This window comes from Ruditapes philippinarum, unplaced genomic scaffold (genome assembly GCF_026571515.1).
Source record: "Ruditapes philippinarum isolate M1 unplaced genomic scaffold, ASM2657151v2 ctg1740_1_1_1_1, whole genome shotgun sequence".
NCBI lineage: Eukaryota > Metazoa > Mollusca > Bivalvia > Venerida > Veneridae > Ruditapes > Ruditapes philippinarum.
The window spans coordinates 25,990-153,409 of record NW_026851822.1 but is presented as its reverse complement, the minus strand read 5'-3'; the positions used below and the strand labels follow the sequence as shown (position 1 = coordinate 153,409).

At 32.0% G+C, this 127,420-nt stretch overlaps 4 protein-coding genes and 3 long non-coding RNA genes across 12 annotated transcripts; 2 read left to right on the top strand and 5 right to left on the bottom strand.

Annotated features, from left to right (window-relative positions):
- Nucleotides 1-6,511: 6,511 nt before the first annotated feature.
- Nucleotides 6,512-16,681, bottom strand: LOC132740522 (uncharacterized). The gene is made up of 9 exons (XM_060728447.1): nucleotides 16,568-16,681; nucleotides 15,417-15,473; nucleotides 11,728-11,994; nucleotides 11,235-11,324; nucleotides 10,290-10,562; nucleotides 9,692-9,787; nucleotides 8,681-8,944; nucleotides 7,931-8,029; nucleotides 6,512-6,814 (listed from the first exon to the last, which is right to left on the bottom strand). The coding sequence occupies exons 2-9, from the start codon at nucleotides 15,471-15,473 to the stop codon at nucleotides 6,716-6,718; spliced, it is 1,245 nt and encodes a 414-aa protein (XP_060584430.1). The 5' UTR covers nucleotides 16,568-16,681; the 3' UTR covers nucleotides 6,512-6,715.
- Nucleotides 16,682-22,510: 5,829 nt separating this feature from the next.
- LOC132740436 (tripartite motif-containing protein 2-like) lies at nucleotides 22,511-28,785 on the bottom strand. The gene is made up of 3 exons (XM_060728346.1): nucleotides 28,652-28,785; nucleotides 24,337-24,540; nucleotides 22,511-23,910 (listed from the first exon to the last, which is right to left on the bottom strand). The coding sequence occupies exons 1-3, from the start codon at nucleotides 28,659-28,661 to the stop codon at nucleotides 22,892-22,894; spliced, it is 1,233 nt and encodes a 410-aa protein (XP_060584329.1). The 5' UTR covers nucleotides 28,662-28,785; the 3' UTR covers nucleotides 22,511-22,891.
- A 10,193-nt stretch (nucleotides 28,786-38,978) lies between these two features.
- LOC132740485 (sestrin-3-like) lies at nucleotides 38,979-91,923 on the bottom strand. 5 transcript variants are annotated; one of them, XM_060728427.1, is made up of 9 exons: nucleotides 91,894-91,923; nucleotides 56,554-56,583; nucleotides 49,107-49,277; nucleotides 47,006-47,188; nucleotides 46,556-46,786; nucleotides 45,940-46,072; nucleotides 45,467-45,704; nucleotides 45,064-45,289; nucleotides 38,979-44,752 (listed from the first exon to the last, which is right to left on the bottom strand). In XM_060728427.1, the coding sequence occupies exons 3-9, from the start codon at nucleotides 49,269-49,271 to the stop codon at nucleotides 44,666-44,668; spliced, it is 1,263 nt and encodes a 420-aa protein (XP_060584410.1). In that variant the 5' UTR covers nucleotides 49,272-49,277; nucleotides 56,554-56,583; nucleotides 91,894-91,923; the 3' UTR covers nucleotides 38,979-44,665. The 5 variants fall into 5 exon arrangements, with proteins under 5 accessions (XP_060584410.1, XP_060584396.1, XP_060584381.1 ...); XM_060728413.1 differs by lacking the exon at nucleotides 91,894-91,923 and adding an exon at nucleotides 82,122-82,160; XM_060728398.1 differs by lacking the exon at nucleotides 91,894-91,923 and adding an exon at nucleotides 58,363-58,617.
- Nucleotides 74,110-76,766, top strand: LOC132740480 (uncharacterized). The gene is made up of 2 exons (XR_009627168.1): nucleotides 74,110-74,236; nucleotides 75,769-76,766. It is a non-coding gene; the product is annotated as an uncharacterized LOC132740480 (long non-coding RNA).
- A 5,798-nt stretch (nucleotides 91,924-97,721) lies between the features above and the next one.
- Nucleotides 97,722-101,171, top strand: LOC132740474 (uncharacterized). The gene is made up of 3 exons (XR_009627164.1): nucleotides 97,722-100,274; nucleotides 100,674-100,857; nucleotides 101,086-101,171. It is a non-coding gene; the product is annotated as an uncharacterized LOC132740474 (long non-coding RNA).
- Nucleotides 101,172-105,995: 4,824 nt separating this feature from the next.
- LOC132740517 (uncharacterized) lies at nucleotides 105,996-108,553 on the bottom strand. Its single transcript, XR_009627171.1, has 2 exons — nucleotides 108,199-108,553; nucleotides 105,996-106,340 (listed from the first exon to the last, which is right to left on the bottom strand). It is a non-coding gene; the product is annotated as an uncharacterized LOC132740517 (long non-coding RNA).
- Nucleotides 108,554-116,767: 8,214 nt separating this feature from the next.
- Nucleotides 116,768-123,046, bottom strand: LOC132740448 (uncharacterized). 2 transcript variants are annotated; one of them, XM_060728352.1, is made up of 2 exons: nucleotides 122,927-123,046; nucleotides 116,768-120,310 (listed from the first exon to the last, which is right to left on the bottom strand). In XM_060728352.1, exon 2 carries the CDS (start codon nucleotides 120,260-120,262, stop codon nucleotides 118,061-118,063), a length of 2,202 nt encoding a protein of 733 aa, XP_060584335.1. In that variant the 5' UTR covers nucleotides 120,263-120,310; nucleotides 122,927-123,046; the 3' UTR covers nucleotides 116,768-118,060. The 2 variants fall into 2 exon arrangements, with proteins under 2 accessions (XP_060584335.1, XP_060584342.1); XM_060728359.1 differs by having other exon boundaries at nucleotides 122,966-123,001.
- Nucleotides 123,047-127,420: the final 4,374 nt, after the last annotated feature.

The following is a 127,420-nucleotide window of genomic DNA, read 5'->3' as shown; positions in this document are numbered from 1 at the left end:
ATTTATAACAATATAACCCCTGTTTCCCACTGGGGGTGATCAATATATACCCTTCCACTGGGTGTATAAAATATAACCCGCTTCCACTAGGGTGTATCAATATTCCCCCTGTTTCCCCCAAAAGGATGATACAAAAATATCCCCTTTTCCCACAGGGATGAATACAATATTACCCCCTTCCACTAGGGTGTTACAATATTCCCCTGCTTCCACTGGGGGTGTATACAATAATCCCCTCTTCCATGGGGATGTATACAATTATCCTCTTCCATGGGGTTTATAAAATATATACCCTGCTTCCACTGGGGGTGTATAAATATAACCCCTTCTTCACGGGGGTGTATACAAATATACCCGCTTCCATAGGGATGTATACAATAAAAATACCCCTTCCACTGGGGGTGTAACAAATATACCCTTCTTCCACTAGGGTGTATACATATATCCCCTTTTTCCCCACTAGGGATGTTTTCAATATATCCCCTGTTTTCCCATTTAGGGATGTAAAAAAAAAAATCCCCTTTTCCCAAACTAGGGAGGGTATACAATAAAACCCTGTTTCCCACAAGGGATTATCCCAATATATACCCTTTTTAAAACTAGGGATGTATAAAAATATATACCCTGTTTCCCTAGGGTGTTACAATTTGTATACTGCCTTCCAACTAGGGAATTTATACAGTATATACCCTAGCTTCCACTAGGGGGTGTATATCAGTATACTTTACCCTGCTTCCACTAGGGATGTATGTATGACAATATATACAATATATACTAGGGATGTATACAATATATACTGCTCTTCACTAGGATATATATATACCCTGCTTCCCTAGTTTATACAGTATATACCCTATTCCACTTAATAAATATATACCCTTCTTCACTAGGGATGTATACAATATATATTACCTAGGGAATGTATATAAATATATAACCCCCTGCTTCCACTAGGGATTTATACAGTGTATATACGCCTGCTTCCACTAGGGATGTATATAATATATACTCTGCTTTCACTAGGGATGTATACAATATATACCCTATCTTCCACTAGGGATGTATATAATATATACCCTGCTTCCACTAGAGATTTATAACAGTATATACCCTGCTTCCACTGAGGGATGTATATAATATATACCCTGCTTCCACTAGGGATGTATACAATGTATACCCTTCTTCCACTAGGGGATGTATTTAATATATACCTTGCTTCCACTAGGGATTTATACAGTATATACCCTGCTGTCCACTAAGGGATGTATATAATATATACCCTGCTTCCACTAGGGATGTATACAATATATACCCTGCTTCCACTAGGGATGTATACAATATATACCCTGCCTTCCCTTCCACTAGGGGTGTATATACAATATATACCTCTTCTTCCACTAGGGGTGTATAAAATATATACCCTTCTTTCACTAGGGATGTATACAATATATAACCCTGCTTCCACTAGGGATGTATACAAATATATACCCTGCTTCCACTAGGGGTGTATAACAATATATACCCTGCTTCCACTAGGGATGTATACAATATACCAGCTTCACTAGGCGATGTATACAGATATATACCCTGCTTCCACTAGGGGTGTATAAATATATACCCTGCTTCCACTAGGGATGTATACAATATATTACCCTTCTTCCACTAGGGATGTATACAATATATACCTGCTTCCACTAGGGTGTATACAATATATACCCTGCTTCCACTAGGGATGTATACAGTATATACCCTGCTTCCACTAGGGATGTATACAATATATACCCTGCTTCCACTAGGGATGTATACAATATATACCCTTCTTCCACTAGGGATGTATACATATATATACCCTGCTTCCACTAGGGATGTTATACAATATATACCCTGCTTCCACTAGGGGATGTATAAACAATATATACCCTGCTTCCACTAGGGATGTTATACAATATATACCCTGCTTCCACTAGGGATGTATATCAATATATACCACTTCTTCCACTAGGGGTGTATACAATATATACCCTGCTTCCACTAGGGATGTATACAATATATACCCTGCTTCCACTAGGGGTGTATACAATATATACCCTGCTTTCCACTAGGGAATGTATACAATATATACCCTTTCTTCCACTAGGGGTGTATAAATATATACCCTGCTTCCACTAGGGATGTATACAATATATACCCTTCTTCCACTAGGGATGTATACAATATATATACCCTGCTTCCACTAGGGATGAATACAATATATACCCTTCTTCCACTAGGGATGTATACAATATATACCCTGCTTCCACTAGGGGTGTATACAATATATACCCTTCTTCCACTAGGGATGTATACAATATATACCCTGCTTCCACTAGGGATGTATACAATATATACCCTGCTTCCAAGGGGGATGTATACAATATATACCCTTCTTTCCACTAGGGGTGTATACAACATATACCCTGCTTCCACTAGGGATGTATACAATATACACATGTATACCTTTCTTCCACTAGGGATGTATACAATATATACCCTTCTTCCACTAGGGGTGTATACAATATATTACCCTTCTTCCACTAGGGATGTATACAATATATACCCTGCTTCCACTAGGGGTGTATACAATATATACCCTTCTTCCAGTAGGGATGTATACAATATATACCCTGCTTTCACTAGGGATGTATACAATATATACCTTTCTTCCACTAGGGATGTATATAATATATACCCTTCTTCCACTAGGGATGTATACAATATATACCCTGCTTCCACTAGGGATTTATACAGTATATACCCTGCTTCCACTAGGGATGTATATAATATATACCCTGCTTCCACTAAGGATGTATACAATATATACCCTGCTTCCACTAGGGATGTATACAATATATACCCTGCCTCCACTAGGGATGTATACAATATATACCCTGCTTCCACTAGGGGTGTATACAATATATACCCTTCTTCCACTACCTCCATATATTATATACATCCCTAGGGATGTATATAATATATACATGTACCCTGCTTCCACTAGGGATTTATACAGTATATACCCTGCTTCCACTAGGGATGTATATAATATATACCCTGCTTCCACTAGGGATGTATACAATATATACCCTGCTTCCACTAGGGATGTATACAATATATACCCTTCTTCCACTAGGGATGTATATAATATATACCCTGCTTCCACTAGGGATTTATACAGTGTATATACCCTGCTTCCACTAGGGATGTATATAATATATACTCTGCTTCCACTAGGGATGTATACAATATATACCCTTCTTCCACTAGGGATGTATATAATATATACCCTGCTTCCACTAGAGATTTATACAGTATATACCCTGCTTCCACTAGGGATGTATATAATATATACCCTGCTTCCACTAGGGATGTATACAATGTATACCCTTCTTCCACTAGGGATGTATTTAATATATACCTTGCTTCCACTAGGGATTTATACAGTATATACCCTGCTTCCACTAGGGATGTATATAATATATACCCTGCTTCCACTAGGGATGTATACAATATACACATGTATACCTTTCTTCCACTAGGGATGTATACAATATATACCCTTCTTCCACTAGGGGTGTATACAATATATACCCTTCTTCCACTAGGGGTGTATACAATATACAATGTATACCCTTCTTCCACTAGGGATGTATACAATATATACCCTGCTTCCACTAGGGATGTATACAATATATACCCTGCTTCCACTAGGGGTGTATACAATATATACCCTGCTTCCACTAGGGATGTATACAATATATACCCTGCTTCCAACAGTGATGTTTACAATAAATACGCTGCTTCAACCAGATGTATATACAATACATGTACATACCCTGTGTCTACCAGGGATGATTACAATAAACATCCTCCTTCAAACAGGGATGTATACAATATATACCCTGCATCCACCAGATATACCCTGCTTTCAAAAGATATACCCCGCTTCCACCAGATATACCCTGCTTCCACCAGATATACCCTGCTTCTTCCAGGGATGTTTACATTATATGCTCTGCATCCACCAGGGATGTATACAATAAATATTTTGCTAAGAACAGGGATGTATACAAAAATAACTTGCTTAAACAAGAGATGTACAGTCAAACGTGTATTAAGCGACCGCGCAAGGGAACGCCCAAAACGGTCGCTGAATGAAACGGTCTCTTAAGACAGCATGATATAAAAGTCAAAATTTATAAATGACATCTTTCTTATGCGATGGGAATGTTTTTCAACTTCATTTTTATATAAATTATGAAAAATTAGTATGCTCCGATAATCTAAATGGATGCAAATGTAAAAAATAACTTTCTGATATTTTTTGACAAAACAGCTTTGATCCATTACGTACATGTTTGACTTTTTTTCCAGAATTTTTTAACTTCTCCGTTGTTTTTTCTTGTCTCCAACAAAAAACCCTCTTAGTAAAGATGTTTTTTGTTGTGCATTTTTTCATTTGAAATAAACAAACTACATCTAATTGTTACGATTAATTTAATTGTTGACCAAGTTCAAGGTCAATTCATTGCAGTCTAAATGTCAACAAGCGAAGCGTATACACCATCTCAGTAGGGGCGGAGCGTATTTATCCGATAATATTGGATAATACACGTCACGCGTATACTTAACTTCATTTGCATACGCTTAAACGGTTTGGGAAATAGAGTTTTGCACACGTTTATTTGTTGTGTTTTGATTGTTGACACTTGTGACATTACGAGGTGGCGTTCTCTAAAAACACAATTACTTGACAGGTAAAAGTGGTCGTTTAATGAAAAGATTGATCTCAATTAGGTGACTAATTAGCGATCGCTGGTCGCGTTGAGCAAAAGTCGCTTAATACATTAAAGATATAGAGAGAAAATGATCGGGGGAATTTAAAGTGGTCGTTTAAGACAAAAGTCGCTTAATACACGTGGTCGCATGGGCAAGTTAGACTGTATACAATAAATATCCTCCTTCCAACAGGGATGTATACAATATAAACCCTGCTTCAACCAAAGAAATAATATAGTGAAAGAATGTAGATATTTCTTTAAAAGTAACATAAAATGTATCTTTAGCCTGCATTTTGATGGTAAAACCTTGTTGTAGTTTTAATATAGCATGCTTGAGCCGATGCCATGAGGCGCTTTTTTATTGACTCTCGTGAATAGAATTTGTTACTTTCATTTGTTTATATTATTGCCATTTTTCTGAGAACTGTTCACCTATCATTGGTTAAAACATCATACAAATATAGACACTCTAAGTCACCGTTTTACTTTTTACATTACGAGCACAGTTTTTAAAATTATATTGACTACTTGTAATCTGATTTTAGGTCTCGTACATATCAAATGTTATGTAATCGCAACTTATCGGCCCTTTCAGTCTGTCCTCGGATATGGACCGAGATGTTCCGATTGTAGTTTTATAATGAACCATTTGATAGAAAGTTTACTGATATTAATACTCCCAAATGTGTTGCACAGGTTTGTTTTGAGCATAGCACAACGATATATACAATAATTCCGTACATGAATAGTGTTTTTATTCAAGTCATAAAGACAAGTGCTGGCAAGGCTATTTCATTAAAGTGTTGATTTTTTGTCGATCAATTAACGGTAAACCAAGATAATTATATTGTACTAATAATATATTAACATGGACTAGTTTGTATCATGGATGCAGAAAAATCTGAAAAACAGTATATTTGACATAATAATTGAGCTGCACCATGACAAAACCAACATAGTGCGTTTGCGACCAGCATGGATCCAGACCAGCCTGCGCATCCGCAGTCTGATCAGGATCCATGCTGTTCGCTTACAAACCCTATTACAAGTAGAGAAACTGACAGCGAAAAGCATGGATTCTGATCAGACTGCGCAGGTGCGCAGGCTGGTCTGGATCCATGCTGGTCGCAAACGCACTATGTTGGTTTTGTCATGGCGCGGCTGATATCAATATGGTTGTCGGTGCTGTAGAAGTACGTTAACGGGCAATATGTTTGTTTCCATGTCAAGTTTACTAGTAGTACGGTAACTATTCATGTGAAAAGAGCATTAATTTGCATTTTTAACAGGGAAAGGAGAGATTCACTTTTACAATTTGATGAATGCATTTATCTTTACTATGAAATCAAAATAATTTTGTTTGTTTTGTTTTGTTTTTTTTGTTTCATTTGACGCCTTTTCCCAACAGTATTTCAGTCATATAGGCGGGTAGTTTCCTAACCATCGTTCCTGGAAAGTTACACCAGTACTAGACTACCTTCCTCCGCGCTAAACTACCAAAGCATCTCCCGGGGATCGAACCCAACTCTCACCCCTTGACCACGGAGGCGGTTAAGAATCAAAATAATACGTTATACAAAATTTCAGAAATGAAAAGCAACATCAACAGTATGAACGCGTACAGTTTTATTTTAATATGCAATGTGTCAATACAGTTACGTAACTAACTATCATAAACCATTCAAAGTCAATAATTCCGTGAACAATATTTTTATTCAAGTCATAGACAAGTAATGTCAGATCCAGTAAGAAGGCTTTTTCTTTGTTTGTTAAGTGTTGATTTTTAACTTAAACCTAAAAGTGGAGGTACATTTCACATCATTTCACAAAAATCAAAAAAGTTCAACTGTTTCTTAACTTGTCCATTACGTTACTGTAACTATCCGTTATCCATGGTATTATTCAGTTATTTTAGATGCAATCTTCTCAGCAAGTTTACAGATAGGTTCTATGTCTTTAACCATTTGTATGACATGAACCGGCATACCTACAGGAACCTGAAAAAAAAAGATTTAAAAAAAAAACTTAAAGAAACAAAATGGATAAATCAGGTGAGATAATCCTATTTCAGGCACATTTCTATTCATTGTTTTCTATTCATTTTTGATACACATTTTACTGTCAATGTTTAAAACACAAAGCTATGCCGTGTTCCCTTCTAAGTTTAGAGCATATTAAACATAAGAAATCATCAATAAATACTCAAAGATGTATGAAAAACTAAAATTGTATATATAATATACAATGTATATACGTCACTTCCCTTGTTTTGTCTGATTATATCTGTATGCTGAAGAAGGCCGAACGCCATGCAAATTCAATTTAGCGTTTTAATTATATGCGGCAAATAAGAGATTTTATCTAGATCTAAAATACAATATAATTATATATCTCTAAAAATTTAGTGTTGATGGGAATGGACCAACATTTGAAAAGTAAACAGTTATATATTGTTTGAGTAAATATGAGATAATTCATTCATAATCATTTGTAGTGCCAGTGCAAGTTGAGATTCCCCAACCTTTACCCCTGGCTTCATGTAAATCACTTTAGTGATATTGACCAATCTTTAAACATGTGTAATAGCAGAACGATCATTGTAAAAATGTGGTCCGTTTCTTTATCGATTCACCTCAGATAAAATATTATACAATTAATGACTTGTTAGTCATTGCATATAATGTGGTATGAACCGGCATAGCATACATCATACAAAGTTTTTATCTCCAAAGAGTTTGCTAGAAAACATAAAATGTTGACAATATATTGAACATGGTCAATCAGATGGTGCCAACTATATGTTTGAAGCATATTCACTTTGGCTCGGTCGTTTCCGGGAACTCAAAGCAGAACGCTACATTAACCAAAATATTTAAGTTTAAAAGAGGAATCATTCAAAATTGAATGTACGTTAAAGGCACTGTGCTATGAAATCCTCTAAAGCGATCGCCCCATTGTGTCTGAATTATTTTTGCTTTAAACCATGTTTTCGTCTAAACTATTGGTTCAAAGGTTATAAAACTTCCATGATTTTTCTTGTATAAAGAAGGGATTACAACAGAAGGCGGAATTGTTACCTTTATCTTTAAATGTCTATCAAAGTGTGTACTTACTTCTTGCGTGTGTACCATAACCACAGTCTCACAAAATGATAGGAGAATAGTCACAGCCTTATTATTGTCCCCTTTCTTTCCACCTTTATTGTTACCCTTCTTCAAAGAAAAAAATCAACAATAGTTCAATTTTTAAATCTAAATGATGCATATGAGTATATTTAAGTTTTTTAAAATGTGAACAATAAAGTTAACACATAAAAAAGTTTTCAAAAGCATCTGCAGACTTATGTTTTTGTAATGTCTATATGGCATGAAACGAAAACAAAACAATGGACGCTATCTTTCAATCTTTATTTAGACTTTATAGATAACGTTGATGAATAGATTTAACCTGAATATAGAATAAGATGTTTTATTTTTCTGTTCTTTGATGTGTCACATTATATGACGGCTTCAATTCCTTTTCATGATTAGATGTTGGAATGGACGGTAACCAGCGTGTACCACTGTGCAGTCCAGGGACACGCCCAATGAAAAAAGTCTGCAATCACTTTGTAAATTTCCCGTGTTGGCCAAAGTCTAATGTTTCATTTTTTCAGCTGAGACAAATAAAGACTGTCTTTGTTGGTAAATATGTTGGTTTAAATAAGAGTTAACTGAAGTATAACATGTATAGTTATTGTTTTCAGAACCATCAGTAAAAGTTACAATCATGCTTTATATAGTTTATAAGTTGATCCGAAATATAAAATATTTTTTAACTTAAATTGTAAATACTGGTATATATTTGAGATGATAAGGTATTACCTTTGCTTTGACGGAAGTATTACTGTTATTTGCTCCAAATTGGCTTCTTCCACTTAAATATGTATTACAGACAGGTTTCAGTAATTTAAACACCTTCTTAAATCTAGAATCGGTGTTTTTTACTTCACCTGATGAAAGACCTTCACACAAATAGTTAAAACTCCACTTAGGTTTCCCTCCTTCGGATATGACCATAGCGTCGTCACAAATAGGAACTATGTCAGTTAAGACTTTCTTTAGCTCTTCTGGCATATCTTCGGGAAGCTGAAATGTATGCAAGTATTGAAATGCGTATTTAAAAAATGACAAATTTAAAATGAATGTCTCATCTACATATATTGCTTAAGGTTATTATAAAGAATTAATTATAAACTTGATTTTGCCTCAACCAGGACTTTTACCCTATTAGACCTTTGATCAACCATCACATGTATATACAAAAATATAACGCGGAATTGTCACGCTTAAAAGTTAAAACTGTGTTTTGTACTTTTGAGGAATTCAGAGATTGAAAAACTAAAATAAAAAGGTTAAGTCGTCTGGCAGATATCAGCATTCGCTCTGGCTGAACGTAAGTGCAGTAATTCCGTCAGCCATTTTCCATCTTTCATTAAGTATTTTAACACTATTTTAATACTTGTTATATGCAATGGCCAATCGTTGATCCTTCAGCATTGATACCTTTCATATTTCGGCAGCTGCAACAATGTGTGTTGCGGATGTTGTGGTTCACCAGAATGCCAAGTACATGTAAATAAATGTATCGCGCCCGAAATTGCAATGCGGACATATCTAACATATTCAAATGAAAATTCAAATAAAATGTACAACATTTATTTCTTGACTAATAATTTGCGGATGACAAAATTATGCAGTAAAAATCAAATTAACAAGAATTTATCATTCAGTATGATTTTATTAAATTAATGAGTTGATTATCGACTGATTATTTTAAAAAGCCAACGAAAAAGAAATAAAAACGAAAAACAAAAACGATCTTAATCGACTCACTCCTTGTTTCATTGTCACCTCCTCATGGCGCCAGCAGAATTGTAGAAGCTTCACCACGGCACTATGATCTGTCTTCCCATTATTTTTACCATTTTTCTTTAAAATAAGATATATATATTTTATAAACATATAAAATAATTTATAACATTGTTGTACTTTTCGTGAATTGAATTCCCTTCCACTGATATGCTATTTTAGGAATTACCATTAACCAATCAGAGAGTACAATTTTATCACATGACTTTCTGAACCAATCAAGATCCGGCATCTTCATTCTTAGCCATTATTTTACGAAGGATAACACGATTATTCATTTGTAAATAAATTTGCCATAGTTATATTTACTTGTTTAAACATTCAAGGCAAATAAATAAATTTGCCCTTTTTCAATCTACAACCTTGTTACTTTTCTATTTTCCCATACATAGTACACAGGGCCGAAGTTTAGTTGTAAAACAGATGAGATAAAAATAAATGTGAACAAAGCGTAAATGAATTATGTTGCTTTTTTATTATAGAAAGAAGTAAAACATTCGTAGATCAAATTTTAAAGATATTAGCTAAAAAGATACAACGTAAATGGCAACAGAAAGATTACCTTAGCCTTTACATCAAGTTCTTGATCATCAGCGGGAGGACCACCTTCTGTATTGCCAACGTAATCAAGAAGTTCGATACAAATTGGGTCCATTCTGGTAAATAATTCGGTATATTTCGGGTTTGAGTTTTGTAATTTACCATCTGCTAGACCTTGACATATATGTACAAGGCCTGTTTCAGGGCCTCCCCTTTCTATATCATGTACTTCAACACAAACGGGATCCATATCACTATAAATGTCCAATAACTCTTGTGGAGTGTCCTCGGGAAACTTAAATGAATATATAAAATTTCAGTATATTTTTGTAGATTACGATAACGATTAACAACAAAAAAATATTTGTGATGCAAATAATACCTTTAAATTTTCATAGCAATGTATTTTTCAAAGTCGTGTATTATCGTTATATTTACAGCTAAAATATTTTTATGCGCACGCACGCACAAACGCACACGTGTGTTTTCCCACGTGTGCGAGGATATATGGGCGTGTGCCATGATATTTCATATCTGTATATATGTTACTAAGTGTGATTCGTCTTAGAATATTCATTGAAGATTTTTTATCCCTAGTCCGTAAATTATTAATTGCACACAAATTTTAAATCGTTGGTTGAATAAAACATCAGCTATGTTCATGTGAGAACCTGTTTCACATAATGACATTATTTTTGCTATTTATTATTCACCTTCGAAATATTATTACACTGATATCTAGTCATTTAGAGAAAAACTTGTTAAAATTCACGCACAAAGCTTAAAATATATAAGGGCCGTGAAATCTAAAAATAAAATTAAAAAGTTCTTGGAATAGTTTAAAGACGTATATTTCATAAGCTCCAAGTGGTAAGCGGGGATAGCTGACTATTTTCTGGGCGTCTGAATATGCTGCTAAAGGTTGTTTTTTTTCCAATAAAAAAGTCAAAGTGGTTAATATACTTACACCATTTGCCATTTCATGTTTCAATTTCCGACAAAATACATGTAGAATGTGCTTTGCATCAGCTTTCTTTTTATTTTTTCTGCCACCTTTCTTTAAAAAGAAGACAATCATTCGATGATTAGTAAATTTGAACTAGTAGGAAAATTACAATGTATTCGTATTAATACAATTACTATTATAAGTATGATTTCACTTTCGACTGTGGAAAAAATAGATAGCTAAATCAAGAATATAACGATAGAGAAAATACTCAAAATATCATAATGAGCCGCGTCACGACAAAACCAACATAGGGCGTTTGCGACCAGCATGGATCCAGACCAGCCTGCGCATCCGCGCAGTCTGATCAGGATCCATGCTGTTCGCTATCAGTTTCTCTAGGTAAGCGAACAGCAAAGATCCTGATCAGACTGCGCAGATGCGCAGGCTGGTCTGGATCCATGCTGGTCGCAAACGCACTATGTTGGTTTTGTCGTGACGCGGCTCAAATTACTTTAGCATATTCAGCAACATCGCCTTCATTTTCAACTTTTTCCGCTTCTGCGTCTTGTCCTTCCATGTAGGCCTCTAAATCGTCACATACTGGATCAATCATTTTAAACACATCATTATATGCGTCGTCAGTGTTTTCCAGTGTCCCATCATCAATACCAGTACACATTTCATCAAGGATCTCATCAAGCTCTTTATTGAGGACACCCACAAAATTCTTAAAGAACTTATCTTTTTCATTTTTATTACCCTTTTTGCCACCTTTTTTCTGCAAAAAAAAGTATTCTTATTATATTCAATACACGCCATTGAGCGTATAGCTATAAATTTTTAAGAAAGACACTTAGTGTTAAAAAATCAACTTATCTAGCTGGCCTTTTCGGAGAACTGGGACGGTATCCAATGAGAATACAACATTAAATTATAATGATTAAATATTTGTTAAAATTCTTTGCCCAGAAAATTACTCATTAATTAAAAGAATGTATAATGTACTGAAAGAAGATGTCAATAATAAATGGAAATTATTGGGGGAAAAACTTGAAGATACTTGACGAAATGGGTTTTTATGCCACCGCAGCATCTGAGATGCGGTGGCATATCGCGATTAACCTCTGTCTGTGTGTGTGTGTGTGTGTGTGTGTGTATGCGCGCGCGCGTGCGTGTGCGTGTGTGTGTGTTTGTTTGTGTGTTCTATAGATTATATAGTGAACTTAAAAAATCTTCTTGTGAAAAACCACTAGTCCAATTTCAACCAAACTTGCCAAGATTGATCCTTGGGTAAAGGGCTTCCAAAGTTGTTCAAAGAATTTCATTCCATGCAGAAATCTGGTTGCCATGGCAACCAAAAGGAATTATAAGAATAAATTAAAAAAAAATCTTCTTGTAAAGACCCAAAAGGCCTAGAGCTAAGATATTTTGCATAAGGCATTGTCTGTTAGACCTCTACCAAGATTGTTCAAATTATAGCCCTGTGGTTCAAAATTGGCCCCGCCCCGGGAGTCATTGATTTTCACATTATGTACATATAGTAAAAACTTAAAATACTTCTTGTAAAGACCCAAAAGGCCTAGAGCTTAGATATTTTGCATAAGGCATTGTCTGGTAGACCCTTACCAAGATTGTTCAAATTATAGCCCTGGGGTCAAAATCGGCCCCGCCCCGGGGGTCATTGATTTTCACTATATGTACATATAGTAAAAACTTAAAATACCTTCTTGTAAAGACCCAAAAGGCCTAGAGCTTAGATATTTTGCATAAGGCATTGTCTGGTAGACCTCTATCCAGATTGTTCAAATTATAGCCCTGGGGTTAAAATCGGCCCGCCTCGGAGGTCATTCGTTTTCCTTATATGTATATAGTAAAAAGTTATAGTAAAAACTTTTAAAAAATTCTTCTAGTAATTGACAAATGCTAGAGGTTAGATATTTTGCATGAAACATTGTGTAGTGAACCTCTAGCAAGATTGTTCAAATTATAGCCCTGGGGTCAAAATTGCCCCCGCCCCGGGGGTCATTGATTTTCAATATATACATATGGTAAAAAATCAAAAAATCTTATTGTCTGAAGGTACAAGGCTAAGAGCTTTAATATTTGTTAAATGATATCATCTATAGGTACTCTACCAAAGTTGTTTAAATTTTGCCTCTTGTGTCAAAACTAGCCCCGCCCCGGGGGCCATAGGTTTTCCTTATATGTATATTGTAAAAACTTAAAAAAGATTATCTTCTCTAAATTTACCAAGGCTATTATGTACATAAAGTAAAAAAAAAATAAAAAATATTTTTGTCTGAAGGTACAAGGCATAGAGCTTTGATGTTTGCTATATAATATCATCCATAGGTCATCTACCAAAGTTGTTCAAATTTTTCCCCTGGTGTCAAAATTGGCCCTGTCCGGGGGCAGTGATTCTCATTATGTACACATAGTAAAAACAGAAAATGAAACAAATGTTTTCTGAATGGGAGAAAGCTACAGCTTAGATATTTGACTTGAAATGTTGTTTGGTGGACCTGTATCAAGATTGTTTTTAATTAAACCTTTGTGTCAAAATTTTGCCTTGCCCAAGGGGACAGTGACCTACTTTCTTGCCCTTTGATGTACAGCAATGAAATTTTGACCATGTGCACAGTTTTAGTTGTAAAATTGAACTTTGATATCAGGTGACCTAGATTTTGATGATGTGACCTACATTTTTGTCCTTTGATGTACAGCTATGAAATTTGAACCATGTGCACAGATTAAGATGTAAAGTGAACTTTGATATCAGCTGACCTAGATTTTGACAAAGTGCCTTACTGTGTTATCCTTTGATGTAGTCATGAAATTTAGGCTGTGTGAAATATGACCTTCACTACCAAATTCACTAGACTCAAGTGCATTGATATATTCCTACTCTGATCTTTTATTGGATTAACAATAGATTTAACCACTAATCTGATAATAAGAATTAGATAGGTCAGGGTGACAATCTTCAATTGTATATATAGAAACAAAAAATCTGTTCCTACACCACTATTTAGTGTTGAATTAATGCGGTGGCATAGCATTTTTCTCAAATGCAAGGTTGTTCCTTTCTATTGCTAACACAAAGCAGAAATAATTTATCTTTTCAAATACTAGAAATGGAATATTATTAGATATATATAAACAAACTTTGTTTGGAGAGAGCAATTTTTGCATTTAGTTTTTTTTTTTTTTTTTTTTTTTTTTTTTGTAAAAGAGTCTCTTTGATAATATAAGCTACTGCAATGTATTCACTACATAAATACCCAATAACTTTTTGAACGGTATTCGAAGTTTATGAAGCATTTAACATAGAACAATGTTAATAATCACAAAAATACAAAAACATATACATGTGTACAATGAGAAACAGAACCATTTTTTTTTCGGAGAGTTTTTTTTTTTTTAATTTACCGGAATATACAATACTAGATTTTCAGACAACATTATAGATTTCTATGTGTTGTCAAGAAATAAATGGAAGTTTATTCTTTAGATAGGACTGTGAAAATAAAGATTAAAAAAAAGCTATAGTAAACCGGACAAAACAGAACAACTCCATTTCTATTATTTTGGGATATATGACATAAAAATAAGAAATAAGAATGGGCTGAGATTAGATTACACGAATTTTCCGAAAGTAATTATCCGTCATTGAGAAATTATTTGTCATAAATGTAGCAAAACGTTAACATATTGGTATTTTGCCTTCCATACACAATACTAAATCATTACAGCTATAATAATTGTAAAAAAAAAACAAGATAATCAAAAGATAACTAAGCTTTATAGCCAATAAGTATTTTTCCAGAATCTTTAAAAAAAAACACCGATTGCAATATTTTGAGAAATAAAAATAATAGCATTTTAGGGTATAATGAGACAAAAAGAATCAAATTACTCTGCTGCCATGCACTCTGTACAAAAAATCATCCTGGAGGAGATGTCTAAATGCAACTCAAACGACGCCTTGTTCTAAGACTTTAATACTTCACCAATAACGCACTTGTCTTTTATGACTTTTACATACATATTAATTTTAAGTGCCTGTTAAAGATCAACAAGCGATGATGTAAATTTGTGTAACTAAATATCTGGACCTGTTATTGCTTTTCACAAAAGTAAGGAGACATAATTGTCCACGTTTAAAGGAGGCAATAGAACATGTTAACTTCTGCTACTTACAGGTAAGGCAGATGACAGCACAATGACGCAGATGAGTATTAGAAGTTTCGGATTCATCTGGAAAACAAATAGACAAGGAATAGATAAGGAGCACTAATGTACAGAATTACTCGTGAGGTGATTATAATTCATTATTTCAAGCCTATACACATTGATAATATATAAATGATATAATATGTAATATTCAAATAGTTGTAATCAGTAACAGAATGAAACATCTGGGTCTTAGACTTTTATAAGCTTTCATACCATCTTCTTTGAAATACTTGTAATATCGCACTTGGCCTGGCGATACATTTTCATCGGAAAAATATCTGATATTCGTTTCTTTATTCAAATAACTGAGTTCTTTCTTTTCTTATCGGTTCGAGTCCGTGAAGAAAAGAGTACTGCCAAATCGCCTGATAGTCCCAACTTTTTCTGTTTGTTTTTCTTAAAATTCTTCCCATAATCAGTATAAAACCATGTAACAAAAACACCATCAACAAAGAAATTCTATAAATACGACAATACAAAACTATGACTTTCAATCCTAAAAATTGTAAAAGAAAATCTAATCTTATATCTAATTCTTTGTTTTCTTTTTACATATAATAAGACATACATAGACCTAGCCTTTGACAGTTCAATGAAGAGTTTGCGGTACTTATCATATGAGCCGCGTCATGACAAAACCAACATAGTGCGTTTGCGATCAGCATGGATCCAGACCAGCCTGTGCGATCAGGATCCATGCTGTTCGCTTACTAACCCTATTACAAGTAGAGAAACTGATAGCGAACATCATGGATCCTGATCAGACTGCGCGGATGCGCAGGCAGGTCTGGATCCATGCTGGTCGCAAACGCACTATGTTGGTTTTGTTGTGACACGGCTCATATTTTTTTAATGAGGACTGAAAAATATTTTACTAAGAACAGAATTCTTGTTAGATACAGAGATACAGAATATAATCGCGATACCAGAAAATATTATAAAACCATTTTATTGCCACTTGTTGTCATTGAATAAATTTCATTTCTTAATAAATTAAGTAGAAGAACATATTTTATTTTGCTGAAATATCTTAAAAAAAGTAAATCTTAGTAATTTAAATTTTTTGAAAATATTCAGATATTTAAACAATTATAAAATGAAAACGTTATCCTTACCTTACTGACTCTGGCCTTTCTACCAGTTTATTTTTCTGACTGGGCCTGTCCTCCAGTTTAAATACCCTCTCAATTTGTCTACAAAATAGGGTCGTGATTTCAAATCACACATGTAGGTCAATACTGTCATGTGGCAATGCCCCGAGCACTGGCGAGTTTTACGGTAATTGCTTGATCGTTAACAGTTTCATAATTCAATAAATTCACATAAAATTTTATAACTGGCCTTGGCTTAATTTATAAACGCGACTGAAAACAGGTGGTTGCTATTTTGTAAAAGTGCAGTCATCCCATTGCTGTTTATTTTGCACAAATATACATGGTTTTCTTTTTGTATCACTGAGTCCAATACTTTAAACAGTGTATATTGAGGACAGAATACCGTTTAAGTTGGTTTTAGGGAGAGGGGAGAGCGGTGTGTGTGTGCGTGTGTGCGCGTGCGTGCGCGTGCGTGCGTGCGTTGGTGCGTGTGTGCGTGCGTGTGTGTGTTTAATTTTATCCTGTCACTTGTATCAATTTCGGCCCGATAACAAGGTGCCGTATATTTTTACTGATCTACGGCACTTGATCACGTGGTATGCATGAATGGGCACCTCTTTGCCGAACTACTTTTCAAGAAAAAATATAATTATTGTTATAATGTTGGACTTTATGTTTGGTGGTTAAATTTCAAAATTTTCATGAAAATAAGCTTTATGTTTGGTGGTTAAATTTCAAAATTTTCATGAAAATAAGCATAAATCTGAAGGCATGCTGCTTTAAAATAGCGTACTTGATTTGATTGTTTTGCACGTGCTGTTTGGCGCTACATTGTGACGTCACGTAAACAATACTTTAAACGTCTGTACAGCGTTAACGACTGAATAAAAGATATTGGTGTTCGAATTCATTTTCTTAGTTAGACCATTTTCTTCCATTCTAGATAGTTTTCACAACAAAATTCGACAAAAAATTGTTTATAATTATCACATTTTTCAAACAAAATGGCGCCCTCAATGTGAAAATACACAGGGAGATAATAAGAATGGCGAGTGCATTGTTGTAGAATAATGCACGCTTCGGGCCTTCTTTGTTTATATAGAAACATTTTCGATAGTGTGATTAAAGGTAGTTTGCCTAATAAAATTCTTTAAAAAAAAAACGGTGACAGGATAAATAGAATAATAGATTGGTGCCTTGGATGGAGAAAGTTTATCTGGCTCTGCTCCGGAATTTATTGGATTCGCCTTCGGCTCACCCAATAAATTCCTCCGCCTCGCCAGATAAACTTTCTCCATCCACGGCACCAACCTATTATTCTGTATATCTCTAAAGAACAGATTTCATATAACCGGGTCTGCAATTTCCAATTGTTTCCGCTCTCGATGAATCACACTTACCAGAATTTTTTAGCACATTCATAAAGGTTGTCAAAATTCGGCCAAGTGAAATGACAGAATCTGTTTGTAGCATTATTTTTTCTGTCGGCTTATTATAATTATCAAAATTATTAGGACTCTTTTAAACCTTTTATTACTTCAATATTTTCTTTTTGTCAAAATATCATGAATGTTTGGCGTATTTCACTATTTTAATCAATTCAAGACTGTCATTCTAAGGACTCTCCATGGGAACTGCTTTGCAAACTCATACATATGCGACAGAATGTCTCAAATACATAGGTAAAGTATACGTATAGCGGACAATATGGAAACGAAGAAAGATGATCTTAAGGAATACATAATGTATACAAATTACAGGGTAAAATATGTGGCAAAGCACATTTCTTTGCAAACTTGTGTCGGACAACTTTGCTTGACGATTTGGTCAAGAAAAATATCAATTATAGATAATATCGTCTGAATTTATTGAAAATGTTATAATTTATAATAAGTCAGTCTTGATAAAATTCGAAATGGTAGTTAACTTATATCGAATGAGTAATATCAATATCTTTCACATCAATGAAATAAGACTAAATAATAATTTCATTTTATTTATTGGTAAATCGACATTTCAAATGCCTTTAACCATAATAGAAGAAATAAAATAATAAAATCATCTATGGAAAGTTCAATCATAGGTTATGCAGAATTAGAAATAGCCAAAAGGAATAATCGTCTAGATATGCTGTCGTGAGATACTATCTTCAAAACAAACAAATAAAATTGAATCCAACACGCTTGAAAGTCAGGTTTGTCTTAATGTCATAAAGTACGACCAAAAATGGCCAAATTTAAAAGTACAAAGCTTAGAAAATTTTATAATATTTCTGCCATAGAAGGTATCAATGTTGAATTAAAACTTTGAAACTTTATATGAGCCGCTTCACGACAAAACCAACGTAATGCGTTTGCGACCAGCATGGATCCAGACAAGCCTGCGCATAGTATCAGGGGGCATCAGGATCCATGCTGTTCGCTATCAGTTTCTCTACTTGTAATAAGGTTTGTAAGCGAACAGCATGGATCCTGATCAGGCTGCACGGATGCGCAGGCAGGTCTGGATCCATGCTGGTCACAAACGAATTGCGTTGGTTTTGTCATGACGCGGCTCATATAAAAATACTTTAGGCATCCGGTCAATGTGTGGCCAATACTAGTGGTAGTAGTATACAAGTTTATTACCCTTAACTTTTTCTGTAATGTTAATTTCCCATAGGCCTCACTGTTAATGCAAGTGTACCACGTGACAAAGAAATTTTTACTGTTACAGTGTAACAGTATATATGACGGAATACCGTTAGGGCCATCGTGGTTATACGTTAAAATACAGAGGGCGACAATGCGATAGTGCGACTAGTGCGACAGTGCGATGACGACAATACGACAGTGCGATGATGACAATGCGACAGTGCGATGACGACAATGCGACAGTGCGATAGCGACAATGCGATAACGCGATAGTACGATGACGACAGAGCGATAGTGTTATCGCATGTCGCCATCGCACTGTCGCATTGTCGTTATCGCACTGTCGCATTGTCGTCCTGTCGTCATCGTATTGTCGCACTGTCGCCATCGCACTGTCGCACTGTCGTCATCGCGTTATCGCATTGTCGACTCTCGTCTTCTGGTGGACGGTTCTAAACTGCTGGCGAATAAGCTGACGTTATAGAATAGCGGATAATTTTACTTTTGTCAATATTTTTTTTCTTCTTGTTTTTTCTTTTTCTTTTTATTATTTATTTGTTTGTTGTTTTTTCTGTATACTAATAATGTTTAAATGAAATCATAAATTAATAATAAGATTCATTTTGTATATAAATACTGAAAGAGTTATACATAGACGGAAAATGTAATAAATTGTGTGAAACTTTAATATACAATGTAATAGAAATATTTCAGATGAAAATGATCTTATGTTGACATTTTAAAGATGCAAAAAAAAAATCATTGTTTATTTCTTGTATAAAAATTTCAAACAAAATATATTCATAGATCGTCATCAGTGGTTTTATTGTTTTGTAAGATGTATAATTTATTATATTACTAACATTGTAAATAAAGATACATGTAATTAGAAATTTACGTCAACACATAATTTTTTCTATATATCTAACATAAGTGGTCAACAATTTTCACTTTAAGATTAACTTAACAGCAGATCCTACTATAAGTTTAACTGGTCAGCATATTGTACTATAGCCAACTGATTCCGCTGGTGGACATAGTGAGACAATGTGTTTCAATGTTGATAACACACATCTATCCATTATATTTAATCCGGAAAAATTCTTACTGTTTATTTTTGTTGTTTTTTGTTGTTGTTGTTGTTGTTTTAAGGGAAACATGCAAAATTCGAATTACCAACTACCTGCCGGTAGGTAGTGGGGGATTAAAAATAACCAACTACCAGCAAGTATGTAGTAGGTTATTCGAATATCCAACTACCTATCAAGTTGACGCTTCTTTAGATTTTTATCAATTTCTAAGATCGAGCCATTTTTGGTGCTTAGTGAACATAGCGCTTTTATATTTCTTAGAGATAGTAAATAAGTATGATTAAATAAAAAAAAAGAAATATAAAAGATATACTAGATTTCTGTGTCCACTTGTTTTATATATAGCCAAAGTGATTTTAGCTCAACCTTGAGAAACTGCTTATGAACAGAGGAAAATGATATTTACAGTGAAGTTTTAATTTATTTTGCAATGTTAGTAAAAATTGGTTTATGGTTTATGCCATATTTTCTTCTTATACTATATGGTCAGCAGACTTAACACACGGTGCTTTAGGTACATATGTATATTAGAATCTGCTGACCAGTTAACCCATTTCCGCATAAGCATTTGTGAAAAATGGCTGTTTTCATTGAAAACCCCCCTGTTACACAAGTTCAAATTACAATGAAACTATGATGTCGGTAGTTCTACTCAGGTACCCGTTTGTGCCTAAAATAATGCACGGACGGGCACCTGAGGTCTTCCTCCACCAGTAAAGCTGGAACGTCGCCATATGACCTATATGCTGTGTCGGTGCGACGTAAAACCCAATCAATCAATTGGCGGTATAGAACATTTGATCACAAATACAGTTACCTCCCTTTTACCGACGTACATTTATAATAAAGTAAATGCGCGTAATCGTTATGCATGTACAGCTAAAATACTAAAACATTAAACCCGTTTGGTACACGTATTTCTACTGTGCAATATGAATCAGCTAAGAAAACATACGTAGCGTATACGTTAATAGTGATTGGAATTTAATTGCAATAAATAGCACATAAAGTAATTGTGAATCAATGTGTCAGAAGATGTAATCTTTGATAGTGTATAACGAATGTATATATTTGGTATCCAAAGGAAAGCAAATCTATTTCAGTATAAAGTTTCCTTTTAAAAGGAAAGGCTTGCACAGTTGTGCCTTCATCCCAACATATTAAGTTGTTTTTATTTTTGTAAAAACGAATATTTTTGTCAAAACGATTTGAAATCTATTCTCTATTGTATAAAACTAATAAAGAAAATAATCAATCGTAAAAATACTAACGTGAAGATCTATCTATCATACTGAAAGGAAATAAAACAAGTTCCACTTCGTTACGTGGTATCGCTATCTATAGATCATCACGTGGTAAGGTTAATGATATGCATGAACTATTTTTAGATTACCTCACCAAGTTCAGTAGATCTAAATATAACTCGATCATGCGTGAATTGGACCACCCTTTGAAGACAGAATACTACTACAGTCAACATCCTCTATTGTATAAAACTAATACAGACAAAAAACAATTATAAAATAACCTAACTTTTGCGTCTTGAAAAAGAATTGAAACGGAACAATTTCGTTTATAATATATTACGGTTTAAATCAATAAATCAATCCTATTTATATAAACAAACTGGGATTACCGAAGTAACTAAAATAGCTTAGATTTCCGTAATATTACTTCGTCTGATTCCGCAGCATTCGATTGATTCTGCAGTATGACGGAATCGCCCGAATTGTCACGATTGCAATCGGAACTACATCGGCTATTATCATTAATCCGAAGAGTGACGAAAAAGGCCGAAAAGTTGCGATTGGCACGATTTCAGCTGGTTTCCCGTTCAATCATGCACTTACAAATGTAAGCAGAAAAACACCTAACCGGAACAAGTTTTCCATATGAAATGGCTTGCAGCCGTGGCTGCAAGCCAAAAACGTATCCATTGATCAAATCCGAATAGTTGTCAACAGGTAGAAACTTTTGGTTTCTACAACCAGAATGATACGTTTATAAAAAAATGTACTGCTAACTTTTTGTATCAATAAATTTACTTAATCTAAGTGGTATTTTACTGGATATATTAGAATAAACTTAGCCAACAGCTGCCTGCATTAAATTACAATTTGTAAGAAATACCGTATCTTACTATTGTGTTGGAGGTCCTGGTCCGTTTGACAGAAAGGTCCGAGAAGATTTGATTGTCTCGAGCCCATTGGTAAAACATTTATAAGCAATTCGTTCCATCCTCTTTTTTAAACAATTTTATTAAATGAAAACATACATATAGTTAGTGGTAAGGAAATCTATAAGGATTATCAAAAAGTTCAGAACATCTGAAATTCGGACATTGATAGTTTTAAGAACTGATGAACGTATAGGAAATCAAGGACTGTTGTCATTAGAAAAAAACGTTTCATTATTTCAAGATGTCTGGTATCACAATCTCTGAGCAAACATTTTAAATTTTGACTCGTTCAAGGCTTGATCTAAAATGAAAAAGAAGCGAAGTGCCTTTTCAAAGAAAAGTTTATAGTTACATGTAAAATCGCTTTGTGCAATGAATAAAGAATATACAAATAATATGGACTCATTTATAGAATGAGAACTCATTGATAGAATGAAAAGTTTCATACGTGAACAATAACAGTTGGATCTGAACATTTAAGCTTGTAAACTTTAATTTCGCATGCCTTTAAATTGCCACTCGTGACAAATAAGTTTAAATCTGGACTAAGTGCTAGTCCTTTTGGATGTTTGACGCAATAACGCTCCTCTATCACGTGACAAACAAAGGCTCCCTCTCTCGTGAACATGGATACTCGGTTGTTGTAATGGTCCGCAACTAAAATATGACCGAAGCTGTCATTACATATTCCATACGGTGTCTTAAGCTCACCGTCTCCCTTTCCAAATTTCCCAATAGAACGTATAAAATGGCCATTTTTGTCGAAAAGCTTGATACGATGATTACCTGAATCAGAAACAATTAAATCGTTACATGATGATGAACAGACGTAACGTGGTTTGGAAAATTGTTGCTCTGCTATTTTAGGATTACCTAAGTACTTAAGAAATTGGCCAGCGTTGTCATGAATCGAAACACGATTTAAACAGACGTCTGTCACTATAAAATTGCCGTCTGCATCAATACATATCCCACAAGGACAGTCGAAGAAATTGGCACCAAAAGACCATAAAATATCTCCTTCTTTAGACATAATAACTACACATTTCCGTCGTCTTGACGTGAAAGCGATATGACCGTTATTTGTCGTGCATGCATCCCAAGGTTCGGAAATGTCATCACCACTATACACTGTGGACGTTTCTCCGCTTATATTACACATTTGCAATCTGTTGTTTACCATATCAGTAACCAGTATTTGATCACGTGAAATGTATATTATTCCGGTGGCATCCTGAAACTCTCCAATATCTTTTCCTCGCTTGCCAAAGGTCAGTTCCAGGGGATCACAATTTCTTGACTCTAGCTTCCCAGTGCCATCTGGTGTTTGTAAAACAGAGACATGACACATGACACTTTCAGCAGGAGATTCCGACTCCTGTAAGATGTCTTGTTCATTTTTCAAAGGAATGTGTTCGGCACAATTTCTATGAATATAGCCGACATTTGTAACACCACCACCTTAAAGATAAAGATATAGTATTAGACTTATTACTCATCAAGGTAAAACTGTTTAACATACGAGAGACAGCTGAAATTTGGTTAATTGCAATAAGTGAATTATATGTATATAATAATTGTGATAACAGAAATCCGTTGCTATAAGTATAAAGAGTATTCGATACAGCGATGTTTAAAAGTTCTTACTAAGAAAAGTACAAGTGAAATACAACATTTGTGCCAATTTCACGAGGTTAGTTTATATGCTAAAATCTAGAATATAATGGACGAGGCGCTATAGCATCCTTAGTTTTGTTCAAACAGTGTATGTTCACATGTATGATTTATAATGGAAGATCTCATGGTGCAACTGCAGGAAGTCGATTGGTTACTTTCATAAGGTGTGAAATAATTTGTCATTTAATTTGTGATATGTACTTGGTTTACCGTTTAAAGACCACGTAGATTTTGGAGCAAATTTTGTGTGAAGCTCTCCAATATCAGCAAAGGTTACCCTCCGAGTCTTGTTATATTCCGGTATTTCTTCCAACAATTCCTTGTCAGAACAATTCTCTGAGGTCGTCCTGCGACGATCATCATCATTTTTAAACAAGCCTGGTCCAAACACAAGTGACTTACACTTTTTCAGTACTGTAAGATTCAATAAATGTCGTAATAATTAAACGAATAAGTACATGTATAACCTAAGTATTGTGAAACAATAAAGATACTGAATTTATTAAATCATTTAGTATGGAAAGCTGTGAATATCTTTTATTATTCCTTATTCAACTTATTTAATTTATTTAATCGTGTAAGTAATATATAAGACCACTTCGACATTAAATGTATTGGGAAACGGTTGTTACAATGTATGAAACCATGGCGTCTCTGTATAAACCCGCTAGTGACAAATTGTTTCATTTTGACGTTATATGATATCAAATCTTCAATACGTAGTACCAAAATATCTATATATTGAACGAGTTGTGATTATATAAAACTAAATTATCAATATATAATTTCATTTTCTTACATGTTAAGCATATTTTTACAAAATATTTAAATCAATCAATCATATTTTCATTTAAGAAACCAAACCCTCAATATATAAATAAGTTCAGGCTTTCTATGTATGATCACCAGTGTATGAAGCATGTTTAGCGTTTACTTTTAACTATATTTTCTGTTACCTTGTGAGTTTACAAAATTCTGTTTGCACATTGCAGTTTGCTGTTTGATAACATTCTGATGCTCAAGGTTTTGGTTTAGTTGAGACATTTTCTAAGGAAAATAAATTCATTACGGAACAAAAAATATTGCAAGACATGGTGCCTTCTTTATCTATAAAGACATTTTAATGCATAAGCGTACGTAATAGAACTGAAATAATCAAACCTCAAATGGAAAGTGAAACATAAAGGAAAACTAATTTCGTGGAATACCTAAACAAACTATAAATGGCTACTGTGGTGACATACTATATAATATTTGAATCGACATATATATTGCTGCTACGCTTCTTGTAAAACTGAACTTATTTATTGCTTTGGTTTAATATAGTGACATTTAGTAGTACAATTTTGTTTGTTTGTTTGTTTGTTTGGATTTTTGCGGCACGTCAACACATAACTGGCCATATCGTGCCGAATGCTATAATAGGCTTAAAATATTATGTAAAACATTGTAAATGACAATAGAAATGAGCCAATTAGATCCTAGAATACAAGTTTATCTCTTTTAAATAATCAATTTTCTTTTGATGGAATTGTATTAAAAAGTTCTTAAAGTGAATTTACAGAATAAATTCTATACCTACCTTAATGCCATTGTTATTGCCATATATTGACAATTTGGCACCATGTGTCCAAATTAATTTCTAAATTTCTACGTCAGTTTCATTAACTAAAGTTTCACATATTGTAAGAACTTATAAATTGATAGCTCAGTTTCATATAACTACATGTACATGTTATTCCATACACGACAACTTTGGTAACATATAATGTCACAGTGAACTCATATATTGCTACTTTGGTTGCATAAAATGATGGAATGGTTTCATATAATATCATAATGAACTCATATATTGCTACTTTGGTTACATACAATGATGGCATGGTTTCATAAAATGTCATAATGAACTCATATATTGCTACTTGGTTGCATACAATGAAAGCATGGTTTCTTATAATGTCATAATAAACTCATATTTTGCTACTTTGGTTGCATACAATGATGGCATGGTTTCATATAATGTCATAATAAACTCATATATTGCTACTTGGTTGCATTCAATGATGGCATGGTTTCATATAATGTCATAATAAACTCATATATTGCTGCTTTGGTTACATACAATGATATACATGGTTTCATATAATGTCATTATGAACTTGTATATTGCTACTTTGGTTACATACAATGAAGGCATGGTTTCATACAATGCCATACTGAACTCATATATTGCTACTTTGGTTACATACTTTGATGGCATGGTTTCATATAATGTTATAATGAACTCATATATTGCTACTTTGATTACATACAATGATATTCATGATTTCATATAATGCCATTATGAACTTATATATTGCTACTTTGGTTGCATACAATGATGGCATGATTTTATATAATGTCATAATGAACTCATATATTGCTATTTTGGTTACATACAATGATGACATGGTTTCATAAAATGTCAAAATAAACTCATATATTGCTACTTTCGATACATACAATGATGGCATGGTTTCATATAATGTCATAATGAACTCATATATTGCTTCTTTGATTACATACAATGATGGCATGGTTTCATATAATGTCAAAATAAACTCATATATTGCTACTTTGGTTACATACAATGATGGCATGGTTTCATATAATGTGATAATGAACTCATATATTGCTACTTTGATTACATACAATGATGGCATGGTTTCGTTATGTCATAATGAACTCATATATTGCTACTTTGGCTACATACAATGATATACATGGTTTCATATAATGCCATTATGAACTCATATATTGCTACTTTGATTACATACAATGATGGCATGGTTTCGTTATGTCATAATGAACTCATATATTGCTACTTTGGCTACATACAATGATATACATGGTTTCATATAATGCCATTATGAACTCATATATTGCTACTTTGGTTACATACAATGATGGCATGGTTTCATATAATGTTATAATGAACTCATATATTGCTATTTTGGTTACATACAATGATATACATGGTTTCATATAATGCCATTATGAACTCATATATTGCTACTTTGGTTGCATAAAATGATGGCATGGTTTCATATAATGTCATAATGAACTTATATATTGCTACTTTGGTTACATACATTGATGGCATAATTTTATATAATGTCATAATGAACTCATATATTGCTACTTTGGTGACCTACAATGAAAGCATGGTTTCTTATAATGTCATAATGAACTCATATTTGGCTACTTTGGTTGCATACAATGAAAGCATGGTTTCTTATAATGTCATAATAAACTCATATTTTAATACTTTGGTTACATACAATGAAAGCATGGTTTCTTATAATGTCATAATGAACTCATATTTTGCTACTTTGGTTGCATACAATGATGGCATGGTTTCATATAATGTCATAATGAACTCATATATTGCTACTTGGTTGCATACAATGATGGCATGGTTTCATAAAATATCGTAATGAACTCATATATTGCTACTTGGTTGCATACAATGAAAGCATGGTTTCTTATAATGTCATAATGAACTCATATTTTGCTACTTTGGTTACATACAATGATGGCATGGTTTCATAAAATGTCATAATGAACTCATATAGTGCTACTTTGTTTGCATACACTGATGACATGGTTTCATAAAATATCGTAATTAACTCATATATTGCTACTTTAGTTGCATACAATGATGGAATTGTTTCATATTATGTTATTATCAAGTACAATTTTGATAATTCGGTTTCATCATGGAAGACGTTTTCCCAGGTTTTAAATATGGAATGTGGTTACATTCATAAAAACTGGTTGCATATTTTAAAGAATCTGCATCTTATAATGTCCAAACGACACTCATGGCAAAGTTTCGTATATATAATGTATAAATATGTTTATAATTCGTTTCATCTACCTTGGTGCCATATAATAAAGAATTGGTATCGTATATATCGTTAAAAAAAGAATTCATATACAGATACTTGAGTTTGTACGATTTCGTGTATTGTAAAATTAAACAAATATTGATGATTCGGTTCCATAACAGGACATGTGGCACATTCATGGCTTCTTTAGCACCATATACGAATATATTGAAAAATCGGTATCATATAATTCAAAATCACCTACATGTACATTAACTGTTTATATATTAATACTAAGGTCACATGCACTGATGATATGGTATCATATGATATAACAGCGTGATGATATATTATTCTGGTTTAATATAAAATAGTTTTCAATTTATTTATTGTCGAATTGAACTATAAGATATAAAACAGCCATACATCTGTATAACAAAACTTTTACCTTGGAGAAAAACTTTTCAACTGTACGAAAGGTTTTAAGTGATTGCAAAGAATTTAAAGATATTTAATAGTAAAAAAACAAACTTCCCTACAACAATATAAGTGATTCAAATAAGATTCTATATTTTTTAAAGGAAAGAATGTGTTTGCAGATTTTGCAAGAAAATGCTGAACAAAAACAAAAATGAAAAATGAAAAAAAGAACTAACCTCCTGTCATTATGCATGTTTAGTGTGCGTATACTCAAAATGCCCTACTTCTTTTACAGATAGCATGAAATCGGACAATTTTACATTGAAACCTCATGTTATCTTTTAACGTTATCAATTTCGTAATAACCGAACATGTCGATCATTTTATTACATGTTCTTTAATGCGTTATCGTCGTTTCATGGAGTGGAATAAGTGATTAAAGTAGATGCCAGATAAATGCTTTCTTACCAGATTGTCTTGTAATCTCACATCACCATAGAAATATCCTCATTTTTTTGAGAGACCGGTGTTTTAAAAGTTTAATTGTGCCATTCTATTGGGATATAGACTTAATAAGACTGCGATCAAACATATTCCTATCGTTGCTAAACCTATAAGGTTACCGTCTAGTCAATATCATACTCAAAATTGTCAAAACTAAATGATAACGTTATTTATTATACACCTATATACAATTGTTCTGTTGAAAATTCGGTCAGTTACAAACTTCCTAGCCTTGTATTGCTCGAGTCGTGACGTTATAAGGAAGCATTGCATGGTTTATAGTTCTTCGCTTTTGTTCAGATTTTCTTTATGGTTTTACAAAAAAAAAACAATTGAAAAATAAAAATATCAATAATAATAATAATGGTGATATTTTGATAGGTTTTGATTGTGATATTCGGATGATGTGTTCTACTCTTTTTTGTGTTATTTTGTATTCAAACTCGTCCGCAAGCACATTAGCAGCATGTAGCATAGGTGCTAGTCAGTCAGAAAAGGCCAATAGCATCATTCTTTGACTAATATTTTCAAACTCATCAGAAAAGTACACTTATGCCATAGTTACACCTAAATAGTTACGCACACAAATCGTTAATTCATTATAAAACAATATCATGATAATTAAAATGCATTCCACCTATTATTTTTTACAAATACATATGTATATGATCGACGAAGTTACAACAAAATCTTAGAAACTGGAAATTTATTTGAATGTAAAACTTCTATTTAGTGAATTTGGAAGCAAACAGTACTTTGTGTACGTTGATTTTAAACCCACTTTGACCCATTTTTGAAATACTGCACCATTATAACATCGTATCACAAATGAATGCACTGCGCAGAGCTTTATCACCACTTGAAGTATATATTCCTTACAGATATTTAAAGTAGATCAATTAAACTGTTACATAACTTCTAGCTTTTGGGACACATATCTTAGTCGACTTGCGTATCTACGTAAATGCGAATCTACGAAAATATCCAAACCATCTATTTTTGTGCGTTTTATCAACAGTGTATCTAATCTGTCTGGGCTTATGCGATTAATGTACATAGGTGATATTTACATATACATGTTTAATGTTGACCATTTATAACTTTATGTGTAGCGGACGTTTTCTTTATATATTGTAATTGTTTATATATTGTAATTGTTTATAATTATATTATAATTATATTGTTAAACTCTTAAGTTTGTGTATTTGTATGCAATTGAGCTCATATCGCTATTTATCTGTTCATGTCATATGAAAAAATAACATAATTATTGTAAAAAAACATTATTTCACAAATGAATTAATTAGAATTTTTTTTTTACTTTAGTGAAAAATTCAATTTCAAGAAATAATTATCTTTGTGTAGAATCTATTAATTAATATTTTTAAGATATATTTTCCATAAAAAATCTTTACCATTGGTAGTCGTTGAAAGTTATGGTGAACTCTACGAAGACATCAGCAGATGTAAAACTATATTTAAAATATGATTAAATAAGCAATATTTATACTAAAATATTTCATTTTCTTTTTGGTTTTATTCTGGTAAAGGTTGATGTTTTACGACGTCACAACACCTTTCACCTGAATTGGGAGAAATGTAGCGCCAACCCCCCCCCCCCCCCAAAAAAAAAAAAACGTTGTTGGATCTCAGTGGTGTTTCATTTCATATTAAATTTAATTTATTATAAGTCTGTGTAATGCCTTGCGACAACGCTTGTTATAAAACACTTAAGCGAAGGTAGCACCTTTTGGCAGATACCATATTTGGATTTCATAATACAGGATGTCACTTGATATAATTTTGGACTCCAGCGCGTTCCTTGCTAATTCGACAAACTGAAAATTTAAGTTAGATATGCCTCTGGACAGGTGCGCGCCACTTGACTTTTCCTGCCAAAGTATTAAAAGGAGCAGAGGAACAAAATTATGCTTATACTGGGTTTTACATTCTTTTTTTTTAGGTTGATGGAACAATTAAACATTACCGATAGCGCCTCACGTGCTTTACTGCGCACGTTTAGGTTAATATTATTGATACGATAAAAACGCCACTTTTTTAGCAAGGGGCATTATGTTGTCCATCCTTCAGCCCGAATTCCGTTTCTTCGCTAGTTTTCAGTTTCATTGAAATCAAGTATATAATTCCATTTTTTGCGGGAATTTTCAATTGTTATTCAGTATGATCACGGGGTAAATTTTGTTTCCGCGATTGGATTTTAACATCGCTTTATAAGAACAATTAATAACAAAAGTCTGGACATGTTCTGGTCGGACCTAGTTATGGCCCCTGCTTAGTTTCTTAGTATGAACATAGAGTAACATTTGTTTCATCAACGAGATTTCAATAAAACTTTGTTCAATATCAACAGCATCGGTATGTCCTGGTCAGATCAATAATCACATAGTTATGACACAGTATGTTTACTGCATAAAATTCGTTGTCATGCTTTTTTGGCAATCTTAACGCGTAACTTTGTAGGACATATCAATACTAAAAGGCGATGATATTCATATCCTCTGCATGTTTTTGGTTGGATCATTCAACACATGGTTATGGCCCCTGCTAATTTTTGCAGTATATTTACAGAGTAAAAATCATTTCCGTTCTATTTCTCGGCTGCTGCTATTCTTGATTTCAACGACGTCAAGATGAAAAGGAGATATTTGTATCATTGGCATTTTCCATTCAAATAATTTAACACAGAGTTATGGTCCCTGAATAGGTCAAATAGTTCAAATTTGCTTGACATTTGCTATTATTGACTATAACTTTATTATCAATAAATTAATTGTCTATTTGGACATACAAATGTAACAACACTTGGGGCAACATCACCAGGAAGTTCAAACTGAACCTCGCATTAACCTTTAAATGACCTAAAGGTCAAATTATTGAATTGTGCTTCGTAATGGACGGAGCAATTTTGTTGAATAATTCATAACTTTGACATAGAAATGACCTTGATATTTAAAGTCAATTTATTGAATTTGAATAAAATTACCTTAACTTGGTTATTAATTAATAGACGGATTTGATTTAGGCTTGTACAAAAAACAATTCAAGGAAAAAGTCATTAAGTTAACATCAACATATAGAAATAAAGCGGGATATTTTTGGTGCTGTCTGTTCGAATTTCTCGACAACGACTGACTGGGTTTCAAATGACAAACTTAACAGGAACATTCAGTACCAAAATGAGATGCGCATATCATTTGTATGCTAAGGTGGGACCCACTCAATAATATACTGACTAGTTATGCAGTAGGTTCACAGAAAAACTTGGATTTTTGATATTGACCTTATCATGACTTTGACCTTCAATGTGCCAAATTTGCCATAATTTTGTTATTGATAAACATATTTGATTTATACTAGGACAAAACATACAAAACATTGCAAAATTGTTGAGTATAACTTGTACATAACCTATCGTGCACTTTTTATTGTTAGAAATCAGTATCCGGCGAGGTACAAAATCATCGAATTTGCTATGTTTATTTTCGTTAAGCCTTTGATGTAATAAATAATGACTAGCAATTTTTTATCTGTTTAGTACGTTGATATTATATCATTTATCTGCATCCATTGACGTCAAGTGAAGTTGGTCTAGATCTAGAGTGAACAACTAGAAAATGTCGGTGACTTACTATCTTGCAGAAAGTTTTAGACTTTGCAACGCTCTACTTGCAATATCTATAATAAAAAGAAACTTTAAGTCCAGCTTATAATAATTCATCACAGGAAGTCAATAACTACAAATGTTATTACAATACTTACAGATAACCTTTAAAATCAATTTATAAAAAATAAATAATATCTCACAATCGCGTTTCGTTGCGTATTTAATATATACTGCACAACTTTTTCCAATTAATCGTTATAACGACAGTTATTGCTTCTATACGAAATCACGTTTGTTTGTTTATAAACATGTTGCTATTTTCGTATATTATAGATAAAAGTAAATAAGAAATTAATAGAAATACAGTCTCATATATCGAACAAGCACGCATACAGAAGGGCGCGCACACGCGCACACGCGCACAAACACGCACTCGCGCACACATACACGCACATACCATGAAGTCAGTTTAGTGTAGAATGGATAGTTGAATTAGTTATGATCGCTCGAGTAGCGTCCTCAATATGCACATAAATTTTGACATCTGTATTTTCACAAATTAAACAAATAAGATGAAATCATCAATGGAAATGAGTTCAACTATAGGGTATTTAACGTGTGACATGGCCTTGAGGAAACATGGTGGCCTTGTTGGACACTCAACGTCATATGTTATCTTTATGACAAAACAAATAAAATAATCTCACAAATTGCAGTCATCTATCATTATCACTTCTAAATGTTAAAATATAAACAATTTTGTCGTGTTGGAGGAAGGGGTGGGATGAGGGGTTGGGTGGAAGCGGGGATCAAGGCATAACCTCGTTTACAGCTTCATTTTTGCAAATCTTCTGCATGAATTGTTACCAATTCCTTTCATATAGGATATGAAAAATATGTCATGTCATAAATAAGCAGATATATTACTAGTATTTCTTCTATTTCTTCTCTGTCGGGTGTTTAAAACTTAAATTTGTGTTACAAATTCTGACACAGAGTCGAACATTCGTCAGTAAAATAACAAAATATAGATATTATAAGTTTGCTAACAGGCTGAACTGCTCTGTAAAAGTGCCTTACTCCCGTGATCCGGTAGGTAAACTCCAACACCACAATAACTGATAGTACAAATGACTATATTATATGTGTATATGTTCATTTACTTTATATACAAAACGTACATGCAAAATTTCTTTACAGTCTTCGATCTACTTTATCGTCCAATGAGAAGTCAAAATTTGAAAGAAAAAAAATATATATGCATATATTTCTTATAAACAATATCCGGCATTTCAAAAAAGAAAAAAAAAATGACAAGTTATTCATTTTAAAACCGCGTCTGACAAACCATGCTCGCATATACCAAGAGTAGGACAACGACTTAGCCAGTTAAAAGCTCATTAACACTGAAGCCTTTGAGTTCATTAACAAATCCATATTGTACCCCATCTAGCATCTTCATTTTTTCCTAGTCATAAGAAATCCATATCAAATTCATATTGTACTTTAACAATAATTTATAAAGACATGATCGTCTTTGTCAATTTATAAGTTCATTGATGATGTTATCGACTGTTTCGTATTTTTTCTTTAAAAAAAACTGTGTAGTATTTTCTTTAATTTGTTTTGTTTGTTATTCGGTGGTGTAAAATAAACATGCCAATCATTATTAATTTTAGTACAATACTAATTCTATTGTCTCCTACAACAGCAAAACATATAGTGGACTCGGCTAGCACATCGTCCAATATCAATTTTACAGCTGTGTACATGCCCTTAAGAATTAACTATTGTACTCAAACATGTACAATGACCTCATTTTATTGAAAGGTTTTATTTGAACAGGTGGTACGTATGCGCAATATATAGATTTAATATATCTGATAAATCGACATCATTATATCAACTACAAGGTAGAATCTAAATTAAAACATGATAAATATTTAAACGTTAAATTAGGGCAGATTATTATAACGTAAAACTTTTAAATGATAAAAATGCAAATTTTCTGATGTTGACCCCCCCCCCAGTTTATTGCTCATTCGAGTTGAGAGCCCTAACTTGGAGGCGGGGGTAACAAATTAATATAGAAGGGAATATATTTGGACGAGTACATAGACGGAGAAACCATATTAGACAGGTCACCAGGCGAGTGTAGCTGTGCACGAATCCAATTACATTGTATATTTCCATTTTGTATTTGTTTATGTTGAATAACTATATCCAAATAATATAAAAGAAATGCGACTTTAAATTGTTAAGATTACTTGCAAGAGGCTGCGCTCCTAGAACTTATTCGAATAGTTTTTCGAATATCGTTATGTCGTAACACAGGGAAGGTCAAACGAACTTAACTGTCCAATAAAGAATGATATAATATTATTCTTTATTGGACAGTTAATTTCGTTTGACATTTTCCGTGTTTTATCAATGAAAAAAAATCCGTTAAAGATATTCGAAAAAGTATAAAGATATAATCTCTAATTTGCCATACATAGTTAAACCCAGCAAACACCCCACGTTGACACAACGTTGGAACAACGTTGAAAATTCGTCGCAATGTCAGCGACCTTAATACAACGTCAAACCGACGTTGAAACCGACGTCTAACAGACGTTTCATTTTGACGTTGACTCGACATAAGAATATAACAAGTGTGTATGGGAATCTGTGTCCCTTATTAAGGATCAAGTTAAGCTTGTCATTTCTTTAAAAAAATGCAAGTTATTTTAATGACGCAAGATATTCATAGTATATCCACTTACAGTGGATAGAATTTCAAACGTTATATATCCACTGCGTGGAAAGTCAAAATATATTTACAAAAAAGACTGTGTAGCAATTATCAATAATTTCAAATATCAATATAGAGCATAATATATCTTTAATGATATAAGGACAATATCTGCAAGGGGCGCAGGAATTTGGTTGTTGGAAGAATTTTTTTTTATGAACAAGAATGTCCTTTATGTTATTGTCTCTTCTAAATGCCGTAATTTAAGGATTTGGGAATATTTCTTGAATTCTGTCTGATGTGTGTATTCAGGAAGGTGTTTGCGTACTATTTGTCCTGTATTCGGGAACGCTCGGGAAAATGCCAGTAGCAAGGGGGTTCTCACTTTCTTCATTATCTTCATCATATTGTAGCAAGATATGAATCTACTTACAAGCAACATAGGGAAAACATCAAAAATTAGTTACGGAAACGAGGCTATGAAGACCGACATATTGAAACGGATTTTTTTAAAAAAAAAGTAGATATTAAAAACGGAGTGACTTATTCTAATATAATGAACAAAAAGAAGAAACTGAAAGAGTCTCCTTGGTACTGACTGTCCTAAATCTACATGATTTCGGCAACGCCATCTAAATATGTCGATATTTATAAGTATACTGTACGTGGCACAGGTCCTTTTTTCGAAAAGTTCGAAGCACATGCTCGCTTTTAGGAATATAAACATAAATTACTAGTCGTATCTTATTTGCATTCTCTCTCGCATGTGTCATATTCCACGTCTCTGATTTAACTTGCAATTTTGACAAAATTTGTTTCATGCCTTGTATTTTTAAGTCGATTAAAGAGTATAAAGGGTGTCTATCCATCCTAATATAAAGAACAGAATTAGATCTCTGATTTCTTTAAGACCCGGTCCTATATTCAACTTCCTCTTACTCATCATCGTAATACCTTTGTTATAAAAAAAGCCCGTGGTTCTAACAATCGTCTTCTAGAACAAATGCACCCACTGCCATGCAGCTATGTTTTGATATCAATGCCAAGGTCAAACATACTTCCACCCTTTTATATCCCGAAACAACCAATTTTTAATCACAACCTAAATTCAAACACATTCTTAATTCTGTGGCGCTGATGTCATGTCTGACTAAAGTACATAAAGTCACTTGTTGTATTAACTTCAACACTTGCAGGAATGTCATACTTGATTAATTGTCAGATGTTATTAGAAAAACAATAAGAAATCGTTAGTTTTTAGTGACACAACATAAATTGCCCAACTTTAACTATATCAAATATATCAATCCCAAGGGCAAACATACTTCCACCCTTTTATACTGTTGTTGATATCTGGCTGTTGTTGATATCTTGCTACTGTTGATATACCCCTGGAATGCGATTTTTTTTACAAATTTGTTTCGTGCATTTACATTGTGTGTAATTAAGTCACGTTAATTTTTGATAGTAAGTTATTAACTTTTTCTTTATTTCAATAGCCTAAGACCGACAACTCTTCAAATGCAAAAGAAAAATGCAAAGTCGATTTACTTCCCTTTAATCAAAAATTGTTGAATTCTATAACTGCCATGGTTCTTAAGCACTACAGTTCTAATGTGATCTTGTTTCAAGATGATACCTGCAATACTTCTTAAGTGAGACCCTGACAAGAATAAGTGTGACCCATTACTGCATGAGCATTTTGTGAAATGGCTGTTTTCATTGAAAAGCCTCCTGTTACAAGTTCAAATTGGTATGAAACTATATAAGATGCTTCAATATTAATCAACTTTGGCACTAATGATTAGTTGACTGGACCATAGCCCTTTGTAATTGCATGCTCAATCTTAAATTTCCTGTTACCATAGCAACGAGGGGACATCTCAAAATTGCCAAAAAATCACTATTTTGAGGTGATCTATTCCATCACAATGGACTGAGAGAGAGTCAAAGGCTGCTGCCCCACCCCCCCCCCACCTTCAAACTCCTGAGCAGAAGAGGTCAGATCCTCCCTCTGGCACCCTCGTGATGTATCTTATTGATATGCCCATTTAGGGGCAGCGCCGAAAAAGGGATCACTTTTAAAACAACATTTCTCAAACCAAAACAAGTGTTTGGGGTCTAAATCTAAATCATTTTCTTACCATTTGAGGCCTCAAAAAAGGAAGGGGTGAAAAGGCAAAAAAAAAAGATATTTCAATCTTTGAAATTCTACTACTTTTTGAGAAATGTCCCATACAAACACGACTGCATTTGTGAAAAAATAGCTATGCCATCGCAATTATACAATAAATAGTAGGAACAGATGAAGATTTTTGTTAGTTTCTATACAATTGAATTTTACCGTCTAGTGAATTTGGTGATCAATGTCATATTTGTCAAATGAAAGACAAGGGCATATGTGTCTTATGTTCAGATACAAAGGCCATAGTGTAGTAATTGATTAAAACAAAAAGGAATTCTTACTCGACAAAAATTTAAGTATTTACTGTATTCCATTGCTGTATTCTGGGATATACGATAACATTATCGTATGTCCCAGCTGTATTAAACTTTGAAATACAGTTACAGTTATTTTTTTCTAAAATACTATCTTCTCAATTAAGCATTACCTATTTCTGAAAACATTAATGTTATATACATGGTGTAAATCGATAATGTACTTATAATTTTCTCAAATCATTTCATAAATATCCCTGCAAAACAAACATTTTTCTTGCTTGAGGTCATGACCTTTAACATTTTCTGCACGGGACAACTTTGGAAGCCCTTCATACAAGGCAAGTTTGGTTTAAATTGGAGAAGATTTTTAAGTTCACTTTATAATCTATATAACACACACATGCACTCATTCACACACACATGCCACCGCATCACAGATGCTAATCAAGTTTGAATAATGCCAGAGAGGACAATTACAACAAAATCATGTAACAGTTTTACTTGGGCATAGTATTTTTCGACAATGGGATTTATTCAACAACAAAAAAAAATCAAGTTGATACTGAGTTTTATACTAGACAAACAAAACCAGACAGACAAACTGATATCAATATATAGTGCTTACAACTTGTAATGACTGGAAAATAATTCAAGTCACTCAGCTCACTCAGTCATGATCATTTGTACTTGTACAGCATCACAGCTTAATAATATATGTCATTTGTTGCGTTTCGGACCGGAATATCCGTCCCGAGGTGTCCCGCCCATTGACATTGGGCGTTAGTGAGGCTTGCCGAGTTACCGGGTAAAACACACGGAAATGCCAGTCTGCTATGCAAGAAATGAAATTTGTGTCATGTACTATTTTATATATAGATCATCAAATGGCTACCCATTACAGTAGTCCAACTAATTGTACTGCGCGACGAGATATTGTGCTATTTTCGTGTCTGGGCAATATCTCGTAAAAGCGAGATTCTGCCCCAGAACGAAATATCTCAGAATCAAGCTTTGGCACGTCAATATATTTTGACTAGCCATTACAGTACAGGCAGTTTGTAACTGACAAAGTCACCATGTATGCCAACACCACTAAGTTTACAAAATATAATTTCTGCTGTTGAGTGGAATGTATTTCTAAGTAGATAATCAGGCTCGCATGTGCCTCTTCATCATTATATTTGAGGAGTCAAAAAACTCATTTTGGGTAAATGGGTATCTCCCTCCTTGCGAGAAAAAAAAACAAGCAAGTATGAGATCAAGTTGGATTCTCTTTATTTCATGAAATTCTTCAATATAGCACAAAGCCAGATGGTATATAGGCTCTAAATTAACATGATACAACAAGTTATCTCAAACAACAATATTCTTTCTCTATAGATATCAAACACCGTGTGGAAAGCTAAGCACATATTTGAAAACAATGCTAGTCTAATACATGCAATAGAGTTTATGTATTATATACATTCTATACAGCAATTTAATAAAAACCTCTAAGATGACTTACAATAAACATTATCTTGTCATTGGTCAACTATCGTATCAAACTTTTTGATTATATTTTTGACTGACAGTAACATGTTAAAACAAATCACTATAGTGCATTGTTAGATGTTATAGTGGTACGCAAAAATAAAAATCACTAATAGTGACCTAAAAGATGTCGAAGAAATGCATTGTTTTAAAACTTTACTACATAACACATCATCTACTAGAATATAAGTGCTTCACAAATATATGCATTCCTATACTACTGTGTTTATCAACATATCACTATTACGACTCGAATATCAACATAAAAACACGATGTTATATTCAAAAAGTTGTTGTTCAATTAAAACATATGAGCCGCGTCACGACGAAACCAACATAGTTCGTTTGCATCCGCGCAGTATGATCAGGATCCATGCTATTCGCTTACCAACTCTATTACAAGTAGAGAAACTGATAGCGACCAGCATGGATCCTGATCAGACTGTGCGGATACGCAGGCTGGTCTGGATCCATGCTGGTCGCAAACGCACTATGTTGGTTTTGTTGTGACGTGGCTCAATTATTTTTGTAACAGTACAATAAATAAAACAGAATGCACTATGACATTTGATGTCTCTACAATATCTTTTGGTGAAGTGTTATGTAAACTGATTATCTCTTTCATTCATGTTGTTGTTGTTGTTCAATTCTCCTATAATTCTAATCTCTAATTTAACTGTTTCATATAAATGTACAAGAAATATAAAAACATTTTATAAATATTGCACACAATGTTAAATGAAAAGGCTGACGTAATTTGCTGAAGTTAATATTTAAACGAGAAAAGATGGCTTCTAACATAACACATAAATTACCCATATGACAAATCAAGTTATCATTTTAAAGTGACTCCTGTATTAATTAAATGGTTCAAGTTTTTAAATATTTTAATGTACTCGGTTAAGAATGCAGCTCATTGATTTTCCAAAAAATTTCTATTTCTTGCAATACTTTAAATAAACATAAGCTAGCAAACAGTGTTTAATCATCAAGCCATCATAAACACACAAGATAAGATTTCTACTTACTTAAATGGTTGAATCATATCTAACTTACTCTTATAAAATTCTGCTAATTAGCTAGTCATTAGGTAGTCAAGTAAAACAGTCAATAAACCATAATGGAATGTTTACTTAACAAGCATATACAAAACTGATTAATACTGTTACCTCCCTTTATTTATTTCCTATCCTTATAAATCTTGACGACAAAAAAAAATCATTCTGCAGTAAAAGCCTTAAGTAAAGTTTACACGATTAACAAAGGTGTACCTAACTCACAAAAGGAATGTGGCGTGGTAAGCATTTAGCCAAAAAAAAAATCAGTTAAAACAAGCTGAAATCTTTCCCTAAACTAGCAACAAATGTGCAATCTGTGCAACATAAATTTGTTCGAAGACATTAGCTTTGGCAAGATACTGGTAATGCTAATGGCTTGTTATGTACAGAAATTTAAAATGAAACCTCAATTCTGGCTTCTATCTAAAATTACTGTCAAATATGCATCATCCTACAAAAATTATAAAAATTATTAGCTATGTTTGAGGTATTTTGACTATTCAAATGTAGACTGCCCAAGAAAATATAAATTCAACACTGGGGGTCTTAGTAAAATGCTATGTGTAATCCATCAATTTTGTGACAAGCTATTCTACACAAGATAATTGAAAAAAGATTGTATCTTTACTTGAAATATAACATCTAAAAGGGGAGGGGAATGTTATAGTAACAGCCTTGAAGAGAAGAAAATAACGCACACATTACTATTATGATAATCAACAGCCCACTAACAAGAGTATTGAACAGATGACTTGTGGTAAAAAAATGATACATACACACCAGCTATGCTATTATGTCATCAATTTGTGTGTTAACATATGATTTTAAATTAAGTATGTTTCTTTAATACACATCTTACATATGCATACTGATTCCCTTTTTGTTTTAAAGTAAATTATAATAATCAAGCAAACTGATTTTCCTTAATCTTTTACATTTTGATTTTTTTTTAAGTTGATGATTAAATTACAATTTTACAAAAATAAATAAATTATTTTCTAATTTCATACAAATATAATATAGCACTTCTTTTCCATTTCATTTTGATTTTAACCTTCATTATTTGTGCTATTAATGAAATATTAATATCAAATTGAAAAAGTAACAACTGAGAAAATACGAAATACAATACCGAGCAAGGTTAACTTTTATAATATACAAGTGACATAATGGCAGAGATGGAGCGTTAAAATGTTTGTGCAGAAAAAAAAACACATATCAGATCTATCACAGAACAGTTAACAAAAGAGATTATAGCTTAATAGCTCTGCCTCCACTTCTATACAGTATATACACACAAATACTCCATAATAATGACTGCAAACAACTTGTTACCTCACTTAATGTAGAATCGTGAAATATTTCAAACATCTTTTAGGCAGACTTTAAGTAACATTTTATTTATGCTTTCTTGTAGACATCAAAATGCCTGTTACCTACTTTTTCATGGATAGCAAGTTTTATAGTCTCCCACTTTATAAAGACAGCTAGTAAATTTTTTACCCACTTTTAGGGAGAAAGCATATTACTTGTTAGTAGACAGCAAATGTGTAACCCTACTGTCATAAGACAGCAGGTAGAAAGCATTTAAGTTTTATCTGACCTTGATGACTAGACTTGTACCAGTTACCTTACTTGCAAGCAGAATAATCTTTTATTCTTTCCCAGCAAGCGAAAAGCATGCAAGATAAAAATGGCACAAGAACAAGTCAAGTTGGGACATGTACCATAAAGTTTTCAGGCAGTTTTAAACTTTGTTCCCTATTTAGCAAGCTTTTTGCTTTTCACTAACAGATATCTGATTATAACTCATTCTTACAAAATAGAGCAGATCTCAAGTTCCTTGCAGTCAACAATAAACATAAACAATCAATAATTTACCCTACATTATCTGTAAGACAATTCAAAACAAAATTTAGAGCCTACGTGTACATGCGTGTACACATAACATACATGTATATGACTCTTCTAATCTGATCTATTCAAAACTGAACACTTATTGTCTAATATAGACAACTACTGCTATCTTATGCAAATATAATAAACAAAATAATAAGAAATTTAATGTCAACAAAAAAAGGTGGTCCATCAAACTGTAAATGGTTATATAAGCATGATGCAGCTATAGAAATATGAGCACTAATGTCCAAAACAAAATCATTAATTTGCAAATGTGAAGTAATGAGAACTTATTAAAACAGTGAAACAGATTTTATTTTTATTTTCAGAATAACTTTGATAAAAGATATATGTTCTACACTTGCATTATTTCATTTCTGTTTCATTTTCATATTTCTTTCCTACAGTTATTTCTTGCAATACGATCTTTGAATATCAACAGTGTTTCAAATAACTAAAGAAAAAAGTTTTTTGGTTGTTTTTTTTAAAAATTGCTTTACTTATTTGCCTACTGAGAGGCATAACATAAATAAAATTGGCAAAATAGAAGTCTCTAAGTAATGATTTTGAAATGCAACAAAAATGAAGAAAAGTGAATGATTAAAGAAGACTAAGTTAAATAGGGTTTGTTCAGTGTACAATGAAGTTTTAAGATAATACTGGATAAGTTATTTGAGGTAAAGAATGTCAGCTTATCTGAATATTTCACAATACTGCCTACATACATTCCCATAATTACATCTATATGTGAACTCAACATCTTTCCAACATTACTTATTTAATTACAAAATCTGTCAGACCTATACCAACTATTGTTCTTTTGTTGTTGTTTTTTTTTCTTTATAAAGAGCTTATTTTTGAATCCTTAAAGAAAAAGAACAAAGCTTTTTATTAAATGTATTTTCGAGAAAATAAACTTCCTAAAACTGAAATTCTGTATTCCCAGTAATTCAAACACTAGATTGATGATTTTGTGAAATTTCCACTTCAAAACCTTAAGCCTAATTTATTTCTGCTCTACATAAAACAATTCAGGTTATTAAGAAAAATATATGTGGTAAACATAGGACTTTTAAATTGTCAATGTAACAAAACATCTCTTGTTATTGTCTGATATAAGCTTTAACTTTTAAGGACTTTTCAAACCTAACATATTAAAAAAATTATTTTGAAATATTAAAATGACAATTTCATAGAAATTTAGGTGGTTTCTTGTGGAAATTCGACATGCTATTCTGGTACTTAATTCTAAAATCAAAGTAAAAAGTGAAATATTATACATTATGGAAGGTTAACCCTACATTTTATATACATGTAAAACATTTACAGCACACATATTCTCAAAGAAAAATAAAGAAAATTGCTTTGTTCATTAAACCTGTTCTAAATAAACGCAAATTATAATCATATAAAATACTACAACTTGTATCACAGATGAAGGATTAACACTCATGACCTTCAGAGGTCAAGGTCAAAAAATCAAGGTCATTGACCTTATGTCACAGATATCTCTCTCATTTATACATTTAAACAAACAAAACTGAAAGCTCACTGGAAAATATGGCAAAAATAATCATTTACACAAACTTTAATGCTCAGTATAATTGTTACAGTAAAATCTTCTCAATTTGAAGCATCTAATAAATTGCCAAAGAAAAAATATATGCACCATTTCGATGTAACAAAATACTAAGTCTCAACACCAAATGACTCTTATAATGCCCATCAAATCCTCAAGATCTGCCTAACTTTAGGCACTACAGTCTACGCAAACCACCTAACTGTAGCAAAGCTACTTAGCCAATCTGTTAAAATGATAGTTTCTTTGATAATTCACACAATCCTTACCAAGATAATACAATACAGTATCAGGTATTTCCTTGTTTCAATATTTAAATAAACTTGATAACAAAATTACAATTAGGATGACTCTTTAGTGACCAAAAATTTAATGTTATGTCTAATGATTTGAATATCTATCAAAACATATCACAAAAACTTTGATAATGTACTAGATAGAAGCGGAATTTTATAATTTACACACCTATCTTAACCAGTAATGATAAAATTTTAATGACCTGTCACAAATATCCTAATATATTGACTGATATATTTGACAAATGAGACAAGTTATTTATCCAAATTACATTAAAATTATCGTATCATTTTCAACTATCAAATATAGATCTTACAAAACTGTTCATTATCATGTATAATTAACTACTGGCACTTTAATACATCTATAACGTCTTGGTAAGGCTGTCCAGTATGGTGGAAATAAAATAGGTTGTCAGTTGGTAAAAGTTTGTGGCACAAAGAATACCCAATGTGATGCTATGTCATCACCATAGAAACCAAACTCCATGGTAACTGCCTGTTGCCAAGAGGTGTGAAGATGCGTTGTGAACGGAGACTTTCATTAATATATTTGTGTCCTAAAACACGGAGAATTTGTTCACGTCATATGCTGCATGACCGCCCGTAAAGAGTACAACAACTCTCCCTGTAATCTCGCCTCAAGTAACATTAAATTCACATGTACCTGAAAACATAGAAATATCAAATATAACAACTAATGTCAATATTACATACAACTTTATTATTACTTACAACAGCTGCTGAAAATGAGTCAGTTGAAATGGAATGCCCATAAACAAGATTTTTTTTTTCATGCATATCATTTATGTCCATATTAACTTGGTTGAATAATTTAAATCAATATTAACTTGGTTATAAGAAATATATTTGGAATTCATATTAAACAATTGAATATTTCTAAAACAATAAATAAATTAAATTAGAGGAAGGAATGGAACAGAAATATTGTCCACATAATCTTGACGGCAGCATTACCTTTTCTGAATGTTTGAATTCCCTCATGACACTATCATAGTCTTTCTTTGTAAGTCTTTCTGGGTAGCATGTCACTGTTTTAATATAAGCTTTCAAGTTACGCTCCAACATCTGATTAACCTCCGCGTAGTTGTAGTCGTCATGGCGTATACCATACATACAATGAATATAATTCCAAACTGCCCGTCTGAACATAGTTGTATCAACATTCATTTTATCACCGAGTCTGTAATAGAAATATTTTAGCTCTATTAATCAATGATGTATGTTCTCCACAACAAAATTTTTTTTAGAATTATTATGTTAAACTGATATATCAATCATGAATAAATTCAAACTAATTGAAAAAAAGATAGCCAAGATTATCTAAATGTTATTCACTAAATGGCAAGAAATAACTTACGTGTAATAAGTCAAGTTATAAGCACATGTGAACTTGTCATCCAAGAGTGTTCCAATTTCTGAGTAGTATCTATTGGCCATAGAAAAGCCATGATCTTCCCAAGAATACTCCTGTGCCCGGAATGACGGAATATCACTTGGGCTTCCTCGTTTTGCAAAGTCTTGGTAAACAAAGTCAGGTTCCATCACAAATTTTAATACATCTTTCTTTGGCGTAGGTATGGTAGCACTTGTTGTGACTGAAAAATTGATGAGATGATCTTATTATAGTGATATGTTTACAAAGAAAAAATATTCAATAAAATCATACAAGCATTTAAAACTTACTTTTCGAAAGATTCTGTCTCTAGCACAAGTTGATTTTTCTATATTTATACCCCTTCATATCTGACTATAACGTAGATTCTGTCTCTATTATAAGTTAAGTTTTCTATATTCATACCCCCTCATATTTGACTATAACATATCACTTACTTTCAGCACTTTGGTTTTCGACCTTTTCAAACTGTTGTAACAATTCTTCTGAGGTCATCTCCATCGTATCATCAGATTCTGTAAGTCTCTTCATCCTCTCCATCAATACATCTATACCCAGATCTCCACCAGACTGTAATACATATAAAATGTATACATTTTGCTGAAACTTTCACTATTTCTACACTGTTACACAATTATATTTTATAAACCAGTCGTATGGACGAAATGCTAGTTACTACTTTAGCAAGTGAAATTACAAAACTCTTTTTTTTTGAGATCTGTCTCGGATCTCAGGATTTGCAATTATCAATGCACATTCTGAACCAGCTTCTGACCGAACAAATACCTGTGGATCCACGTTTGAGCTTGGAAAAATTCTTAATAACATTAGACATTGGTCCTTCATACAGCCCACAAATAGCATTTTCTACATTCAAACTTATCAAAGATTATTGTATATATACAATAATAATATTTCACTTTGCGAGAACTACAATTACCCTTATGATACAGAGAAACTATAACCTTATTACTTGATTAGCAGAGCTGTAACTACATTTTAATTTACTATAGCCACTTAGAGAATATATTTGAAAGAGGTGTGTGTCATTACCTCAGAGAATGAAGAAGAAGGTGACGAGTGCTTGCTGGAAGATTTACTGTTTCCATTACTCATCGACGGTGATGATTTACTGCTGTTATACGTATACCCTCCTTCATGGTCCACCTCAGGAGTTATACCACAACCATATACAAAACTTGACAGTGCATGGAAATGTGACAACAATATCAACGCATGTACAAGCTCAGATATTGACCAATTGTCTTTCCCTTTTGTAAGTTTCTGGAAGATAAAATATTTTAATCATTATCTCCCAACTTTTAACCTATTTACATGTCAATAATGAAACATACATTTAATACACAAAGAACTTGTTGCTCTCCTTTATAAAATTAAACCATATCCATTAGCATACTGTTAAAAATAAGCTACCAATCATTTTCAATCTTTTATTTTTATCAAATTGTGAGATTTTTTTTGTTACAGTTCTATGACACTTACTGATATGTGGTCTTTTGTTATAAGCCATGGCCTATGTGCAAGTATTTTGTTGATATCGTACAAGTCTCGTAACTTTGGTGGTATAAACTGCACACCATCCAACCATGTGAGATCACCTCCCGCCAATATAAACTCTTGTGTATGAAGGTTAACCAGATAACTACACTGATGTCGACCAGCAGCCTGATTGATAAAAAGAAATGAAAGTGAAATTACATAAATATATAGCAGTACAATGGCACTGGTTGGGTATCTGAATGTGTCTTTTTTCGGTCCTCTACAGTTTGTTCCACATTTATATTCTACCTGACAAAGCCAAGTGTCACCTTTCATTTTGTCACCTTTCATCACAATCTTCATCAATATTTTGACAAAATCTATTCTTTCATCACCCAAATTCACCCCATTCATCCTGTGCAAAATGTTTCTATCAACATTCAACTTGTGACAATTCACATTACACTTTCTCACCTAGTGTTAATAAATTTAATGTTGAAAGACATATGATAAATATTTTTTTTTGAAAAATGAAAAACAAATAGGCCGTAACAAAATGGCAATGTTCCAGGATAAAATGCAATGTCAGCCTAATATAATCTAAAAATTGTCAATTGTTTACTTATATAAGATTTAATTTCAGCAATAACTTAATAAATATTCTTTTTAATTGGAAAGAAATACAATTACCAGCATTTGATTGAGGTACAGTTTAATATTGGCTGACTGACAAAACTCTGTCAGTCTTTTCTTAAGTCAGTTAAAGTTATATATTGCCAAAGCAGGCAGATTATGTTACGACAAGTACAATGATCTCTACTGACAAAAGGTTGACCAACTTCACAAATCTAGGTCATAACCAAAGTGGAAAATAAAATAGATTTAAATCAAGTAATGAAATCACACCATTGTTATGAGCCAATTAGGGCTCAAAAATCTTAAAATAAAATTACGGATTAAGGTCAATGTTGATTTAAACTTATTTTATATCAAGAACATCTACCTTTGCATAAAGGTTTGTTTTCATTTTTCACTGAATTATTTTCTTTCTTATCATAGCTGAACTTTGTCCTTGGAGAACAAAATGTAAAAGTATGCTGGGTAACAGCTATAATAAACATTTTAAACAGCAAAGAATGTTTAAAAAATCACCAAGACAAGCACATATTATTTACCAAGGTAGATAATTTGCCTACATTTAGATCAGCTGGTGATCTATCAATTTCATAGAGATAATGTTGAATGAACGTTTAAGATAACTGGTGACTAATCTATCTTTGTGTAACCACAAAACAGCTGATCTCTGTACATGACACAATAAAATACACTATATTTAAATAACTAGCCTTGAACCTTAATCTAAACCAGAAGATTGATAACAAAAAACATATTGATTCAAGACAAAGAACAGAAAGGTTATTTAGGAAAACAATTAGTGGGGGACAAATTAACCAATCTTATTCTATTCATCATTGTTGAATAGTTTTAAACTTATTTCTTTTCTTCTTTCTAAGTCGGGCATTATACCCAATCCCATAATGTACATGCACATAATATATACATGAGGTCATAACCTACTAATAAAGTAGGTAATTCTCACATAAAAAGATGTGATAATTTTCATTACATAGTATGTATATATTTAATCCATTATCTGACGTTTATACAATGGCAACTGTCCCCTAGGTGACCATTTACTTCAGCTCTATGGTAATTAATAACGAATATTGCAAAAGTTATACAAAACAGCTCAAGTCGGAGTTCTGTCTGTACAATATATTGATAGAGATCCCGACTTCAATAGATATTTTATGAAATAAATTGCAAGTTCTAATAAATTGCTAATATATCAATTCATTTAATGGCAAGGAAAGCACATTCAGGTATGCATGTATGCAGTATAAAGGCCATAGTGCGATTGACAACTTTTGTACTTTAAATACTGGCAAGACCAACATATTTCGTCGCATGAGCAATTTCAAACACGGGTGTATGCAGCAGGATGGAGCCACTTGCCTTTCTACAATATAAAGCTAGCCTTAGGTATACATATTTGGCCACTGGCCTTACACAATGTGTAAGAATTGACTGTTACAATACCTACCATTATAGCTATGTAATGTCTGTAGTGGTAGGGTAATGGACCATCTCCTCGCAGCAGGTACTGTTGTGTGCGGAGGAAACAATCCAAGTAGTCTGGGTGATAACCCATCATCTGGGTTATGTGATCCAGACGATTATTCTGGATAAACGCATCAATGAACAACATCTGGGTCTGAAAATACACAAAGATGGCTCCCTATAATAAAACACAATCTAATCTTTTGAAACAAGTGAAAAATACAGAATAATAACTTATTGCAAAATTTTACCTGATAAAACAAAATTGCTAACATTATCATACCTTCTGCAAGTTGAATATCAAATACTAACCCCTGTTACAGCAAGACAATGATTTTTTATAATCTTGATTAAGAAATCTTTAAATAAAGCTTTCAGTTATTATCAAAAGATTCATCAAACATTGTTAATGATTTCCTTGTATGCACAATATCAATTCTGAACATGTTCTCATTTGTGTAAAATTCACATTAACATTACATGCCGGAAATTGGTCGACAACTGGCTTGCTGTTGAAAACCAAAATATAATAATACCAAATAAGGAAGCAATCATGATCCTGAATCCGCAAAAAGTTTGTGTGCGCTTTAATCAGGCTCTTGAAAGAATGAAACGAATTTCTCTGTGTTTCTAATTTTCTATGAAAATTCTTTACTGATGAGAAATAGAAACATGTGTTACAATAGGACTGTAATAATTTTGTAATGTAATATACAATAAAAGCATGGGATCAAAAATGAGTCATATTTAGAAAGTTTGGAATCAATGAATTCCATGACAACTTATTTTCACTGCAAATATTTCCACATATTTTGAATGCACAATAGTTCCTTAGCCACAGACTAGAAAATCGATTGATAATATTATGAAGGAAGTGCATGCAGGAAAATCATAGGGGAAATTAGAAATGAACAGTTGAGTAATTAAAGTGAACAAAAATACCTTTTCAGCTAAGGTGAAAACTTTATTTATGTTGTGTAGTCCAAACTAAACTTACAAACAATAATTTCACATAACTTCTCACACATAATTTTGTTTGTTTAAAATATCCATTGTTTATAAAATTTAATGAAAATCCGCAATAAAATTCAATAACATTAAATTAAATTAATTATATTGTTGATGCAATCTTTATTTTTCACCATTCAACTACAAGTTTGACCTTAAAGTCAGGTAACTGGCTGATTTTCTAATCATGTTATTGTGGAAAAAGTTAAGAATTAATGTTTTCAACAAATTTGCCAAATAATATTATGGTACCAGTGTATTATATATTATGGCACCAGATCATTATAAAACATAATAACTGTAATATATCATGATATTATAAATGTATTTAGTTAAATGTTAATCCATGTTAATCCGTGTTTAACACCATTCCTTCTTTCATAAAAGCTCAAGTATTATAAGGAAAAACAGATTATAATTATAAATCAAAGAAAAGCTGGTATTATTATATGTAAATTTCCTATATAGTACAACTGATGCAATGTTTATAAAATGTATATATACAAGTATAAACTGATCACCTCTATATACATGTATGCTGTTTTATCCCCTTCCCCCCCCCCCCCCCAAACAGTAAAAAATTTCCTACCAAATGAAGACTGTGTAATAGACTTGTTGTGTTCTAACTCACTATTCATTAATTAATTCATTATTGATATATCAAAATTAAAAAGAACATTATTTGCAAAATGCCTTTAATTTACAATATTGTATCAAGTATCTTCATAGCATAAAATTTTGCAAAGCTAACATTAGCAAAAGTTCTAATTACATTCTAAAGCTAAACAAGGACAGCAACGCTCGACTATTCTGAGTGCTTGATAGTAAAAAAAAATACTTGATACAGTTACCTCCTCCTGTTTACAGGTTGGGGTAATGATGGTGAACAAGTGTGCAAAGTTTCAAAGCCATATGTCAATGAACTTTGAAAATATTTGAGGTATTACAAAAACTTTAACACAAGAGCTGTCGGTAGGACAGCATGCTCGACTATTCTTAGTGCTTGATAGTAAAAAAAATGCCTGATACAGTTACCTCCTCCTGTTTACAGGTTGGGGTCATGATGGTGAACAAGTGTGCAAAGTTTCAAAGCCATATGTCAATGGACTTTGAAAATATTTGAACTATTACAAAAACTTTAACGTAAATTCTAAGTCAAAAAAGGGGCATAATTCTGTCAAAATGCTTGATAGAGTTACCTCCTACTGTTTACAGATTGGGGTCATGATGGTGAACAAGTGTGCAAAGTTTCAAAGCCATATGTCAATGGACTTTGAAAATATTTGAACTATTACAAAAACTTTAACGTAAATTCTAAGTCGAAAAAGGGGCATAATTCTGTCAAAATGCTTGATAGAGTTACCTCCTCCTGTCTACAGGTTGGGTTCATGATGGTGAACAAGTGTGCAAAGTTTCAAAGCCATATGTCAATGGACTTTGAAAATAATTTGAACTATTACAAAAACTTTAACGTAAATTCTAAGTCGAAAAAGGGGCATAATTCTGTCAAAATGCTTGATAGAGTTACCTCCTCCTGTCTACAGGTTGGGTCATGATGGTGAACAAGTGTGTGCAAAGTTTCAAAGCCATATGTCAATGGACTTTGAAAATATTTGAACTATTACAAAAACTTTAACGTAAATTCTAAGTCGAAAAAGGGGCATAATTCTGTCAAAATGCTTGATAGAGTTACCTCCTCCTGTCTACAGGTTGGGGTCATGATGGTGAACAAGTGTGCAAAGTTTCAAAGCCATATGTCAATGGACTTTGAAAATATTTGAACTATTACAAAAACTTTAACGTAAATTCTAAGTCGAAAAAGGGGCATAATTCTGTCAAAATGCTTGATAGAGTTACCTCCTCCTGTCTACAAGTTGGGTTCATGATGGTAAACAAGTGTGCAAAGTTTCAAAGCCATATGTCAATGGACTTTGAAAATATTTGAACTATTACAAAAACTTTAACGTAAATTCTAAGTCGAAAAAGGGGCATAATTCTGTCAAAATGCTTGATAGAGTTACCTCCTCCTGTCTACAGGTTGGGGTCATGATGGTGAACAAGTGTGCAAAGTTTCAAAGCCATATGTCAATGGACTTTGAAAATATTTGAACTATTACAAAAACTTTAACGTAAATTCTAAGTCGAAAAAGGGGCATAATTCTGTCAAAATGCTTGATAGAGTTACCTCCTCCTGTCTACAGGTTGGGCTCATGATGGTGAACAAGTGTGCAAAGTTTCAAAGCCATATGTCAATGGACTTTGAAAATATTTGAACTATTACAAAAACTTTAACATAAGTGGTTACGCCGACGCCGACGCTCGGGTGACTGCAATAGCTCTACTTATTCTTATCGAATAGTCGAGCTAATAAATTCTAAGTCGAAAAAGGGGCATAATTCTGTCAAAATGCTTGATAGAGTTACCTCCTCCTGTCTACAAGTTGGGGTCATGATGGTGAACAAGTGTGCAAAGTTTCAAAGCCATATGTCAATGGACTTGGAAAATATTTAAGGTATTACAAAAACTTTAACCCATTACCCGATGAGCATTTTGGGAAAAATGGCTGTTTTCATTGAAAAGTCTCCCGTTACAAGTTCAGGTTGCTATAAAACTATAAAAACTGCTTCAATACTAATCAAACTTGGCACAAATGTTGACTGGACCATTGCCTTTGTAGCAACATGCTCAGTCTGAAATTTTCTGTTACCATGGCAACTAGGGGACATCTCAAAATTGCCAAAAATCACTATTTTGCGTTGAATTTTTCCATCCAAATTGATTTCAAAGTGCTGCCACTTCTCAATGGATCGAGATAGAGTCAAAGGCTTTTCAGCCTTGGTTACACGTTACCTTATAATCCACCTGGGGCCATTTTTAGCCTCCCACAAGTCCAAAATTTTCTTGGCGATGAGGGGGACTCCGCCCCCCTTCAAACCCCCCAAACAGAAGGGGGCACATCCCCCTTCTGGCAACCCCCTGATGTATCTTTTGGATGGGGGGCCACGCCGAAAAAGTGGTCAATTTTTTAAACAACATTTCTCAAACAAAAACAAGTGTTTTGGGGCCTTAATAAGGCATTTTTTCACCATTTGAGGAAGCAAAAAGGGGGGGGGGGGGGGGGGGTGAAAAAGGCGTAGAAAGGCGTATATATCTGGTAATGGGTTAACATAAATTCTAAGTCGAAAAAGGGGCATAATTCTGTCAAAATGCTTGATAGAGTTACCTCCTCCTGTCTACAGGTTGGGGTCATGATGGTGAACAAGTGTGCTAAGTTTCAAAACCATATGTCAATGGACTTTGAAAATATTTGAACTATTACAAAAATTTTAACATAAATTCTAAGTCGAAAAAGGGGCATAATTCTGTCAAAATGCTTGATAGAGTTACCATCTCCTGTCTACAGGTTGGGGTCATGATGGTGAACAAGTGTGCAAAGTTTCAAAGCCATATGTCAATGGACTTTGAAAATATTTGAACTATTACGAAAACTTTCACATAAGTGGTTACGCCGACGCCGACGCTCGGGTGACTGCAATAGCTCTACTTATTCTTATCGAATAGTCGAGCTAAAAAACTATTGCCTGTAAAATGTTTTCTAATAGTTTGCACTGAAAGAATTGAAGATCTGTAATGCATTATTGTATAACGATATACAAAAATAATTTCATATCTTACAATGTTCTTAACTTATCTTTTCAACATCATTTCTAATTATATATTCTCATACTTAATAAAACTGTCAGAATATTTTCTATATTAGATTCTACAAGGTTATGTTGAAACTATTTCAACACTTGAACTCTTCTCAAACACTCATTTCCTTTTGTATAAGTTTATTTTTGGAGTACTAATCAGTCTTTTTCCTTTGACGGCCATCAGTCAAGGCTAGGGTAGTCAAACATCAGTTTTTCTTCTATCAAATATTTCAACTTTCACTTATCAATACATCAAAGATATATAGTAATGTAGTAATCTGTTGGTCACTCGTCCAGTTATCCAGTAATGATAAAAGTATCCCATGACAAATTATCTATCTTCATTTATCAGCAATTTTATATAATAAGTATTGCACCAGCTGGTCATTCAATCATGTTGAACTTAAAGTTACCCTAGCTCGGCTGTTGCAAACTTTGAGGTATACTCATATATATTTTTGTATTGACCAACTAAACATTATCTATACATATATAATTATATTAATTTTGTATTGACCAACTAAATCATCATCAGACAAAAAAAATATTTAATGTTTATTTACAGGAAAAAGTTAGATCTACAGTCATGAAAAAAAATATGAATTTAAAAAAAAAAGATAAATAATATAGGAAAGGGTTTATGATATTAATATAACCAAGATTTAATCTTCTATTTTTCTCACATCATTTATCAATTATAAATTAATTATTATCAATTTCAATATTTCACAAGTGAAGCTATACAATCAACTTTCATCATCCTTAAACAATCTATCTTCCCGTCCTATCTATGACAATTACTTTGTACTTCATAAACTTTATCAAAAACCTCTAGGCAAACTAATCTTTTTTTGTTTTTCATCAATCCGAAGTTGAAAATTTCCTGCAGTCATCAATTTTAACAAACCAATCAAAATGCACATAACAACAGACCAGTAAGCTGATAAAAATAGACACATATAACATCATCACGACTCTTCAAAGATTGAAGTTATTTTAATAAACTTAGGGGAATCATTCTGTTGCATCATTTGTTAATATCATTAAACAATATATCCATTCTGTTGCATCATTAATTTATATTATTAAACAATATAACAAATTTTTTATTAGGGTCACACTGAAATTGCGGTAACTATTGTAGATTAAGCAAAGCCAACTTAATCTTAACTGTTTGAACAAGAAAAATCTGGCTTAAAATTATCAATTAAACAATACTTTAGCTTTTATTAATATATTACCAGGTCTAACCTATACATAATCAAACACTGACTGATTTTAGATATACAATGTCCATCCAACTTTCACTAAAACTGAAGGCTTCCTCAAAGTTTTAACTAACTAAATCCTAGTGACCCAGTGTCATTCCAAACCTGTAAACTAATAACTAAACCAAGTGCTTAAACTCAACAAAAAAGAACTACTCATTAAAACTAGACTTCATCATTTCCCGAACAAATTTGTATTAAACCCTACAGAAATGTTTAGATTGAAAAGTCAAAAAGGAAACTTTACTCTTATTTGGAAATAATTTAATAAAATGAACCACTTGATACGAAAATAGTACACAGAAATTTTCACAATACCTTTTGCGATCCTACTAAGCAGAATCCCATATTCCTGCTCAGTCTTAATTAATTCTTATACTAAAGGCGTCCCACTATTCGAGGCGTTCAAATGTTCCTTTAATGGTTCTCGTCCTGAACTCAACAATAAACTAGGCTTTGAAACAAGGTAACATCCAAATACTTCTTCACAACTTTTCCTGGCTATTATCATCATAATTAACAATATTTACAACTTTACAACTTCTATCTTGGTATGTGTTAGTGAGAGAATGAGATAAAATATTGGTTTGCCGGAGATATTTATTAGCAAGTATTGCATCAGCTTTCTTATAACACTTCAATAGTTACCAGCTAAAAACCTTCCCCATACTATAATATTACATTGTACTATAGCTACTGGTCTGATGTTAACACATGATCAATGGGCATGATTTACCCACCCTGGTAGTGAGAAAATATTTACAATAGTACAATGTGTACTGACTGTGGGATTGCATCATGGTTGTTTATATCAAGTAAAATATGCTGATTGGTGTAAAGATTTTTTTTAGTTCTTTAAAAGGAAAAAGTTACAAATCATCTTATGTAAAAAAATAATTATTAATAATAAGTAAAGATAATTCTTTTCCTATCTATCTTCCGTCTATAGTCAAACCCCTGCTTGGGACATAGACACAGTTTTTTTCTAACATAATCCAAAAAAGAAAGTCTAATTTTAGGATATTTTTGCCCTTTAAAAACAATGCAAACCAAGCCCATTTAATAGTTTATGATTATTTTTTTTCAAATTTCTATTTGAATTTAGGGTTAAAAATTACTTAAATAATTGATTTGCAAAAAATATGTGATTTAAGGGATAATAAAGTATTGTCCTTTGTTCTTTTAGCAATATGAAGCCAGTTGCCAGTTCAATACTGACCTACTAGAACATTTTCAGCTTTAAATATTTGATTTTAATATGATATAACTTCATAAGAAAATGTCTACTACCTTACAGAAAGTGAGACTATAAGCAATGTATATGCCATATTAATGATGTCTTGACATTGTATATGTTGTAATACAACACTGTTTATCTTTACAGATATTTTACATAAAATTTAACAGATTTTATTGAGACAACTTGGTTATTTTATCTAATATTCTTGAAGTGGCTTACCTGTTCATCTTTGCAGTCAACCGAAACAACCTGAAAATATACAAATATAAACAATATAAGATCAATGTACTTTAACATAGTTACAGGTACTCATTTTATGCTGCCTTAATTTGGCTTAAATAGTAATTAGTGTTTGAAATTATTTTTTGTCCAATAGGATTGCAGTATTTCAAATGAATCGTAACACATATACTTTGGTAAATCAGCAAACTGTGAATCAGTCTAGTAAATAAACACTAAAAAGGTTAAAGTTTATTAGTAAGATTTACAAAATTAAGTTGGTTGCGCAGCCATGCCGCCCCTGACCAATTTAATTTCGTAAATACATACTAATAAACTTTAACCATAACATAGTTAACAGGTATGGTCACATACTAAAATTTATAAATTTGTTTTATAATGTACATTATTATACTGCAGCATTTCTTGTACATCATAAATTTGCTATCAAATATAGATATAAAAAGCTGACAAAGCTGTAAAATGTTCAGTTTAATTAATAATACATTTTAAAACATTCCCATGTACTGTTTGTAATAAGGTGTGGATGATTACAAAAAAAAGGAGTGTGTGTAATAATGATATAATGGTAATAATCTTGTTACATGACACTGACCACAACTATGAAAATTTGTCTCACTGGCATATCTTAGTTTATATACAATTCAAAGTTATGAGAATTGAGACAAAAACTCCATTACCCAGTATAAAATACAGAATGATGTCAAAATAGTAAGTTGACAATGACCAGTGACACAAATACCTGATCAAGAAAAAGGAAAATGTATCATTATTAAAATAAGCTTAAGAAGAGTTTTTTTCAGTTCTTCTTCTCATTTCCCCGACGGCCAGTGATTTTTCCTTTAAATCTCTTGATGTTCAAAATTTCATTCTAAATAATTGTAGATCTACTGAACCTATTTTTTTTTTTTTGGGTATCATATCATCTGAATAAAATGTTTTCAAAATTATAATTGTATATTCATTTTGGCTTTTTTTATTGATAAAATAAATAATGATACAGTAGAGTTACTGCATTTAACTGTGTAGTAAAATGTATAGATCTATGTGGTTTCAGGAATCTGAGTAAATAAACAACTCAAGTAGATCTAATTTGCACAATTATAACGTCATTTCTTCTTTTTGTTAAATGCCTTCATTACATATGTGAATTCAAACTCTAATTTTTATTTTAAAAAAGTCCATTTCAGACAATAGAAGTGACCAAATTTAGTTCTGCAGGAACACAAAGGATTTGGATATTCCAAATAACCGTCGCCGGTACGGACATGTACAGGAACGCTCAGTAAAAATCATGTAATAAAACAAGTTTACAAAACCAACTTACAGGAACTTCATCGGCATCTAAACAAACACTATCCAAAGGCACCATTTGATAAATTTCTTTTAATAAAGTACAAAACTAAAGTCTTAATTCCGCTTTTTGTTAAACAATTTTTCCAAATTAACTCTCCTGCTTCACAGCTGATCTCATGATTTAACCTATGACCCGACACACTTGCATCGATTAATTTTCGTCTGTTCCGACAATACACGAATGTTAGATAAAATGAGGCTACAGAGGGGGTTCTTGCTTTGTATATTTAAGAGGTACAAAATTAAAAGACAATAAGTTTCAAACAAGTAATAAAACCATCACAGTTGTTGTAAAAATACAAAATTATAGATATTGTAGTTCATGTCTACAGTACAGTACATTAGCAATTAGTACAGAAATTAAATTTTATCGTACTTCGGTTTACTGTATTAAAATCTAGCAAATATGCATGAACAATTTATAAACATTACCTTTTCCGACTGATTTAAATTCCTAATACACATATTAATGTCTGTGTGTGATCTTCGTAAACGCATTGAAGTTATATTCTCATATGAATAATTTCCATTAATATCAATACAATCACTGCACATTATAATTACAAACTATGGATTATATCTAAAAAGTACAGCAGTTTTAATGTTTGCATCTGAAATAAATATATTAAAATTTCGGTTGCATAAACTTTAAACTTGCATAGTCTGAGTGAAGAAACAAAATGCAAGAACTGTTTATAATAATTTAATACATTTGGAAATACTACATGACAAAAACAACCAAGATCACAAACATCGGAAAAGTCAGCTGTTTGGTAAATCAGTTAATGTATTCATAAACCGCTGGAGGAGGAGTTACAAAGCTATTAATAGTAGATTAATGATATACTGTAGTAAGTTATGTGGAGGGGAAAACTTTAGTTAAGTCCATATCTGCGTTAAAGGAATAATATAAAATAAATGGAAAACTATAGAATTTAGACAAAGTTTCATATGTCATCTTAAATATGCATTTTTGCACGGAGACCATTAATTTATGAATATGCATAACTTTGGTGGTTGTGTCACATACACACTTTTTCATTGGTTGAAATTGGAGGTGTGCTTCAATGACCTTCACATCTTAGAAAAACAAAATGTGAGTACAAGAAGAACAATACAGCCAATTAAACCAATTTTATGACACGTAAATGTACAACAACACATAATAATACAAAGGAGTATCATTCATAACTATCTGTCAAAATAGACTAAACATTCTGGATAAATCTTTTTAATTAATGTCTCCTTAAAAAAGGCCTTGTTTCAGATCAATAATTTAATAATGAAGGTACTATTTCTACATATGCTCACACACACTTTGATTTATAATATTGTTTGAGTATGTTGCATAGTGTTATATGTATAATGAAACAACTTGTTATTTCATTTTTTCTTGTCTGTCTACATTACCCTCAAAGTAAATTCATAAAAGTTTTTTTTTTTAAAATACAGCCACAGATGAATTTAAGTTAAATATTTCCCATGGAGCTAGATAATAATTTTCAAGTTATAAAGCTTAAAGGAACTCCATTGAGGTCTAAAAAGCCTAAAAATATAATATATGAATTTCTTAAATAGATCAGCAGGGGCACTTAAATTAGTAAGATACAGTTGCAAAAGATTATTAAGAAATATACTCAAATAAATTCAATTGAAAATCATATTTTCATGGTATTCTTAGCCTGATTTTATTGAAAAGTTTCATAACGTTTATATCTTTTGGTAATTTTTTACAATTAGAATATTTTTTCTGGAAAAACATAAGAGAGCAAATGAACACAAGTTATTAGTCTAGACCTGCATCTAACAGAACACTTATATCCAGTCCCATCATGTAAAAAAACCTCAGTGGAGTCCCTTTAAGTCAAAGTAACATTTTGTAGTATATGTAAACAATGCAATAATCCCCTGCCATTGAGCTATGTTTTTCTTTCATATCAAATGGTGTTTATGTTCATTCACATGCATAAAGACTTTATGATGCAATATTACACTGTACTATCCTAAAGAAGCTTAATTTAATCTTATCATTATGTCTCCAAAGTCACTGCTGATTTTTCAGTGCAATGCAAGATTAGCATATAAAATGCTATTGTAACAAAAGCAAAGAGCAAGACTCTTTAGAAACTACTGTTTTATTTACCTTTATGGAGCACAGAACTGATAATGTTTTACAGTAAAATGTTATTTATTCACCAGTGACCACCAACAATAAAATGGTCATTAAACACTTATCAAACCATTTGTAAAGTCCCACAGGCTCATGCTTAATTGCTAATTTGCCCCGCAGGTGTTCTGGTCAGTTATTATTTATCGGTACTTTGATGGTCATTACATCTTCATGTATACAATACCACCCACTTGTAAAATGACATCTTAAATATAACAAAAATTCATGTTTACATGTTCTGTAGACACCTCAGGACTGATTCTTCTAAATTATAACAGTGTATTTACAGAGTATATAAAAAATATATCGCATTTTAAAACAATATCTAGATCGACCTTAATTCGGTTAATTACAATAATTCATGTCATAACAACTTAAAACATCTGTTTACAGGTATGTCAAAAACAACAACAAATGTATTTCTTTTTTTCAATGTCTCTGTACACAAAGCACTCATGAAATATTTTTAACCACCCTTCGCTGGTTTTAAAGATAACTTTATTGGTAAATCGGACGATCTGCCCTGTTTACAGTATTAGGTTATTAACCGCCACTTTATATATCGGTCACTTTAACCAAACAAGAGGTTTTAAACTAGTTTAAAAGTGCACTTAAATATCAAGGGACGTAAAGGTCAAATTTAATAGTTTGGTAAGGTGATCTAAACGTTTTGCCTGCTGGCAGCAACCAATGCTATCCATGCAAACAGTGCAGACCAAGATCAGCTGGCACATCTGTGCTGTCTTATCATGGCCTGCACTGTAAAATATTGTCAGTGCATATTCGAAAATTTCAGTAAAAATAATGAATATTAGTTATGTCCAGATTGAAAGATGGATAAGTCCATTTATGATAATCAGCATTATAAATTATGTATATAGGCTTTTAAAAAAATCTTTAAGGCTGTTTTAACTTACATCAAAAAATTAATTTATTTGTTTAAGTAGTCTATGCCATCTTAGGTGATAACATTTTCACACATTCCTAAACAGCACCCTGTCTATATGATGGTGATTGTTTACCACTTTCATACAAAAATAAACAAGTTATCAGCCTGATGTCATCAAGTGCAAGATTAAGGATTATTTAAAGTGACATTTTTAACTTTAGTCGTGTATATTCTTAAGTTTGTATATTTAAATGGAAAATGTATAATTTCTTTAACTTATAACATCTGCACTTTCTTAGTGCATGATAGTTCAAACAATTATCTGTGGTTAGTATGCAATGATATGGTCAAACCAATAATATTGCCATATAAATATTATATTATTTTGCTTAATATATTATGATAGAGTCAAACCATATTGCAATTTTAACCTTTAGCCTACTGGCAGCAACTTATTCTACCCACAATGACCAGTGCAGACCAATATCAGTTTGCACATATGTCCTGTCTAGTCATGGTCTGCAGTCAGTTCTTATATAGTTAATTCCCCCAAAAATGATAAATGTTTACATGGGCAAGTCCAGGACAAATTTTTAGCAAACAATGAATAACTAATGCTAGTCTGTTTCAATTTTCCACGTGTTGACTATCATCAATTTGACTAGCACCAAAACAAGAACTGTTTGAGGACAGTTACGCTGGACTATTCGAAAAAGTTGTCACAAGGATGTTTCATTGAGTATAATAATGCTTACCTATATGAATACATAAAATTGTCCGAAAAGGTACAAAGGCTTGTTATTAAGATGTTTTATCGAGTTAATCATTGCTTTATTATCATGAATGCATAAAATTGTCCCAAAAAAGGCACAAACCCTTCAGTAGTTATACACACAAAAACTTTACCTAGAATTTCTAAGTGAAAAAAGGGGCATAATTATGAAAAAAAATCAGAGTTATGGGACTTATGCCAATCATGTTAGATAAACACAGAGAACAAGTGTCCATTTCCTTCACTAGTGATGGAGATACCAGCTTACACACAAAAACTTAACCACAGTGACAAATGGGTGACTGCAGGGGGTGGGGGAATCAGATATATACATCAAAGATATGTGAGGACAACCTTTTGTATTAATATGTGTTTGTGCATTTACAAGGTTTCAGGTCTTGTAATATATAAATGTATATTGTATGAGCTAATCATGGTGTATTGATACATCACCATTCTGTTCCTGGCTGTTAACAAATATTTGATGTTTCTCACATTAAACAATAGTTCTGTGACAGCAAGCCTCAGGACTTTGCTTCTTATTGAAACTCAGAAAGGTCAATAATGATCTAGTGTTTTCTGAGCTTGGAAATTTCCATTATCCTATCAGTAATGATTGTTTCTACAGAGATATTTATAACAGACAATTTTGTAATATGACAATATTCTACATCTTGTCTGACTGGATTTAATCATTGTCAAAATAGTGAAGTACTCTCTAAAACTAACTGTACCTGGTGTCAAGTTGATAACATAAAGTGCCATGTATCATGTTTATGACAAGAAGGAAGATTTTTTTAATAATTATGTGGTATTGTTCATGGGCAGACTGTGTTAAGACATTTATTTTAAGACCATGGATGATTGGGCAGCCTGGGTTAAGACATTTATTTTAAGACCATGGATGATGGACAGACTGTGATTATATGTTATCATGACAGTTTCTGACTGGTTGTAATTGTATGTTATATCCATGGGGAGGTAAATATGTATGGCCTGTCTATTTTGTTTGTCACTGGTTAAAGAAAGACTTAGATAAATCCATATTTGTTACAAACCATGGATAGATTGTTTATGGAAAGTCTCAATGACGCAGCCACAGGCTGTCTTGGTATATTCATGGATCAACTACATATACACTGTAGTTATTGTATGTTACATATATACTGCTTATGGTCCTATTTGATAACCATTGCATGGATATTATTGAAAATGTCCAAGGTCGGTAAGAGGTAACTTAGTAACTAACTCAAAGTCAGAATGCTTTATGGATATTGATGTACGTCTTTGAGATGTATTTAGCAACATCAACTGGTTTTGGGATGTTATCAAAATATTTGGAAGAATGGCATCTGGCTCTGTAGTGTTAAACACTGCTAGATTACCTGTTTATATCTCAAGCTCAGCTGTTCCTAAGACTAACAATTTCAAATATTTTTGTAAAACACCTCAGCTTAATGGTAATGGTTTTTATTTCAATAAAACAAGCATTATTTATTTCCAAAATCTTTAAAACAGCTTCTTTAAAGACAGCTGTTAAAATACACCTTTTGCCAAATAATTTCAAAGAAATACTTGTGATTGCATTAAAATTAGTGCTGAATCTTTCATTATTATCTGTGATAAAACAGAACATAACAGAAGTGGTTTCTGTTATACATACCTCCAACTTACCTTACATATCATGTAAGATCATAAAAGATAATCAGCTATCAAGAAGACAGCAAACTTAATTGTTATCCATCAATATCTATCTAAGATATGAATCAAACAAGTGTAGTTAATAAATCAGACAAATATACGAAAACATGGGCTGTACATTAATTAATTAAGAAATTAATCATCAGTCAATGAACAGTTCTGGCTCAGTGTGGGCATTAATTGTGTTATATCAAGTTCAATGTAATAGAACAGTTACATCAATTTGTTACATAACAGGTGTAATTTCTTAATGAAAATCAATTCTGCCAAACAGACAGTGGTATATGCATTATGATAACATGTATTCTGTCAGAATGGAGTGGTAATTAACTTACATCTATCTACCTTTTGCCAGTTATTATTTCTGGAAGCAGCTGAAGTCATGGAAAACACATTTTTTTTATCAATTTTGCTTTTTTGAATGAACCTCTAATTCTTTAATCAACTTCATTTCTAACAGGAAATTTACTACCCCAAACCATACCCCAGTCATAATGTCAATGCTACTTGGACTCCCTCTGATAATAAGTCACTTTTCCAGTAAAGAAATTCCAAATAAAGATTCCCTAGAAGAGATGTACTCATTTAAATGTGCCTATAAAAAATCAAGTGTCCCCACAAAACACCTGACATATCCTTCCCAGCTTTTGTGTCCTCAGAATTCCTGAACACTGTGTCTAATTAGTAATTACACTGATACATGAAATAATTCAAGAAATGAAATATTCTGAAACAGTAGTGATGTTTAAAATAATATTTTTATATGCTTGGGTCGGGATGTGGATTAAACTTCAACCTTTATAAATGTTAATTTTAAACCCCCTTAAAAATACAGAAATAACTTGTGGGTTTTTTTTCAAACCAGCTCAAATAAGTTAGAACATTATAAATATGTAAGATTAGTGTTAAAAATTTGTTGGGATGTAAAAAATTGAATTTGTTTTACAGCAACTTAACAGCCATAATACATACTTAACGATATTTGTTTATATACATGTACCACAGGCACGAGTATTGGACCTGGGAAGAAAAATTATGACCAGATTGATAAAAAAACCTGTGTTCATCTTAAAAGTGTCAAAAAAACAAAACAAAAATGTAAATAATGACCGGCCCTTTAAAAATATACTATAAGTAACTATAAGTGTATTTTTAAAGGGGGTCATTATTTACAAATTTTTTTTGTTTTTTTAACACTTTTAAGATGAACACAGGTTTTTTTTATCAATCTGGTCATATTTTTTCTTATACTCGTGCCTGTGACATGTACTTGAATCTAATTTTTATCAAGTCAGGTTCATGCACTCAGTGAGCCCCTAGGTAATGGCTCACAGACATCCAGCATAGGTGTTTCTACTTCATGGTGGTAGGTAGGGGGTGCTGATAATTTGTATTAATTTGCCACTGTCAGCTTTTAATTTTCTATTAAATGACCTTGGTATAGACACTATCTGATGTAGAATGACATCATAGATTACACCATTTTATATTATCACACAACTGTTACATCAAAAATGCTGTTTCTCCCATTACACAGTATTATAATTATAATGTAAGGCCATATTTAAACTACAAAAGATAATTTTATTTCATGTTTAAATTTAACTATCATCTCATAACGCACTCCTACACTCTACTGTACGTATATGTTGTACCAAAAAAATAAAAATTGTACTTTAAGACAAAGAAATTAGAAGCTTTATTGTGTTACATGTATTTTATTTATTTTCATAGCTGCATGTCTAAAAAACATGGAAAGTTGCTTTATATAGATAAAATTATGGTGGTGTAATTGACATGTTGTGAAAACATGTAGACAAAGCACTTTACTTGAAGGGCTCTTATGTTATTGTTTCCTTAATAATAACTATAAAATCTGTAATAAAGCTCAGCTGCATTTTCTATGTTTTAGGCCATGCATAGTTGCTTCTTTGTTTAGCCTGTATGGACATAAAATTAAAGTTCTCCTTATCACAATATAATTAATTGTTATCAGTTACTGTTATCCATGACAGTGAAACCATATATTTTGATCTTCTTAGCCTTTCTTTATCATCTAATGGTTTTAATGAAACAACACAAATTATTAAGCTGCATTACAAATACCATAATTCTATAACTTTCTTTGGATTAATTTTAATCAAATTGCAAATATTATAAAGTGTAATTTTATTTAACTGTAAAACTTTCATTGAAACAAAGGTATCTAATATTTAATCTATCTTTAATTTTGTGAGATATAATATGTATGGAAATGATTTAATGGAATATATTGCAACTGCAGGTCTACAGGGATTTTAACAATAATTTTTAAAACTGAACAAACATTGAATCATAAATGGCACAAGTCCTGACAGTCCTGGACAAAAAAATCGAAAACAATCTGAAGGATTTTAAATTAATAAGTTGGCCATTGCTGCATGAGCAAATTTTGATCAAACTTCATCTCTAAACTCAGTAAGGCCAATGCAAAAAATATTTTCAAAATGAATATATAAGGAGAGGTGTTGGCCTTAAGTGCTGATGGTTACAATTCACCTTAAAAAACAGCAGGGAAAGTTACTAAGATTTGAGCCATATAGGCAACAATACTGTTCAATAGAATTTCTTTAAACTTGGCTTGTAGATAGAATATGATAGAAACACTTTTGAGGTCACCATTCTTGATTTTGAACATGCTAAGTTTAAAGAAATTCTATCCTGCCTATATATGTCTATATGTCTATTATGAAAACTCCTTAATAATTTGTAGTGTTTCAATAAGCTTATCATCTAAGCTTTCAACACAATCAAACTAAAACTAAAACATCCAAAAACTTTCTTAAAGTAAACAAAAAACAAAGATTGTATGTCACCCTTGCAATGAGATTTGTATGCGTTACTTTGAGCTTAACCTTTTACCCCATGAGCATATTGCAAAAAATGGCCGTTTTCATTGAAAAGCCTCCTGTAACAAGTTCAAACTGCTATGAAACTATGAAAAATGCTTCAATACTAATGAAACTTGGCACAAATGTTGACTACACCATAGCCTCTGTAACAGCATGCTCAATGTTAAATTTCCTGTTACCATGGTAACGGATGGACGTCTCAAAATTGCCAAAAATCACTATTCTGCATTGTTTTTTTCCATCAAAACTGATTTCAAAGTGCGACAACTTCTCAATGAATTGAGATAGAGTAAAAGGCTTTTCAGCGTCAGTTACTACTTACCCTAAGATCGACCTGAGGCCATTTTTAGCCTGTCACATGTCCAAAATTTTCTTTGCGATTTTTTAACAACATTTCTCAAACGAAAAACAGTGTTTGGGGCCTAAATAGGGCATTTTTTCACTGTTTGAGGCCTCAAAAAGGGGGGGGGGGGCAAAAAGCCGTCGAAACACGCTTATATAAGGGAAAAGGTTAACAATTAATAATTTCATCATACATTTTTGTGACCATATTATATTAAACTGACAGGTTAGCAAAAAATTAAATTATGGCCTGACTTAAGGTTGTTAAACCTGCTTGGATATTTTCAAAGATGATGAAATTTTGAGGTAGTATCTCTGTTTAAAACAAAATACCTTTCACATTTGATAATTATAATATAATAATTATACAGTCTTAAGTAACAGATATCAAATGCTTAATTAATTTCCTGTATAAATTTCAGCATTAATTATAGATAAAGAAAAATTAATATTCCTTGTTAAGTTTTCTATAATTATAAACTTAAAACTTAATTAAAGCCAATTCATTAATTTAACATTTTATAATGATATTAATTATGCATTCATGCTTTAATAATTAGGAATTTTAAAATGAGACAAAAATAGAAACTATAAATTTGTCCTTGAACAAAATATGTAAATAAATTTTGTTTGTTTCCGCACAAGATTTTTTTTCTTTCCTAATTTAAGTGAGCTTCAGCAAAGTAAATTTCATATTAACAGGTCATGGTCACACTTTAAAGTATTCACCACATGAAAAAATGAAAGAAAATAATTAATTATAAATAACAAAATAACGCTTTTTTTAAAAAATCAAGCCATACAATAGTTTTTTGTTGCTGTAAGGTACGTACTGTAGCACTATAAACAATGATCAATTTGATATCGCCATGACATCATGCAGATCAAACTTATAATATAATGTTGACAGAGGCCCATTTTGCAATTTAATAAAATTTTAAAGTTTTTAATCCAAAATTTATTTCAATGTTTTCAAGTATTCAAAGTAAACATTCTATTTTACTGATAAACTTAATTACCTTTTTTGAAAGATAATAACATAATTATATATGTTAAACAGAGCGACCATAAAAATAATCTTAATTCCTCTGCAATTAACTTCCCTTTATTTAAGATATGGACATGATTTTCTACAGTTTAATATTAAATCAATTCTTAATGTTACATTAAAACTTGTAACTGTTCAGATGATGGTTTAAACACCTGAGCAATTTCATAGCAATATCAGCTGCTAGCAAAAACATAATCTCTAAGACTTTCTGAAATTCAATTTTCATCCGGACTATTTTTTTATGGGGTGGGTGGGAGAGGCCCGTCAGGTTTAAGATTTCAACAGTTTTAGAACAAAAACATTTCAACTAATGGTTAATAACTTTTTTCAACAAAAAAGTTTTCCTGCAAATATTTATAACCCATTTACCCATGCACCAGCAATGTTTAACATCTTGGAATGATAATGAATTAAAGGTGTAATCATCTAAGTTAACAAATATTGGCATATGGATAACTGTTTTTGTGGCTGTTTTTTAATATGGCTGTTTTTGATATATTGACAAATTTTTGCTAATAAAACATAATTCCTTATATTCTTGAAGTATAATGTACTTTTGACAAGACATGCAAACATTTTGTTGTTAATGCTTTACAAGTGGATAATACTGAATTGCCCCTGCTTTGAATTTGGAACAGTCCATTTAAAATTTCAGGGGATATTTCAATATCATATATGATGAAATTGAGCTATGGAGATGCAAACCTGCAAAGACTAATCACTCTCAGTTCTTCCAAGTCAATTAAGCGTTAATTAATTTTCCAATTTGAGTACAATACCATTATCCCTCAGAGAAGTGTGTGAAAGATGCTACATGTAAATAATATATTGGACCGTCTAAGGATTTTAACCAATAGCAATGGAGTCAAAATTCATTACCTGGAATCAAAGACATTCAATTATTATATCATAACCGGCAGCAAAATACCACCAGATACATGTTACAGTTTGCCATTATTAAGACAAACATTTTACCTTAAGTTAAGTGAAAACAACAATTTCCTTTGATCCCATCATACTAATATAGGTTTCAAATTGATTGAAACATGCTTTAAAGGGGAAAGAAATTGGACATGGTGAAGAAGGTCACCCAATCTTGCAGGTGCAACTCTGTGCATTATAATTTTCAGGTGTAAGCAATGCCTGTTAACTTATTATAGGAGTCACATGTATGCTAACTGGATCTATATGTATTTGCATAAGTGTTAACAAGCCTGGAGGTTTCTTTAAATAATATTTTAACCTGGTATAAAATCTTTTGTTCACCTATGGGAGCACTTAATAAATCATACTTACAGCAGGCCAAGAAATTTCAAGGGAGATCATGCTGAACTTTAGATGAGATCTGCTTATAAATCACCATGTCAGAAATGTTATTGCAATCATCAACAGTTTGTTGAACTTAAGAGATTCTCTCCTGCTATCATCATTATGCTTCTTTTCTATTTTTCATTTAACAATTTCACAGCAGTGAGTATTCTGCCAGTTGGATGTACAATATTACAATGTAAACTTCTGATTTGTTAAAAAAACAACTGTTTTGTTATCAATTACATTACATCTGAGATTAAGCCCAACATATCATTTATCGCTTTGAAACATGCATCATTTATTGCTTTGAATCATGTATCATTTATCCCTTTGAATCATGAATCATTTATCGCTTTGATTCATGTATCATTTATCACTTTGATTCATGTATCATTTATCCTTTTGAATCATGTATCATTTATCCCTTTGAATCATGTATCATTTATCACTATGAATCATGTATCCCTTTGAATCATGTATCATTTATCCCTTTGAATCATGTATCATTTATCGCTTTGAATTAAGTATGATATTTATTGCTTTAAATCAAATATCATTTATTGCTCTGAATCATGTATCATTTATTCCCTTTGAATCATGTATCATTTATCCCTTTGAATCATGTATCATTTATCCCTTTGAATCATGTATCATTTATCACTATGAATCTTGAATCATGTATCCCTTTGAATCATGTATCATTTATACCTTTGAATCATGTATCATTTATCCCTTTGAATCATGTATCATTTATCACTATGAATCATGTATCATTTATCACTTTGAATTAAGTATGATATTTATCACTATTAATCATGTATCAGTTATTGCTCTGAATCATGTATCATTTATGGCTTTAAATCAAATATCATTTATTGCTCTGAATCATGTATCATTTATCGCTTTGAATCATGTATCATTTATGGCTTTAAATCAAATATCATTTATTGCTCTGAATCATGTATCATTTATCACTTTGAATCATTTATCGCTTTGAATTATCTGCATATACCTTAAAGGAGCTTGACCTTTTCGGACATTTTTTTCAGGACTTACTCTTTCAAATATATTTTTTCTATTTTCAAAATGTATCATCATTCTGAAGTGTGAGAATTTGCAGACATTGTGTCACATGTTGACAAGTTGTTGATGTTAGTTAAAGAGAGGAATGCTGACAAAGGGACTTGTAAAGACATCTCCATCAAAACAGTAACATACAAACATGCACTTCCAAAAGGCATCATATGAGGTTAAACTAGCAAAACCTTGCTATCAGGGCATTGCAACATGAAGTAACAACCCATGTTCTTGTTAAGTACCTACAGACAAAACAAGTTTCTATGTTTCTGCACTATCTTTGATCTGTCAACATCTATAATATGCACAATAAACATTTTATGTTGCTGTCAGTGTATTTACAAAGCTGTAGCAATTACCTTATTTCTTCAATGTCTAAATTTCTGGCATGTAAAATAGAAATTTCGCTACTGTAAGCATTATTTTTTTCTACATTGAACAAAACAGGATTGCATTGCATAATTTTGTTTCTCATAATATAAACTATTTTATTTATCTTTTTGGCAGCAGAATTCAATTGAACAGGTACATATCAATTACTGTGTAAATTTAATATGAAATACAATTACAACATCATATGATTCTTTCTTTTCATGTTTATCAATGCATTTTATAATAAATGATGATATAAAGCCATACATGCCAGTGCAAAACATTAAATATGAATATAAAAATATTATACTGCACATTTTACTTAATAATTATCTGCAGTACTAATAAATATCTAGAAAACATCAATTAATCCTAATAACTGCAGCAACATTACATAAAAAGTGTTAAAAGTATTAGTTTATAACCATGCCTCATGATCTCTTGTTTGAAGTTATATCATTTTAATTTACTCATCAATAGATATTGAAATCCTCATAAACTTATTTTCCCATCTCTAAAGCATTACAGCAGGAGAAACTCAAAGAGCAAAGATTTATATATTATCACTGATTTTATCTTACAGTAGAAAATATTTCTCAGGAATTTAAGTTATCTTGAATGTGTGTCCTTTTTCTAAAATCTGCTATGTCTGCAAGAATTCAGGTCTGATTTATACAGAAGGGAGAAAATTTTAACCACAAAAATCCAGGTTTATGCTAGCTGTCTCTAATGTGGTGAATTAAAGCTTACTGTGATGTTTATGTAATATAGTTAGATAATTTTATCCTAACATCTGATAGTCACAGCTTTTTTATTTTTTCCTTCACTCATGATTGAATAGTATTTGTTTATTTAATAGCTCACATTTTGTGACAGTGACAGATTAAATTGCATTTTGTATACCTCTGTTAAAATGAAAAATTGTAAAAGTAAAAAAGTCATGATGTTTAAAGTCTGTTGACACCCATAAGTATGACTCCTAAAGGTGACCTTGACCTTTAAGTAAAGGCTGATAGTTTTTTTCCAGTTTTGTACATTTCTCATTTAATTATTCATATTGATATAATTTGTGTGTGTTTTTTTTTCTGTGGTATTTAAATCTATTGATTTGTGGTCACTTTACCTTGCCAAAAAACTATAAATTTAGATTAATTACCTTGTTTTTTTGTTGTTTTTTTCCTTTATTTAATCAAGGTCACAAAATAGGGGAAAAAGATATAATACTCGTTTGATCTTTAATTATATATATTTGAAGATTACCTTTTATAATTTAACAATATTTTGGTAGGTGGGGCAGAGGATGGTGTCTAGGCTTCATATTAACACTGTCAAGGTCATAGGTTACCTTTCAACTTTCCTTATTGAGTAAGACCTCAGTTGTCCCTCTGTGCATTATTACATTGTTGAGTCTAGAACCTCTTAAGCCTTCCAAAATCAAGCTGGATAGCTTCATCACATGTCACCGATGGACGTTCAACCAACAGTGTAATATTAAAGGGACCAGATCGTGCAGCAGTATAGCTGCATGCGTGCTGCTTTCAGTACAAGCTGAGACGTGGACATAGCATAATTTAGCCTTGGCAAGCCAAATGTGCAATTTTAAGACTTGAATAATGTGAATACCTTAAAATAGCATTATGGACAGTTTCTAAATTCAAAACAGGACAAATTCATTATGTGAGCGTATTGTGCAATTTTAAGACTTGAATAATGTGAATACCTTAAAATAGCATTATGGACGCCCTAGCGAAAATTTCATGATTGAAACATGTCTTAACATGTTTTAAACACGTTCTTACATGTTATTTCGAAATGTTTGAACATGTTTTGAACATGTTTTAAACATGTTTAAACATGCACGTGAAATGGCACCATGATCTAACATGATCAGTCAACAATCGTGATTAGTCATGTTTGATGATCAAAAAAAGAGTAACATGGTCAATCACATTTTGACATGTTTTTGTTCTATCCAGCAATCATGCTTTGGACATGTTTGAAAACGTTCACAGAACATGTTTTAATATGGTTGATCATGTAACCTACTTTACTTTCAAACACATCTAAACATGATTAAAAATGTCCCCAAAACATGATGGAACATGTTTAAACATTCACATTAAATGGCAATACGATCCAAACACATCTAAACATGTTTAAACATATACAAATCAAGATCCCATAACATGGTAGAACATGTTAATATATCCAAATCAAGGGGTCATTTGACATTTTCAAACATGTTCAAACATTTCCAAAAGAACAAAGCTGACATTGTTTTAAACCAGCACAGGTCAAAGGAACAGAGCTGACATTGTTTTACATCAGCACAGGTCAACAGACAAAGGCAATCACAAAAGTTCATCTGGAGTACGCTCAGATGAGGTAAAACTTAAATTACACCTTTTTAGATCAGAACCCTGGACACAATTCTTTTTTATTTCTTTTCTTTCTTTTTTTTCAGCACAAAAGTTAATTTTCATTATGAATACTTGATTAACATTGTCACTTGGAATACTTCTGCTTCACATTTTGTGTCTTAATGACCACTTCCTTGTCAGTGATATCAAAATGTTTCTGAACGAGCTTGCTGATTATGTTAAATTTGGCAGGATCAAACTTGGTCTTTGTTGGCCTTTTTACCAGTTGCACTATGGTTTTGAATTTCTTCGATGGTGAAGAACATACCTCTCCAGGACATCCTCCAGATGATCAAATGTTGCAAACCTGCCAAAGAAAGCACTGACTTTGAATAATGTTTTCTGCTAATTCAGTTTTATTCACCTACATATTTTTAAACCTTTTATTATTTAAAAAAATGTTTTATCATCAAAATATCGGATCGCGACAACATGTGACAATTGAAATTAGTGGGTGCTGAAATTAAATGCTGATTTCAAGAAGTGGGTACATTAATCAATACATATTAATATAAGAATGTATTTTCAATTGTATTAAGTTAGAACGAGCAAAATTCGTGTGCTACACAAGCAAAATAAATCATTTTATTTTTGTACTTATCCGGACTTCGTGTTATCCGAAAAAAAATGTTAATAAATGACAAAAAATCTTTATAATTTGACAGTTAAAATCTCTTTTTTAAGTTAAGTTTCATTCATTTATAAGTGGAAATTTTGTGGCTATGAGAATTTAAATAATTTCCTCAAAAATCTCCAGATATATGGTTGATTGTTCCTTTAAAAAAATCCGGACAGGTTGCCAAATTTTCGGTCGGCCGTCTGGACCGATAACTTTCCAGAAGACTGGCATTTTGCTAGGTATATTTTGGATGACCTTTTGAATTTTAATTGAAAGCAAGAGCAGTCTTATTTTAATTATCAAGATTGTCCTTGTGCTCGGAAGCATGCGTGCAGATGAAGAACTTACTTGCGATGGGTATAGCAGGATACCATTTCTCCTGGAACATGGCAAATGTTCTTGTCCAAGGCATTAACCCTCCCCGATCAGCGGCAGTGCTGACAAACGACCAGTTGTTCTCCAAAGTCCAATAAATAAGCACTTTCATTTTTCAGCCATTTTGATTTTTCCCTCGTTAAAAACTAACCGCACATGTATTCTTGTAATCTATTGGTTGCTAAATATAAACTTTGGGTTAGGTGGCGCTGAAGGTAACGTGATTTTCTAAACCGGAAGTATAGAAAGATAACACTTGAAGAAACTGTAAACATGCGATTTTGGTGGATTTCGAGGTTTTTAGAAGCTGAAGAAGGTAAATGTCATTATATATAACAATATGTTTTGTTCTGACACCACGGCAAGTGCTGCAACCCGTTTGCTAGCTGTATATTTATTATTAGAATAACATCCGGAATAGTCCGTAAGTTCCGTATTTTAGCCAGCCTCCAGGATTTTTGTGAATCGCGTAAATCCGTTCAGATTTCTGAGGGGTATAGGTTGCCTCTTATCTCGAGTGAGAACTGAAAGAACTCTATTGCCCATTTGATTTTATAAACAGGTGATGTTTTTGTCCGTTTGGCTTTCGTTAAATACAAAAAGTTTTTTTTGTGCATTATGAAACAATTGTGTGCATTACGCACCTTGGTATGAATCAACGCTTCTGATTGGTCGAACAAGTTGTGATTGTCGAATCAGATTTTAGAAAACAAGTGACCGGCTAGTTTGTACTTCCGTAAAAAAACAAAACAAAAAATTCTCATCATGAAGTTTCTGCCCGCGAGGCAAAATACCAAAGACCTAGAGAAAAAAGGAATGTTGCAAATATTTGGCGATGGCCGTCCTTGAATGAAATTAATTCCGAGGGGTATTTATGGGGATATTTGGCTACGGAAACATGGGAAACCGGCGGCACAAATCGACCCGCACGAAGTACCCAGACTATACCCAGAATAGATACACCCAAATAAAAGGCAAATATAGTAATGTTCATCTTTGTTTGCCTATTATATAATTATTTTTGTAATGAGAAAATAAATTATTTTTTATTAAATAACTTGAATAAGCCGGCTGGAACTGTCTTTCATTTCCATTTTTAAGAAAATTAACTTGTGAAATTTGATTTGCTGATCTAGAATTCATTAATAATTGCAATTTAAGATAAAGTCTAAGATATGATAATATTTGTTGTCTACATTTAAATTTTTAGGGTATAATTTTGTTGTTATTTCATACAAGTGTCCATCATATTATTTTTTTTAATTTAATTTTATAAGGACAACTTTTAGGGCGTCCGTGGCTGAGTGGTTAAGGTCGTTGACTTCAAACCACTTGCCCCTCACCGCTAAGGGTTCGAATCCCGACAGGGACTTTGGATTCTTTCATGTGAGGAAGCTATCCAGCTAGCTTACGGAACGTCGGTGGTTCTACTCAGGTGCCCGTTCGTGCCTGAAATAATGCACGGAAGGGCACCTGAGGTCTTCCTCCACCAGTAAAGCTGGAACGTCGCGATATGACCTATACTGTGTCGATGTGACGTAAAACCCAAAACAAAACAAAAAGCAGTAGCAAAAAATCTACAAGGTTGAGTACCAGTTACTTTGTGATATTTTGCATGTATAGAAAGTTGCTAAAGCAGAGACGGTATTCCTTTAGCCTGTATATTTGATTTTTTGCCAGAGGGATGAAATGTGTTGTTTTGGGGCTCCGTCCACTGTAGATTTTGGGCTTCAACGGAATGAATTGCATTTTTTTTACTGCCTGCCTATTGCAGATGGGATAATTTCTTTGTAGATTTGCAATCTTATGTCATATATGTTCTCAACAAAATGTGTTTTCTTTTTCCAGGTTGTGTAGTTTGGTATCAGAATAAATAGACGTATTACTTTGTAGGACATTGACGGCTGAGGAACTTGAAATTAACTGTAGAGTGCTACCTTAAACATGTATGAGTGTGACAATTTCTATGACCATGAAAATACAAGAAAGAGTAATTCGGACATAAATTTGGATGTAAACAATAAACTTCAAGTTAACAGATCTGTATGTCAGAACTAAAAGTACAGAAATGATTGCTGATGCGAACCCTGTTGGTTAGATTTTCTATCAAGAGTTTGTCCAAATAATACTGGTTAACTTGTGTCGGGTGATGAAAAACCCTCTGGCACTGAATATTCAAAAGGAAATTTTGCATCTAAAAAAGAACAATGCTGTGTTCTTGCTAAGATTGGTTTGAACAATGTAAAAGATTATAGAATAACACACAGAATATTACGACAAAGGATAATTTCTTTATTCCGAAAAGTACAAACAAATGAAAAAACTGTTACACTGTTTTGTGCCTGGATAGTGTGATATTAGCTATATCATATATCATAGAAATTATATTGTGGATGAGAAGTTGTTTGCTGTTGGACATATATGTACAATAACAGAACAAGTACTTGTCCTTTTTGTGATGTTGGATACCATCTCAGATGATCTGTTAAGAATGAAAACTGAAGAGGATGTTCATGTTGTTCTAATAGATAAGATAATTGAAGAAGTGTTTGTTATTCAAACTGAAAATACATTTTTTAAGTTAGTTGTGTTCCAAATTTGTTCAAGTGACTGGCGTATTTTAGATTGCATCATTTGAAATGCAGTTTGAGACAGTAAATTTATATAAGTCTAATATTACAAAATACAACTTTAATGTGACATTTAGTGTTAATTATTATAGGCACAATCCCTGTGGTAGTGATTTACGGGTCACTTCTTCAAATCTGTCTTTCATAATAGATAATAAAATGATATGTTAACTAAAAAGTATTGATTTCGGATACAAATAAATTCAGATTCTTTCATAGGTGTTCAATTTCATGAAAATATTTTCTATTCCAAGATATTTTCCTTTGTTTTGATAAAATTTTTCAAGTTTAAGTAGTATTTTCAGTAACTCTTGTCTGCCAAAAATGGTGGATGGCGAGTTTGAGCTCTGCTTTGCAACCATAACCTTCATATGAAAAAATTGGTAATTCTTAACTGAGTTTTTTTTTACTTGCGCCAAACTGAAGTTCAGCGTCCTGTATGGAATATTTTATTTTGTCTGTTGTATATTTGTAACTGGTAGGAACATAATTATGTGATTATTGTACCTAAACTTTTAGCTTACCTAGTAATTTAGCTTTTATGGCTACAGTAAAGGGTAATATATCCCACTATCAATTTATGCCTCATATTGTGGTACATAATCCCCGGCTTCTGAAATTAAGATCCCACCTTAATTTACCATTTTAATTAATTTTGCTACATTTACTTCTTCCCAGTGCCCTTTGATGCTTTATATCAATGCTTATCTTGTATTCCGATAAATGCTGTAAAACTGTTGAAAATGGGGACAATATGTTTAACCTCCATTTATGGCCTGGCAGATGGATTCTAGGATTATAACCAAGGAGATGCTGAATGATGAATCATGCTCTGAGCTGTCTGAAAATTTTGTTATATTCAAAATTCAGTCATGTTTAAACATGTTTGCTTTCCTATAAAAAAATTGTAAACAAAACAACTGAAACTATTCTTTTTATCAGTGTTTTCACAGAAAGTAAAATCCTGTTGTAAGATGTAATTTAAAAAATGCTTATTTGTTAAAAAATATTGACTTGGAATTTATCATGTTCAGCCATGTTTGATCATGTATGACTATGTTATTCTCTTAGTAATAAATGGGTCAATGTGTCAGTAATTATTAAAGCGTTTAAGGCTATTTTTACACAAAGTTGAAATGTATGGATACTTTTTTATCCAAAAGAATAACTTATTTGATGAAAGTAACAAGAAAAAAGAGAGATTTGTTTGATTTTTTTTTTATAAATTTATCATGTTTATTCATGATTGAATATGTTGATTTCTTGTAAGATTGTTTGCAGAAAAAAAAACAATGTTTATGATTTTTACCTCTCCCTGAAAGTCATTATAATATTAGTTGAAATAAATACAGATGTTTTATTGAACAAATTGTAATTTTCATCCACAATCATGTTTGATGGTCAAACATGTTTATAAGACATGATTGAGCAACATGGTCAATGAAGAAAAAAACATGTTTGTACACATCTTATCATGTTTAATCATGTAACATGATTTCTTTTTCGCTAGGGCAGTTTCTAAATTCAAAACAGGACAAATTCATTATGTGAGCGTATTGTCAGTAACATTAAGTACAGACATTTACTGATATGATGAGCTGTCCAAGTGGAAAACCCAGTCACTGTTATCTACAACAGACTGATAATCTCTGTATATCAATGTCTCAATACAAAAACAGGTAAATATTATATCATAAACACTTCAATTGCTAAAAATAAATTGTTAATTTAACATTCATTTGACAAATAAATAATACTCAGTAACATCAGCCAGCAATGATTGAGTCTTGTTGTTTACTTTAGGATCATTGCAGATGGGTACATGGGCACTGATGCATTTTGAAGTATAGGATCATTGCAGATAGGGTACATGGGCACTGATGCATTTTGAAGTATGAACTTTATAGGATTTTATGAAAATATTTTAAATAGTTTTTGAGCATTTTTTAAACCAAAATATGCATTTTAAACTGATATGAGCCGCGTCATGACAAAACCAACATAATTGGTTTGTGACCATTATGAATCAAGACCAGCCTGTGCATCCGCACATTTGATCAGGATCCATGCTGATCGCTTACCAACCCTATTACAAGTAGAGAAACTGATAGCGAACAGCATGGATCCTGATCAGACTGCGCATCCGGGCACGCTGGTCTGGATCCATGCTGGTCGCAAACGCTCTATGTTGGTTTTGTCCTGACGCGGCTCATATATTATTCACATGGGCGTGTAAGAGATTGATTTTTATCTTATACAGACTGATATACTTCAACATCATGATCATAAAGCCGTGTCAGGTGAGCGCCACACCTCAGAATATACATTGTACAAATATGATATAATCAATTAAGTTAAAATGATGATTTTTAATTAATATTAATATATACAGAAAATAAATCAAAATTCTCCCTATTTTTCTTGTATTTTTTTCAATATGATCTTAGCATGTTATCAGCAACAGCAAAAAACAATTATTTAATTCACATATAAATTTTTAATCATACATTTGTTTGGTTACATTAAAAGATAATTTGATACAAACTTTAGGTACAAGGAAATTAAAATGTCAGTATGGGTACATAAAATGATAGGAAATTTAGTCATTAACAATTTATAGTCAGATATTGTTACTTATAATAAGCTGCAATGGACCATGAAATATGTAGTTTTAGAGTCAATATGTGAAATCTGATTACAAGTTCTCGGACTTTGTACATTAAGTGGTCTCTGGCTCAGAGTCATTTCTTTTTCTCTGAACAAATGACAAAGTGCCAAAAGAGATTGGGAATTGGGCAGGCCCAGTGTAATTTTGGACCAAAAATGCCAGCACACCAGGGACAGCCAACAGCTCAGCATGTCCTTTCTTTTTCTCTGAAAAATGACAAAGTGCCTAGAGAGAAGGAAACCAGCTATAAGTTGGAGTATTGGTGCTTTATGCCTATGAAGGGATGCCCATAAAAAATAAAACAAGTAACAATTAACTGATATGACTGACTTGTGGAGCAGGGTAATACCAAATGGGCTACCAGTAATCACTATCACCACCATTGCACGAGTCATTCACCTTAGTAACCATTTTGTACTTAACATATCTTAAATGAATATTTATATCATACTGTTTCGTCATGTAACATTTAACATTTTTTAGATCACCTGCAACAGCTTGACTACATTAATTTAAATTCATCAATAGATTAATATCTCTGAGAAATCACCTAGAAAACATCTTACTCATTCTGTCAATTGTGTAGTCATATAAATAATATTGTTTTTCATCATAAAATATTTTTAGGCTTCATTATAAATATCATCAGTGTTTTTTTTACTTTTTTATTGCTTCGCTTTTCTTGTAATTTCCTCTTTTTGTAATTTCACACTATTCCGAGTGGCATTTCAAATTGTGAAACTTTTGGAAATGTAATATTTATATTTTTATACATGTAACAAACTTATATTCCCTCAATGTAGGACTTAAATCATAAAAACATTTAACTGAAATGCTGGAAGTACATGAATTATGATTATGGGTGCCTTTCATAAGTCTTTAACCTGACTGAGCTTTTTAACATAAAAAATATTTTATTTTTCCGCCTAATGAAAATCAGCATATGCTAATTAATACAGCATCCCCACAAGGTTGAAATTATGCATCACACCATACTATCTGGGCCAATGTTCTTTACTAAAAAATTTCTATTAACATAACATATTTAACATAAGATATTCATATAATTATACACATTTGAATAGACAAAGTTGAAAAGCAGACGGCCTTTAAGAAGGTTAAAAAACCCATAAAGTATCTGTTAAGATCATGTCATAACTTTATATTTTGACATGACGAAATTGTCGTCAGGTTACATTAACTCCAACCTTGAATTAAATAAGGAAAGATATTTTAAAACATCATGAAATAATTCAGATTCATTTAAATATTAATAAGGTTTGGACCCGACAGTTTTTCCACATTATACAATTATAGTAACATACAGGTAATGGTCAAGGTTAAACAAAATAATCAAGCCAATTTCAACTTAAATAACAAGTTATCAAATTGTAATGAAATTTTGAAGATGACCATAAATAGAAAGACATTTTTTGGTAATCAAACTCTTAATAAATGACAATTAAAATCATAACCACTGGGGTCTTAAAAATATTCTGTGTTTTGGTGAAAATAAATAAATGCCCAATTTTTGTAGATGAAACAAACAAATATTTTGAGTTTTCAACCCGATATGAAAAACTCTTGACCCTACAAATTTTTGTGTACAATTCAATTTTGTTCTGCTCAATGACATTTTGAACCTGTTCATAACTAAATTTTGTGACGTCAATATGGAAATACTTAAACTTGGTAGAGAAAGTGGGCACCCAACAGTTACTCAATATATCAGTCTGACAGTACACTTAATATGTTTTTCATTCCATGAAGGACACAAATAACTTTCCTTAAGGCTTGGTCACATCGAGATGTAGGAATTTTTTAAGTTTGTTGATCTGTGTAGTGTGCCATGACCAATATCTTGAAAACTTTGTCCAAAAATTGACATAACTGGGTATGTCTGCCTTGCCTTGATCTGGGATACTTTCTCTACCCTTCACATTAGTGCCTGTCCTAATACAACTAGAGTACAATTACTTACCGGTATAATGAGCCTTGCATTTCAACAATTCTAAATTAGATGTTATATTAGCATAATCTTTACTTTGCTAATATATTATACAAAAGTCTGCAGCACCAAAATCAACAGGTACCTCCTTGACATGTTTTCTAATACAGGGATTTATCACACTTCAGAGCTGATTTCGGTGGCATATTTATATTTTATACTTTATGTACTGTATGAAATCAAAGGGCACAGTGTGTGTCATGGTAGTCCTAGCTCCATGTACCAGTCAGTATACATTGTCACCTTAGTACAGTCACAGGTTATCTCTTAATGAATCTTTATAAGAGTTAACAATTTGTTACAGCACTAAGGTGATGATGATATAATGACACAGTTCTAGTTGAAGCAAGCCCATCAATCCATTAGCAGGATGATATACATCAACAGAGGATAAGTCCTTCAAAAACATCATAAAATCTGTGTTGAATTGTGCAGGGTCATAATTTGGATGTTCAACGCAGGACTAATATGTATTAAATACATGCAAAATGGTGACCAGTTTTTTCAGATCTGTGCTTCGGGTTTTTGACACCTACAACATATTTTTAGTTTCGTGTAAAAACAATACTTTGCATTACCCCGACAGGATAAAGTCGTAATACCTGTTATACTGATGTGACCTAGGCTTTACTTAAATCTTAGTTTATAAGTATCTCCCTAATGGTAATCTTTACTCTCATATAATCTCATTGTTTCAATTTGAATTCCTATCACATTGAAATCTTATGTTAACATCTACTTACTGATCCCATGTAAAAAGAATTCAAAGATCCATGCTGAGCTTGCAAATTTGCCAAAACAGTTTTAGTACACCTAAACACATGGGACATTTACATTAATCATTCCATTATCAATCTCTTCTTATTCAAATAATGATTATATAATAAAGACTTACATTATGAGAATTCCTTGATTTCATTTTAAACAATTATAACAAAATAAACATAAAACAAACTTTGTTGCAACCTCGTACCAGGAGACATTTAAGACAAAACAAAACAGATGTGCCCACACTTTAAACATTATGAAAAATGAAATGTCAAAACAGCTCAATATTTCACTACATGCAAAAAAGTTCCTTCAAACAAACTGACAATTTGTAATCTTTTTAAATGTTACTCAGCAAATGTTGCCATACAAAATGTTGTTAATTGTTATTAAGCGAATGATTTCTTGAACTAGCACAATGTAAAATACTACTCCACTTCTCAACAAAAGTCTTTGTTTGTTTGTTTGTTTCATTTTACGCCTTTTCCCAACAGTTACAATTTCAGTAATAGGCAGGTTGTTTCCTAACCATCGTTCCTGGAGTCTCAGTTACACCAGTACTAGACTACCTTCCTCCGCACTAAACTACCAAAGCATCTCCCACAGATCGAACCCACTTCAGAGAGGTAACTGGATTAGAAGTCATCGAAATTGACTCTGAACCCCTCGACCACAGAGGTGGTAACAAAAGTTTTTACCATTGGTTATTATGAACCTAAATTTAACTAAACTATGCAAGACTATTAAAAATAGCTATGGAAACAAGTTTCATTTATCATAGATTAAGGTGCAATGCAGAAAAAATTGTTAAAAAAATAATTAAAAAAGCCCTTTTATGTTTTCTTAAATACAACTGAAAGCCAATCTTTTTCAATATTTTGAATTCCTTGTACAAGTTAATGGTAATCTTTGTTTTGGTAAAATCTGTCATGTCTGCAAGTGAATCAGAGTCTACTTTCCCTGATTAGTTAAGAAGGAAGAATAATTGCAACAACCCTGCAGACTGGTACAAATAAAAGTCAGATCCTTTTGATGTTTTGCATAAAAATCTGAGCGTCACTAACTTTTTTCTCTGCAATCTCATTTGGATTTTATGAAGAACTATTTTCAACTAGTCATTCAAAACATTCATTAAGTTAGACACCGGACAAAATCATCATCCGTGGAAGTCAGACATGTCATTGATTTTGTGTTGGAAAAAAATAAATTATAAACATTACATACAGCTCTCTCAAATGTACTTTCTGTGGGACAATGGCAACTAATTCTATCATTTTTGGTATGAGTTGGTTTACAGAGTTATCAACCAAAACAGAATGGATGCTTACATTTTTGTACCCCCATTATAAGCATGTTAAAATTTTATACATCAAAATTATATTTATGTAATTTTGATTTACCAAACAAAAAATTCAAAGAAAAAAGATTTACTTTTCAAGAATGTAAATTTACTGACTAAAACTCACAAGAAGGGGCCTTCTGTAGGTAATGTTCAGATCCTTATATACAGCTGCATTATAATTTATATATTTAATCAGATTAAAGTTTCTACATTTTTGATATTTGGATTGAACGCTCAACCTAAATGGTTAAAGCATCCAATGTAGAATGTAGAAATATGTATGAATTTAGTTATAACCAAGCAAACTTATTTTAAATATGACCATACTGCAAATCTCAAAGATAGGTTTGTTGCCTTATAAGGCTTAGATTAAAAGTGGCATAATGACAACTTTGGGGATTTTGTATATCTCCAGTTACATCCAACACAATAACTTGGTAATTACTGGTGAAGGTTTGGTTACAGCAATAATCACATACAGGGGCAATTACTGTTAGACATTTCATAATAAATGGCCATTAAATTGTCACCTAAGATTAGAGAAAATTGAACCTATATTAAAGAAACCTTTACTTATACACTATATAACCACTGACCTCTGATCCAAAGAGTACAGAAAATTGCTGTCCACATTAATTGGTCTATTTTACAACACTATTGGTTCCATTTGAAGTTAAATGAACTAGTTTAATGAAACAGTCTTAATTCATCTAATCAGTGCTAATGCCTTATAAAGTTTTCAGGACTAGAGTGTTTGCTACTCATTAATAATCATAACTTTAATGTCTGAACCCCAAAATCTCATAAATTTACAATGTCACAACTTAAACAATTTTTGGGATATTTCAAATTCAAAGATGTTTAACTCATACCATAGTAAATATCTCGCACTGTCTCATCTATCTCTAAACTGGACAAAACCATTCATCATTTTAGGTAAAATTTCAAAATATATACAGACTAAAAAGCGAACTATGTAGACAATTAGATCATGTGGATGTGCAGGCTCAGCTTGGTCTGCATGCACTGGTCGCATGGGTAGCGTCTGTTACAGACAATAGGCTAAAGGTAGTCTTAGATACACCACATGTTCATACAATATGAAAAAAAAGATCAACAAGGAAGGGCGATGTTCAATGAAGATAATTATACAGTCAGTGACAGAATGATTGAAGAAAATTTAAAATAGTTCAGACGTTAAGTAAAATGTAAAAAAAACAACAACAACTAAACATGTATAATTATATAACAGTTTGTAAGAAAACAGTATCAACACTCTTGACAATTAGCATTTTCAACATCATCTTAATTTTGTGCAAAAACTAAGTAAATTATTTACCGATGAAAAAATTGAATGTCCTGTGCAAATATAACAAAAGAAATGTCTCCATGCAACAATGTCATTTAGTTTAAAGACATTAACACGACAAAGGAAAAAACGGGATTCCAAAGTCAAACAAGCCATGGTTTTTATTTTACGATTTAGGAATCTTAAGTCACATATAAGAAATTTGTTTGTTGTTGTAAAAGCTACTTTTACATTAATCTCCCATTAAATTATCCATTGTCAGAGAAAAGAGAGAACGGGGATCAGAAATTTAACTATATTACAACAAATTACATCGCAAAACTGATTTAAAAACCTTGAAATTGATGTCTATCATCCATTTAGACCAATGTTAAGTGTTATACTTGTCATTAAAATCAGCGTAACTGAAATTTACTTGTCCTTTCTAACCTTGTTTACACGATTACAGCTGCGGAAAGGTCTCACTTTACGTCACAAGAAAATACTTTTGGCAACAGAGAACAGTGTATCACCCCGTCAGACATTCAACAATAGTACGCACAAACGCAAAAATAAATGACTACCTATGTTTTTCATGTTGCTTTTTTTGTCTTACTGTTATAATGGTAGAATTAGTTCACCTGGAATTATTTAACTGATATAACCACTGAAGGATGGCAGATTTATTTTTAGTATTTTGATAATGTCTTACGCCCAAAATATTTTGCTACAATACATAAATAGGACTATTTTTTTCCTGCAGTGTATAGTATAAAATCATCTTCAAAATCTTGTTGAAACTCTAACAAAGGGCTGTCACTCAGACTATAAAGTCTGTAAAAAAGTCTTAAATCAAGACAAGAATATAATAAAGCAAGGTCAGTCAGCTTATATTATTCTAAAACTTTATGCACTTTGTACAATCCATATATAAGTGCTATATTTTATACCTACAGTAATCATTTCTTATCATTAGGGTAAAATTGTAATTTGGACTTGGCAATAATTACAACATATATTGATGACCTTGAAACTAAAAAGAATTATGTTTCGGATGAGCAATAAGCTGATAAAGTCCTTTATAACTTTTATTCTGTTCTGAATAATAACTTCATATTTTCGAAATTTTAACTGAATATTGATCAATGCAATATAATGGTAACCACCTTAACCTGCTCAAGTGCCTACTTGTGCCTGACATTATGCACAGAGGTCTTTCTCTTAGGTCTTCCTCCATCAGTAAAGCTAACAAGAGCCACCGCCGGGCGGGGGCAACGCTCGACTTTTTACTTTTTCTAAACGCAAACATAGAAAGGTTTGAACATATATTAACGTTTCCTTTTTATAAATTTAGTTGGTCTGTCTTGTCACATTAGTTTTCTTTATATATTTTGTATATATATAAATAGAAACATTAAGCATATTTCTAAAAATAGCAACAGTACGCAATTCCTATAAAATAGCAACATGACGCAATTTCTAAAATAGAAAAAATGACGCAATTCTAAAAATACAAAAAAATGACATAATTTCTAAAAATAAAAAAATGACGCCAATTTCTATAAAAATAGCAACAATGACGCAATTTCTAAAAATAGAAACAATGACGCAATTTCTAAAAACAGCAACAAATTCTAAAAATAGCAACAATGACGCAATTTCTAAAAAATAGAAACAATGACGCAATTTTCTAAAAATAGCAAACAAATTCTAAAAATAGCAACAATGACGCAATTTCTAAAAATAGAAAAAAATGACGCAATTTCTAAAAATAGAAAAAATGACGCAATTTCTAAAAATAGCAAACAATGACGCAATTTCTAAAAATAGAAAAAAATGACAACTTTCTAAAAATAGAAAAAAATGACGCAATTTCTAAAAAATAAGAAAAAAAAATTAAGCTATTTCTAAAAATAGCAACAATGACGCAATTTCTAAAAATAGAAAAAAATGACGCAATTTCTAAAAATAGAAAAAAATGATGCAATTTCTAAAAATAGAAAAAATGACGCAATTTATATATATATATATATATATATATGGTGTGTGTGTGTATATATATATATATACATGCATATATAATATTATATATGTATGTATATATATATATATATATGTATATATATGTGTATATATATATGTATATATATTTGATATAATAATATATATATATATATATATTTTGATATATATATATATATATATATATATTAATGTATGTTATATATCTATTTGATATATATATATATAATATATCTATTTTGATATATATATAATATATATATAACTATATAATATACACACACACACACACATTTATATTATATATATAATACATATACTATACATACACACACACCAATAAATGCACAATCTGAGAAAATTCAGTAATATAACCTTCAAGGTCAAGGTCATTTAAAGAGCCAAGCAAATTTGGGTTTGATAAACAACAAGGTCTGGTCCTTAAGAATGTTCTGTTATAATATGAAGTTTATCCCTTCAAAAATAGCAAAGTTACAGTCAGTTACCGCCAAAACAATGAAAATTTCAATAATTTGACCTTCAAAGACAATGTCATTAATGAGTGAAGGTCAAGGTCTTTCGGTATATTTTTTACAGTTATCTTTGAAGATTATTATGTTTCAAGTTTGAAGACAATCCATTCAAAATAACAAAGTTACAGCCAATAATAGCCAAAAAAATGAAAATTTCAATAATTTGACCTTCAAAGTCAAGGTCATTGATGATGAGTGAATGTCAAGGTCTGACTGGTTATTTTTAAGGGATATCCTTGAAGATTATTATGTTCAAGTTTGAAGACAATCCATTCAAAAATAACAAAGTTACAGCCAATAACAGCATGAACAAGCAAATTGGACTTTTTACCTTGAAGGTCAAGGTCATTTATGGATGAAGGTCAAGGTTAGTGTGGTCTACTGAAAGGTCTTGTTCCCTAAGGGTTGTTGTGGCCAAGTATGAAGACAATACACCAAGAAATAAAAAAGTTATGATCCAGGTACAAGTTTTCGGACGGCAACGGCAACGGCAACGGCAACGCCGACCTGACTATAACAATACCTCTACTTTTTTTTTATAACAATACCTCTACTTTTTAAAAAAAAAAAAAAAAAAATCGAGCTAAAAATTGTCTATATGACCTTTACAGTGTTTGCACGACATTCAAACCTAAATGAAACAAAAAGCTAAAGGAGACAAATATATAAACATAATTTATGTACAACCTTTATAAATTACTGGTATTCAGTATTTTGCACCAAACAACATAACCTAGTTACAAAAAAGGCACTTTTTTCCACACAAAAAATAACAGCTCAGTAAATGGCTTCATATGTAAGAAGTATAGTCTATTAAATCTGCTGACATGGCAGTTTTTTTTTATCATATAAAGATACAAAAATAATGTATGCAGTACACTAAAAAACTTCTAACTTAAAGTAATATCCCAGGTTGATGAATAAGTGAATGTTTTTCTGGTGACAGATTTGGACTATGTCTAAGTTAATTGGTATATGACATGTTTAATCAATCTACATGTATCTGTTACTGTCATTAATCAATCATTCATCTCCTTTATCTTGCCCTCATCAAAACACTGTACTGTGTCCAGATATTACCATTAGTGAGGGGGGATTTTCCTGTTTCTTTTTCAGTGTTCATTTACTTAATTGGGGTAAATTGCGTATGATCAAAGTATGCAAGGCTCTCATTAATGTCTGCCGGGAATAGTTGCTTTCTTTAATGTAAGTTAATGCTGTTTCCAGAGGTGTTTTGTTACATAACAGATGTCAGTTAACCTATGGTGAAAGCTGCTTCTGAAAATATTTACTCTGGTAACATTGATTAATAATGTAAACAACACAGCCATAAGTAACCTGGTCAGTTTGTCAATTTTACACATCACTTTTATAACCATTAAACTGGTACTTTTTGTAGAACAAAATTACTAGACTGCAGGGCTGCATGCTATTTACTGTTGGTGTGTCAATTTTTGTACTTTGAAATAAATTGAAATCCCTTAAACTTTGAAGCTGCAGAGGGCAAATTTGATACAGTCAAATTCAGCAAGTTAAGGTTGTTAATGATAATCACCTACATTTGTATTTTCTTTAAAAATTGAAATATTTATTGGGGCTTCATAATGATGGGTGTATCGGATTTTGGCACATACACATTTTTTTCTGGTTACTTCATATGGGAATTCACATAATAATGCCTGAGATTCTAAATTATCATATGATAAGAGTTTGGCCTTGAAAAGACAAGTACATCCACAACAGTGTAGATCTTAAGAGTTTGCATATTAAACTTATTGTCTTATTCTAATCACAAAGGGAAATATAACAATTATAATACATCGCAACTAACTTATAAACATGAATGTACATAATCATTAAATCTTTTATGATGGTAAAATATCCATATCATCTTGTCATCATTTCTTCCATTTGTTCTTTAGAAAATATTCAACTAATGCCAAACATTTCCTATATCGCTTACACTCCCTCTATAAAAAGTCAAGTAAACAATCATACTTAAATTGGTCAGGTCAGAAATATAATCCTAACAAACATTTACAGTAGCTTGACCATTTTTTTAATTTGATCAACTGACCAATTTAAAGCGGACAGAAGTCTCTAATTGGCTTTGACCATACACATACTTTAATCAATAACATAAGATCTTCCGTAAAGACCGACCGTAACATGTGGGCAATATTACCCGTGGTCTATGTTACCCGGCTTTTAGAAAGTACATTTGTATTTCATAATTTTGCGTTATGATTTTTATCAATACAAAGGCTGCATAAAAAAAATTATGGTCAAATCATATGCGTCTTAATCTAGCAATTGTGCCAATAAATTACCACAGTTAAAACCTCTTCACTATTGTACTTAAATTTCTTAATCATTTCATAATATATTGTATAAACTTATAGTTGTGAGAGAGGAAACGAAATACTTACCGACTTATAACAAGGTTACTGGGGTAAATGAATTTTTCCATTAAGTGTAAATATGTCTTTTAACTTCTACATGTACTCTTTCACCTGAATAAAAGCTACAAGCTGTTCACAACTGAACATACTTGCTTTCTTTTTTTTTTATCAATTTTTGAAACAATATCAATTTGCAAGGATTTTAATTAACTTTTAGTTGGAGGCGGCAACTGTTACAATTCATAGAGGCTTATAGGGAATACTGGGTATGCAATACAGGGGTTTGAAGGTCAATATGTGAACGGCCTATATCAACCTATATACCACAACTAGTTTATTATCATGCTTTCTTTAGGATTGAACAATTACCTACTGTAAAAAAGTCATTAAAAAGGGTTCACCAAAATGGATAAAATGTCAAAATTGTTGACACTGATCAACCTGAAAAGTTTTGCTGAGCCAGCGATTTACATCAAACTGTGTCATTTAAAATTCAATTAATTTCTCAGCTGGTATTACATACTGTGAACAGAGATTATCAAGTTTGACAATTATGATGTCATTATATCAAACTGGTAATTTAATGCGTTTATAAATTATCCCTAAATAAAATGTTTTATTAAAGCCCGGACTTATTCTTCACACAAAAATCACAATGTCAGGATAATACTTAAAACAAAATATTTCTTATCAATGAACTTAATGCAAAGTGCACATAAAGCCAGTTTTGGTATTAACAAGAGCGATCAGTAATCACATGTGTCGCCTCATGATGGCCAATTTCATGTTGGGACAAATTTTGTGACAGACGGACAGACAGATGGACAGTACACAACTAGACTTGGTACTGATCATTCCTGTAAAGTTTGGATAAAATTGCACCAGTAGTTTATGAGGAGTAGTCCGGACAAGCTTTTGTGTATCTGGCAACACACAGAAAAAAACACCTTTTTATCAAAGGGTCATAACTCGGCCAAAAATCATTCAACCAGAAAACCCGTGCAATATGCGCAAGGACTTGAGCTACAGATCAATCCTGTAAAGTTTCATTGAAATTGCATTGGTGGTATAAGAGAAGTAGTCCGGACAAACTTTAAAATTATTAAAGGGCCATAACTCTGACAAAAATCATTGAACCGGAAAATGCTGACAATATGCACAACTAGACTTGGTACTTATCATTCCTGTAAAGTTTGGATGAAATTGCACCAGTAGTTTATGAGGAGTAGTCCGGACAAGTTTTGTGACGGACGGACGGACAGACAGATGGACAGACAGACGGACGGACAGACAGACGACGGGGAAGTGATCCCTATATGTCGCCACTACTCCGTAGAGGCGACACAATAAAGCATCAGACAATTTGATGTTCTTTATAACGACACACGGGTATAGTCAAAGTGGAAAACGCAAAATATATCCTTGGTTGGTTAAAGAATCAACATTGTGGTAAAGAAGCATTCCAGTGGTTTAAGTTATTATCACTTATTAAATACCCTGGCATACATAATTATGTGACACATTTGACAAATGTGAGGGTAAACACTGTGGAAAAAAAGAAAATGTGTATTTGACTGATTAAGGGTTAACTCTACAGTAAAGCAATATTATACATGTATATTTTACAACAACTGTCCAGGTAGAGAATTATTAGTCTTTCAAATTAGGAAACAACTGTAATCCACCTTATATTATTGCATTTCTATCAGTCTCTTTAAATGGCCAAGTAACAAATAAATATTATGTTCCATAACTTTTATATTATGAGAAGTATCAATAAAACTTTGGATTTTGAAAGCACTTGTATGGAGGATAAATTGTCATCAAGAATCAAGGGACTAAGAATTTCTAATGGAAGATGATTTTCAAATTTTGAAAAAGATAATTCATTTTTATTTAGTTCCCAAACAACCATTTCTTTTAAAGGGAAACAGAGCTGACCTGAAATTATTCAAGAAAAGTTAGGACCGCGGGCATGAGAAAATAGCCCTTAACGTCACTTACTTTAAGGGTTGTTTCCCATGCTGGCGTTCAAATTTAATTTATATAACATGTACACATTTGTCTTTTTAGTACATGTATTTCTTTAGGGCAGTATTCAAGAAAATGATTACTTTATAGACATATTTTTAAAGGTTTTTGTTCTGATGGATATTGAAGTACTGAAATCAAAAATGATGACATAGGAATGTGCTATCACCTTCCAGAAAAGAGAAACTAAGAACATAGTTGTTCCAGTTTTGTAAAAGTACACTGCAGAAGTTGTATGATCATCAATAGTGACTGTGCTGGAATATTATGAAAACACTAACCTCTTTTTCTGGAATGAAAAAAGTCCCAGTGTTCAGCTCTTGGAATCTTAAAAACCTTTTCCTTTTTTTTTTTCTGAAAATAGAAACAGTTTCATTTCCCCCCAAAAAATTTTTCGGGTTTTTTTAGTAATTTTGCATTTTTTTATGAGATTGGGGGCGGGGGAAATTGTTTTGTTTTACAGTTTTGTTTGGTGCCTTTCAAAATATCTTCCCCCTATCTTTACAATCAAACCCTTCTTAAAAAAATTTTGCTTTTTCTCACAGTTAGTCACCTGAAATTTAAATTTTTCTAGAGTATGTCTACCCTTTCCAAAACAGGGTAATTTTTTATATTTCTTATTGTTATAAAATCTGATATATTATCACCTTGTTTCAAATACTATAGTAATTTCTAAGTTGTCTTTATAATATTTTCTCTGTAAAAAAAGCTAGGTCTTCAACATTTACTGTCAATCAATAATAAATTACATTCACAGCATCACAACTTATTTGTCTGTTGTTTTCTTCTTATTTTTTTTTTTTTTTTAAACATGCATAACCTAAGAGCTGTGTCAAAGGAGTGACAAATACCCAAACAACCACACTGGTTGACTTTTTTTTGCAAGGAATTAGATCAGCACACAATATAATAGAGCAGACACAAAATATCTAACATTTGACATTTAAGTGTGACCTTCAACTTCAGCCAGCAAACTGGTAGCATAAGTTTGGCATGTCGCTTTGTTGTGGTGTACATTTGAGCCAAGTTGAAGATAATCCTTCAAGGAGTTTGGGAATCATAGAGGGGGACACAAAATTGTCTTGTGTGACCTTGACCTATAGCTGGCAGAAAATGGAAAGGATTCTGGACATGTTTGCTGTGGTGCTTTTGCAAACAGACTGCAGATCCCCAACAGAAAGATTCCCTTCCCCTCCCAACTATTTGGGGGTTTATAATTTAACGTTCTTTTATTATTTCAATCAGCAGTCTTTTTAAAAAGGGTGGGATGAAAATTTTTTTTTTTTTAAATGGGGTATAATGGCCACATTGTGGGGAAAAACTGAAGGAAAAGATTTGGACTGGTGGATGGATGATGGAAAGCCCTGAAGGACGACCCCAACTATAATAATGCTCCACCAAAATATCATTAAAATTAAGTAATGTTTTCTTTCAATCTTCAATTATCTGGGATATACAACTTAGAGAAAACTGATACATATCTTCTACTGGTTGCAATCAGAAGATGTTCAGTATATGCTTTAATTAATTGTGAGACATTGCAATCAAATTTACAGTGGAAATAAAAAGATGTGGAGATGAAAATGCACAGGTAAAAAGGTGGAAATTCAAAACAACTTAATTAAAATAAATTATGCAATTTTAAATTCAAGTGATGTAAGTATGTTATAGATGTTTTGTTTTGCCTGACAAGGTTTATCAGGATGGTGAAAAATTTACTTCAAAGTATTCAAGCTTATTTTATCTTATGTTTTGACATTAATTCTGAGAAAAAACTGTTTGGAAATGATTGAAAGCAGCAGTTGTGACTGCACAAGCAGAAACATGCAAACTTTCTCACATCTTACCTTGCCAACTCATTCATGGCAACACAGTGTGACTTTTTTTACAATCTCTCTTACAGAATGGCTGTTACTAGCTGTATAATTGAGCCGCATCATGACAAAACCAACATAATGTGTTTGCGACCAGCATGGATCAAGACCAGCCTGCGCATCGCGCAGTCTGATCAGGATCCATGCTGTTCACTTACAAACCCTATAACAAGCACAGAAACTGATAGCGAACAGCATGGATCCTGATCAGACAGCGCGGATGCGCAGGCTGGTCTGGATCCATGCTGGTCGCAAACGCATTACGTTGGTTTTGTCGTGACGCAGCTCATATATGTCTTCATACCTACCATTCATCCCCATTACCCCATTTTCTTCAATTTAGGAGCTCATATCTATTTCTAGATTTCCATCAAACTAAATTATCATAGAACCTTAGGCCAACTGTTTATTAACTCAGTATTAAACTTAAAGTTGCATTATTGATATTTCACAGCTGTAACTGTGTAACTGTTTAATATATAAAATGTTATATCACCATTAGTAATTCTATATGTCAATATTGCCCAGTTACTTTAGTTTATTACCTTAATCATACATTATAACTAAGTATTTATACCACAGCACAACAAATGATTTCCAGATCAACTATTTTATCATGTTCTATGACTTGTCTTATCCTAGTTTTTTAACTGTCATATACAAATATGCCACTTTTTGATAATAAATAATATCATTAGCAATAGTTTGATGCAATACTGAGCTACACTTTAACATACTGCAATAGTCTGGTGCAATATATTTCACTCCACAACATAGTGCAGCAATAGTTAGTTGCATTTAATATTTCGCAGCACTTAATTATGCTGCAATAGTTTGATACAATATTTCACTGTACTTTATTTTGCTGCAATAGTTTGGTGCAATATTTCACTACATATTGTCACTTGCTGCAAAGGTTTGGTGAAATTTTTCATTACACATCAATCTGCAATAGTTTGTTGCAATATTTCACTATAATTATATGCTGCAATAGTTTGGTGCAGTATGTCACTATATATTGCCACAATGCTGCAATAGATTGGTGCAATATTTCACTACATATTGCCATAATGCTGCAATAGTTTGGTGCAATAATTCACTATATATTGCCACAATGCTGCAATAGTTTGTTGCAATATTTCACTACAAATGCTGCAATAGATTGGTTCCATATGTCACTATATATTAACTGCCACAATGCTGCAATAGTTTGGTGCAATATTTCACTATATATTGCCATAATGCTGCAATAGATTGGTGCAATATTTCACTACATATTGCCATAATGCTGCAATAGTTTGGTGCAATATTTCACTATATATTGCCATAATGATGCAATAGTTTGGTGCAATATTTCACTATATATATTGCCACAATGCTGCAATATTTCACTTTATATTAATTGCCACAATGCTGCAATAGTTTGGTGCAATGTTCAATACACAATGTCATATGCTGCAATAGTTTGGTGCAATATTTCATTATATAATGGCATATGCTGCAATAGTTTGGTGCAATATTTCATTTCTTAATATCATATGTTGGAAATGATTTGGTGCAATGTTTCACTTCACATTATCACACTGCACTACACAAAGTTTGGTGCAATATTTCACTACATATTGTCATATGCTACAATAGTTTGGTGCAATATTTCACTATATATTGACATAATGCTGCAATAGTTTGGTGCAATATTTCACTATATATTGCCACAATACTGCAATAGTTTGGTGCAATATTTCACTACATATGCTGCAATAGATTTGTTCAATATGTCACTATATATATATATTGCCACAATGCTGCAATAGTTTGGTGCAATTTTCATATTTTAATGTCATATGCTGCAACAGTTTGGTGCAATATTTCATTACTTAATGTCATATGCTGCAATAGTTTGGTGCAATATTTCATTACATAATGTCATATGCTGCAATAGTTTGGTGCAATATTTCATTACATAATGTCATATGCTGCAATAGTTTGGTGCAATATTTCATTACATAATGTCATATGCTGCAATAGTTTGGTGCAATATTTCATTATATAATATCATATGCTGCAATAGTTTGGTGCAATATTTCACTACATATGCTGCAATAGATTGGTTCAATATGTCACTATATATTAATTGCCACAATGCTGCAATAGTTTGGTGCAATTTTCAATACACAATATCATATGCTGCAATAGTTTGGTGCAATATTTCATTATATAATGTCATATACTGCAATAGTTTGGTGCAATATTTCATTACATAATATCATATGCTGCAATAGTTTGGTGCAATATTTCATTATATAATGTCATATGCTGCAATAGTTTGGTGCAATATTTCATTATATAATGTCATATACTGCAATAGTTTGGTGCAATATTTCATTATATAATGTCATATGCTGCAATAGTTTGGTGCAATATTTCATTATATAATGTCATATGCTGCAATAGTTTGGTGCAATATTTCATTATATAATGTCATATACTGCAATAGTTTGGTGCAATATTTCATTACATAATATCATATGCTGCAATATTTGGTGCAATATTTCACTACATATGCTGCAATAGATTGGTTCAATATGTCACTATATATTAATTGCCACAATGCTGCAATAGTTTGGTGCAATTTTCATTATATAATGACATATGCTGCAATAGTTTGGTGCAATATTTCATTACTTAATGTCATATGTGCAATAGTTTGGTGCAATATTTCATTACATAATGTCATATGCTGCAACAGTTTGGTGCAATATTTCATTACATAATGTCATATGCTGCAATAGTTTGGTGCAATATTTCATTACTTAATGTCTTTATGCTGCAATAGTTTGGTGCAATATTTCATTACTTAATGCCATATGTTGGAAATGACTTGGTGCAATGTTTCACTTCACATACACATAGTTTGGGGCAATATTTCACTACATAATGTCATAGGTTACAATGGTCTGTTGCAATATTTCACTGCACATTATCATGCTGCAATAGTTTGGTGCAATATCATTTTATCACTACCATTTTAACTGCCATATTAAATGTACAGTGCATTAATAATACTAAAAGTTTTATAGTTGAATATATGGTGCAACATGACCATTTTATATCATGAAATTGTATGAAGTCTTTAAGATGCATTTATATGCTGCAAATATTCCTGTGCTTTATGTACAATTATTAATTATGTTTCTTATAATGTATGTTTTAATTACTTTTGAAACATTACATTCTGTATTAAACTTATCATTAAAACACAGGTCATGTTGCATTAACACAGGTCATGTTGCATTAACACAGGTCGCGATGCATTAAAACAGCTGTTAATTTGTGATAAAAAAGAACAAGTTGATCTGATATTATTTTCAATATAACCTGTACAATTTACAAGACTGTAGGAAAACTAGAAGACTTACAATCAATGAAGTTTGCATACTACATGTCTGCTGGTACAAGTAAAACTAATTTTGTCTGGGAATTTTACTAATGGGTAAAAGGAAAATTTAAGTGAGTTGAGAAAGTAAATCAAATACACTGAATGTAAGCCTGAAAGCTTGAGCTGTTTATATTCCCCCTGGCAACCTATCAATAAATGTTAGATGTTTAGAAACTAAGACCTTGGCTTTAAGTTTTAATTGCTTAGGATGTCTTCATCTTAACAAGATTTGTCAGACTACACAATAATAATTGTTGTGATGACTGTAATATGGTCAATAATTTACAACGCAATTATCAGTGAAATGTTAGACCCCATACAATACTGATATTAAGTGATATAGAACAACTTTAAAGAAACATTTCACAAGGTGCTGCTTCAGCAAAAAAAAATATATTATTTTCATGAGTGGCATACAATTGCCTTTTTAAATAGCTGAGGGTTAATGCACCTTTTTTATGCATCAACATCTGCAGATATACAAGGATGCTTTTAAAGCCTAAGCCCACAGAATGAGGGATTAAACATGCGAGTGCAATGTCATTTGACAGTTATATTTTGATAATGAAACAAACAGGGTGGTCATTGCAGTAAGTTATTTTAACATGGCTCCCCAAGTCACACATATTAAACAAAACACGCAACAGCAGCATGTGACTTTATCCATTAATGTGTATTTTCTTCTGCATCAATGTATATGCAAGAACATCTTAAAAAGTTATAATCCACTTATGATAAATAAATAAATATGCATTATTTCATTGATTCTGCAAGCCATCAATCATTGAAAGTCCCCGTCCCTAGATTTGCCACTACTTGCCAGCTATTTCCACTGAAAAGGGTGGCATTTAGTGTAAAAAAGGTGGCATTAACTGGAAAATGACAAAATTCCACTCTTTTTCCACTGTAGTGGCAAATTTACCACCAAATGCCACTATCCTTTGGTGGCATTTAGGTGGTAATTGAGTGGAAACTTGAACATAGACTTTTGTCATGGTGGCAAAAGGGTGGAAATTGGTGGAAAATGAAACTTAGTTTATTTTGAAGGTGGAAAATGAGTGGCTTTTAGTGGAAAAGTGAAACTCTAACTATTTTCTGGGTGGCAAATTAGTGTAAAAAAACTTAGAAAATTTTGCGAGTAACTTTTAGTCAAAAAGCAGAAGAGCAGGAAAAATTAGAAAAGTATTGGGGTAATTTTCCATATTTTAAGGCAGTACTTTTCTTTATAGATGTAAAATTTGACTTAGAGTCAAAAATGCCTATGTTCCATTCTACCCTTGTAAAATAAATTTACGGCTGTAAAAGTGTACTTAGATTTTTTAGTTGCAATCTGTACATTAAAAAGTTGTCATGTTATTCTTTGCCCAGAAAATGCATTTTTTCTGCTTCTCCTATGATATTTAATGTCAATCTTGAATAAAGTTAGACTTTGATCTTTTCCTCTAATTGAGATTTAATTGTCTCTTTAATATTAGTTTAAACTGATATCTGGTGAGTACTGACACTTTTCATGATATGCTAACAATGATTTAAGTGAGAAATGCAAAGGGCAATAACTCCAAAATTATGCAAAAGAGTTATGGTTCTTAAACACTGTACATTACTCAAAAAGATCTATATCTATGAAGTTTCAAATTAATATCTCCAATACTTTTTAAGCATAATAATCAAGACAAAAATTAAGCATGGAGAAGTAACAAAATGGCAATAAACCCAGGATCATGCAAAAAAGAGTCATGGTTCCTAGGCATTGCACTTCTCATAAATGAGATCTACTTAAATGTGGAGTTTAAAATTATTGTCTCTAAAACTTTTTGTGCTATGCTTTGCAGACGAAAACTTACAAAGGGCAATAACTTCATAACATTGCAGGAGAAAGTTATTTTTAAGAAGAAAAAAACATGAATCAAACTTGTTAACAATAATATTTAAATGCTATTTAATAAGTATACATATATAATAGCTCAGCCTTCAAGATAATGATACATTAAGCATACATTTAATACCTCACTCTACCAAGTCTGTGTATGAAAATAAGTCATACACAATTTAGTATGTCTTTCAGAGGCTTTAAATCTATTGTAAAAATAATTGTGTGAAAAATAAATTGCTCATAATGCCTGATAATTTCTTATAATCAGGTTAAGTAAAGTAAATACTAGCTAGGAAATACTGCATCCACTAAGATTTAACAACACACACATACATTACAGATCTGATAAAACTACTGCCCTCTTATCTTATAATCTATGCATTGGGGTTAATAGTTTACTCATGCTGACCAGACTGTTCCATTTGATTATTTTGGGAAAGGCAACATTATACATGTTATATGTAGAATCTGTGTTAAAATAGCATGCTAAATTATCTTTCAAAAATTTATTTCTACTCAATCTATGTAGGTATAAGACATAGTTTATACATTCAAATGAATGTAAAAAATAAAATGATGGGTGCTATGGTTTTTGGATAATACCTCACAGTTTAAAATTATAATGGAACTGTCCATGGCAGTTATACAGTTGTAAAGTTTGAATTCAAAGGAATTCAGGTCAGTTAGCATGCAAACACAAAGGAAATGATTGATATTGTAGCAATTATGGAGATATCTTTTTTAAATGTAAGGGTGCATATATTTGACTTCTCAAAGAAAACATTAAAAGTCTTAATAGTGTAGTAATTAGAAATGAGAAGTTTTAACTGAGGCGTGAATGTGTAGATTAAAACATGGGACAAGAATATAAACAGCAGAATCATTCCAAGTCAAAGTCTCAGGTAAACAACTTTTACATACATTTATGCAGAAACAGTTAAGCTTTTTAACAAAAAAATATGAAGTGTTATTGTATAAAATTAGGTTTTAAATTTGTTTTTTTTTCAACTTGACTATTTCAAACAGAAAGCTGCATGTATATATAAAGAATGTTACGTGGGAAGATCTTGACTTTATCATGATTTCTTAAATAAAGAATGTTAGAAATTTTAAGTTTGAGAAAAAAAATGATAGAAATTAATCAGTAAGTACAATATCATTATGTATAATATTACATAAATCAAACTATAGATAACCAGGTACTTATATTACTACAACTTTCATGCTATAAACATTTTTCATGTGTGTCACATGTAGAGCAGATCAACATTAACTGTTTAATTAGTAAGTTTCATTCCTTCAGTATTGTAATTCAGCTTTCATGGTGCAGAAGATATATAACCATAACTAGACAGTCTAAAGTAACAAGCTGTTTAGGAGAATAGCAGCTCATGAAACACAATTATTCTTTTGCAGTGACAAAGCAATGAGGAGCTGCCTGGAGCAATGCACATGTTCTTCAGTGACTTTACAAAGGTATCTTGTTAATTCAAAGTTATTTTAGAATTGATAGAAAAGAAATGTCATAGTACCCAATAAGACTCTTACCAGTTCTTAATAGATATAGATAATTAAGTCACTATTTATAAACCTACTTTTATTTAAACACTTTATAACACTTTATTTGCTTTTAGATTTATTTTACAAATTTTACTGTTTTTAATTGTACACGTTAGCTCAAAAATTTTGTAAAATATTTATCCTGATGAAGGTTCGTTAAGAACCGAAACCGGTAGATTATTAAATTACTCAACAACGTGTTGTATTTCTTTCTTTTTTATTTTGAAATTTTAGAGTTGAACACATATTATTAAGATTTTATAAAAGTGTTTCATTTTCTGTATTACTAATTGGATATTGATAATCATATTTTAGGACCCAGTGATGGCAGAACTGAGGCACTATGCCTCACCTGAGAAGGGTACAACAAGGTTCTTCAGAATTCTTTTCAATATAGAAGAGATTAAAGGCCGCTCATAGTTTGGTATGAGGAAAAGGAAGAGAGAATCTGACGCTAGGCCTGCTCGTGCAGACAAAGCAAAACTTAAGTTCTTGGAAGGTAACTTATGAACTGAATAAAAATATCATTTTTGATTCTGGGTATATTTTCTACCTTGAAGTAAATTAGAAAAGTCTGACATAATTCTTCCATGTCAGCAATGCTGTTTTGTTAAAGTGCTTTAATCATATCTATGCACTCAACTTGAATATAGAAATATCCAATAGTCATATAAAAATGTAAACTAATGCTTTAAATTATTGTATTAATCATATTTTTTTGTTTTAGATTGTGTGCTGGAAAAGTGGCCAACAACCCCAGGAATTGAAATCTGGAGGGTGATTCGGCACCTCCTCAAACCATCCAGGAATAGCTAAACTGAAGAAAATAAATGGACTCATATTTTGTTATTTTTTGTGACAAAATTTCCCAATGGAGACAATAAAAATGATTATTTTTAAAAGTTTGTTTTGTTTGTCTTTTAGGGTACAGGGTGCCTTTCAACAAGTTTCCAGCTATTGCCACCCACAAGGTGGAAAATTTCTCAAAGGGTGAAAATAGGTGGCATTTCGTGGAAACTGAATTTGCCACTTTCTGGTGGAAAAGTGTCTAAATACTCCACAAACTTTCCACCCTAATGTTGGTAAAAGGTGCAAATAAGTGGCATTTTGTGGAAAATGAGTTTGCCACTCAATGGTGGCATAATGGTGGAAATTTGTCTAAATACTCCACCATCTTTCCACCATGTTGGTGGCAATTAGTGGAAACAAGTGGCATCTAGTGGAAAATGAGTTTTCCACCCTAAGGTGGCATAATGGTGAAAGTTTGTCTAAATACTCCACCAACTTTCCACTCATTGGTGGCATTAAGTGTAAAAAAGGTGGAATTAACTGGAAAATTATATACCATCAGTCCTGCTCAAATTTTTCACCATTTTCATGATTTGGGTGGCATTTTGGTGGCATTATTGGTGGAAAATTGTCTAAATACTCCACCATTCAAAAGGGTGGCATTTTAGTGGCAAATCTAGGGACGGGTCATTGCAAGGTGAAATTTAGGGCGATTACTTTTCCTTCTGATACTAACTTTTTTACTTTGATATATTATGATGAAAACACAAACCATCTTAAAGGTCAAAGGTGAAATCTTCAACTGAATACCTTTATAATATACGAAAGATTTAAAATAATTCATCAAATTGATATTGATGATTTATAAAGCATTCAACAAACTGAAAAATAAAATCACATGGGGATCATTACTGGCGCTTAATTTATTTTTTTATGCTCAAATTCACAGTAACCCTAAAAAATAGAATATGAGGTTAGAGTAAATGATAGAAGTGGGGGTCACAGTAAATAAAAGTGAATATCATGCTGACATAATGAATCTTGTAAGCCCTATTAACATTCATTATACATACATTTTATGCTTAGATGACATTTTCTGGCTTATTTATTTGTAAAAACTGCGATCTTGACATTAATTATTACAATAAATATGCCGACAAAAGAAATAGAAATAATTGCTGATACAGGTCATTAGATAGGGTTATATTTTTTGCTAACAAAGAGCAATATTTTTTGCAGTAGTAACTGTCAACGTGCAAGGATACATGGGTGTACCTGTCTACAGGTACAAGAGGATCACTCATCTTAAATGTTTCACAAAAACTGAATTCCTCTTCTGATGTTTTGTTCATTTGCCTCATATATAAGAAAAAGATCTGTTTCTATAAAGGTGTTTTTTTTCCCTACATCAAATTTATAATTTGTCAAGCTTTGACATATCCTGGAGGTGACATTTTGATTCATATGGAGTCAAAAAACTTAACAAACTGAGGTCTACTTGAGGGCAAAACCGAATTTAACCTTAAGGAAATGATTCATTGATCAGCAGATCAGCTGATTTTGTCACAAATATAAAGCGATCTATTTCTATCAGCTGATTTCATGTGTATAATAAATAAAACTAAATCAAAGAGCAAACAGTTTAAGGCAACATCTATTATAGCGGTTTAAAGGTAATTTAAAACATTTGATCTTTATTTTATCATAAAGGTAACAAAATTTTGTGTATTGCAATAGGCGGCTTATGTCAGCCAGCTATAAAATATAAATTGCTTACTTTGCAAACATTACTCAACAAAAATTGTTCACTTTTTTAGCCTGTACTACAAATCAAAAATAAATTTAAATAATCTAGATATTTAAACCAAAGTTTTTCTTTGTGCCAGTAAGACATCATTAAACAGTATACAAATAAAATACCAGGTTCAGTCTTACTTTAGCTAAGTATAAAATTGCATTAATTTTAGCATAAAAGATGAAAATGATATGCAAATCCAGAAAAGAATAAGGTGCGATGATTTTAATGATTTGTAAGTGCCTTTTTATTGTAAGAATATTTGTTTTAAATCTCTACTTTATTTAGCCATAATAAGCTAAAATGGTTTGCTTTTTTTTATCTCATTTTTAAGTACAATTCAGCTGTTTAAACTAAGATTGTTGGTGTCATAATCATTTCAGTAATTTCAAAACAGTAACCAAGAATGACCTATAACTTTTAAAAGTTAACAATGAAATTACACTTGCTTCACCTCTTTAACATCACTGACTGACCAATTAGTAAGACACTGTTTGACCGGTGAATGTTACAACATTTCTTACATACAATACAGTTAGTCCAACTGCTAGATAAGTTATAATGCTGACAGGCAGATTCCTAGTAAGCTTACTGTAACATGGTACAACCATCATATATAATATTAACTCCTTGACTAAGTGATGATGATGATGATGAGGATGATGATGATGATGATGATGCTGATGCTGATGATGGTGATTATGATGATGATGATGAAGATGAAGATAATGATGATGATAATGATGATGATGATGATGATGATGATGATGATGATGATGATGATGATGGGTGATGATGATGGGTGATGATAATGGTGGTAATAAGTAATAGAAAGAGCACCAAAACACGAGGGTATCTGATTTGTACGAGGGGGCGAAGCCCCCATAGTATTAATCAGATTGCCGAGTGTTTTGGTGTTCTTTCTCTTTTGTATCAGTCAAACATAAAAACATGTTCCCTGTTGTCACAATATGAAACCCCGGCAAAAATGAACCAATGAACGAACATCTGAATATGACATTTCTGTCGCTTTCCCTTTCTCTGCCGTCACAATATGTAAACCCCAGCAAAAATGAGCCAATCAATGGGCATGTTCTGGAGTGCGGGTTACTAATACCTGCACTCCAGTTCATGCACTGTTCATGCATATGTTTACGATTTAACCCTGACACATTTTCAACAAAAAGGTCTCCAAACTATGATACAATTATAGTAGTAACACAGAACAAAAATCATGTACAATGTTAACTCCATCAGTAATAATGATGAATGGCAATAATCATAATGACAATGTCTACAGTGACAATGGTAATGCCACCAGTGACCTGTTAGTTGCACATAGCCTTACCACTAACAGTTCCAAATTTACCTCAAAAAAAGTTCATATAATAATTTTAGATTGGAAAGGAATAATTTTTGCTTTATGTCACTGAAAGGCTGTCATGACATCAATTGTTGTAGGGTCACTTCTCCTCAAGTACATTAAATGTAGAGCAGTGTAACCTAACACTTGAGATAATGTTAAATAGTTTAAAATTTCAAATCTTTTACATGAATTGTCATCTACAAGACACACTTTGTATTATTTTTAACATAGTATTTTTGCACTGAAATGTTATCCAATACTTGTTTATTTCTATTTTAATGGACGAAATAATACCTAAGAAAAAAAGTCTGCATTTTTTCCTGGAAATCACGGACAAAGATTGCAGCTAAAATTAGCCAATCTTACAAAATTTACTAAAGAAAGAAGAAATTTAACAAAATCAAGAAAACATACAACCATGATAAAGATCAGGAAATAAAATATATTACCGCTTCTCTTAAGTAATAATAAAAATAACATTGTGTTTTATGACACAGTGAAAAACTAAGAAAAGCTGTATTGTATTCTCATGTTGCTTTGTGTGGACAATTAACAATCTATACAGTAAACCACATTAATTAAGTGATTTGTAACATTTCTTAGTAAAAGTACTCAAATTATAGAACTTTTAACTTAGAAAATGTTAGAAATTACTATGCCATCACAGTGAAAGTGTCCAGTCCACAATAAGCAGAAAATGCTTATAAATGTTTGTGGTATGCTAGAAATATCTTAGAATATAACATTTTTATTAACATAAACATTTTCATCTAAAATTCATTGACTTTTCATATTATACACTCATTTACTTTCCATGATCTTTGTATTCAGCGTACACATTCAATCTAAATATATACATGTTACCATGCACATTTTATAAGTGTAGTGAAATGACCACTGACCAGTGGTGTATTGACAAGGTCAGTTGAGCAGTATTCCTCATTAACCTACCTACAAATTAGTGGACATTCAATAAAGGCAGTCTATATTATAACCCTGTGAGGCCTACAGAGTCATTACTGTCAAGGTTTTACTTCATTTTCTTATCATTCAACTAGGCATCTATCATTTTCAAGTGACAATTTCAAAAAAATCTTTACGAACATGTGATAGGTCTTAAAAATTAAAGTTCACTGGAAAGTAGAAAATATTTTGGGAATAAATTACAGTTCATTTTCAATATACAAATGTATGTTTAAATTACTTCCATAAAAAATGTGCAACCCAACTGAGTATTATCTAAAAATCTGTATGTAATAGAAACAGATGCCTTCAATTTGAAACTTACATCATATTATGGTAATTTTATAAATTTATTAAACTAAATAAATTTAATCTTTATGGGTAAATAATGTTGTCTGATTTCCCTAATGTCAATAATTACATTTAATTTCCACATACAGAGGAATCCTTGTACATCAACATATCTCTGTGCATAAAAAACAAGGGATGGACGGACGCTCATTAATTTAAGTAGACTGACTGAAGAAGAATAATTATTACTCTCTTTTGTCTTATGAGAACAATGACAACAAATTGGTTTGAGAACAAAAATCTCCCACACAAAGTTCATCTAGAGTAAATTACATGTACAACAGTACACTATTCTGACCGCTACATGTAACTTATGATTCACCTGAACAAGAGTTTTTACAATCTGTGAACAAATATCAATAAACATATATACCTTTAGGTCATCTAGAAGACATTTGCTTTTGTCTCTAATGTCTTTGAACGGACATCCACATACTAGCCGTAAAAGATCAGGAACCCTTTCTTGCAGTTTAGCAATAGCAATGTTATTACCAACACCGTTCACACTTGCGATTGACTCTAGTGAATTAAAAGGTGTTGCATATCCTGTCAACCAGGTTTCAATCGTTCTGGTTGTGGCATCAAATGCATGTTTTCTTATGTTCTTGTCACGATTTGATATTGGATGAAGAAATCTTAATGAAGTCTCGTCTCTATATGTACCATCCATGAAAATGCTGCAAGATCCCAGACTCCTTTCCTCGTCCTTGATCAGTACCTGAAATATATAAACAGAGCTGATATACTCACTTCAAAAGTTAACATTGTTCCCTGGAATACTGCTTCTTGTTCTATTCTATATTCTAGTTGCGACATCATAATGATAAATGTTTAGTTTATAAAACAGTATTAATTTTAGCATGACTGTGAGGAAAGCTAGTATTATTTGTATTTGAACCACCCTTAAGTCTACTTCCCTAAATTAAACAGTACAGTGGTTGTATGAGTTACAGGGTTGTCATTAACATTTTTTGCAGAAGGTTTGTTTTGAACTTGAGGCGGTCATTTCTGTCTTTATCATGCATAACAAAGAGTGTTTTCTTAATTTTGAGGCGGCCCATAATGCATTTGAGACAGGCATTTTGGCCTCCTGCCGCATCTTAATGACATCCCTGAGTTACATGGTCATGACCCAAATAGGGCTTGAACCCACAATCCTTGGACTAAGAGACAAATACCATAACCACTTACACACTGCTACTCTTACTAACATTAAGGAATATAACATAATAATTGTCTATGTTTTATTATGCACACCATCATTAGCAATTTTTAGACCATGATGTGTAAAATATATATATACACTGCATATAAGAAAATATTAAACGGTGAACATATGTATATTATAAGCAAGTTAAAACTATCAACTTTGAGCAAACATATCAAAATTCATATCCACATATTCTTAAAGACCTCTGAGGAGAGCTTATAAGTGTCCAAAATCACATTTAAAAAGAATCAGGACTTACTTCAATTTTCACAATTTAAATGGTAACCATGGTAACATATTATTTCAACAAATTAAAATATATGGTACAAGGACACAATCCAAGGTGATTTTTATATCTTATTATCATGACTATATTGCATCTTGCATAATTGTTTAAAACCTGTCACACAAGAGTGGTGTTATCAGGGCGTCCTAGAAAAATAAAGAACAATTGTGAGTACAGTATGATTGCAAACATCACTGCACAGAATGACGACTTTGCACAATAAAACCTATGTCACACCAGAGTGGGGTTATCAGGACGTCCTACCAAATAAAGAACAATAGTGAGTACAATATGATTGCAAGCATCACTGCAAAATGGCAGTGTCATGGCACAGAATGCCATTGATGGCAAAAACTATGAGCTGAGAAACAAATTGTCCACTTTGCATTCTGATAAGACAGCGGTTCGATTGCAGTAAGGTAGCTGCAGCGACACAGTAGGATCTACTTCAACACAGTGGGATCACCACGAGCACTCACAATGCATGCAGTACCAACCCTGAGATAGTTCATGGTGCATGAACTACATTCTCTGAGATGACTGCACTCTGATAACGCCATCAAATCTCTGTCTACACAAAAATCATCTGGGCTCTTGAAAATCTAACAACGCTTGGTCAATGCAATGGAAATGCTGTTTAGTGTGACAGGAGCTTAATTAAATAAGGTACTAGTTAATATAAGTTAACATTGATTTCAAATGTTGACTGTCATACAATAGAATTTATCAGAAACACAATGTTGATAAATGGATTTTAAGCACACACAGGTACATTTATATGTATCTTATGGTAATAACTGCTATATATACAGTCAATGCATTAACTGTTTAACTGTTTAAAGATATATACATGTATACCAGCTGATAAATCTTGTTAATTTACATGAACTAAAACAATGTGATGAGAATTTGATGAGAAACAGACTTACTTCCACATAAACTGATAAATTCCCCTCCGCAGCCCCAGATTCTTTCGCCTCTTTGAAATTATTTTTCAACACCAAATTCCTACTTAAAAACTATTAAAGGAAATAAATGACAACGTCGTGAAAACTGATTACGCCAGCGTTATAAACATACCTGAAAGAACAGCTGATCTCAATGTGGAGGTCAGGTATCCACAAAAGTCGGTTAGTAAATGCCGGAGGCTGATGCAACGAATTACACTAATATGTATATTTTTTCATGTCGTTAAATACTTTTACTGTGTTTTCTTAAGTTAGTTTACAATTTCGTCAACATTATTATTACAAAATATGCGGTATAATTCTAATTTATTGATCTCAAATCGTTGAAACTTTCCATGAGCTAACAGTATATACATGTACACGCATTTACATACGTCCCTGACCTCTTGTTTATTAAAATGAAGTAGACACACCTCCATGTTTATCCAATGAATAGTCACCACCTCTTTGAACCTGCGCTGCGAGAAATGAACACGGGTCTTTGTTCACATGCACTGTAAATATATGCAACAATGAAAGCATATTTCATACGAGTTCAAGTTTTGAGAAATGCACGGCAAAACAGTGATAAATGAAAATGTAAATGTGTGTGAGAAGCAGACTGAAAAAAGCAAAAGTAGAAATACTTTCTGTACATAAGATAAATTTAAATCAGTTTGCAACTGTTTTGCTTTTGCTTAAAGTTTTTAAAAAGCATTTATTTTTATTTACCTTCAGTACAGTACTGTTTCTTGTTTTGGTATGTGTTTGGTATTTTGGTATGTGTTTTGGTATTTTGTATTTTTTTTGTGTTGCTTTTTCAGCTTAAATCTAAATGCATAAACTTTTGACATTATTTTTCTATTTTTTTCCAGTATCATTTTCACCACAAACAGTCAACTATACACTTCAATAGTTCAGTTTGTTTAAGTAAGTGTAAAATAGAACACATTAAGACAGATTGGACACAAATACTATTAGATTTTTAAAATGCATTTTTAATTGTAGTCAAACTCGCTGTCTATTACTAAGGGTACCCTGCTGTGAGATAGACTTGTCATATCTTGCATTGAAACTGCTAGGAACAGTCATAGTTTAGGGATTTCAATGTTGATATAGTTACAAGGCATACAGTATTCTATATACCATAATCTCCGAATGGCCTGCAATTGGCATTCTTCTTATCAGTAGCAAATACCTGTTATATTAACTAAAGCCAGCAGTGGAACATACATATTATACATGTATAAGTTTTTTGTTTGTTTTTTTTCTGTTTTTTCTTTCAAAGATATTATTTTATTATTGGAAATTTTTCTTAAAATTTGTTAATGCTAGTTAGTTTCAGAAGGCCCAAATGTCACCATATAAATGCAGGTCACCTGGTGTGTATTTTCATCTAGTTAATTGTTCTTGTCTGTTTGCCAATTAGGGAATAAAAAAAACACACATAAAAGACACATGTTATTGTGGGTGTTTAAAGGCAGTTTTATTGCATTTGTAATCTATATAACATTTATGAATATTTTATATTATCACTGATTTATCAGATGTTCACAATAATTTCGATAGTTTATTAAAGCACCTGTAAACTTTTATTGTCTTCTAACATGTTTTCATTAAGCTCTAATATTTTACACAAATTAACACAATGTATACAAACAGTATTAATTAGCTAAGGATTTAATTTTTTTTTCTAAAAAAGCAAAGGCTATTTTTATAAATAAAAGGGAGGTAATCATGAATTCTAGTGAGCTGTTTTTAATAAAAGGGAGGTTATCATGAATTCTGATATGTAACTTTTTAAGTAGAATTTGCAACTGGATTAAAAGCCCTTTTATTCCTATGAAACTATTATAGCAAATGAAAAATGTCATCAACTTCCTTCACAATTTTCAAATTATTTATTAAAACTGCTATAAACATTTGTATAGAACTTACATTTTACCTCAAATATGATATTTTTTGATCTGTTCAATTATTTTCAATTTTTGTCTATTTTGATGTTTTGATTTTTTAAGCGTCCAAACATTTGGTTAAAAAGATAAAGTATGTATCCATACTAAACTAATGGTGTATAAATCATGTCTCCTCAATATGGCACCAATACTGGTTAGTTCAAGAGTGATGAAAATATTACTAAGCTTTATCACAAAAAAGCTAAAATAAATATGTTTAAACTCATTTTGTTCTTAAGACTGTATAAAAGTTTTCTCCCTTAGACTGTATGAAGAGTTTTGTTCTTAAGACTGTATGAGGAGTTTTGTTCTTAAGACTGTATAAAAGTTTTCTTCCTAAGACTGTATTAAGAGTTTTGCTCTTGAGACTGTATGAGGAGTTTTCTCCCTGAGACTGTTTCTTGAGACTGTATGAGACTTTTCTCCCTGAGACTATATGTGAGTTTTCTACCCTAAGACTGTATGAGGAGCTTTTGTCAATAAGACTGTACAAGACTTTCCTCCTTGAGACTATATGAGTTTTCTCCCTGAGACTGTATGAGTTTTCTCCCTGAGACTGTTTCTTGAGACTGTATGAGACTTTCCTCCCTGAGACTATATGTGAGTTTTCTACCCTAAGACTGTATGAGGAGCTTTTGTCAATGAGACTGTACGAGACTTTCCTCCCTGAGACTGTATGAGGAGCTTTTGTCAATGAGACTGTACAAGACTTTCCTCCCTGAGACTGTATGAGGAGCTTTTGTCAATGAGACTGTACGAGACTTTCCTCCCTGAGACTGTATGAGGAGTTTCTGACTATGAGACTGTATGAAATTTTCTCCCTGAGACTGTATGTAAGTTTTCTCCCCAAAGACTGTATACATATATGAATAAGACTGTATGAGACTTTTCTCCCTGAGATTGTATGTGAGTTTTCTCCCCTAAGACTGTATGAAGAGTTTTGTCTATGAGACTGTATTTGATCTTTTTATGATTCAACTTTGTTTTTTATTTTCAATTATCTTGGGTAAAATCCAATTCTTTGCATGAATTAATTTAATATTTGCCAAAGTTTTGTTTTTATGTTTTTTACCAATTTCTGTACTACATTTTCTTTCGTCTCACATGATTTTGTTATTTAGCTATTGAAGTATAAAAGAAAAAAAGATATGTAAACTTTTATGTGGTGCATACTCCAACAACAACAGTGTTGTTGATTTAAGGCTGCTTATACAAATATACCTTAACTGATAGTCAAACAAAAATTTAAGTACTAAATAAATCAAACTAAAAGTTGTTTCATTGATATTAAGTAATATTTATATTTAACCTATAAATAAGCAATATTGCTATTTCAGATGTTTTTATTCTGTGTTAACAGCAGATTAAGTACAAACATTGTTTCATGTTTATGTCAGCTTTGAAACAATGAACTTATATAGATGGTATCAGAACCTTTCTAGGTAATAAAAAACAAACATTTCTAGCAGAAAGACAAATTGTCTAAATCAAAGAGACCAAAATAGGATTCAATTAGTAGAAAATCCATTACTGGAACACTTTAACACAAGTGCTTTGTGGTTGTGTGGCAGTTATTGACAGACTATAGATTACCTTCAACATGTCATCTTACCGCTGGTTAATGTAAGAAATATCATCAATCTTTCTCTGAAGCATTGTTCTTGGAAGCTCTACATATATATTTTTCTTTGTTTCTTGATTGGGTTTTCAGTTCAAGCACTTAATAGAGTGACTTTTTATTTTTGCTGGTTTAAGAAATGAAAACGTTAGATACCTCTGCATCCTTCATTTCAATCACAAACAGACGTCCGAGTAGAACCATTCATTTATAGTCTATGTAATCTGAGAAGAACCCTTTATAGGCTATATAATCTGAGTAGAATCATTGATGATCTGTAAAATCTAAGTAGAACCACTTATGGTCTATATAATCTGGGTAAAACTATTGATTATCTGTAAAATCTGAGTAGAACCACTTATGGTCTATATAATCTGAGTAGAACCATTGATGATCTGTAAAATCTAAGTAAAAACACTTATGGTCTATATGATCTGAGCTAAGAAGCATTGATGCTATATAAAATCTGAGAAAAACCATTTATGGTCTATAAAATTTGAATACATCCATTGATGATGTATAAAATCTGAGTAGAACAATTGATTGTCTGTAAAATCTGAGTAAAACCATTTATAATCTTTAAAATCCGAGTAAAGCCATTGATGATCTATAAAATCTGAGTAGAACCATCTATAGTCTATATAATCTGAGTAGAACCACTGATGGTCTACATGTATATAATTGGAGAAACATTGATAATTTTTGAGACCGCAGGGTATTGGTACGCGTTTAACTTTTGAGGCATAGAGGAGCACGTGACCTGTTTTCAGTACATGGAGGAGCATGTGACCTGTTAACTGAATATGATTGGTTAATTGACCTTTTCGAAAACCCAGCTAAATACCTTTGCCGGTACGTTACTGATTTACCTGTTGGGAATTAGTCCGAATCATACCTAATTGACAGCAAAAAAAACTATTACATGATACTTCTAATTTTCTATAATTATTTTACTGTTTAAGGAGGAAAATACTTGAATGATGTGTTTGAAAATTATTAATTTTTCTTTAATATCTATCTCAAATTTTACAAACAATAAATTGTTTAAACTGAAAATCTACAAAATTAAGATATTCGTATTGGCATCTGCCATAATAAATAGAGACATTTTCTTTGAAACTTGTGTGTTTACTTTATTTATTTTTTGCTCGGAATTTTCATAAAATGGTAGGCATATTTAATCATTTTCTTAAAAAGAAATAATCAAAACATTGTCTCTGTGATGAAGGAGATAAAGTCACACTCGGACTACAAAAAAATTAAGCATTCATCAATCGAGGGTCATGAGTTTAATTCTATTATCAAAATTTAAGTAGCATTGAAATAGGCAATATGACCAAAAATAAGAAACAACAAACAATATTTTATGTTTTTTTTATTTTTTCAGAATGTAAAATTGCAGTTTTTCCCTGCAAACACCACCTCTATCCTCCAGCCGATGGATGCCGGCATAATTCAGACAACAAAGCTGAAGTACAGGAAGCGCCAGCTACAACATGTGCTCATAACTATGGAATAGAAACCTACTAAACTTGGACCAGTGATCTTGAGAGAAATTACAATTCTACAGGCCATCTACTGGATTTCTGCCGCATGGAAGGAAGTGGACTCTGATACAATTGTGATATGCTTCGCAAAGTGTGGGTTTACCCCAGAATGTGTTAGTGTTTCAGAGGATGATGAGGACAGTGACATCGAGGATGACACACCCATTGCCGTGTTGCATCTGGCCCTGGATTTATTTGATTATAACTTTAGGGAGCTTGTGGCCATAGATCTGAGTTTGCCACTTGTGACAATAACATGATGCAATGGGATCAAAGTGCTGTGGACATTATTAAGGAAATCACAACTGAAAAGGATAATGCCAGTGAGAGTGAGGATGACATTGAGGAACCTAATCCTAGTGTTGTAACAGTAAATGAAGTGTCTGAGTGTTTAAGTAAATTAAGACAGTTTGCTCTCATGAAAAATCAGTCTCCAATGTTAGACATGGTTATGAACTTTGAAGATATGTTTGTGAAAATGTGTGTGGAGGCAATTGAGGTCCAGAGCAAAATAAGTGACTTCTTCAGAGTGAAATAAAAGAGTGACTTTATATTGTGCCAAGTCTGTAAATGACTGAGACATTAAGTTGTGACCATAGGCGGCAACACTGAATAATGAACTTGTATTATATTATAGATATGTTATTTATCATACAATAGATAAAGCTTAAATAGATATGAATAAAAAATAATACAGTTGTTTTAAAGAAATCTTGTTCTGTTTTGTTTTGTTCTGTTCATGAAAAGCTTCAAACAAGTGATTGAAAAATAATGATGATAATGATTAAAAAATGATGATGATGATAAAAAAAAATGATGTGTTATGTATTCATAATAAAAATACATTTGATAAACACACAAACACATAAGTAGATGATAGTATAGCTTAATATTCATAAAGAAATAAAGATAATACATTTTGTATTTTGTAAAATAACTGACCCCCCATTCAGAAGCCACCTGTCTTAAGCAGCCAAAATGACTGCATCCCTTGGCTGGCTGCTGAAGACAGTTTCGACAGTAGTTAAATGAAATATCTTTATATCAATTAAAATGTTCACCACAGGAAACCATTTTACTTGTACACCAATTAAATGCAACCAGTATAAAAGCCCAGTGGAACCATTGATGATCTATCTTTAATTTACCTACAATACTGCAAACAGCAATACGAATATAAGCAAGGCATAAATTAAGTGTGTATATTATTCAATGTATATCAGAAAAAGTTAACTAGTGTTGAAATGAGCTTTATCATTTTTGAAGAATGTACTACAGCTGAAACCTACATTCATTATACTGGTATCTTCATTTACTTCCTTCATATCTTTTATTACACTGCAGATATCTGGCAAAGTTATCTTACTGATGGAAAGTTTTACCATTCTGTATATTACCATAGTAGCAAATCATTTTGGCACTGTTTAAAGACTTTTTTCACTAATTAACTAATGACATTTTTTCCTGTTCTCTTATGACTTGCTATAATGATTGTTCTAAATGACTGTACTGTATTATCATTATCCTGACTGTCTGATGCACTTGTAAAAAAAAGAATATTAGTAGAAGTGCATGCAATTGTACAATCTTTAAAATATTTGCTTAAAACTGCACCAGAATTGGGGAGAAAGTTTTCAAAATGTAAAGTGCAACATTTTACAAAATTAAATCACTTATGAATAGTTTATTGCTCTTTGCTGTAGTTTTTCATAGGACTGTACCATTTCTGTAGGGATTAATCAATAACTATATACTGGTGTAAAACCAGGTTTTGTGAAAATTCCTGTTTCAAAATGTTTTTTTCATCTTACCCGATAGTTAAAAGTATTTCTTACCATTGGGTTTATTGTTAATAATTGGTGTCCTCTATGTTGTTAATATTCTTTCAATAATACAAAATCAACAATTTTTACATAATTTGATTAATTTCACAACATTCAAAATAGTTCCTTATCAGACAATTTGTTTTTTTATATTATGTTTCATAAGACAAAACTCATGCTTATTCACATTGTTGTTTTGTAGTACTTGTCAAAAGGAGATCTGTTGTAATCGCATTTCTAACATCTGATTAAAATGAAAGAAATATTCATTGTTTATTATATGGGAGTTAAATAATTTCATTGTTTATTAAAATGGAGGTAAATAAAATTTAAAAACACAAACTTTTACAAGAACTTGTATGCTAAATCACTTTACAAAGACATTAATTACTCGCTAGATATAGTAATAACACTTTAATGCAACTTTAATCTTATTGTTATGAACTGTGAACATGTATCTACAATAGAGAATGTAATTTTATGCTGACGGCACAGACTAATTTCTACCTTACAACTACATTTTATGTTCCTACAGGTAAAAAATAAATTATGAAAGCAATTAAATGTGCAAACATAGCAGCTTCTTTCGAATTGTAATATTTTTATATATCTATTCATACTTGTATAGTGTGCTTTTAAATGTAAAAATGTCAATGGCACAGGTGTTTTGTTGCTTGCTACACAGGTCTAAAGTTATCACCTATCAAAGGCCTATTTTATCTCACTTATGTACTTTATTACTGCAGAATGATATACATGCCCAAAATGAAACTTAAAACTGCATGTCCCCCTATGAGCCAAAATAAATAAATTAAACTTGAAAAAAATGTACTAAGATTTTTAAAACAGTAAAAAGATTAAAGAGTATTGTTATTGTGATTAAGGACTGATTTTGCCATATTTATCACAATATTTTGCAGTATGCAGTCAGGGCTATTTTTACTAATTTTGACCTGTTTTTGGTAATTTGCATGGATTGCAAGTGCTGTTTGTAATGTGTAAATTATTTTTTTTTTGTTCACTTTATATTCTAAAATTTTTCATGAAAATGAGCATGAATCTGGAAGCATGCTGCTTTAATAATAAGCTACATTTCATTGACAAAATGAGTAATGGGAAATAATCTTGGATAAAAAAGATAACATTGACATTGCCTGTAATATAGAATGCTGATTTAGCTGTTTGCTGTACCAGTTATGTTTTATAAAAGTATGTTTAAATTTTTTGTAAGAGTTAAAACACATTAAGAGTGGCGGTGTGGCCTAGTGATTTAAGGACGTTTTCGGGAGTTTTCATATAGACATATAGGCAAAATTAACTGTTCAATAGAATTTCTTTAAACTTGGCATGTTGTTAGAATATGATAACAGAAACATTTTAAGCGGAAAAAAAATTGGGATCACTATTCTTGTTTTTGAATTATCTGCCCCTGAATCAGACTTTTCAACTTATTTGAGGTCATTTCAAGGGCAGATAACTTATACGTACTTCAATGAATTCTTGTGTTTACTTCAGGATTATGTTTTTCTTTTTATTGTTGATTACAATACATAATAATATATGGGAATAAAACTACCCACTCTAAATTTATTCTTGAAATTTTGCATATCAACTAAAACGAAGGTAAGTTTCATGCTAAGAATAACTAAAGAAACAGGTTACTAAGAATAATCTTTACTTTTTTAGTAAAAGTTATCACTAAAACACTCCAAATAATTTTAACAACCTTGCTTTTATTCCAGTTTCACAACATGAAAATCAAACACTGTATTAACAGTTAAAACAGTATAAATTATGTCTGATACTATAATATAAACTGGATAGCACAATCGAATGTTTATAAGAATATTCTACATGATGAATAAGTTAAGCAAAAAGGATGATGAAACCAATTTTTTGAACATGTATTTATAAATTTCCTCAATAAATACTTAAATGCATTAAATTTTTTTTGTCCTGCTGAAATAAATGATCAAAAACACTTCATAAGAAATGTTAAAATTGTAAGGAGCACAAAATCTTCTAATAAAAAAAAAGCTGCATACTCAAGATCAGTTTGAAATAACCATGGCTTAATTTATTACAAAATACAAGCTGGAGGTATGACCTTTGATCTATTAACAGTACTGGCTTTATGACCAAGTATGATTAAATAAACATATTCAAAACTATTGCTCTTATATGTATCCCTGACCTATAGATCCAAAATATCAAATGTAACCTGTTTACAGTCAATTCAGCAGAGATTATCTTTTAGAATCAAGGTCACAATGACCTTGAACTAGGTATAGTCAATTAAGGATATTCATTACATTTTAATTATCTATATTGCAAGTAGTCTACTTAACGAAATAAATTCTACAATACTCATGTCTCATTTTTGTAAGTTTCTACTCTGGGAATTGCATTAAGTATTCTATATGAGATTACATAAAAATCCATTGTCTACAGCTGGTAAGAGTGCAAGAAGTAAAACAGCTGGTATTAGAGTATAATGATCTAATGTCATACACCACGCTTACTAGGTTGGCAGTAGATAAACTATATGGTATACAAATATAAATTGATTATTGCTAAAGGACAAAATAAGTAAACCTCACTTTCCTAACAATACACATTCTACATAAATTCATCTTATTTAATCAATTGGATATAGAAATATAATTTAGCTCACATGATTAAATACAAATACACAACACAAAAATCTTATGTAAATTCAGAATATTTTAGCACTGGTTCTTCAATAAAATAAATTGTTTTATGCTTGCTGTGAAATGATAATTGACACCTCTGATTTATTAACAATGATAATATTTGTCAAAATGATTATTTGTTAAGTCTATTCAGATATATAATTACTTTGTCATGGAAAATAATGAAGTGAGGCATAGTTTATTACTTGGGTAAAACTTACTAAGGGGATTTCTTAGTTATAATTGCACTAAAGCAAAAACTCAAATCAAAATAAGTACAATATAAATAAACTTGACAAAGCAAAGTCAAAAGTTATGTTAATTCTGTAATACTGAATTCCTCACTCAGAGAACGTCACCTACTCAATGTCTAATACATATTTTTTCAAAGCATTTGGAAGTGGCAGCTGATCAACTGACACTGCCAGTCTTCTATTCATTGCTTTATGGATAGAAACTCTGCACATCTGCTTCAACGATCTGGGACGCTCAGACATTCCTGTCAACAGAGAAAGAAAACTCTTCCCTGTTGCTCCCATTGGATGAAATCTTGCCATGAAACTTGCTGTGGATAAACAATCATGAAGAACTTTATGATCCATTGTTTTGTAGAACAGTGACAGCAATTCTTCTGCATGACCAAGTTCAAAGATAGCTTGCAGCTCCTTTATTTCATGGATAAAATGGCTCATGGGTTGCGTACTCTGTTTCTTCAAAAATATTGAGCTTTGTGAATGACAGATGATAGGATCTGAAGGGTATGATTCAATATCTGGATCAGCTCCCCACTGCAATAAGGTACGCAGCCACATATGGATCATCTTAAAATCATCCCCATTTCTTGCACACACAGTCAAACGAACAAACTCAATTAATCCATTACCACTTCCTCCTGACAAATGGGGACTTTTCTTTGTTGTAGTGTAATTTGGATTGAGTCCATGCTTCAAAAACATAACTAGAATATTGTTGACTAGATCTGCGTATCTTTTCTTCAATTCAACATCCTGCTCTACATAGGCAACATTACGACCAGCTGGTCGCTTCAACATTTTCTTTGCTAGTTCAGCCAGGAGAGAACAACATGTTTTCTTGTCCTCAGATATATAATTACATTTAGCACCATTTTTCAAGAGAAGATCACAGGCTGTAAGAATGCTGTCACTCTGCTGTACAAGATCTGGAACTTCTGTATTCAGTAATGTTTGGATGAGGAGAATTAGTGGTGTATGACCTATTGCACACTGTGTATTGACTTCAGCACCATTTTCAATCAGGATTTCAATAGCTCTTGATAAGCTTGTAAAGTCATTCCTGTATACATATTTAGAATTGATACATCCCTGCACACATTCTAGTAAATCATGGGGTCGACTAGCTTTCATTGTAACATGAAGAAGTTTGTTTAATGGTTGAAGTTGAAGGGAATCAAAGATGAGTGGGTCAGCATTGAAACTTAGCAACAGCTTGATAGTCTGTATCACTTGTTCCTGGTAGTTTGGTTGCATCTGCCAGCGTGGCATTGACCTTTGTTGCGGATGGTAGTAGTTACCACCAATGTATGAAACATGAGTTACGAGCAGATGGAGGGCTGTTTCTCCTTTCAAGTTTATAGTATTAATTAGCTGTTCTATGCCTGTGGTGAGCAAGTATTTTGTTGTATCATAAATGGCAAAGATTCCATCAATATCATTCCTGTAGAGGCGATGCAAAGCTGTATCACCATTCACAGCCACTCTGTTCACATCTGCTCCATCATCAATCAATACTTTAGCGCACTGTCTCCCCCAAACAACAGCTTCTAATAGTGGTACATCTCCTGTTTTGCCCACATGATCAATTTTGTCAGGACAGCTTTTGACAAAATAATCTAAACATTTTTCGGCACCACGAGAAGCTGCAAAATGCAAAAACTTTGTCAGATTAAACTGCCTTCCACCCATTTCCTCCATTTTTTTCACCATTTCTTCAACACAGTTTAAGTGGTCTCCAACAATTGCCCATTCTATTGGCAGTAACTTTTCCTCCTCACAGCGGTATTTTTCTTGAAACATAAAACCCATTTTCCTATAGTAAGACACTGGCTCATGTAAAGCTGGGTAGCATAACCCAGCTCTTTTATACATATCAAATGGACGTTCAGTTATAAAAGTTTCCAGTATCTTTAGATGCCCGAGGAATGCTGCCATGTGTGTAACAGAGTTACACTCTACCTGGGATGGTATTTGAATGTTACTGATCAAAAGTTCAACTATATCCTTATTATTGACTATGATTGCATGTTGGAGAAGATTCAATCCATACATTTCATCCCTCACACTTAAAATATCCTCATGAAAATTGAGCGTCTTTATTTGCTGACTGATTTCACTGATGCTTTTGTCACATTCTCCTTTCTGATGTTGATAAAGATATTTCACAATCTGATTGATATCATTCATAGAGTCTGAGCTGGCCTCAATGGACCTGTAAGTGTATAACCAAGTGACTGGCCAAACAGTGGTGATATAGTCAAAGAAATATCGGATATAGTTGTAACCTGACTTCAGCATATTTGCCATGACTCTGTTTGTTGTTACAAATCTTCTTGTACCTTACAACATTTCTACCTGAAAGTATAAATTATATACATTTAGTTCATAAAATTTAATCTCATTCTTTTTTAACATGTACATAATTAAGGCATTTAATCAGTTCTTTTCTCTTTTGGCTGGAGATTGTCACCAAAAATATTCATTTATATAATATATAATCTTTATTTAAGTCACATTTATACATAACAACATACAAAATAATTCATTCATTTATTTGTGCATGACCATTCTATCTGAATTACAAGAGACAGTGAAAGGGAGGCAACTCCGCAAAGATTTCTAATATAACTTACAGAGTTACCTTTCTTCTCATTCCATATTCTATTATACTTTATTATATTACAACTAAAATAAGAAACTATTGCTTATCTTGTTCTGAAAGAATTTCTGGTAAAATTCAAACATGCCATTCTAGACACCAGGATTTTCCCGGAAATCAGGTAATTGACTGATTGTCCTAAGATACACTGTATCCCAGAGAAGATTTGTTAATGTGTAAAAAATATTATAGATATCACAAATTACCATTATTGTAGCAAAAACAATTACAATTTTATGCCTACTTATTTTCAAGCTAATATAATTTCTGAGCTAGGGATTTATTACCAGACCATAGCTAACCCTATTTTTTAGTGCAATCTACAATGCCCTTACCAAGAAAACCTAAAATCAATCATGTCAGCATATGCATTTGCAAATAGTATCAATATGCCTACTTTTACAAAACTACTTCACATTCATGTTTACAAAAGTAGTCCCATCTTAGTCAGCTCATCATATGATCATATGATCAACTTGTCACCTTTTTGGACAACTCATCAAGTAAACAACAATGATAATGGGACAATGAGCCAAAATTGCTTTATTCATTCTTTTCTGTACTAAATAAACAAATTTTTTTTTTTGACACGATTTGTTCTAAAAAAACTGCATTCCACATTTTTTTTTGAAGGGCTCAATTTAATCATTAAACATTATTATATGCTACTTTTAATGTGTTTTCTTCCATATGTTCGGCATTAAAGTTTTAGATCAGGCTTAATTGTTAAGAAACCTTACCAGAATAACACACATTTGTTAAACCTTGTTTTAATTCACAAATCCCCTTCTCACAATTAATACTTATGCATTATTCAATTAAACAAACATCAAACTTTACCTTTTAAAATATAAATATTACAAATACAGACATTAAAATTGCCTATTTCACTGTGATACAATTGCAAAGACCTATGTCAGCCACAAGACTTATAAATAAAGCAAGAACCCGCAAACAGCTTAGAGTACAAACATGTACAGGGCTCTCGTTTGGTAAAATTTGGGGCCAAATTTGGGCCCTAATCCCCCATTAAAACAGTGTGTTTTTTCCCTCTAAAACTGAAAAAAATCCCCCTCTAAAATAATATTTAACAGCCATAGATCAGGAATCACATTTTTAAGTTGATTTTTTTTACAAAGTATTCAATATCATTCGAAATAACCAAAATATTTCATGACAGCAGCATGTTGATAAATTTGTTAACTGAATCTTTGTTTTCATTTGTTTTTAATGAATTAATTTTCTTCTACTGAAATTCCCCCTTGAATGAAAAATATTTGAAAATCATGCTAAATTCCCTCCACCCCCCCAGCTGGACCCTGGCCCCAGTCTCAAAATGCTAATGAGAGGCTGAGCCCTGATGTATATATCTGTATATTGGAACATCATTGTTGATATGTTCAATCACGGACTTTAATTGACATTGTAATATAAATCCGTGATTTTCTTTTATTTCTTTGGTAGCATATTATATATAGAATAAAAAAGTCAGAAGTTCATCTTTACTGGTTTTTGAAAAGAATAGTAATTTTTTAACAGTAAAAAGCATGTGGTAATTTTGTAACCATCTGTGCAAAATAATCCGTAACGATCAATTTCATAATTATGTGATCAAACCTTTAGGCGAGTTGGCTGCAAAGTGCTGAAATATATGTCCAAACTGTGAAATAGTTTTTTATACTTGCGATAATTAATGTTTTATCAGGATACACTTCAGTTTACTACATGGCATGCTACATTAATTAATACAAGCAGCTAAATTCATGGCACAAATAATGGCGGACTTTTCCTACAGGTGTTGTTTTCAACGAACATGTCCAGTCACAGTATAGAAATAGATATGCTGAAGACCTTACACTAGTATAATTTTATCTAGGTCCAGCTTCTATAATTTTAAATGTCACTTTTATTTTGACGTTGTGCCACGTTAAAGGTCTAGCAATACTATAAAACCTGTTTGCTGAAGTCTCTTTTGCTAGTATTTATCATGAATCAAGACTCAAGGTTTTTCCCATCACAAATATTTTTTCCCATTAAAAAGCTAAATTTTATAAAATAGAATCTATATTTACAAATAATGGCATTACTGCAAAAAAAATTATAATTCAAAGGGCCCGGACACATTCACAAAAGAATGAGAGAATACAATAATACAATGTAATATCTTTACAACTGCAGCCGAATTCTCACACTATCCGAAAACGATGTTTTGTCACTCCCTCAAGACGGAAGAAATTTTGCATACAAATAATCAAGAAAGATATTCATATAAAAGCGTGACAAATACTTTCAAAAAATGATCATTTACTTACCTAAGGATGCAAGAATATTATCTTAAATAACGTTATTACTTGGCAATTTTATCGAAAAAAAAAATTGTGACCCGAGTTAACTCCCCTATTCAGGTTACAGGTGAAACACTACTAATTATCCTTCACAAATCCCAATATGGGTTTTGTACCACTAAATAATTTTCTTCTTTACTTCTAAAAAAATTAGAAGTTGCCTGAAATACAAACAAATTCTTCTTCCAGAATATAATTTCCACTTAACAAAATATCAAGTAAAAAAAAAAGTATCAGGGGGATTAAAAAATTTTTTTCGTATTATATGGGTTACTTAAAAATATGCTTAAAACCCGGTTTTGGGAAAATTTGCGTTTTTTGGGGTCTTTAAAGTGGAAACCTTTTTGTATGCCAAAAAATCCTTTTCAAAATTTTAGAATTTTAAAAAGCGACAAAAGTAATATAAAAACTTTTTTTCCCCCTGTGAAAAAATATGAAGAAAATAATCCCTGGGCAAATTTTATCCCCTTTCCAGTTCAGTCCTTAGCCCCTTCATAATACGAGAAAACAGGATAAATTACATGTATATTAAATGCAAAAATATATTGTAACAAGTCAATTTTTAAAACATTTTTTTTTCAACCCTGTATTTTTTCAAGTGTCTTTTTTGTTCCATTATTTATTTTAGAAATTTTCATTCCCAAATTCATTTTGGGGTATTTCACGACTTAAAAAGTCAAACGGGGTATTAAGCCCACCATGGGAATAGGAAAAATGCGCATAATTTATCGGGTTGTTCCAAATCGAAACCCTTTAACTCAGAGTTTTGGCCCTTGATTAATTATGCAATATGCATATAGAACAAAAATCATTTCTGCGCTACTTCTCTGCAACTACTGGCTGGAATTCAACGAAACTTTATGGGAACCTTCAATAACAAGAGAATTTGCGCATATTGTCGCCTTGTTCTGGTCAGACACTTTAACTCAGAGTTATGGCCTTTGATTAGTTATGCAGTATGCATATAGAGCAATAATTGTTTTTGCGCTACTTCTCTGCAACTACTGGCTGGAATTCAACGAAACTTTATGGGAACCTTCAATACCAACAGAAGATGTGCATATCGTCACCTTGTTCCGATCAAACCCTTTAACTCAGAGTTATGGCACTTGATGAGTTATGCAGTATGCATATAGAGCAATAATCCTTTCCGCACTTCTTCTTTTCAACTTCTGACTGGAATTCAACGAAACTTTATAGGAACTTTCAATATTAAGAGGAGATGGGCATATCGTTCCCTTGTTCCGGTCAGATACTTTAACTCAGAGTTATGGCCTTGATTAGTTATGCAGTATGCATATACAGCAATACTTGTTTACGCACTACATCTCTGCAACTACTGGCTAGAATTCAATTAATTTTTATGGGAACCATTAAAGCAGCACGCCTCCAGATTCATGCTAATTTTCATGAAAATTTTGAAAATGTATCTGAATGTTTGATATTGTGAAGTAGCCAAATGGAAACAATTTACACATTTTCAATGCCACATACAACCCGCGTAAATTACTAAAAAGTGGTCAAAATATGCATAAAAAGCCCTTACTGCGTTAGTACTGCAGTAGAAATATAGTTGTAAATACTGAAAAATCAGTCATAAATCGCACAGTACTTGAATCTTGAATCTTTTTACATTTCCTAAAATTTTAGTACATTTTTCTTAAGTTTGATTTTATTGAAATATTTTGACTCATCTGGAGGCATGTAGCTTTAATACCAAGAGGAGATGTGCATATTGTTGCCTTGTTCAGACCAGACTATTCATTACAGAGTTATGGCCCTTGATTAGTTATGTAGTATGCATATAGAGCAATATTGCTATTTGTTTGCAACTGCTGTATTGTTTTCAACAAAACTTTATGGCAACCATCGATACAAAAAGGCAATTTACATCTCATTGGCATGTCCAGATATTACTATTTAACACAGAGTTATGGCTCTGTTATTGCCCATGCATATTTATCATGTGCAAAGAATATTACTGTTTATGTCATGATAAATATATAAATAAAGCCTTACATGTTGTATGCTTCAGTGGTTGTGTTAGCAATAACCAGTACTCAGCAGGGGATATAAATTCAACAAATTTGCTAGTAAATCTTAAATTGATTTAAATGAGACTGTAACATTTTTTATTTTGCCTTTTCATGTGTTTCTTAGGATTGTGTTTATCAAATGACATTCAATTTTAAGGTATCATAATATACTTCTGCTTTTCTTTAACCAAATGTTGCAATATTTGATGTGCAGTCATTTAACTCGTAAAAACATCATTCCGGTAACAAGTTAAACTTTTTCAGCATACAAAATAAAAGATTATTGGTGACGTTCATCTATATACAAGTACATGTATCATGCTTGAGCAGTATCAGTTTGTTTGTATATATTAACCTAGCCTGGGATTCAGGCGTTGATATTTTTTGCTTATTCATAACATACGCGCTATTTCATACTCGATCGTCATAGATAACAGAACATCTCTGGTTTTGATAGTATCAACAGGCTGTCGATTTGCCGAATAGAAGCACATAAAAAATCGACAGACTGGAACCCAGGCTTATATTAACCAATATATTAACCATATCTGTCTTAGCAAAATTGAATCGTTTTTCACTGTTTGCTCTAAACATTTTAATTTCAAAAGTAAATGTTCAGACAAGATTATGCGTGTTACACTATTTAAGTGAAAATACTTTAAAAAGATTTTAATATATGCAGACCTAGCTGAAGTTTTCCTTGTAACTGAGTGTGCATTGTTTCCAATTTTTTTACTTTTTACGTGAGAACCTCTGTGCTGTTGAAACATGAACTTATCACAAATCTAAGCACTCCATATACTCTTTCAAATATTCAACAAACAAGAAATCTTATGAAAATATAAAATATCTTTATTCAAAAAATATTCTAACAAAACATAGTTAGGATTGCTCAAAGTATAAAAGTTAAAAAAAACATTACAATATCAGATCTTACAGTCTTGAACTGAAACTATTGATGTACTTTAAAATATATTTCACTCTTGTTCTAAATATTAAACTATCTATCTATAACAAATCACAAGATAATTTAATCAGATATTCACCACAGTGAACAGAACATACACAATATGTAAGATAGAAATTAGCTTTCTGTTTAATACTGATATATCAGCAATTTTTATGTACATGTATTAACCTTTTGAGCACAAGCAGTAATATTAACTTTAACCCTGCTGTCAGCAACTGTATTTATCCAGGTTACCAGTGCAGGCCAAGATCAGTTGGCACATTCATGACGTGGTCTACACTGTTTGTTGTTCAGTCAGTACATATTTGAAGTTTTACCTATAAATAGTGGTTTTGTACAGATTAAAAGATGGGCAAGTCAATGATATTTAGTATGGTATGGGTTAAAGACTTGATTTTATGTCACCAGGTGGAATAGCAAAGTGGTCTTAGTAGAACAGCAGGGTGGCCTTAGTGGAACAGCAGGGTGGTCTTAATGGAATCACAGAGTGGTCCTTGTTGAAAAGCAGGGTGGGCTTAATTGAGATCATATGCCTAGTAAATTAAAGAACAGAATATTGCATTCTTTAAAAAAAATCTGTATAAATAGCAGGTTAGTCTGAATTCAAGGATGATCTTAGGTGGTGTGTCTACTGTATTTCTTACTTCTTTCCTATATGCATAGATCATATAACAAACACATCAATGTATATATCGATGGCTGAACGCAACACTGGTCTAACTTGATTTTTTTTCAAAAATGACTTTTTTGCATTTTTTAGTCTAATTGCATGAAATACATCAGTAAATAAAATATTAGAAATATTTGTGAAATTTTATGGGTTTTATTTATCACTTGGCATTTTGCTCTATCTCAAATGTGATTATAACTTAAATGCAACAGAGAGCTAACTCAAGTTAGAACTGTATTGCATTAATCAAAATTTACTTATCGGATGATAACACTAGTTATCTAACTCTAACACTAACTCTAGTTAGCACAGTTTTAAATTTCAATACAATAAATTTCAGTATTGTTATATTTGCAGATATTAAGTTAGGTCCATATTCATAAATACTTATTTCTACATTTTACCCATTTTTGTTGCCAAAATTGCAGAATTGTAAATCCAAGGCTCTTAATTAATTGTATTTTGTTTTTAAGGAACATTTATAAGTTTAAAATTGCTATATTATCTCTACATTATGAGTCATATAAGATTGAAATAAAAAATAATAGTAAATTAACCTTTCAAAAGGTTTTTATTACAATATTTAAATCATATAATTTACTGTTGATGAAAATTATTTACAAGACAATTTGTGTTGTTTTTTGTTGTTATTGTTATTAATCATAGTGATCTATTAATACTGATGAAACAAGATCTCCCACCCTTTAAAAATTTCAAGATTTTATAATATTTCAATACAATTTGCTCCTAATTCTTAAAGGGACTCCAATTTTGGCATCATGGGA

Coding starts and splice junctions, on each gene's coding strand:
- LOC132740522 (XM_060728447.1), bottom strand. CDS start 15,473: ATGAATCCGAAACTTCTAATACTCATCTGCGTCATTGTGCTGTCATCT. Junction 10,563..11,234: donor AACATGAAATGGCAAATGGT/GTAAGTATATTA, acceptor TATTCATTTAAG/TTTCCCGAGGACACTCCACA. Junction 8,945..9,691: donor AGGTGACAATGAAACAAGGA/GTGAGTCGATTA, acceptor CATACATTTCAG/CTTCCCGAAGATATGCCAGA.
- LOC132740436 (XM_060728346.1), bottom strand. Junction 23,911..24,336: donor ATCTACGTGGTCTTTAAACG/GTAAACCAAGTA, acceptor TTTATCTTTAAG/GTGGTGGTGTTACAAATGTC.
- LOC132740485 (XM_060728398.1), bottom strand. CDS start 58,485: ATGTGCAGTGATTGTATTGATATTAATGGAAATTATTCATATGAGAAT. Junction 49,278..56,553: donor TTGACTGCAAAGATGAACAG/GTAAGCCACTTC, acceptor GTGTATTTTCAG/ACCCAGATGTTGTTCATTGA. Junction 46,787..47,005: donor TAACAAAAGACCACATATCA/GTAAGTGTCATA, acceptor TTTATCTTCCAG/AAACTTACAAAAGGGAAAGA.
- LOC132740448 (XM_060728352.1), bottom strand. CDS start 120,262: ATGGCAAATATGCTGAAGTCAGGTTACAACTATATCCGATATTTCTTT.